The 144179-nt window shown below is 34.8% G+C and overlaps 1 protein-coding gene across 1 annotated transcript; it reads left to right on the forward strand.

The window, feature by feature from the left end:
• Window positions 1-113640: 113640 nt before the first annotated feature.
• On the forward strand, window positions 113641-114051 carry LOC148952376 (uncharacterized). Its single transcript, XM_089089196.1, has one exon. The coding sequence runs from the start codon at window positions 113641-113643 to the stop codon at window positions 114049-114051; it is 411 nt and encodes a 136-aa protein (XP_088945322.1).
• Window positions 114052-144179: the final 30128 nt, after the last annotated feature.

Here is a 144179-nt window from a genome sequence, read left to right on the forward strand (position 1 = left end):
GACAAAGGCCCTTTGAATTTCCAATCAAATGAGCCTGTTTTGAAGTTTCTACGACAACGCCTTCTATAAAAACCTTATATGCCCCCAGGGCATAACTTAAAACCCTTGCCCTGAGGGTTGTGGGGGAGTGTCCTCCTCAAAAATACATTTTCTATCTTGAAATAACTACACTGAACAAAATGGCTATCTCAAAATTTTGAATGGATGTGTTTGGGGGGATGATGGGCGCAGGGGGGGGGGGGTAATTGCCCTCCAATATCTTTCGACTTTTAAAAAGGGCACTAGCCCTTTGAATTTCCAATCGAATGAACCTGTTTTGAAGTTTCAACGAAAACACCTTCTATAAAATACCTTATATGCCCCCAGGGCGTAACTTAAAACCTTTGCCCTGAGGGTTGCGGGGGAGTGTCCTCCTCAAAAATATATTTTCTATTTGGAAAACAACTACGCTGAAAAAAATGACTATCTCACAATTTTGATTGGATGTGTTTGGGGGAATAATGGGCGTGGGGGGGGGCTAGTTAACCTCCAATCACTTTAGACTATTAAAAGGGTAAAAGCCCTTAGAATTTCAAGTCGAATGAGCCTGTTTTGAAGATTCTACGACAACGAAGTCTATAAAAACCTTATATGTCCCCAGGGCATACCTTAAAACCCTTGCCCTAAGGGTTGTGGGGGAGTGTCTTCCTCAAAAACACATTTTCTATCTGGAAATCAACTACGCTGAACAAAATGGCTATCTCAAAATTTCGATTGGATGTGCTTGGGGGAATGATTGGCGTGAGGGGGGGGACTAGTTGCCCTCCAATCACTTTCGACTATTAAAAGGGCACTAGAACTCTCGATTTCTAATCGAATGAGCCCCTTTTGAAGTCTCTATGATGACCCCTTCTATATGAAGTGCCCTGCGTTAAAGAAAAAAAAAACTCTACATTGTCAACATTGATCTTATATGCCCTCAGGGCATTACTTAAAACCCTTGCCCTGAGGGTTGTGGGGGAGTTTCCTCCTCAAAAAGATATTTTCTATCAGTAAATCAACTACGCTGAGCAAAATGGCTATCTCAAAATTTTGATTGGATGTGTTCGGGGGAATGACCGGCGTGGGGGGAGGCTAGTTGCCCTCCAATCACTTTTGACTATTAAAAAGGGCACTAGCCACTCTTATTTCCAATCGAATAAGCCCTTTTTGAAGTTTCTACGACAACTCCTTCGATACGAAATGCCCGGGTATGGAGGAAAAAAAACCCCCAAAAAACAACATATTGTGCCCACATCGTTCTTTACTTAGGCAGCGCTAGAGCGCTGGCTATGATAAAAAAAGTTTAGCGTAAAGAGCGAGGCGTTGAGGAGGGGACAGCCTTTTTCATTTACGGACTAATTTATGTTCGTTTTAAGTTCCTTACTTTCAGTTAAAAAAACTTTGTTTTTTTATTTAATTTTCTTGACAAAGTCATCGTAAGTTGGCACATGACACCAGGACTTTTTATGTCATTAAATATTTTTTTTTTTTTTCAACTGAAAGTAAGGAGCAATATTAAACCTTAAAACGAACAGAAATTATTGCGAATATTAGGGGGGTTGCCCCCTCCTCAATACTTTGCTCTTTACGCTAAAGTTTGACTTTTGTTCCAATTTTTTAAGAATGACTCATGAAACACAAGGGCCGTTTAATTAGAATAATTAAATAAAAAAAACAAGTTTTTTTAACTGAAAGTAAGGAACGACGTTAAAACTTAAAACGAACAGAAATTATTCCGTATATGAAGGGGGCTGTCCCCTCCTCAACGCCTCGCTCTTTACGCTAAAGTTTTTTTATTGTTTAAAAAAATAGAGTTGTGAGAAAGTCAAACTTTAGCGTAAAGAGCGAGGCGTTGAGGAGGGGACAGCCCCTTCATATACGGAATAATTTCTGTTCGTTTTAAGTTTTAACGTCGTTCCTTACTTTCAGTTAAAAAAACTTGTTTTTTTTATTTAATTTTTGAACGTTTTTGAATTAATGCAGGTTTTGATTTTGGCTCACCGTACATGAATAATTAAAACAAAATTTGCATATTATATTTGGTTAAATGGCTTTCTCGAAACTTGTTTAATTTTATTTACGAACGTTTTTATTAGTAATAAATATACGTAACTTAGAATTAACTTACGTAACGAACTTCTATATTCATAAATTTTTAACACGTATATTAGGGGGTTCGCCCCCTAGTCAATACCCTGCTCTTTAAACTATAGTTCGAATTTTTTTTCCAGTTCTTTAAAAATGACCTCTTAATCACAATCAGTTGATCAGTTGAAAAACTTGTTTTTTTTATTTAATTCCTGATCTTTTTCTTTAATAATGCTGGGAAATCCGGCGCCCCCATCATAGCCATGTAACTTCCCCCAGGAATCCTTCCGTCCGGGAAAGAGCCGTCCCTATCGCCCCCGCCCGGCTCCGGCCCCCCCCGACCAGCACAAAAATCCTCTGTAAAAGTCTTTATCCTTCCCAATAACCAATACTATATGTTAACATTGAGTAAAGTTCATAACTTTCAGCCCTCCCCTGGGGACTTTGGGGGATCAAGTCATCCTAAAAGACATTTTTATCATATTTTCGACCATACTGAACAAAATGGCTATCTCAAATTTTTGATTGGGTGACTTTGGGAAAAAAATGAGTATGGAAGGGGTCCTAGGTGACCTCCATTTTTTTGATCACTTAGAAAAGACACTTGAACTTTTAATTTCCGTTCCAATGAGCCCTCCCAGGATCTTCTAAGACCACTGGGTATATAAGGTCAGCCCTGGAAAAAAAAAAAAACAAACAAACAAACAAATAAAAAAATAAACACGCATCCGTGATCTTTCTTCTGGCGAAAAATGTAAAATTCCACATTTTTGTAGATAGTAGCTTGAAACCTCTACAGTAGGGTTCTCTGATACGCTGAATATGATGGTGTGATTTTCATTAAGGTTCTATAACTTTTAGGGGGTCTTTCCCCCTTTTTTTGAAAATCAGCCAAATTTTCTCAGGCGCGTAACTTTTGATGGGTAGCTCTAAACTTGATGAAAGTTATATATTTGAAATCAGCATTGAAATCTGATTCTTTTGATATATCTATTGGTATCAAAAACCCGTTTTCTAGAGTTTCGGTTACCATTGAGCCGGGTCGCTCCTTACTTACAGTTCGTTACCACGAACTGTTTGATAAGCTTTATTTAAAAGTTAAGAATAAATTTAGTGTAAAGAGCGAGGTATTGAGGAGGGGGATACCCCCTCATATTCGTTATAATTTCAGTTTGTTTTAAGTTTTAATGTTTCTCCTTACTTTCAGTTGAAAAGAAATTTTTTTATATTTAATTTCTGATCGTTTTTAAATAATGCCGGGAAATCCAGCTCGAGATCCATAGAAAATCTCTTCCCCCACGAAAAATTCTTCCATGGAAACATCCTCCCATGTAAGGCCTCGACGGATTTTTGGATTTTTGGCCTCGACGGCCAAAAATCCTTAGGCGGAAGCTCCAACTCCTTCCCCTGAATATTCCCTCTCCTAGGCCCCTCAGTAAGTGAAAAACTACCTGGTAAAAAAATGTTTTCACTCGATTTAACAGCTTATCCAGGAATAAGGGTAAATACCTAACTACGAGTATTATACTAACATTAAATATAATCAACGGAAACATATTTTTGGAGATTTTGAAAAAGAGCTTAAAACCCTCAATTTTTTATTTCCAGCGCTAGTGTTGCACTGGGGCATGGTAGGAGCGTCGAAGCGTGTAGCCTAGCAGAACTTTCACAATTAGGCCTTTACTTCCCTCACCACGTCTAGGCGGGCATGAATTGATCACTGGTCTTAACGCCACATGGATGCCTGTCATTTGGGGGCAATGGGAGAGCACTACCTTCGGATTTTGGAGAATGTTCTTGATTTAGCCTTGAATTCTTCATAATAATGTAATGTTAATTCAGTTCTGTTAAACTGAGTTCTTTTAAACTAGCTGAATCTCAAGTTGAAAAATAACGTAAATTACCTAACGAAACTTTGTCAAATTTTGTTCAAGTTTCATTAAAATAACGAATTTTTATTACAAAAATTTCCAAATTCATCGCAGCATTGCAACAAAAAAATGGCAATATTGGCAACATGGATTTCTGTCAGTTATATTAACTATGTATTACAATTCTTTTAATGCCCTTCAGTTTTCTGATCTAGATGTATCTCATATAGGACTGTATTTCCTAAATAATTGAATTTTTTCTGCGACTCCTATAAGGTACCGGTAATGATATATTCCTTAGACTCTTTACGTGACAAAATGGCAGATTTTTTTTTCTGTGAGAATTTCGAATAGATGTGCAAGGTAAAACATATATTTAATGCCTTATTTAACAAAAATTCATGTTAACTTCTTTAATTTCTTCTTCTAGGCTAGAAAAAAGGTATTTTTGTAACACCTTTTTGGCGTTTCTTTGTTCACCTTGGTGTTTCTGGTGTTTCTTGTTCACAGACACCAAAAATGTAGTCGAAAAATAAAACGAATAAAAGATATTGCTTCGCAGTTAATGTCACATATATCTGCAAAGCTGGCTGACTCGTGATATTTTCCTACATTTTTAGAACTCTAAGAAACTAGCACTTTACTGAAAACTGAGCTCGCTTGGGGTTTTTAGAGAAGAAAGTTTTACACTACAATTCATTGGCTTTATGGGCGATGTAAGACTATCGAGAGCCATATAAATATGTTTTTTATATATTGTAAGCTACATGGCGAGTTTTGTGTTCAATACTCTTTTTTTACATTTATTTTGTGTTTTAAGTAAAGGATAGTTTTTCAGAATTGTACGAATATAGGCAAACATCACTAGTCAGTTTGTTTGAACTTTTTTTGAAGATACGTATGGTATAAACTGCGCAGCAATAAGCTTTGATTGTTAAAGTCTTGTAAATTTAGTTTCGTAAGTTTTGCTCAACTTCGCTCTTTACTTTCCTCAGAATTTTTTTTTTAATTTGCACTAAAAGTAATGGTTAAAATGTTTACTGCAACAAACATTATTTCTTACACCCTAATAAGGGTTTGGAACGCCCCCTCAAAAGCAGGAAAATTGTTCAATAATTAATTCACTTTTCACTTTTGCGCAATTGAACCGCTCGTCTGCTTTTAATACCCTAATCTTTGACTTCAAAAATGAAAACTATTTGTTATCAAACTGTCGTTTTTCTAGTAAGCGTTTGAAACACATTTTGCAACAGATCATTAATACAAGTCTCAAAACTCATTAGTAAAGCCTTAGACTTTAGAAACTCAACCACCATTAATCAAACTCGGAAAAGAATTAGTAAAACGCATTCAATAAAAGATAAATGCTCATCCTTGAAACACCAGAAAAATCTGGAAAAAGGGGGCTGAGAAACTTACAAAAAGGGGGAATCAATAGATTTGGAGATTCATTGATTTTGTTCGGCCTTGCAATATTCAAACACTGTAGGATTAGTACTTTTTATGGGGTGAAATGAAAAAGGATCTCTTTTCCAATTTCAGACAGGGATTTAAGAACTGATGAAGAACGAAATAAGTTTTAAGGTGACTCATTCCAAAAACGTCATGCATTAATGTCAAAACCATAACAAGTCACAGGAAAAAATAAGAATACAGTAGGCTTATTGTTATTAACAGCGGAAGTTCCTTGATTGATTACAACCATTTTATTAAAAAGACAATTTTCAAATTGACAATTCCCCTTAAGTTTATTTAAATGAAAGAAATGACAAAACAAAACCATAAAAAGAAGAGGGAATTGCAATTCTATTGACCTAATGCCCAGCCTTAATATTAGTTACTGTTAAATAACAGACATTCATGTAAGCTGAAAAAGGCACCGTCAAAATTTGAAAACCGTTCTGCGTGGATAAATAAATAAATAATAAAAAAAAGGAGTTCAACGGTGACAGTAAAAATCGAGCGCGAAAAGATCGAGCACAACATTTCATACAGAGGAACATTAATGAGGAACTGCTTCTTCAAATTTAACATAAAATAAAGGCATAAACTTCTGCCAAATCCATTCTTAAGATGTTTGTTTGCGACGCTCAGAAACATGAATTTCTGAGTATTGTAGATTGCATGGTAATTTATCCATATATACAGGGAAGACAATTCAGGTAAAAATTTGTTGATTTGCTACCGCTATCCCTTCCAAAATTTTCAAGTCCAAAGAAAATTGGGGGTGCGGCTTGAAGCCTCGTTTTTTTTTTTTTTTTTTTTTTTTTTTTTTTTTTAAGCTACATTTATATGTAAATAAAATATTGGTAGGACTATAACTGATTTTGGGGATGAAAGGCATCTATCCAAATATATTTTTGTATGGAAGTTAGGGGTAACTAGCCCTTCCACATTGATGAGAATGACTTTTAACGAAAACTTACAGCACCTGGGTTCAAAGATGTACTATATGAGGCTTCAAGCTCCTCTCTCAATTTTTATTAATTCTTACTACTATCGTGCGGTCTATTAGATGGCTTTGGGGTCCCAAAATTGATAAAGTGCTGCATAGATTTCAGATCTTCAAGAGAACCAGCCTGGGTGCCTAATGCCCGTAATGACTGAGAACCTGAAAGTAAAGAGCAACCTTAAAAAATACAGTGCATTCTATGTATGTAAGGTAAGGCTCCCCACTCTTAACATTCCGCTCTTTGCGCTGAGGTTAGACTAGCGCTTCCCTGAAAGTATTTTAGAATACAATTAAAGTTGTCTGTTGGATATTGCAACTGTTTTTAACTATTTTTAAAAAATGTCTATCTCAAAATTTTTATCTGATACATTTGGGGGAAAAGGGCCTATGGGGGCTAGTTGCCCTCCAATCTCTTTTGACTCCGATCGTCCCGACACAGGAAATTTTGTTATCCAATCGCCTTGAAACATTTGAAGTGACAATTTTATTGTTTAAAATCACTTGCGTTAATCACGTTTTAGATTGTTTATTCTTGAAGAATTGAGAGAAAAAAAAAATCAAACTTTTGCATAGAAAGTGGGGAATTGAGTGGGATGGTATCCTTCATATGAAGAATAAATTACGTTTGCTCTAAGTTTTGACGGTGCTATTTACTTTTAATAAACACGCAATTTTTAAATTTAATTTATATTCGCTTCTAATGTCATATTTAGAGTTCTCCTACGTGTAAGGGGAGTTACCACTCTTTTCAGCCACCCTACTCTTTCACTTGCATTGCTTTTCTCTTTTAAATTGTTAATTTGAAGAATTCGGAAAAAAATGAGTTAAGAAGAAATTTCAAACCATAGCGTAAATATTGGGGATTGAGTCGGATGGTACTTTCCATATACTGTATAACATGCGTCTGCTTTGAGTTTTAACGACACTCTTTACATTCAATGGAATTCAAATTAAAAAAATTTAATCTATACTCGCTTTTAATATCATATTCAGGACCAGCCTACCTATAAGGAGAACTAACACTCTTTTCAGCCACTGCTCTCTTAAGTTAGGATTTACTTTTGTGCAACAGTGCTTTGAAAATGAAAACATTGATTTATTTTATACATTGAGCTAGAATTATCAAACATTTCGTGGTAACGAACTGTAAGTAAGGAGCGACCCGGCTCAATGGTAACCGAAACTCTAGAAAACAGGTTTTTGATACCAATAGATACATCAAAAGAATAAGATTTCAATGCTGAATTCAAATATATAATTTTCATGAAGTTTAGTCCTACCAATAAAAAGTTACGCACCTGAGAAAGTTTGGCTGATTTTCGAAAAAAGGGAGAAAGACCACCTAAAAGCTATAGAACATTAATGAAAATCACACTATCAGATTCAGCGTATCAGAGAACCCTACTGTAGAGGTTTGAAGCTCCTATCTACAAAAATGTGGAATTTTGCATTTTTTACCAGAAGAAAGATCACGGATGAGTGTTTATTTATTTTTTTATTTTATTTTTTTTTCCAGGGGTGATCGTATCGACCTAATGGTCTTAGAATATCATGGGAGGACTCATTGGAACGGAAAGTAAAAGTTCTAGTGCCCTTTTTAAGTGACAAAAAATGGAGGGCAGCTAGGCCCCCTCCCACGCTCATTTTTTCCCCAAGTCACCTGTTCAAAATTTTGAGGTAGTCATTTTGTTCCGCATGGTTGAAAATATGATAGCTATGTCCTTTAGGATGACTTAATTCCCGAAGTCCCCGGGGAGAGGGCTGAAAGTTATGAACTTTACCCGATGTTAACATATAGTATTGATAATTAGGAAGTATACAGACGTTTTCAGGGGGATTTTTTCTGGTAGTAGGGGGGTGGGTGGGTCGGGGGTTATGTGGGAAGATCTTTCCATGAAGGAAGTTTTCATGGGGGAAGGGACATTGCTTTGAAGGGGGCGCCGGATTTCCCAGCATTATTAAAAAAAAGATCAGAAATTAAATATAAAAACACAAGTTTTCCAACTGAAAATAAGGAGTAACATTAAAACTTAAAACGAACAGAAAATATTACGTGTATGATTGGGTTCACCCCCTAGTCAATACCTCGCTCTTTAAGCCAAAGATTTTTTAGTACTTTCATAAGAGCTATTTATTCTAAATAGCGGCCTTTGTGATTAAGAGGTCATTTTTAAAGAATTGGAACAAAATTCGAACTTTAGAGTAAAGAGCAAGGCATTGACAAGGGGGCGAGCCCCCTAATATACGTATTAAAAATACATGAATATAGAAGTTCGTTACGTAAGTTAATTCGTAAGTTATGTATATTTATTACTAATAAAAACGTTCGTAAATAAAATTAAATAAGTTTCGAGAAAGCCATTTAACCAAATAAAAGTAAAATTAATATTTAAATTCTATTTTATTTATTCATATACGGTTAGCAAAAATCGAAACCTGAATTATTTCAAAAATGTTCAAAAATTAAATAAAAAAAACAAGTTTTTTTAAATGAAAGTAAGAAACGACGGTAAAACTTAAAACTAACAGAAATTATTCTGTATATGAAAGGGGATGTCCCCTCCTCAACGCCTCGCTCTTTACCTAAAGCTAAACTTTCTCACAACTCTTATTTTTTTAAACAAAAAAAAACTTTAGCGTAAAGAGCGAGGCGTTGAGGAGGGGACAGCCCCCTTCATATACGGTAAAATTTCTGTTCGTTTTAAGTTTTAACATCGTTCCTTACTTTCAGTTAAAAAAACTTGTTTTTTTTTATTTAATCCTAAAGAGAAGAAGGAAGTTGTTCGGATCAATCCTCAATCGTTATACTAAAGTTAATTCTTCTTTCAAACAGCGGTTCGATTTGTACAATACTGTTTTCCATTCAAACCTTTAAAAACGAAGTGTTTTTGCAAGAAGAGTGGGACTGATCCGTGTTTCATGCCTTGTCTAAGCATATCTCACTCAACAAGGGCGTGATAGGGAGAATATCCCCTCCTATATTGATCTGAAGAATTTCTCGTAGGAAGCTCAAAAATTTGTTGCTAGAAATACAGCTCTTGTGGCACCCTCCAAGAAATAGCTTCTGATATTTTGCTTAAAGTCGGTCCACACCAATTCAATACATATTTTTTTGTATTACTGTATAATCAGCTTATAGCAAACGGCCATTTTGTATGGGCAGCATATTTGACTAGGGACGAATGCGCCACATTGTGGCAGCATAAAGTCTCTCGTGGCAGCACATAGTCTCTGAAACTAAGAGTTACCTCTTAGTTACCTCTAAGAAAGGTTTTTCGATATTTCAAATCCACTGGACATCTCAACAATTCACCTTGACCGAATTTCGACCCATGCGAACTAATAGTGTTATTTTTGGACACAAATCAGTAGATAGGGGCACTTTAGTGCGGTGCCATCTCTTTTGCTGCTCAAAAAGTGTAAAGTGTGGTTTAAATGAGTCGTCTTTTGACAAACTATTGTAAGTTGTAACTGAAAACCTTTAAAAATGAACCAACTGCAGTTTGATATTAGCCAGCCGAACGGCGTAGCGCCTAAATGTACAAACACATCTACATTGGAGACACATTTAAAACGGGACACATACACGTGTACATTTAGAATTTCGATACTAATTAGATAGTATCTGTTGGGTTCTCATACCTTTAAAGTTTTATTGTAACGTTTTCCTCAAGAGGAAACCCCCTTTGAGGAGGTTAAACCCTGTTTTCTAAAATTATTCAAATTTTCGTTTGTCGATAGTTTTGATGATCAACTCAGTTTGTTACTACGAACTGTTGGATCCAAGGCTCTCTCAGATGTGAGGGGGATTATCTTTCCCTTCTTAAACCCCTGTCTCTACAAATTCAATTTTAGAATTCCTATAACGATGCGCAAAGAATGTGAATCGCTCCAAGAAAAGTGCACCGTTTCAAATATTTTTCAGAAGGGGGCGTGGGGGGGGGGGGGGTGGATAAAAAATTTCAAAAATGTATTTTATGGTCATCATTACCACGGTTTTTAGAGGGATTTATTTTAACAGATATTTCTTATGAGAATTTTTCCATGGACGCCAGCAGGGGTGAACAGGGTCAATGGCCGCCTCCCCATCAGGAAACAAGAGAACATAAGCAAATTTATAAAAGTAGAAAAATACACCCATTTAAATTTTAGAATAAACAAAGCTCCTGGTTGCAATTGTGCCCGCTTGTGCATTTCTTAGCGATACTCATGAAGCGCTGGGTGACTTGTCACCCAACGCTACATGTAATCACTACTTATCACCACTACCTATAATTTTATGAACCCTCAAATGAATCAACTGAGTTAAATCAAGCTTTGAAATTCAGCTGGGGGGGGGTTGTTAGTTTCCTGTAAATTTGTATGAACGACATGTATTCTTAGAAAGGAATGGGCCAGCGCACGGTATTATGAACTTTGAAAGAGGAAAGCTCAAACAAGTTTTCTCATGAATCTAAATTGATGAGCTATCTTATGATTTTTGCTGTATGGCGTTTCGGCCATCCTTGTGTCAAAATTGTTGTTTTGCCCCGCAAAATGGCATAAATCACTGTTTTCCTGTTGCGGAATCTCTGTTACTACTGACAAAGAGAACCTTAAGTGTCTCTTTCAGTTAGCCCATTATCTTAGGGCTATTGGTTTGATACAGTCACCACTGGTAAAAAAAAAAACAAAAAAAACAAAAAAGAACAATCATATAAATATGCGTTCGCTATTATCCTTCTCGGAAAAAAAACAACAAAATTTTATTTACATTTTTGTAGACAGGGACTTAAACACTGTACAATATATCTCTCTGATATGCTGAACTTTAGGGTGTGATTCCTATTAAGATCACTCTTTTTGGATTTGTTGCCACCTTTTTAGAAAATTAGGATTTCTTCAGGCTCATAACTTTTGCTGGGTGTCTTTAAGCCTAATTAGTTTTAGATATTTGAAATCACCACAAAAAAATGATTACGATATATTTCTCGATTCTGAAGGGCGGATCGGCTCAGAAACATCAAATCAAGGATAATTTTAACATATTTCTATCATAGCTAAGATACAATTAAACCAGTGTTTAATTAGAAAACAATTAAGACCATAATTAAAAATAAACCAAAGACTTAAATATAAAAAAAATATAAGCATGGCATAGATTAAATTCAAAATCTTCGAGAAAAAACCCGGGAGGCCAATATCGGGGATGTGCCCCTTGGGATTCATGTCTAGTTTTTATTTTTTATTTTCTGGTCTAATTTTCTTCTTTATTTTCTATTGTGGTATTCTCAAATAGGCTTTGAAGTTTTCAGTAAAATAATTCGGCCGACTAAGTTGTACTTCTTTTTTAATATCTAACTTTTGAGTCGTAATTTTTAAAACCTGAAATAGAAAAGCTTTATTTGAAATTCTCTCTATAGGAAAGAATAAAGCGTTTACATGGGATATCTTCCGAAAAACAAAAGCCACTTTGACCCTCTTGACGAAAACATAACGGAGATACAGCTTTGATAGTTACGTGGTTCTACTGAATTTTCTTTAGTCTTAAGATTTTTCACAATTTTGTAAGTTTTTTTTCGTTGGAGCAGAAGCACTGGCCCTCTCCTCTTGTTTAGTCAATGCCGCAGAAATCTTGTATTTTCTTAAAGGAAGTGTTTTCGGTCATAATATCTATTTTACCCTACCCCTAACAATTTTATCAAAAATAATATCCTTTTATTTTTCCTTTGTACATACTTGGATAATCCAACATTCAGTTTTCCGTTCTCTTTTCTTTTTATTTCTTGGACAGCTGAGCTGACAACACATTTTTAGCGCCATATTCCTATACGCGACTCAAACAAAGCTTCTCATAAAATTGAATAGACTTTTTTATTATTGTCATTTTGCCATTAGTACATTGACACACAAAAAGTGGATCAATGTTTTCCCCCCTTGTATCCCAAGAGAAGTGAAATGAAGATTCATCCCCACGAATCCGGGTAAATAAAGAATTGGTTAAATAATGAGACCAATGTAGAAACTTTCTATTTTTTTGGTGGGGGGTTGAAATGAGCTTTCTTTATAGGAAAAACAGGAGGTGATTATTCAAAAACACATTTTTCTGTAAACTCGAGGGAGTTTTCCCAATCTACAAGCACTCTTTACTTAATGACAGGGAACGAGAGGAAAAAGAGTTAAAGGGTTGAATTGAAACTGTAAAAAATGATTTTCGGAGAGGGGCGAGGGTAGGATGCATAATATTGGACAAATAAATATTTTTGTTGTTTAATAATGTATTAAAAACTATGAAATCGTGTAGAAATTATCTAGAAATATGTGAAACGAGGAGAGGAATAAAAATACGCTTTAGTGTGTACAGCCTTTAGGCTGCTGTAATAGTTAAGTAAGCTTTCTGTTCCCTTGTTAAACATCAGTCGAATTGTTTTTCCTTCTTCTGGATGTTTAAAAATGTCGTCTGATCTCTTTTTACCAAGCAGCTTCTTACTTGGTAACTTTCCTGGCACTACCATTATTCCGGGGTCTGCAAATGGGTCCTTGTTGAACTAGAATTATTTTAATATATCTCAGCCATTCCATCCAAGTAGTCTATTGAAGCAGAAACAACCTCTAAGCAATCAATATAGACCTTGTTTTTTTATTTATATGTGTTGGATGTACATTAGATAAAACTTTTATTATTTCTATCGCTTTTTTTATGTTATTTTCACCATCTCTGAAAAAAAAGTAAGCATTATTTTTAAAATTAAGTAGATCATAGGCTCTTAAGTCCCCATCTCCGATGAACACTTTTTTTGTGCAGATATTCGTAGTTGTGGCGGTAACAGAAGCAAATAAATAGTCTTTCTGTTGTTTTTCTTCTCAATTTCAAGATAGAACTCTCACAACATAGAGAACATGTTTCATCTGCTGAACAAAGTTCAATTCAAGTTCAAGTCAGTTGCTCATGAAGTTGCTAGCACGAAAACAATTCTGCGCCTTCGTTTTTCTCCATCCAATTAAAAAGCTCAGTCAGCTGATACTAATACGCAGAAAGCAATTACTGCCTTTTTCAACTTAATCGGGTGCCGAAAAAAAGAAGCGGAAATATCTCAGCTCACTAAGCATAGCTTATGGTAAATGAGTCGGTGAGGTGGATGGTCTGGAATTGAAGCGAGGTGAAAGAGACTCTCTTTGAACAGATTTAGCATGAAAAGATCCCCTCTGTCATTCGTCACCTGTCTTTCTATTATCCTTATATCTTTATTTATCTCTAAGATACTAGATACATGGGGCTTAGAAAAGCAAGTTCTTAAGTAGAATAAAGGTTATCGTTAGGTATTGATCAGGTATACAAATCAGTGTTTTTTTTATTGTACTTGGCCACCCCTGGAATCCAGACTGAATTTTTCTATTTAGGGTACCAGTTGCAATTTGTCATGTTTTAAACTTGCAAAATTTATCGAAGGGGAGGTAAAGGTAAGAAAAAGTTGTTTTCCGTCTGCCACGTTTTCAGTTATTATAGACATTAACCATTAACGTATGTTTTGTTGTCTACCCAGAGTAGCAGCTTTCGGTTTTTCCTACAAAATCCTCTTTTTTCTGTGGTGTTCAAATAAATATTTATCCAATTGGTGATATTTTAGTATAGCACAATCATTTGGTCTTATTCATTTTATTTCCGTGGCTCATAGCCACCATTCATGACAGTTTTATGACAAATCTAAAATGATTAATTCTATGACATTTTTTTATGCATGTATTTTATGGCAGGTAGTTTACAGCAAATAATGAGAAAAAAATACATTTCTGCAGTTGTGTATGTTAAACTTTTAAAGTTCTTATTCCTAAAATACATCCTTTTTTAGCAGAGCTGAATCTTGATAGGGTTGGAAGACAAACTAGAAGAATGCCAACACATACCACTTACTCTAATTTAGCCTTAGAATATAACTTAACAGGCATTGATGACCCCATCTGCTTTCTCAAACAGCATAAACCTTATGGTAAAGAAAACAAAATGTCAAGCAATAAGTTAAGCAGTCTGTTCTACAAATGTAAAGTTTGCTTGATTTACTTGGAATTCGTATATTTGTTTAGTAGGACTATGCACTCATACATAAAGCTTACCTAAGGCAACCCGGCCCTCTTTTGACTATTGAGCTCCCTTATCGAGTTTCATTGGCTAAAGTTGTGTTCAGTAAATTTCAGAGGTCACAGTGTGGAATCTATGGTTCTTAAGGGCTAACCTCAATAATATTGGCCTAGCTTTTCTATTCGGGTCCATATCATTCCGTAAAAAATTCATATAATATCTATTCCCTGCTGATATCTTTTGCTGGCCCCCTTCGGGCGTGTAAGAATAGGCTTTAACTTTATATTTCCGTATGATTTTCCTATTTTTCCCCTGTTAACATGTTTGTTTCTCGCTGAATGAAGTTCTGTGTAACTGTCTGGCCCTCTGTCATTATCAACAGTCCTTAGCAGTGTTTATTGCATGTTCTATTGTGTGCTCAATTGTGCATTTTACTGGGGCTTCTTTTTTCCATATTAGAGCCCTAGCGCATTCTTTGAAAATTTCCCAGATAGACTTCAGGTGACCATTCCTGGGAGGTTCTACTATGCAGTGCAGACAACCAGCTAGATAGCAAGTTACTGTTTTGGTGATACCCAGCGAGTTTAGAGCTTCATGCCTGGCTGTTTTAAGACAATTGTTGGGGTATATGATGTCACAATATATGTAATTTTTTATACTATGTGATAATTTTTGTATCAAATATGTGATAGACATTATTAAATTTAAGTCTTTTTATATTTTGACGGTTAAGAATGATAAATATCTTTCCTTATAGAAGCCAGTTGTAGGTTTCTATATGATCACATTATGATCCATCTTGTTGAAATGAAACGTAATTTTTATTCATATATAGAGACCTTATTACTGACGCTAAACGAATGTTGCCACATTGAAGCCAGAACATAAGGCGGGCATGATCAAAAAGCTGCATAAGGGCTGATTTCAACGTTAAGTTTCGGATCTAACGTGATTTTCAATTTGGAATGACATTCTAGAGCGGGTAAGGTCCCATAACAGATTATATTGCTCTGAACTTAGTTATATTTGAATCTAGAAGAGAAGAGAAACATCTTGAAAAGAAAAAATCTTGAAAAAATCTTGAAGAGAAACATCCTTGAAAAGTATCCAATATGTTTTTATGCCATACACAAAATAAATACTGCTATTACCCCGCGGAAAATACCCCCCGCCCCTCACCGATAATACCCTCTGGAAAATACCCTTCCAAGGAAAATACCCCCCCTCCCTGTGTAAAATACCACCCAGAAAATATCCCATGTGGAAAATACCCCGGTAAATACCCCCTGGAAAATACCCCCGTGGAAAATAAGACTCTCCAAATTTAAGAATTTTATTGGAATTTTTTTTTTTAATTTTGTAGGGGAAAGAAATTTTGGTACTTCCATATTAAGCGTCACTCACTCAAGTTTACGCTGTGTTTAAAACTCGAGAACAAACCGGTTTCTTCGTTAGCTTCTTTCAGCTTAGCGAGAAGCAAGAGTAACGAAGAGTAACAAATTTTATTTTAAAATAACGAAGAAACAAATGAAAAAAAGGTTTATTCTCGAGTTTTATACGTTGTAAACTTGAGTGATTGGTGTATAATACACAAGTACCGAAATTTTTCATGGAGAGAGAGAGCCGGATTCCCCGGTATTATTTAAAAACGATTAGAAATTAAATTTAAAAAACAAGTTTTTTCAACTGAAAGTAAGGACCAACATCAAAACTTAAAACGAACAGAAATTATTACATATATGAAAGGAGTTGCCCCTTCCACAAGACCTTGTTCTTTATGCTTAAGTTTTTACTTTTTTGTCCTAATCCTTTAAGAACAATTCCTGAAAAACAAATGGCTGTTCAATTAGAACAATAAGCTTTGTTTTAAAATGCTATGCAAAAAAAAACTTTAGTGTAAAGAGCAAGTTCTTGAGGAGGAGGCTGTTGCTTCTTACTTTTGTTGAAAAAAATTATTTTTCAAAATTTAATTTCTGGTCGTTTTTAAATAATACCAGAAAATCCGTCTCTCTGCCCATGAAAAATACCGGTACTTGTGTATTATACACCACTCACTCAAGTTTACGGTGACTCGATAACAAACCAGTTTCTTCGTTATTTTTTTGTTACTTTAGAAACAAATTTGGGCTATATATTTGCACATTAGGGGGGTGGGGTAAAGTATAGCGGGTCTGCATGCAAAATGTGTTTAGGTACAATTATTCTGCATATTATGAAGTAATTCTTTTCTGACTTCAAATTATCCAAATACTTTACCCCACCCCCCTCCCCTATGTACAAATATATAGCCCAAATTATACTTTTCCCATCATTCTGTCATTTGTCTTTTTCTTGTCTCGCGCTAAGCTAAAAGAAACTAACGAAGAAACCGGTTTGTTCTCGAGTTTTACACACAGCGTAAACTTTAGTGAGTGGTTCATAATACACAAGTACCAAAATTTTTCCCCCCTAAGGAAATAAAAAAAAAAATCTCAAATGAAACTCTCAAATTTGGAAAGCCTTATTTTCCACAGGGGAGAGGGGTATTTTACGGTGAGGGGGGTATTTACGCGGGGGGGGGGGGAATTTTCCGGGGGAGGGTAAACGCCTGGGGATAAACACCGACCACCATCATTTTTATCAAAATTTTAAAAACTTCTTGGATACTGATATTTTTAGAAAATAAAACTGTCATCTGTTCTTGTGAAGAATACTTTAGTTTTTTGTACTTTTAAAATGTATAAACTTCATCTTGATAGAAATGAACTCCGTTCGTTACACATTAGCAAGGATAAATTCAGGGAGGACAAGGGGACACAGATACCCTCCTTGTAGATGAAAAAGGAATGAAAGTGTGCAATACCTGAACGATGGAATCTTTTGACAATTTGATTTTGTTTTGGCAAATTGCCTTGCTCATTATAAATTTTTTAGAGCCTTGAAAATTTTCTTCCCATGAATGTTAGCATCATCTGAACTATTAGTTATATGACAATACACAAGCCATATATAAAGCACACCCTTATGTAAGTTTTTTAACGGGCCACCATTCCAGAGACATCCTTTGGGTTAAACAAGCCGTCACGTATACGGAGGGGGGGAGCCCTCCAATGTTTTTGGTCACTCGGTAAAAAAATGGTAAAATCGTGGCGCTTTGCGCCACGATTTTTCCGACCCCACTAAAATTGTTTGTTCGGTTCAATAAAGACCACAACAATATTGACATGTCATCTACAAAAATTTTGAACTTGATCGGTAAACACAGCAGTTTCGCCGACTCCTGCCGTGATTTTACAGATGGCGCCACAACTTTCTAATTGGTTAAATAATCAGCATTGAAATAGTGACATGAAATACACCGAAATCTAAATCTCGGTTGGTAAATGCAGCGGTTTTACCGACTCGTGCAGTCAATTTCCTTATTGTATTCGAAACGGACATTATGCTAATTATATTGACAAAAACAGTCGGTAAAAATGTCCAGCCAGTTGGTAAAATCTCTTGCTCCCCCTCCTCAAACATTTTGGCTAGTAACGACATACTGGGGTTAAAGCACAGCCTTTGATTATTCTCTTCTGCATTAAAAAAAGAAGTCTATATCTCCTCGTCCAATATTCGGAAGCACGGAGAGGTTATGCTCCTCCATAATATGTTCTTTTTATATCTATGGCTTTTTAGTAAAGAGTCACTTTTGAGTGACTTCAGTTCCTCCTAATTAGTTGCATTTGTTCCTTCCAATTCAGCTCCTCCTGAGCCAGACTAGAGAATTTACTAGAGTTAATGTCATCCCATCTCCCTTCTCTCAAAGAACCTTAACGGCGTTCTTCAAAATGACCAGATTTTTACTTTTAATATACTTGGGATTCAATCAAGCATATGTGGTTCAATGAGTTGACGCAATGAGCGCAAATACCCTTGTCCGGCTTGAGGTTGAGGCAATGAGAATGTTTCGTACAACTTCGCTAATACTAAGTAGGGAGCCCTCCAGGTTGGAATGTCAAAAGCCTAGTTTGTGGATGATTTCCCAGTATGAATAGTCTCTGCGTAGACGTAACTCTCAGAAGGGCATCCTTAAGAAACAATTTCTTAAAAACTCATACAAAAGTAGTTCTAAAGGTTTTCTTGGGAAATTTCCCAATTTTTAAGACCATCGTATATCATTATTAGTAATGTTAACCGTGAATTGGTCAGCGGAAACAGGTTCAATTATAACGAGGCTTGCGTAGGCCATCTTAGGTGAAAACTCATAACCCTGTCAATAACTGTTTGAAATTGTATACCATATATTTACTCCTCAAATTTTATAAACGGTTTTGTCTGATCTAAAATCCAGAGTGGGCCAAATTCGAAATTTAATTGTTTGTCAACATTCTTTATGCAATTATTGCTCAAAGAGATCAGTTTCTATTTCCCCTACTACCACCATTAGAAACTTATACCGATACCAAGCTGCCTTATCCAACTCAGCTGCTAACGTTCCTCCTTCACTCCAATGTTTTCAAAGCTACACTCTTTACTCGCTTCCTTGACCTTCCAATGTCTATTAAATCCTTTCTTTGACTTCTTTCCACCTCATTCAAGGAAGATTTGATTTACGTCTGGCTCCAGATAGATTGCCAAAAGCACGATTTTTGGCAATCTATCTTCCTTTATCCATAACACGTGGTCAAGCCATATTAACCCTTCTTGCTTTATATCCCTAGAGAGTGGGATCGAACCACTTTTTTTTACAGTGTACTGTTCGATATGCCTGGATACCTAAAACTATCCCTAGACTGCTACTCTGGAAAAGACTTAGCATACCTTTAACCTCTCGAAGCGTCCATGTTTCACCACAGGCGCAATTTGCTACGGGACAGGGGGAAACTGCCCCTCCTGACCCAGTCCCCAGTTTGCTCCCCCATCTGAAATTTAGGTTTTTCCTAAATCTTGTCAAAACTAAAACAGGCCCGCATAATTCGAGCATACAGAGAAACGGGTCAGTTTTCTTTAGTATGTCTTTGCCTTTATCGTACTATAGGTCTAATTTTTCATTTTTAACTGTCATTTCCGCTTGATTTGGAAAAATTGGTTCCAAATCCCCCCCCTCCCAAGATTTTGACGGAATTACGTCATTGTGTTTCAAAGCCATACTTGACCGGTATCTTTACCAGGGTTTCCAATTTACTTGTGTTTTTTCTGAAAAGTTACTTGCGCGCATCAGAAAAGATTTACTAATTAGTCCTATTATCTTAAGATATCTTGCTCCTCCCTTGAACAAATAGGAATCCCCGCCTGTCTGGACAATGCAGAAAGGAAGGGGTTAAATCCGTTCCATTGCGCATGTCAGAGATTTCGGAGAAGACTAATTATCCCTTCTTTCATTGGTGTTAGGATACGTAATTGCAATTAACACATCTAGCCAAAGCGCAAATGGAAACAGAGGAGATATAATTACATCTGCGTAACATTGTTTCCAGAGAAAACATCTAGATACTCTCTACTCGTTATGAGCGACAGTTTCATCACAACCGTCCTCAGGGGGAAGGGGTAACTGGTAGGCCATAGAATTAATAGAAAGACCAAAACTAGAAGCACAAAAAGATTTAATAGTGTATGAAAACATAATAGGCTTTCCGAAAAAAAAAAAATCCCCCTCCTCACCATGCCAATAAGAAAGACCAGCTCGGGCACCCATCTTCCTCCAGTTAAACTTGGTCAAGAACGATGGGATTCAATTAGACGGGGGGGGGGGGCAAAGAGGTGTACTATGACTCTCATTGTTTGTTCAACGTAACACATCACAGGTTAGTTGGTCATAGCCCATACTTAGTGACGTTGACCCCTCTACTAGAAAGTAAAGTGGGCTACCTATATATTTATTATAATTTTTATGACGCTTGTAGAGGATAGGCGCAAAAATAAGCCGTATAAGTGGATTGACCTAATTGAATTTCAGGTTTTGCGTCTAAAACAAAATCCTTTGCAGAAGCAAAACCTTGCTTAAATGGAATTCTCCCACCATAGATTCTAAAAAAGGAAATAGGCATATACCCCTTCCCCTCTCCAATGGTATTCCTGTGTTTCTGAGGTAAAAGAGGCATCTTGGCAAGTTTAAAATATAAGCTTATGGATTTGTATAGCTACTTATGGGCAAAAAAAAAGATACATTTCCAAGGCAAACCAATTGCTCTCATCTATTATATCTCCTGCTCTTAATTGCAGAAGAGCATCTCAAGCATTTTTATTGGAGGGGGGACAAAGGAGCTCATATCCGGATAGTCAAGGGGCATGGGCTATAAAATAGTTTTTTATCTAAATTATTAGCGGGGAAACAGCCCCCCCCTTGCCACCCCGAAAGGACGCCCTTGCTTAATTAAATATTATGCAAGTTATCCATATTCTGCATAATTACATATTACGTGTTGCATCATTACTTCTCATAAATATTTTATTAAATTCTGTTTTTTTTGTAGTTCATTAATATTTAAATGGGCTAAGAGGGATTTTCTTATCATTTCTTGTTTTCTGGTATAAGAGCTTAGCTAGACTTATGTGTTATTTATTAATTTTTAAAATTGATCTGTATGATTCCTTAGTTAAAAACAAATGGGCTTATCAAATTGGGAAGGGGTTCCCACCCTTTACCAAGCCTTTGTCCAACACCATTGATCTGATTTCTTAGTCTTGTCAGCAAATAATTAAAGAGCAGTCTACACATCCAAAACCTTTAGGAGGTGTAGGTCAAATATCCTCAGTTTTAAGCATTTAAGGGTTTATGTGTAGAACTTCTAAATGTGGTCTAAAAAACTGTAAGTAGTGAAAATTGTTTTCCGACGCATAGATAAAGTTTCTACTCAGTGATTTTTTAGAAATTCCAACTAAAACACTTTCTGTGGCCTCACTATCGGCTGATCAACACACTTTGATACTTGCATTGTTAATACGTATATGTATGAATTTACGCGCACAGGAACCATTGGAGGGAACTATGGGGGAGAAAAATTACATTCAGAACCTAGACTAAAAAGTTTTTGCATCCCCGCGTGAAACTGTTTATAATTTGAAACTATGTGCTATTTATTGCTCTGATATTATCATATTTTTTGAGAATATGTGGACATTATTAAAATAGAGCAGCCAAATTTTGCCCAAATTTTAATAACTTCATTACCTTTGATTTGCTAACAATTTAAGAGATTCGTACGTAGCAGCCATACACTGTATCAAATAGTACTTTACTGTGATAAGACCCAAAATACCTCCAGTGAGACTTTAGAACACAGTTCATATAGTTATCTGAACTGTGATAATTATATGAACTGTGCTTTAGAACAAGTATACGGAGAAAACATGCTTCAATCCCCATAGTAAGCTAATGTGTGCTTATCATCGTTATACTGGCGAATCATAACAAATGGGAATATTTTTAGACAAATTTAGGTATGTAAAGAACAATAGGAAAGCCCAGTAGTAGCGAAAGAAAATAGCACATAGTTTGGACCGAGGCTCACAGTTTGTCCTGGGAACCGAAAAAAGGATTTGTATGAATAACCTTAAAACCTAATGACATTGAAAATTACAGAGTGAAAACCTGCAAAATAAAAAGCAAAATATCAAAAAGCCAAGAAAGTATACATTCTTTTTACTTTACAACTAAATTCCAAAAAGAAATTAACCCAAACTGGTCAAAAATATTACGATTAAAGAGGGAATATAACAAATTTTGTGTGAAATCCTCTGAACTTATCTGACAGACCGAGAAAAGCAAAGTTAAAGCGATTAGCTGCTGAATTAGACGCACGTAAAATGAAATCAAATTATAATATTTTCGATTCATTAAATTTGGTTGCCTTCTGTAATCTGATAATCTCAAAAGTTTCTCAAATGATGACAGCCTTAATTGTAAAGCTAACAAAATACGAATTTAAATATTTTTAAACTTCAATTTTGCATTTAATATATTCTTGGTTTCTCGCTATGTTAGGCCATTTTTTCTTTATTTTGTGACTTTTTTCCTCACACTTCATTTTTCACCCATAAGGATGGCTGTGAACATTGATCTGAAGTATCGGTCATTTTTTTCACTATTATTGACCCTATTCTTTAGTAATTCATTTAGAAACCTTAGAAGCTTATTGGATTGTTCTTGTTCCCTTGCATAATGTAGTCTACCTCCGTGTACGAGATTTTTTTATGTTCCTGCTTTGCTCATTTGGTTTAGAAATTAGTTTTCGACCAGAAAGAAACAAAATCAGATATTAGTCATTTTCCCTAAGATTGGCTATTAAGAGACCCTCTTTTTTCGTCTTTCTAATTTCCTTTTTTTCTTTTACTGATCCTGATTCATAGAATAATGGGAGTGGATACACAATAACACCAAAATGCAATTTGGTCTGATCTTGTGACAGACCGTTTTTTATTTTCATGATTAGTTTTTTCCAGCGTCTCATATGGAATTCTTAATATTCAGCTAGGTTTCCTAAAAACCTTTTTAGGGGATTTATTAAGGCTGACAATTCTTTCGCGTCATTATAGTTTTGGCTCGCTTTAGTTGATTGGCTAAGTTGGCCAGTGTCGCATAAACTTTCTAAGATTGTCAAGGCTATTAGGAGAAACGTGCACAGCAAGTTTTATTATACAGAAAAAGCGTATCTAGCTAGAAAAGCTCTGGAATAATGAGTTTTTCTAACGGCCACATTCAGCAGTTTTCCAAATCGTCTCAGCTAATTCCGGTAGCTCCTTCGCAATGGCCTCTTTTAATGGAATATAAGTCTCTTGCAGAAAAAAATATGCGGGGATACTTACGGAAAAATAGCCTTCGATTTAAGTGGCTGCATTTGCAGACCAATTGAAAAGGAGGAACATTATAAAAATATTTTGGAAGTTAATGTAGTCGGTAATGCTTTCACATGAGGGGATACTAACTTCAAAAGAATCAAGATCAATCTGATGGACGAAATGTAAGGACTATTCTAGGACTCATTCTTCATTTGCTCTTTTGAAGCGAGATAGGTCAACCGATGTTTAAATAGGTGACCAATGAAGGTAGAACTATTTAGGGTGATGTTGCTCCCACCTTTCGGGGCTTGCATCAATTTGTCACTGGCTTTTGGCCAATATCAAACGATTAAGGGTAACGAATGGTAACTGTAAATAGTTAATAGGACAAGGCTCATTAGAAAGGAAATCAAAAGTTCTAGTGCCCTTTTCAAGAAGAAAAAAAGATTGTACCACAACAAAGTGATATTTTCTGTCGTTTTGTAACGTGGAACGACATTTGTGGCCTAAACGGGGCGAAAATAACTTCGAGTAAAAATTTTGTGACAGCCAATCCACTTGAAATTATCTTGACCTATCATATATTGAATTTTCTAGCTTCAGAAGCAGTAACGCTACAAAGTGGCGTATTCGCTTCACATAGTCTATGTAAAATAAAGGGTTGTTGTAATTACACATATTAAAACATAATTTAGTTAAATTGATTCATGCGAGGCTTGATAAATTATATGCAGCGGTGTTTACTATACGATGAAGTGTGTAGTGTGAGTGCCGAGGGGACAAAACCCCCCTTCTATTGCAGAAAGTGACAGTTTTTTTGGAACAATTTTGCTATATTTCGAAAAGCAAATAGACTAGGTACACTCCTTTTATCGAAACTTTAATGTGCAGAAGTCAAATTGTGATTTAAATAGTCGGGTTAAGGTGAAACGTTATCCACCATTAGGGGTTACCCACCATTAGGGTATATTAGGGTACACAGGGTTACCCACCATTAGGGCATATTAGGTTACACAGCACTACCCACGATTAGCGTATCCCTGTGTGTGCCACTGAAAACCAACATAAATTAAACAAAAAAACAAGTTTTTTTCAAATAAAAGTAAAGAGAACGGAATGCCTTGAGGACTCTTGTAAGGTTGTAATCCCCAAAGATGTAAGTACTAAATCTTTCAACAATGCTGAACAAAATAGCTCTCTTAAAATTTTGATCGGATGTGATTTGGGGAATGATAGGCTTGTGGGGGGGCTTGTTTCCCTCCATTCACTTTTGACTCTTAAAAAGGGTACTAGAACTTCCAATTTCCAATCAAATAAGCCTCATCCAATCCAAAGTTTATACAACCACCCGTTCCATAAAAAGCTTATGTGCCCCGGGGCACAACTCAAAACCATTTCCCCTGTGCTCTGGGGGTTGTGTACACCATGAAGACATTGTTATGTGCTCTTTGGGCTATTTTGATAGTAAATTTGGATTATTGCGATAATTCTGATCGGATGTGTCTTGGGAAAAGAGGATGTCAGTGAGGGGAGGGGCTAGCTGTCCTTCATCACTTTTGATTCTTTAAAGGGAACTATAACTGTACATTTCCAATCAAATAAGCCTCCTCTAAAATTCACACAACCACTCCTTCCATAAAAACTTTATATGGCCCCTGGGCATAACTAACAACCCTTGCCCCCAGACTCTGTTTTTTTTTTCAAGGGAAAGACCTTTATATGTGATCTTTGGACTTTTTTTGAACAATTGGCTATATCAAAATGTCCATCAAATACATTTCGGGAAAAACGACGTGTGTGGGGGGGGGGGGGCAGCTGCTGAACTTCGATCACTTTGACTCACTTGCCCCGAGGGCTGTGAGGGGGTTGTCATCCTCAAAGACATAACTTCCCGTCCTTTCAACTACGCTGATCAAAATGGCCATCTCAAAACGTCTATCGGCTGTGTTTGGGGAAATGATCGGCATGGGAGGACTTTTTGCCCTCCAATCACTTTCAACTAATAAAAAGGGCTCTAGCCCTTTCAATTTCCAGTCGAATGACTTTTGAAGTTTTTACGGCAACTCCTTCTATACGAAGTGCCCTGGTCTAACAAAAAAAAAATATGTTGTGCTTACATCGCTCGTTACTTAGGCAGCGCTATTCCGCTGCCTATGATTAACAGCATCGCTGAAAAAGCATGAAAGGATGCAAACCCTGCAAGTTTTGCATTTGCTTACCAAGCGCTCATAGAAAAATGTTTTGTGCAAGACGTAAATAACACCCTTTTCGCTCTCCTTTAAAATTCTGAAATTGCTATTTGTGCCCTTTTGTTCTTATAGGCATGATAACTTGAAAATTGGACTTTAAATACTGGACTTCAGGTATTCAACTTTTAGCCTGCTTTGGACCAAACAAAGGAAACTAGGTCGTTTGGAAAGATTTAAGGAAAATGGGAACTTCTTGAGAGGGTGTAAAGCGGGAGGTTTTGAATAGACTGGGATGGAGGAGGAGCGTGCTTAGCTGTGTTGGCCTCGGGTAGCTTGATGCTGCAGTAAGTTGTTAGTATTAGTAGTAGTAGAATTATCTCTTGTTTCCTAGTCCTTCATTTTAGTAGTTGATTTTGGATGGATGGAAGAGAACCAGGAGAACTACATTATGCTTCATGCAACTACTGTTTGTGGACATGCCATACCAAATATTTGCATTTTTTTTTTCGGTAGCACTAGAGAGCTAAGACTCTTCTAAAGGAAGTTGGCTAATAAAATAAAAGAAGTACCACCAGGCTCCCTATTTTATCTTCTTTCTAAATATCATAATTAACTCTCTGATAATGCATCCCCCCTGATGATCCCAGATATGGCCTAGGAATACATAAACAACTAAAGGATAATATTAAAACATTTAAATTTATGCAGGATGTTTCTGCTAATCAGATTATCATGTTTCGTTCAACTGTTATCCAATTTTTTTTTTTTTAATCGTTTCATATAATATGGTTATCCAATATAGCAATCAATCACAGGCTTTAGAATCATTCCCGAAAGTTTTCAAACTCAACTACTTTTCAAGATGGAAAAGGACGCTCATCTAGAAATTTACATATGCCTAAAACAATATACAACAAAATAAAATAGCGAAATGAATTGTCAAAGAGAAATTGTTCTTTTTCTTTCACCCATGCTCAATCGTTTGGTATGGGGTGTTCCAAACGATATTTTTTTCTTATATTTTGTGCATATTTATTTATACATTATGTATGACTATTTGTGTTATATATTTATTTTTTTCATAATTTTATTTTAATATTTATTTTATTTTGTATAATTTTAGCATTTTTAAAAATTATTATTTTATTGTTCAGTTCATTTTAGTATTTATTTTAATGATTTATTACCATTATTAGTTAATTTTATTTTGTTATAATCCATTTAATTATTTTTTTATTATTCTATTATCATTATCAATCGTAGATTGATTTGTTTATTTTCAATCGGAGAGTCAATTCTATCTTAGGTCCAATCCTACCTAAAGACCGCTATTTTCTTAAGACTTTTCTTTTATTTATTCCAAATCATAATACTTTTAAAGTGGTAACATATTTTCTTCAGTGATGATACGCTGAAATGTGAAAATAAATGAGCAAAACTGATTCGCTACAATTCCTTTGTAGGCAAAAATTTTAACATTAACAACTACACAACTACACCTTCCAAGACCAGTTATGCCCTCTTAAGCTGTTTGTTGCTATATGTTTTTAGCTCATGTTTTAACGATTTTCACCCATGTTTCTTTTTCTGAATTTGGCACCCGCTATTGTTGAATTCTGCATAGCTGCATAGGCCTACGGAGTTTTTTTTATTTAAAAATTAAATTCGTAATTTGTTCAAGATATACATGGTTGTGTAAGTTTTTTTTTTTTTATCAGTTTTAGCAATCAGTTTTCATTTTCACTGTACTGGATACTTAAGAAAGCAGCCATTTTTTTTTTGATTTTACAAGATTCTTTTTAGAAAAAGAAAAGAAGAGCTCATTCCAGTTCAAACTAATATAGTTTCACTTAAGAATATCTGATTCCAAAAATCATCCTTTTGTAACATGAGGATGAGAAATACATAAAGAATAAATTTTCTAAAATCATGTTTAACAAAGTTTTTTTTGATACAATGACGGAAAGATTTGAGCGTAATTTCTTTTTTTAACATCTAAAGAAAGAAGTTTATTCATTGACTGATTTCACAATTTGTATCATAGGCAGCACAATCGCGCTGCCTAAGTAGAGAACGATGTTGGCACAATGTATTATTTATTTATTTTTTTGTAATTTTTTTTGGTTTTAGACCAGGGCACTTCGTATCGAAGGAGTTGTCATAAAAACTTCAAAAAGAACTCATTCGATTGGAAATACGATTAACCATTTTGTTCCGCGTAGTTGATTTTCGGACGGAAATTATGTTTTTGAGGAAGACACTCCGCCACAGCCCCCAGGGCAAGATTTGTAACTTATGCCCTTGGGGTATAAAAGATTTTTATAGAAAGTGTTGTCGTAGAAACTTAAAAAAAGGCTTATTCAATTGAAAATTCAAAGGGCTAGCACCCTTTTTAACAGTCGAAAGTTATTGGAGGGCAACTAACCCCCTCTAACGCCAACTTTTCCCCAAACACATCCGATAAATATTTTGAGATAGCCATTTTGTTCAAAGTAGTTTAAAGTTCTGAAAATTAGGTGTTTGAGGATGACAGCCCCCCCCATAAACCTTCAAAAAAAGGGTTATAAGTTATGCCCTGAGAGCATATAAGGTTTTCATAGAAAGTGTTGTCGTAGAAACTTCAAAACTGGCTCATTTGATTGGAAATTCAAAGGGCTAGAGTAGAACGGCCTTATTGACTCGTGACATGACACCATATACGGGCATAGAGTCCCTAGGGAGAACACGTGGTGCTGTCAGTCGTGACGGGGCACCAAATATGGGCATGGAATCCCCAGGGAGAACACGTTTCCGAGAAATTGAAGTTTTTCGAGGAGAATTGTTTCCGGGGAAATTTATTAATGTCTGACAGACGATGTCAAGGTTAATCGAATTGTTTCCAGGCAAATTTTATTAATGTCTGACAGGTGATGTCAAGGTTGATCAAATTGTTTCCGGGCGAAGTTTATTAATGTCTGACAGGTGATCTCAAGGTTGATTGATTTGTCTCGAAAGGGGAATTGTTTTCGGGCGAATGTTTTGATCTTAGAGATGAAGAGATTAACGCTGGAAAGGGTTTCCTAGTAATTTCAAATGTGACAGCGCAGGGATGTCAAAACAAAAGGAACACGCATAAATTACGTTTAGGGGTTATTTGGGCGAAACCGTTTTAGACATTTTAGGGAACTATTTGGGCGAAACAGTTAGAGACATTTTAAAAGATGATTTTAGAAGAGGATTTAGAAGAGGATTTGAGGGTGAAACTCTGTGGTCGTTATAATACACAAGTTGTATTTGAACAGTGTTGTGAGGTCCTCTACCCCAGCCCCCAAGGGCTCTGATCCCCCTACCCCAACCCCAAAGGGTTCCGATCCCCCTACTCCAACCCCAAAGGAAGCCCCCGGTCCCCAAAGGTCCCCCGAGCTCCCAAAGGACCCCCGGCACCCCAAAGGCCCCTGAACCCCCATTTTTTAATACTTTTTTATGGCTTTATTATATCTTTTCAGAACAAGTTCTTTTCTTAATGTCCTTTCTAAACCAATTTTACAAGTTGAAGTACCCATCCTTTTCCCCAGAACTTTACTTTACGACTTTTTGCACACCTCAAGATCAAGCAATACTTTTCAAAGGCATTTCAGAACAAGTTCTTTTCTTAATGTCCTTCCTAAACCAATTTTACAAGTTGAAGTAGTTATCTTTTTCCCCACAACTTTACTTTACGACTTTTTTTGAAAGCTCCAACACCAAGCAATACTTTTCAAAGGGCATTTCAGAACAAGTTCTTTTCATAATGTCCTTCCTAAACCCATTTTACGAGTTGAAGTTCCCATCCTTTTCACCCACAACTTTACTTTAGAGCTTTTTGAATGCCCAACACAAAGCAATACTTTTCAAAAGTCATTTCAGAACAAGTTCTTTTCTTTGTGACCGTCCTAAACCCATTTTACAAATTGAAGTACCCATTCTTTTCACCCACAACTTAGTTATAGGTAAGAGTTTGAAGTTTTACCTTAGAGACTTAGCTTAGAGTCTTAGCTTAAAGTTTTAGTTTGGTTTAGTCTTAGTTAAAAGTTTACAGTTTTTTTAGCTTAGAGTCTTTGGTTAGAGTTTTATTCAGAGTTCTAGTTTAGTTTAGTTTAGTTACAGTTCAGAATTTAGAGTTTTAACTTAGAGTCGTAGCTTAGAATTTTACTTAAAGTTGTAGTTTGGTTAAGTTTTAGTCAAGAGTTTCGAGTTTTAGCTTAGAGTCTTAGCCTAGAGTTTTTGTTAGAGTTCTAGTTTAGCTTAGTTTTAGTTAAGAGTTTAGAGTTTTACCTTAGAGTCTTATCTTAGAGTTTTAGTTAGAGTTGAAGTTTAGTTTAGTTACAGTTAAGAATTTAGAAATTTAGCTTAGAGTCATAGCTTAGAGTTTTAATTAAATTTTTAGTTTGGTTTATTTATAGTTAAGAGTTTTGATTTTTACCTTGGAGTCTTAGCTTAGAGTTTTTTTTGTTATAGTTCTAGTTTAGTTTAATTCTAGTTAAGAATTTGATTTTTTATCTCTGAGTTTCAGTTAGGGTTCTAGTTTAGTTTACTTTTATTTATGAGTTTGGTGTTTTACCCTAGAGTCTTATCATATATTTTTAGTTAGAGTTCTATTTTATTTTAGTTTTAGTTATGAGTTTAAAGTTTTTGGCTTAGAGTCTTAAGCTTAGAGTTTATGTTGAAGTTCTAGTTTAGTTTAGTTTTAGTTAATAGTTTAGAATTTTAGCTTAGAGTCTTAGCTTAGAGTTTTTGTTAGAGTTCTAGTTTAGTTTAGTTTTAGTTAAGAGTTTATAGTTTTTAGGTTAGAGTCTTAGCTTAGATTTTTTGTTGAAGTTTTAGTTTAGTTTATTTTTAGTTAAAATATTAGAGTTTTAGCTTAGAGTCTTAGCTTAGAGTTTTTGTTAGATTTGAAGTTTAGTTTAGTAATAGTTAAAAGTTTAGAGTTTTAGCTTAGAGTCTTAGCTTAGAGTTTTGTTTAGTTTAGTTTTAGTTTTAGTTAATAATTTAGTATGATTTAGCTTAGAGTCTTAGCTTAGAGTTTTTGTTAGAGTTCCAGTTTAGTTTATTTTTATTTAATAGTTTGGTTTTTTTAATTATAATATTAACTTATAGTTTTTGTTAGAGTTCTAGTTTAGTTTAGTTTTAGTTTAGAGTTTAGAATTTTAGCTTAGAGTCTTAGCTCAGAGTTTTTGTTAGAGTTCTAGTTTATTTTAGTTTTGAGTTCTAGTTTAGTTTACATATAGAGTTTTTGTTAGAGTTCTAGTTTAGTTTTAGTTAGAGTTTTAGAGTTTTAGTTTTTAGAGTTTTAGTTAGAGTTCTAGTTCAGTTTAGTTTTAGTTAATAGTTTAGAGTTTTAGCTTAGAGTCTTAGCTTATAGTTTGTGTTAGAGTTCTAGTTTAGTTTAGTTATAGTTAAGAGTCTCGAGTTTTTAGCTTAGAGTCTTAGGTTATATTTTGTGTTAGAGTTCTAGTTTAGTTTAGTAATAGTTAAGAGTTTAGAGTTTTAGCTTAGAGTCTTAGCTTAGAGTTTTTGTTAGAGTTCTAGTTTAGTTTAGTTATAGTTAAGAGTTTGGTGTTTTACCAAAGAGACTTAGCTTAGAGTTTTAGCATATTTTAGTTTTAGTTAAGAGTTTAGAGTTTTAGCTTAGAGTCTTATCTTAGAGTTTTTATTAGAGTTCTAGTTTAGTTTAATTTTAGTTAAGAGTTTAGAGTTTTTAGCTTAGAGTCTATTTAAGTTCTAGTTTAGTTTAGAGTTTTTTTTTTGAAATTCTAGTTTAGTTTAGAGTTTTAGCTTAGACTTAGAGTTTTAATTAGAGTTCTAGTTTAGTTTAGTTTTAGTTAAGAGGTTTAGAGTTTTAGCTTAGAGTCTTAGCTTAGAGTTTTTGTTAGAGTTCTAGTTTAGTTTAGTTATAGTTAAGAGTTTGGAGTTTTACCTTAGAGACTTAGCTTAGAGTTTTAGTTTAGTTTAGTTTTACTTAAGAGTTTTAGCTTAGAGTCATAGCTTAGAGTTTTAGTTAAAGTTATAGTTTAGTAAAGTTATAGTTAAGAGTTTAGAGTTTTACCTTAGAGTCATAGCTTAGAGTTTTAGTTAGAGTTCTAGTTCAGTTTAGTTTTAGTTAAGAGTTTAGAGTTTTAGCTTAGAGTCTTAGCTTATAGTTTGTGTTAGAGTTCTAGTTTAGTTTAGTTATAGTTAAGAGTCTCGAGTTTTTAGATTAGAGTCTTAGCTTATAGTTTATGTTAGAGTTCTAGTTTATTTTACTTCTAGTTAAGAGTTTAGAGTTTATAGCTTAGAGTCTTAGCTTATAGTTTGTGTTAGAGTTCTAGTTTAGTTTATTAATAGTTAAGAATTTAGAGTTTTAGCTTAGAGTCTTAGCTTAGAGTTTTTGTTAGAGTTCTAGTTTAGTTTAGTTATATCTAAGAGTTTGGTGTTTTACATTAGAGACTTAGCTTAGAGTTTTAGTTTATTTTAGTTTTAGTTAAAAGTTAAGAGTTTTAGCTTAGAGTCTTATCTTAGAGTTTTTGTTAGAGTTCTAGTTTAGTTTAGTTTTAGTTAAGAGTTTAGAGTTTTTAGCTTAGATTCTTAGTTTAGAGTTTTTTTTTGAATTTCTAATTTAGTTTATATTTTTAGCTTATACTTATAGTTTTAATTAGAGTTCTAGTTTAGTTTAGTTTTAGTTAAGAGTTTAGAGTTTTAGCTTAGAGTTTTTGTTAGATTTCTAGTTTAGTTTAATTTTAGTTAATAGCTTAGAGTTTTATCTTAGAGTCATAGATTATAGTTTTTTTTAGATTTCTAGTTTAGTTTAGATATATTTAATCGTCTGTATTTTTAAAATCTATAATAAGAGTATATTTATATTTTATTTTAGTTTTAGTCAAGAGTTTAGTGCTTTTAGCTAAGAGTCTTAGTTTAGAGTTTTTGTTGAATTTCTATTTTAGTTTAGTTTTATTTTAGAGTTTAAGCGTATACTTAGAGTTTTAATTATAGTTACATTTTAGTTTAGTTTTAGTTAATATTTTATAGTTTTTAGATTATAGTAGTAGCTTATTTTCATATATATCTATAGTTTAATTTAGTATTAGTTAAGATTTTATATTTTTAACATTTAGTATTATATTAGATTTTTAGTTATAGTTATATTATAGTTTAGTTGAAGTTAATAATTTAGATTTTTAGCTTAGTGTCATAGATTAGATGTTTAATTTAAGTTATAGTTTGGTTAAGTTTTAGTTCAGAGTTTCGAGTTTTATCTGAGTCTTATCTTAGAGTTTTTGTTAGAGTTCTAGTTTAGTTTAGTTTTAGTTAAGAGTTTGATGTTTTATCTTTGAGCTTCAGTTAGAGTTCTAGTTTAGTTTAGTTTTAGTTAAGAGTTTGGTGTTTTACCTTAGAGTCTTAGCTTAGAGTTATAGTTAGAGTTCTAGTTTAGTTTAGTTTTAGTTAAGAGTTTAGAATTTTAGCTTAGAGTCTTAGCTTAGAGTTTTTGTTAGAGTTCTAGTTTTTTTTAGTTTTAGTTAAGAGTTTAGAGTTTTAGCTTAGAATCTCAGCTTAGAGTTTTTGTTAGAGTTATAGTTTAGTTTAGTTTTAGTCAAGAGTTTAGTGTTTTTAGCTTAGAGTCTTAGTTTAGACTTTTTGTTGAAGTTCTAGTTTAGTTTAGTTTTAGTTTATAGTTTAAGCTTAGACTTAGAGTTTTAATTAGAGTTCTAGTTTAGTTTAGTTTTAGTTAAGAGTTTAGAGTTTTTAGCTTAGAGTCTTAGCTTAGTTTTATTTAGATTTCTAGTTTAATTTAGTTTTAGTTAAGAGTTTAGAGTTTTACCATAGAGTCTTAGCTTAGAGTTTTAGTTAGAGTTAAAGTTTAGTTTAGTTGCAGCTAAGAATTTATAGTTTTAGCTTTGAGTCATATCTTAGAATTTAACTGATAGTTATAGCTTGGTTAAGTTTTAGTTAAGAGTTTCAAGTTTTAGCTGAGTCTTGGCTTAGAGTTTTTGTTAGATTTCTAGTTTAATTTAGTTTTAGTTAAGAGTTTGATGTTTTATCTTTGAGTTTCAGTTAGATTTATAGATAAGTTTACTTTTAGTTAAGAGTTTAGAGTTTTAACTTGGAGTCTTAGCTTAGAGTTATAGTTAGAGTTCTAGTTTAGTTTTAGTTAAGAGTTTCGAATTTTAGCTTAGAGTCTTAGCTTAGAGTTTTTGTTAGAGTTCTAGTTTATTTTAGTTTTAGTTAAGAGTTTAGAGTTTTTAGCTTAGAGTCTTAGCTTAGAGTTTTGTTTAAGTTTTATTTTATTTTAGTTTTAGTTAAGATTTGAGAGTTTTAGCTTAGAGTCTTAGCTTATAGTTTTAGTTGAAGTGGAAGTTTAGCTTAGTGATATTGAAGAGTTTAGAGTTATAGCATGGAGTATTATAATATAGCTATATTTATAGTTGCATTGTATTTTCGTTATAGTTAAGAGTTTGGATTTTTACATTAGAGACTTAGCTTAGAGTTTTAGTTTAGTTTAGTTTTAGTTAAGAGTTTAGAGGTTTTTAGCTTAGATTTTTAGCTTAGAGTTTTAGTTAGAGTTCTAGTCTAGTTTAGTTTTAGCTAAGAGCTTGGTGTTTTACCTTAGAGTCTTAACTTAGAGTTTTAGTTTAGTTTTAGTTTTACTTAAGAGTTTAGAGTTTTAGCTTATAGTCTTAGCTTATAGTTTTTTTCATATTTATATTTTATTTTATTTTTATTTAAGAGTTTATATTTTTTAGCTTAGAGTCTTAGCTTAGAGTTTTTGTTGAAGCTCTAGTTTAGTTTAGTTTTAATTAAGAGTTTATAGTTTTAACTTAGAGTCCTAGCTTAGAGTTTTTGTTAGAGTTTTAGCTTATTTTAGTTTTAGTTAAGAGTTTAAAGTTTTAACTTAGAGTCTTAGCTTAGAGTTATAGTTAGAGTTGAAGTTTAGTTTAGATATAGTTAAGAATTTAGAGTTTTTAGCTTAGAGTCGTAGTTTAGAGTTTTTGTTAGAGTTCTAGTTTAGTTTAGTTAATAGTTTAGAGTTTTATCATAGAGTCATAGCTTAGAGTTTTTGTTGAAGTTGTAGTTTAGTTTAGTCATAGTTAGGAAGTCATAGGTTTAGGAAGGACATTATGAAAAGAACTTGTTCTGAAATGCCCTTTGAAAAGTATAGCTTGGTGTTGGAGCATTCAAAAAAGTCGTAAAGTAAAGTTGTGGTGAAAAAGATAACTACTTCAACTTTTAAAATTGGTTTAGGAAGGACATTAAGAAAAGAACTTGTTCTGAAATGCCTTTGAAAAGTATTGCTTGATCTTGAGGTGTGCAAAAAGTCGTAAAGTAAAGTTGTGGGGAAAAGGATGGGTACTTCAACTTGTAAAATTGGTTTAGGAAGGACATTAAGAAAAGAACTTGTTCTGAAAAGATATAATAAAGCCATAAAAAAGTATTAAAAAATGGGGTCTCAGGGGCCTTTGGGGTGCCGGGGGTCCTTTTGGAGCCGGGGGTACCTTTGTGGACCGGGGGCTTCCTTGGGGTTTGGGGTTTGGGTATCGTAACCCTTTGGGTTGGGGGTAGGGGCATTAGAGCCCTTGGGGGCTGGGGTAGAGGACCTCACAAAACTGTTCAAATTCAACTTGTGTATTATAACGACCACAGAGTTTCACCCTCAAATCTTTTTCTAAAACCTCTTCTAAAATCATCTTTTAAAATGTCTCGAACTGTTTCGCCCAAATAATTCCCTAAAATGTCTAAAACGGTTTCGCCCAAATAACCCCTAAACGTAATTTATGCTTGTTCCTTTTGTTTTTGGCATCCCAGCGCAGTCACATTTGAAATTACTAAGAAACCCTTTCCCGCGTTAATCTCTTCATCTCTAAGATCAAAACATTCGCCCGAAAACAATTCCCCTTTCGTGACAAATCAATCAACCTTGACATCACCTGTCAGACATTAATAAACTTCCCCGGAAACAAGTCTCCTGGACAAACTCCAATTTCTCGGAAACGTGTTCTCCCTGGGGATTCCATGCCCATATTTGGTGCTCGTCACGACTGACAGGACAGGTGTTCTCCCTAGGGACTCTATGCCCATATATGGTGTCATGTCACGAGTCAATAAGGCCGTTCTACTGGCTAGTGTCCTTCTTAATAGTCGAAAGTGATTGGAAGGCAACTAACCCCCCTCTCACGCCCACCTTTCCCCCAAACACATACAATCAAATTTTTTAGATAACCATTTTGTTCAACGTAGTTGACATTTTTAGAAATTAGATCTTTAAGGATGATACCCCCCCCCCAGAGGGGGGGGGTATCATCCTTATAGGATGATACCCCCCCAGAGCCCTCATGGCAATAATTGTAACTTATACCCGGGGGCATATACGGTTTTTATAGAAAGCGTTGTCGTAAAACTTCAAAAAGGGTTCATTCGATTGAAAATTGGAAGGGCTAGTGCCCTTTTTATTAGTTGAAAGTAATTGAAGGGCAACCAACCCCCCTCTCACGCCCACCATTTCTCCAAACACATCCAATCAAAATTTTGAGATATTCATTTTGTTCAACGTAGTTGAGTTCTGGAAATTAGGTCTTTTAGGATGACAACTCCCCTCAGAGCCCTCAGGGCAAGGGTTGTAAGTTATACCCTTGGGGGCATATAAGGTTTTTATTGAAAGTGTTGTCGTAAAAACTTCAAAAAGGGCTCATTTTATTAGAAATTGAAAGGGCTAGTGCCCTTTTTAATAGTCGAAAGTCAATGGGGAGCAACTAACCCCCCTCTCATGCCCACGATTTCTCCAAACACATTCAATTAAAATTTTGAGACAGTAATTTTGTTCAACGTAGTTGAGGGTTCTGGAAATTATAATGATAAGGATGACAAACCCCCCAAACCCCACAGGGCAAGGGTTTTAAGTTATGCCCTGGGGGCATATAAGGTTTTATAGAAAGCGTTTTTGTAGAGTCTTCAAAAAGAGCTCATTCGATTGGAAACTGAAAGGGCTAATGTCTTTTTTAATAGTCGAAAGTTAATGGAGGGCAACTAGCCCCCCTCTCAAGCTCAACCTTTCCCCAAACACATCCAATAAAAATTTTGAGATAGCTATTTTGTTCAACGTAGATGAAAGTTCAGGAAATTAGGTCTTTAAGGATAACACTCCCCCAGAGCCCTCAGGGCTAAGGTTTTAAGTTATGCCCTGGGGTCACATAAGGTTTTTTTTTATAAAAAATCTTATCTTAGAAACTTTGATCTTTGAGGATGATCCCCCCCCCCCCACACACACACAAAACTCAGATCGAGGGTTTTAAGTTATGCCCTGGGGGCATATAAGGTTTTATAGAAAGTGTTGTCGTAGAAACTTTAAAACGTAAAAAGGGCTCATTTGATTGGAAATTGAAAGGGCTAGTGCCCTTTTTAATAGTCGAAAGTGAATGGAGAGCAACTAACCCCCCTCTCACGCCCACCATTTCCCCAAACACATTCAATTAAAATTTTGAGACAGTAATTTTGTTCAACGTAGTTGAGGGCTCTGGAAATTATAATGGTAAGGATCACAAAACCCCCAAACCCCACAGGGCAAGCGTTTTGAGTAATGCCCTGGGGGCATACAAGGTTTTATAGAAAGCGTTTTCGTAGAGAATTAAAAAAGGGTTCATTCGATTGGAAACTGTGAGGGCTAATGTCCTTTTTAATAGTCGAAAGTCAATGGAGAGCAACTAACCCCCCTCTCACGCCCACCATTTCTCCAAACACATTCAATTAAAATTTTCAGACAGTAATTTTGTTCAACGTAGTTGAGGGTTCTGGAAGTCATAATGGTAAGGATGACAAACCCCCCAAACCCCACAGGGCAAGGGTTTTAAGTTATGCCCTGTGGGCATATAAGGTTTTATAGAAAGCATTTTCGTGAAGACTTCAAAAAGGGCTCATTCGATTGGAAACTGAAAGGGCTAGTGCCTTTTTTAATAGTCGAAAGTGATTGGAGAGTAACAAGTCCCCCTGACAAGCTCACCATTTCCTCAAACACGTCTAATTAAAATTTTGAGATAGCTATCTTGTTCAACGTAGATGAAAGTTCTGGAAATTAGGTCTTTGAGGATGACACTCCCCCAGAGCCCTTAGGGCTAAGGTTGTAAAGCTATGCCCTGGGGTCATATAAGGTTTTTTTTATAGAAAATTTTGCCACAGAAACTTCAAAAAAGGCTCATTCAATTGGAAATTGAAAGGGGTAATGCCCTTTTAATAGGCTAGTCGAAACTTATTGGAGGAAAATTAACCTGCATCTTATGCCCACCATTCCCCCAAACACATCCAATCAAAATTGTGAGATAGCCCTTTTTTTTAACGTAGTTGAAAGTTCTGGATATTATGTCTTTCAGGATGATCAACCCTTCCCCACAAATCTCAGAGCAATGGTTTTAAGTTATGCTCTGGGGGGATATAAGGTTTTATAGAAAGTGTTGTCGTAGAAAATTCAAAAAGGACTCATTCGATTGGAAATTGAAAGCACTAGTGCCCTATTTAATAGTCGAAACTGATTGGAGGGCAACTAACGCCCCTCTCAAGCCTACCATTTCCCCAAACACATTCAATCAAAATCTTTAGATAAACATTTTGTTCAACGTAGTTTAAAAGTCCGGAAATTATGTCTTTGAGGATGACACTCTCCCCTTAGCGCAAGTGTTGGTCTCAAATTATTTGTTCAAGTTCTCAAAATTAGGTCTTTGAGGATGACATCCATTCGACAGCCCTGAGGGCAAGGGCTATAAGATATGCCCTTGGGGCATATAAGTTTTATAGAAAGCGTTGTGTTAGGAACTTCAAAAAGGGTTCATTTCATTGGAAATTGAAAGTTTTAGTGCCCTATTTAATAGTCGAAAGTGATTGGAGAGCAACTAACACCCCTATCAAGCCTACTATTTCCCAAACACATCCAATCAAAATTTTGAGATAGACATTTTTTCAAAGTGGTTGAAAGTTCTAGAAATTAGATCTTTGCCAGCGTTGTCATAGAAACTTCAAAAAAGGACTCATCCAATTGGGAATTGAGAGGGCTAGTGCCCTTATTAATTGTCAAAAGTAATGGGAGGGCAAATGCCCCCTCCCCATACTCATCATATCCCAAAACACAGAAACTTTTGGAGACCACAGTGCCATTCCATGACGATAAAATAAAAGTTCAAAAGAGGGATAAAATCCTATTAATAGACAGTGTATAGAAATTCACAAAAATACCAGATATTTTGGTCACATATACAGTGACCCTCAGCAGTCGTAAAACTAAACTAAAACAATTCAAAACATTTCAAAGCCCCAAAAGATATGTTTTAAAAATAGAAATATAACGCAATTGTTTCAATATTCTCCACAAATATATTAGGTAATAATGGAGATAAAGGGGCCCCCATAGGTAAACCATTTTCTTGTTCGAAAAACTCCCTTCTGAATTGAAAAAATAAGAGAACTTATTGCACAACCTTACTAAATACATAATTACAGAAACTTCCAAATCTGTTTTGCCACTAATCAAATCCAAATTTCTTAACAGCTTTCTTTCTAGGAGAGTTTCGGCTGCTTCTTACATCAATATTTGTGTACAATGATATAATGTCGAGGCTTGAAAGCAAAGAACTTGAAGAAATTTCTACTTTTTTCAGTTTTTCAACAAAATTTGAAGAAGTCTTAATGTCTGCAATTTGTGTAGACAAAAGTGGTTTACAGATTGACGCTAACCCCTTGCTCAAAACATTTGTTTGTGACCTTGCACTTGACACAATTGGTCATAATGATAGGTTAGGCTTATGAATTTTGGGAAGTCCATATAATTTAGTGCACAAGGAACTACGTGGCAGGCATTTGTAATAAAGCTGAGGTGTTATTTTTCCTTCATCCCTTAATTCGTTCATAGACTTATTTGTAAAAGAGTTTGTAGGTTTATACGATAGCTTCTTGTATGTTTTTTCATCATTTATTAAACTTCTTAGTTTTGATTCGTAGTCCTCAATATTCATCACAACTAGTGTTACTCTTATCTGCTTTAGTAATGGTAATTGAACCATTCTTTTTCTAGTTTTTTAGAATTCTTATGTCTTTGATCGTCGTACTCCGGCTTCAACACAAAATTAGAAAAGGGTATTCTCGATAGAAGCTCTTACTAAGCAAACATCTTTTATTAGGTTTGCCTTTTAATGCAAAGATGTTTCTATTGAAGAGATAATATCCTCCAAAGGGCCTTTATCTGGTTTAAAACAAAATTTCGCACCCTTTTCAAGCACTGATTGTTCTTATATCGTTAAAGTTCTTGATGAAAAATTAACTGCACCTGGTCCAAGAATTGACGAAGGTATTACCGCATTATTTGTTGATAATTTCGAAAACATTTTTAGCAATCTTTCTCTGGTAAGGCGAAAGTCATGATTGCAGTGATTTTTTCCAGTTTTTAGAATAAAACACAAGTCAAGTACACTAACTTTTTTTTATATAAGATTTTCCAGGGAAAGTTTATCTCTAACAATTAAAGGTCTTTTTCGACTTTTATCCTTAATAATGTTATTCAAAGTCTTGAAATGTAAGCTTCGTTCAAAACTTTTCTTCCTTGAAAGTGCCCAAATGTAAATTGAATTTTAATGAAGGTGGCACAATTCTCATCTTCTTACATCCTAGAAGAAAATCCTGCTGGTTGATAGCATTTGTATGTTTTTTTCTGAGTGTTTGCATATTTATACACATTTTTGGTCAAACCATCCCCATAAATATGACGCAGATAATTTCGGAGACCACACTGCATTTCCATGACGATAAAATAAAAGTTCAAAAAAGGGATAATATCCTTTTGAATAGACATTGTATAGAAATTCACAAAAATACCAGATATTGCGGTCACATATACAGTCACATTAACATCCCTTGCAAATGAAACTTTCCTCCTCTTGCTTTCAGATGGTCCCAGATCTTTTACAGATTCTTCAGGGACGTTCATTTCTTCCAAGATCCCAATTTCCTGGTAAATGCTGTCTACCAGGTTCAATAGTTATGCTGTGCTTACTTTTCCTTTTTACCTGTCAAATGGAACTTTCTTTGGTAAACTAGTCAGGTAATCCCCATAGAATAAAGGATTAAAATTGAACAAAAGCCTCATTATATTTGAAAATTGAGGTTCAAAATAGTTTTTAATAATAAAAAAAAGTTAATTCCGAGACTGATTATGCAAAAACCTGTAGAATTCTTAGAACACCCCAAACTGGGTCCTAAAGGTACAACTCTAACAGGTCGCGTTATTGGGACTAAAGCCTGTTTTAACTTTCAAGAACACAATTGCCTTTCTTTTGAGATATTAAATAAAAAAAACAAGTTTTTTTTAACTGAAAGTAAGGAGCGACATTAAAACTTAAAACGAACATAAATTATTCCGTATATAAAAGGGGCTGTCTCCTCCTCAACGCCTTGCTCTTTACGCTAAAGTTTTTTATTGTTAAAAAAAAATAGAGTTTTGAGAAAGTCAAACTTTAGCGTAAAGAGCAAGGCGTTGAGGAGGAGACCGCCCCTTTCAAATAAGAAATAATTTCTGTTCGTTTTAAGTTTTAATGTCGCTCCTTACTTTCATTTATGAAAACTTTTTTTTTTTTTATTTAATTTTTCAGCGTGTTTTAATAAAAGAAGGTTTTGATATTAGCTCAAAGTGCATGAATAATTAAAACAAAATTTTCATATTAATTTACTTTTATTTGGTTAAATGGCTTTCTCGAAACTTTTTTATTAGTAATAAATATACGTAACTTACGAATTAATTTACGTAACGAACTTCTATATTCATATATTTTTAATACGTATATTAGGGGTTCGCCCCCTAGTCAATACCTTGCTCTTTAAGCGAAAGTTCGAATTTTGTTCCGATTCTTTAAAACTGACCGCTTAATCACAAAGGCCGTTAATTAGAATAAATAGCTCTTATGAAAGAACTAAAAAAATATCTGGCTTAAAGAGTGAGGTATTGACTAGGGGTGAACCCAATCATATACGTAATATTTTCTGTTCGTTTTAAGTTTTGATGTTGCTGCTGTTGCAGTTGAAAAACTTGTTTTTTTATATTTAATTTTTCCTTCATGGAAAGATCCTCCCACATAACCCCGTAACCCCCCCCCCCCCACTACCAGGAAAAATCTCCCCTGAAAACGTGTGTACTGTATACTTCCCAATAACCAATGCTATTTGCTAACGGTGGGTAAACTTCAGAGCTTATCGCCCTCCTCCTGGGACCTGCGAGGGATTTAGGCATCCAAAAAGACACACTTATATTATTTTCGAACATGTTAAACAAAATGATTATCTTAAAATTTTTACTAGGTGACTTTGGAAAAAAATGAGCATGGGAGGGGGTCTAGTTGCCCTCCATTTTTTTGTTCACTTAAAAAGGGCACTAGAACTTTTAATTTCCATTCCAATGAGCCCTCCCACGATATTCTAGGACCAATGGGTCGATACGATCACCCCCGGGAAAATAAACACGCACCCGTGATCTTTCTTCTGGCAGAAAATGCAAAATTCCACATTTTTGTAGATAGGAGCTTGAAACCTCTACAGTAGGGTTCTCTGATACGCGGAATATGACGGTGTGATTTTCATTAAGGTTCTATAACTTTTAGGGCGTCTTTCCCCCTTTTTTCGAAAATCAGCCAAATTTTTTCAGGTGCGTAACTTTTGATGGGTAGGATTAAAATTGATGGAACTTATATATTTAAAATCAGCATTAAAATTTGATTCTTTTGATGTATCTATTGGTATCAAAATATCGTTTTCTAGAGTTTCGGTTACCATTGAGCCGGGTCCCAATAACCAATACTATATATGTTAACATTGGGTAAAGTTCATAACTTTTAGCCCTCCCCCTGGGGGCTTCGAGGGATTAAGTCATCCTAAAAGACATAGTTATAATTTTTTTGACCATGCTGAACAAAATGGCTATCTCAAAATTTTGATCGGTTGACTTTGGGAAAAAAATGAGCGTGGGAGGGGGCCTAGTTGCCCTCCATTTTTTTTGTCACTAAAAAGGGCACTAGAACTTTTAATTTCCGTTCCAATGAGCCCTCCCACGTTATTCTAGGACCACTGGGTCGATACGATCACCCCTTGGAAAAAGGAAAAAAAACAAACAAAAAAAAAAATAAACACGCATCCGTGATCTTTCTTCTGGCAAAAAATGGAAAATTCCATATCTTTGTAGATAGGAGCTTGAAACCTCTGCAGTAGGGCTTTCTGATGCGCTGAATATGATGTTGTGAATTTAATGAAGGTTCTATAGCTTTTAGTGGGTGCTTCCCCCTTTTTTCGAAAATCAGCCAAATTTTCTCAGGTATTTAACCTCTGAAAGATAGGATTAAACTTGATGAAACTTATTTTTTTTAAATCAGCATTAAAATTTGATTCTTTTGATGTATCTATTGGTATCAAAATTTCGTCGTTTAGAGTTTCGGTTACCATTGAGCCGGGTCGCTCCTTACTTACAGTTCGTTGCCACGAACTTTTTGATTAACCATGTTTTTATTATTTACCATTCTCCATATGTCAGCTTTTTGGCAAAAAATTTGGATTTTTATCAAACTTTGAGCGACGAGCGGCTTAACGTCGCTTAATCGAACTCAAATTACGGCCATCTCCATATCTAGAAAGGGGTTTCGTTTTTTGGGGTTGAGACAAACAAAATTCCTGCAATTATTTTTTGCGGTCACCCTAATGATCATCGTACTTAAATGCGATGTATCAAAATACCGTTTTTTTATGACAAAAAAAATATTAATGTTGATTGAAGATATATAGCCTAAACAGGGGGAGTCGTTTTGGGGGGGGGGGGCAAAGGGTAGTTGCCCTTCCCAATAATTTGGAGAAAAAATATTATATAGCCCATGCCCCTTGACTATCCGGACATAGACCCCTCTTGCCCCCTAAAAAAAATGCTGGAGCTACGCCCCTGGGCCTAAAAGTTTTGAGTACAAACTTCAATCTAAACCCTTTTTAATTAGAAAACACCAATTGAGGTGTCTTAGAATTTCAGGCTCAGTATAGGGGGGGGGGAGAGGGCTCACGCGCGACTGAAATCAAAGTCCATTTTGCTTTCTTTTTATATTATTAGGAAACTGGTAAGAATCGACCTTCAACGCTTCACCGTGGGTCATGTACGAATAATTTCTTTCCACAGATTGTAATTGAAAATTGCAAATAAAAATGAGAAGCAAAAAATCTTCAAGAAATAGCAAAAAATGAAAAATTATTCTAAATTTGGTGTAGAAACGTGGTAAATTACGGAAAAGAACCCAGGACATTTAAAAAGAGATTAGTCTGATAACAAATCAATCACTTAGAAGCTTTTTTTTTCAATAAAGTAGTTTTTATTCCAATCACATATTTTATTCTACCTTGATTTTTTTTTAATGTTGCATTATTCCATAGGTTGCTGGTTCCATGAAACTTGAGCTTGCCCAATACCATGAAGTGGCAGCCTTTGGTCAATTTGGCTCCGACTTGGACGCTTTTGATTATCTTTCACGGTTCAGCGTGGTAGAGCTGGCAAAAATGTGGTACTGCCCAAAAAACTTCCTAACATTGAAACAACCCTAAAAAAAATCTTATAAATTCAAGGTATGAGCAGCTCTAAGGTTTTTTTGTATTTTTTTGGACATTCTTGGTACTTCTGTTAATTAAATATCCGCTGTTTATTTCATTAAATGCCCATTGTTTATTTCATTAAATGCCCATTGTTTATTTCATTAAATGCCCATTGTTTATTTCATTAAATGCCCATTGTTTATTTCATTAAATGCCCATTGTTTATTTCATTAAATGCCCATTGTTTATTTCATTAAATGCCCATTGTTTATTTCAGTAAATGCCCATTGTTTATTTCATTAAATGCCCATTGTTTATTTTATTAAATGCCCATTGTTTATTTCATTAAATGCCCATTGTTTATTTCATTAAATGCCCATTGTTTATTTCAGTCCAGTGGCTATTGAAGATCAAGTGGCTATTATTTATTGAGGTGTCTGAGGTCACTTGGACAAAGTCGACCCATCAAAGATTACCAAGTTTGAGAAGGAATTTTCTCAGCATATTAAGTGAGTGTTTTTTTCTATATTATCCAGTTTTTCTATTGTCACTTGCCCTGATTTCATGAATATTAAGTATAAATTGATACTCCTTTAGACATGTCGACGCTTTAATTTCACCAAAATCAAAGGGAAGATGTAAAAAATCGGCCAAAACCTGTTTTTATCCTGTATACATTAGCCCGTACTCAAGAAAATATAGCATTTAGAGAAATTTTGACTGCGCCACTGGACCCCCCAGTCCAAAATCAGGGAGATCCATCCACAATACAAATCAAATTTCTGTGCAAATGCTAGGTGTTGGCAGAGGATAGCCTAACAGTGCAGATTTACCACAGTAAATTGTTGACAAAAATTTACAAAATTGACAATTTACAAAAAATCGTCTCAGTCTCAATTTCAAAGAATGATAAACATTCTGTTCAAAAGCAATTGGTGAATCTGGTTTTGAAATTTGGGAATGTTTGCTACCTTAGGTAATTATTAGAGCCATTTTTACCCTGTAAATAATTTCTTAGCTTTGAAACAAGAAAAAAAACGTATATGTCCCCAGGGCACAACTTACGACCCTTGCCCTGAGGGTTGGGGGGATTTGTTATCCTCAAAGACATAATTTCCAGACCCTTCTGATAGGCTTAACAAAATGGCTATATAAAAATTCGGATTGGAAGTGTTTGGGGAAATGATAGGCTTGAGATGGGCGTTAGTTGCCCTCCAATCACTTTCGACTACGACAACGCTTTCTATATAACCTTATATGCCCCCAGGGCATAACTTAAAACCCTTTCGCTGAGGGCTGTGGGAGGAGTGTCATACTCAAAGTCATCATTTTCGGACTTTTCAACTACGCTGAACTAAATGGCTATCTTAAAATTTTTATTGCATATTTTTGGGGAAATGGTGGACGTGGGAGGGGTGTTAGTTTTCCTCCAATCGTTTCACTATTAAAAAGAGCACTATCCTTTCGAAATTTTCGAAGTTTCTATTACAACACTCTATAAAAACCTTATATGTTTCCAGGGCATAACTTACAACCCTTGCCCTAAGGGGTGTGGGGGGGGGTTGATAATCTTCAAAGACATAATATCCAGAACTTTCAACTGCGTTGAAAAAAATCTCAAATTTTTTAATTGGATGTGTTTGGGAAAATGGTGGGCGTGAGAGGGAGGTTAGTTACCCTCCAATCGGTTCCGACTAGCCTATTAAAAAGGGCACTAGCCCTTTCAATTTCGAATTGAATGACACTTTTTTTAAGTTTCTATGACCGCATTTTCTATAAAAAAAAACGTATATACCCCCGGGGCATAATTTACAACCTTAGCCATGAGGGTTCTGTGGGGAGTGTCATCCTGAAAGACCTAATTTCCAAAACTTTCATCTACGTTTAACAAAATGGCTATCTCAAAATTTGTATTGGATGTGTTTGGGGACATGCTGAGCTTGAGAGAGGGGCTAGTTGGCCTCCAATCCGTTTCGACTATTAAAAAGGACACTAGCCCTTTCAATTTCCAATCGAATTTTCTCTGAGGGGTTTGGGGGGTTTGTCATCGTCAAAATCAGAAGTTTTAACTACGTTGAACAAAAGGAATATCTCAAAATTTTGATTTGTGTGTTTGGGGAAATGGTAGGCGTGAGAGGGGGATGAGTTGCCCTCCAATTAATCTCAACTATTGAAAAGGGCACTAGTCCTTTCAATTTTCAATCGAATGAGCCCTTTTTGAAGTTTTATGCCAAAGCTTTCTATAAAAACCTCATATGCCCCCATGGCATAACTTACAGCCCTTGCCTTGAGGGCTATGGGGAGTTGTCATCCTCAAGGACATAATGTCAAGAACTTTCAACTACGTTGAAAAAAATGGCAATATCAAAATTTTGATTGTATGTGCTTGAGAAAATGGTGGGAGTGAGAGAGGGTTTAGATGCCCTCAAATTACTTTCTACCATAAGAAAAGCCACTAGCCATGTCAATTTCCAATCAAATGAGCCCTTTTTGAAGTTTCTACGACAACACTTTCTAAAAAACCTTATATGCCCCCGGAGTATAACATACAACCCTTGCCCTGAGGGCTGTGAGGGGGTTGTCATCTAAAAAGACCTAATTTCCAGAACTTTAAACTAAGCTGAAGAAAATGAATATCTCAAAATTTGAATTGTACGTATTTTGGAAAATTGTGGGATTGAGAGGGGGGTTAGCTGCCCTCCAATTACTTTCGACTATTCAAAAGGGCACTAGCCCTTTCAATTTCCAATGGAATGAGCCCTTTTTGAAGTTTCTACGACAATACTTTCTATAAAAACCTTATATTCCCCAAGGGCATAACTTACAGTCCTTGCCCTGAGGGGTTTGGGGGGTTTGTCATCCCCAAAATCATACTTTCCAGAACTTTCAACAACGTTGAACAAAATGGCTATCTCAAAATTTTAATTGAATGTGTTTGGGGGAATGGTGAGCGTGACAGGGTGGTTCGTTGCTCTCCATTCACTTTCGATTATTAAAAAGGGCCCTAGCCCTTTCAATTTCCAATCAAATGATCCCTTATTGAAGTTTCTACGACAACACATTCTGCAAAAACCTTATATGCCCCCAGGGTATAACTTAGAACCTTTGCCCTGAGGGCTCTGAGGGAGTTGTCACCCTAAAATACCTAATTTACAGAACTTTTAACTACGTTGAACAAAATAAATATCTCAAATTTTGATTGTATGTGTTTGGGAAAAGGGTGGGAGTGAGAGGGGGATTAGTTGCCCTCCAATTACTTTCGACTATTAAAAAGGCCACTAACCATTTCAATTTCCGATGTAATGTGCCTTTTTTGAAGATTCTACGACAACGCTATCAATAAAAACCTTATATGACCCACGGGCATAACTAACAACCCTTACCCTGAGGTTTGTAGGGGGGGGGGGGGTGGGTTGTCATCCTTAAAGACCTAATTCCAAAACTTTCAACTACGTTGAACAAAATTGGTATCTAAAATTTTGATTGTATGTGTTTGGGGAAAAGGTGGGCGTGATAGTGGGGTTACTTGCCCTCCAATCACTTTTGACTATAAAAAACGGCACTAGCTCTTTGAATTTCCAATCGAATGCGCCCTTTTTCAAATTTCTACGATTTTGAATAAATCTTTCATTAAAAAACCTTATATGCCCCCAGGGTATAACTTATAACCCTTGCCCTGATGGTTCTGAGGGGGTTATCATCCTCAAAGACCTAATTTCCAAAATTTTCAACTAAGTTGAGCAAAATGGCTATCTCAAAGTTTTGATTGGATGTGTTTGGATAAATGGTGGGCGTGGAAGGGATGTTAATTGCCTTCAAGTCACTTTCGAGTATTGAAAAGGGTACTAGCCATTTCAATTTCCAATCAAATGAGCCCTTTTTGAAGTTTCTAGGACAACGTTTTCTATATAAAAAAATCTTATATGCCCCCACGGCATAATTTACAACCCTTGCCCTGAGGGCTGTGGAGGAGAGTCGTCCTCAAAAACATAATTTCTTTCTGAAAATCAACTACGCTGAACAATATGGATATCTCAAAATTTTGATTGGATGTGTTTGGGGAAATGCTGGGCGTGGAAGGGGTGTTAGTTGCCTTCCAATTACTTTCGACTATTAAAAAGGGCACTAGCCACTCCAATTTCCAATCGAATGAGCCCTTTTCGAAGTTTCTACGACAACTCCTTCGGTACGACGTGCCCTGGTCTAAAACCAAAAAAAAAATAATTTAACCAAAACAAATAAAACCAAAAAATATATATATATATATATATATATATATATATATATATATATATATATATATATATATATATATATATATATATATATATATATATATATATATTATATATATATATATATATATATATATATATATATATATATATATATATATATATATATATATATATATATATATACATACATACATACATATATATATATACATACATACATACATACACACACACACACACACACACACACACACACACACACACACACATCATCATATATATATATATATATATATATATATATATATATATATATATATATATATATATATATATATATATATATATATATATATATATATATATATATATATATATATATATATATATATATATATATATATATATATATATATATATATATATATATATATATATATATATATATATATATATATATATATATATATATATATATATATATAAAGAAAAAAAGAAAAAGAACAGACAAAGACAAGAAGCCACCTGAAGATAAGCACGATAATTTTGGTGTCTGACTACTTTAATGGTTTTTCCAAACTACAATTCATCAATCGAATCAATCACTAAAATGTAAGACACGGGGTACATTTTTTACCATCAGGAGTTGAATTCGCTAACTTTACCAGAATGTTGACAAATTCTGCGAAGTTCCGTTCTTATCAGTCAACAGCGACATTGTGAAGTCCACTAAAAGAAAAGCCAGAAAGTAAAAAATGAGGAGATAAAAACTCGATTGAATTTTATACTGCGTTGGGAACTAACTCCAATAAGCAAGAAAGGTAGAACTAAATGAATAAGGAAGGAGTCAAATAAAAAAAAATTGGGAGCAACTTATTAAATTATATGATTATTTGAATTATATATAAAAATAAGTATATTAAATTATATAATTATTACATTAATCATATAAAGAATGATGTTCAGAGGCCGTCTATTTTCGGAAAGTATTTCTATTTTCGGCATGTGCTAGTGAATCTTCTTGGAAGAATAATTTTCCAACGTTTTAAGATGGCACTCACGTTGGTGTCCTGGATAAAACAATAAACGCCATCTAATGTTACCTATGAAAATCCTAAGTATTTAATTTTGAATATACGGCTAGAAAATCTTCTGAGTGCTTTGCCCTAAAGCTATCTTCTGCCAAATTTTAGATGTGAATTTTTCAAGCTTTTGAGAAAATCGAAAATTTTTTGTATTGTTTAATTTATAACCGTTAGATTGTTTATTTGAAATTTTGCGCCCCTAAAATTTTTGTGCCCGGGGCAAGTGACCCCTCTGTCAACACTTGCCCCGATTTCATGAATATTAAGTAAACATTGATACTCCAATAGACACGTCGACGCTATAATTTCACCAAAATCAAAGGGAAAATGTCAAAAATCGGCAAAAACCTATTTTTATCCTGTATAGCCTACACTAGCCCGTACCCAAGAAATTATAGCATTATTTCTAAATAAATTGTAACACAGCATTTGTAAAATGTTTAGACGATATTTTCCCAGGATAACAGCGAAAACGAACTTGAACTGATAAGACAGTTTTTAAGAATTTCGTTCTTAACAACTTAATGAACCATTATAAATGTTTCATCGTACAACTCTGAAGAAATAGCCATACATTTTATAGAAAAATCAAACAAATGGTTACCTTGTGACAGTCTAGTGGATGAGAACCGAGCCTTTAGATCAAAGGTTGGATGGTTCAATCCCGCCTGTCGCAAGGAATGTGTGATCCGTCTGTGTATATATAATTTTTTGTAATAATGTCAGGTTATCAGATGGAATAATTCAGGTTTATTATATATAAATGAATCAAAGATTAAGTGTAAAACAAGTTTTTTGAGGGAAAGTTCTATTATACAGTGTCAATGCTTATTTTATAATTTGCCAGAGTTTAATAACACTTTAATAACACAGTTTGATAAATCTGCAATTGTATGATAATGGACAAATTTTGCTTCAATAGCAATAATAATTGAAACTAACATAACAGCTACAACATTAGTTTATTTGCTTTGTCAAAAAAGGAACATGAAAAAGAAAACGACATGAAAGCAATTTAAACTGTCCGAAGGATTTTCTTTACTAAAAGTGAATAGATTTACAAGTTTCATGTAGCATTGCAAAATTTTTACGTTTATGACAAAACACAAGAGAAAAGACGATAGCTACGGATATAAGCTACAGTCTGGGGCTTGTAACTGTTGGAGTCAGCACTTAAAATATAAAAAAATTAATGCCTGCACAGTATTTACTCAAAAATCAACCGAAATTAAGAAAAATTTAGATGCAAAAGAAATATCAATCTGAGTTATTTCGCTGGATAATTTTTTATCAAGAGACAGTAAATAGGATATACAGGAAATATATTTAAACACAATCATTTGATACATTTGTATTCAAATTAATAAACAAAATTTCTTGTTTCAAAGCTAAGAAATTATTTACAGGGTAAAAACGGCTCTAATAATTACCTAAGGTAGCAAACATTCCCGAATTTCAAAACCAGATTCACCAATTGCTTTTGAGCAAAATGTTTATCATTCTTTGAAATTGAGACTGAGACGATTTTTTTGTAAATTGTCAATTTTGTAAATTTTTGTTAACAATTTATTGTGGTAAATCTGCACTGTTTGGCTATCCTCTGCCAAGACGTAGCATCTGCACAGAAATTTGATTTGTATTGAGGATGTATCTCCCTGATTTTGGACTGGTGGGTCCAGTGGCGCAGTCAAAATTTCTCTATATGCTATATTTTCTTGAGTACGGGCTAATGTATACAGGATAAAAACAGGTTTTGGCCGATTTTTGACATTTTCCCTTTAATTTTGGTGAAATTAAAGCGTCGACATGTCTAAAGGAGTATCAATGTATACTTAATATTCATGAAATCAGGACAAGTGACAATAGAAAAACTGGATAATATAGAAAAAACACTCACTTAATATGCTGAGAAAATTCCTTCTCGAACTTGGTAATCTTTGATGGGTCGACTTTGTCCAAGTGACCTCGGACACCTCAATAAATAATAGCCACTTGATCTTCAATAGCCACTGGACTGAAATAAACAATGGGCATTTAATGAAATAAACAGCGGACATTTAATTAACAGAAGCACCAAGGATGTCCAAAAAATACAAAAAAACCTTAGAGCTGCTCATATCTTGAATTAATAAGATTTTTTTTAGGGTTGTTTCAATGATAGGAAGTTTCTTGGGCAGTACCACATTTTTGCCAGCTCTACCGCGTTGAACCGTGAAAGATAATCAAAAGCGTCCAAGTCGGAGCCAAATTGACCAAAGGCTGCCACTTCATGGTATTGGGCAAGCTCAAGTTTCATGGAACCAGCAACCTATGGAATAATGCAACATTAAAAAAAAATCAAGGTAGAATAAAATATGTGATTGGAATAAAAACTACTTTATTGAAAAAAAAAGCTTCTAAGTGATTGATTTGTTATCAGACTAATCTCTTTTTAAATGTCCTGTTTTTTTTCCGTAATTTACCACGTTTCTTCACCAAATTTACAATAATTTTTATTTTTTTGCTATTTCTTGGAGATTTTTTGCTTCTCATTTTTATTTGCAATTTTCAATTACAATCCGTGGAAAGAAATTATTCGTACATGACCCACGGTGAAGCGTTAAAGGTCGATTCTTACCAGTTTCCTAATAATATAAAAAAAAAAAGCAAAATGGACTTTGATTTCAGTCGCGCGTGAGCCCTCCCCCCCTATACTGAGCCTGAAATTCTAAGACACCTCAATTGGTGTTTTCTAATTAAAAAGGGTTTAGATTGAAGTTTGTGCTCAAAACTTTTAGGCCCAAGGGCGTAGCTCCAGCATTTTTTTAGGGGGCAAGAGGGGTCCATGTCCGGATAGTCAAAGGGCATGGGCTAGGCGTTGAAAGGGGATAGCCCCTTTCATATACGTAATAATTTCTGTTCGTTTTAAGTTTTAATGTCGCTCCTTACTTTCAGTTAAAAAAAACTTGTTTTTATTTTTATTTAACTTTTGAACGTTTTTGAATTAATGCAGGTTTTGATTTTGGCTCACCGTACATGAATAATTAAAACAAAATTTGTACATTAATTTTATTTGTATTTGGTTAAATGGCTTTCTCGAAAGTTGTTTAATTTTATTTACGAACGTTTTTATAAGTAACAAATGTACGTAACTTACGAATTAACTTACGTACCGAACTTCTATATTCATATATTTTTTATACGTATATTAGGGGTTCGCCCCCTAGTCAATACCTCGCTCTTTACGCTTAAGTTCAAACTTTGTTCCAATTCTTTAAAAATGACCCCTTAATCACAAAGGCCGTTATTTAGAATAAATAGCTCTTATGGAAGTAATAAAAAATCTTTGGCTTAAAGAGCGAGGAATTGACTAGGGAGCAAACCCATTCATATAGGCTACGTGATAATTTCTGTTCGTTTCAAGTTTTGATGTTGCTCCTTACTTTCAGCTGAAAAACTTTTTTTTTTATTTAATTTCTGACCTTAAGTTGAAAAACTTGTTGCTTTTTTATTTAATTTCTGATCGTTTTTTAAATAATGCTGGGAAATCCGGCACCCCCTTGACAGCAATGTCCCTTGCCCCATGAAAAATTTCTCCATGGAAAGATCCTCCCACATAATCCCCGACCGACCTCCCCCTCCTACTACCAGAAAAATCCCCCTGAAAATGTCTGTATACTTCCCAATAACCAATACTATATGTAAACACTGGGTAAAGTTCATAAGTCTCAGCCCTCTCCCCGGGGACTATGGGGGATTAAGTCATCCTAAAAGACATAATTATTATATTTTCGACCATGTGAACAAAATGGCCATCTCAATATTTTGATCGGGTGATATTGGGAAAAAATGAGCGTGGGAGGGGGCCTTGTTGCCCTCCATTTTTATCACTTAGAAAGGGCACTAGAACTTTTAATTTCTGTTTAGATGAGCCCTCCCACGACATTCTAGAACCCTTGGGTCGATACGATCACCCCTGGGGAAAAAAACGAGAAAAAACAACAAATAAACACGCATCCGTGATCTTTCTTCTGGCAAAAAGATGCAAAATTCCACATTTTTTCAGATAGGAGCTTGAAATCTCTATAATAGAGTCTTCGGATATACTGAATCTGATGATGTGATTGTCATTAACGTTCTATAATTTTTAGGGGGTGTTTCCTACTTTTTTCGAAAATCAAGCAAATTTTCTCAGGCGCGTAACTTTTGATGAGTAGGACTAAACTTGATAAAACTTATATATTTAAAATCAGCATTAAAATCTAATTCTATTGATGTATTTATTGGTATCAAAATTCCGTTTATTAGAGTTTCGGTTACTATTGAGCCGGGTCGCTCTTTACTTACAGTTCGTTACCACGAACTGTTTGATAACACTGCTTCCGTTAAGATAGGAAATGAGGTTAGCAGCTGGTTTCGCATTAAATCAGGAGTTAAGCAGGGTTGTATTTTACCCTCCTTTATATGAAGTAAATAAAAAAAAAAATTTTTTCAACTGAAAGTAAAGAGCAACAGCTGGTTTGCAGCTTAGCAAACCAGGTCAGCAGCTGGTTTCGTATTAAATCAGGAGTTAAGCAGGGTTGTATTCTATCCCCCTTTATATGAATTAAATAAACAAACAAGTTTTTGAACTGAAAGTAAAGAGCAACATTAAAACTTAAACGAACAGAAATGATTACGTATATGAGGGGGTCGCCCCCTCCTCAGTACCTCGCTCTTTACGCTAAAGTTTGACTTTGTGTTATAATTATTTAAGAATGGCTCCAGATACACAAGGACCGCTTAATTAGAATAATGAGCTTTTTACAAATTTGAAAAAAAAAATTTAGCGTATAGGGCGAGGTTCTGCAGGAAAGCAGGTCGGAAGCACATTCGTTGAACCTTTCGACTATTTAGAACAAAATGACTGTCTCAAAATTTTGGTATAGGAAGATGGTACAGGAAGGAGGACAGTTAAAAAAAAGAATGGCAAAGGAAGGGACCTGGTTGCCCTCTATCAGCTTTGACTCCTAGAAATGGCACTAGAACTTTAAATTTTCAACGAAGCTAGCCCATCCGTAGTGTTCTAGGACCACCCCTTCTGTATGAAGTGGCCCGGGAAAAAAATTGATAACACATTGAAGGCTTATCAATGGTTCTTTACTAGAGGCAACACTTGAGCGTTGACTCTGATAAATTAAGGCTATGTAGAAAGAAACAATGACTGTTTTAAGGAATCTGTGCTATTGAACTGTTTGCTTTCCCTCCTTGCGTCTGTTTTAACACAACCGTGTCAATTTTGCGAACAAACCGTGTTAGCATAATGAAATAACCACCCATGCGGAGCATAGACCAAGAGTCACCCGTGGGGGTTCGGCCCAAGTTCTTCCCCGAAAAAGTTTGATGGGGTTCAGCCTCCCTTCCAAGACAAAATTAACGCTCAAAAGCTCTGGAATATCTGAAAAAAAAAAAAAACAACACAAAATTTCTTTTGACGGAGTAGTTGATCACCTCTCCCTTCCCTGGGAGAAATCTCAACTATGTGCCTTAGATTCAGAGGATAATCTTGGCGCTTCAATTATGAAATGTATAAATGGCACCATACTTATGAATGGCAAGTGAGAATAATTAATATAAATATTTTCTTTGGGACTGCCAGACATCAGAAACTTATGTATGGAAATTCAAATATAATTAAATTAAGATGTTTCACATTAAGCAAGATCGACCACTTGATTTATACTTGCCTTGACCTTATTCAAGCTAAGATCAACATATCAAACAAATGAATTCAATTATTCCATACCCCAAACACTACTACCTAGCTACAAGCTTTTAAATCAAATGCATAAAGTATGAACCGTTAGAATTTTGTCCATAGGCTGTATGGTTACAATTATAATTAAAAATAAGGAGTAAGTATTTCACATATAGTGTTTGATTTTCCCACAAATTTTTACTCAAGTTTATGTTACCATTCAAAATCCAGTATTAAGACACATTGAGCGCATATTTCCAAAATAATACCAGGTTTTCAAAATAAACTTGAAATCAAGGATTTCTATAGTTGTTGGGTACAAATATACTTCTGGTTTTACAGTTCTGGTTATATGTTGAAATCAGGATCGAAAAACATCTCAAGCACTAACTTGCATCACAGCTTCAGACCATGCACCTCTAGCACTCGCTTTTAATCTCAATAAAAAAAGATCGAAAAGTAAAACCATTGATTCTACTCCCTTCTCCTAAGTCTTTCCCTCTACAATTTCGAAAATATAGTCGCGGTGTGCCTTAAGATTTGTGATATTGCTGATTAGAAATCTGAAGTAATATTACAACGCTTAAGTCCAAAATTAGAATAGATGAAGTGAATTTTATTTCAAAAATAGCTTTCAATCCCTCTGATAAGCCACAAATTTCAATTTAGTCAATCTATAGAGTTTTTAGTCGAGATTTCAAAATCTTACTGATAACCTGACAAATGACAATACAACCTGACGATATAGAAACAAGTTAAAAAGATAAGTGAAACCCCAAATTTAATTCGCAGTTGTCTCATAATGACAATTTACAGCTTCTGCTTGACAAAGAAGCCAAACAGCGAGAGCAGATTATTGTGACATACTCAAAGTAGTTTGAGTGATCATCTTAGAAATAGTCATAAAAATAAATCGTAGAAAAATCACCACATTTCTGAAATCATCAAAATTACCCAGGGAGTGGAGTTCATCTAGTTCAATGATAGTTAACCGGTGGTGGTAACCCTGCCTAATATATATCACGAAATAAAATTAACAGCCTTTTACGCCAAATGAGCCATCACGAAATCCAGAACCTTTATGCCCCACTTAAACAGTCATGTCTAACGTGAAAAATCCAGAGATTAAAGCTGCGTTCAAATAGATATTAAGGAAGACTACAATGCCGGTATAGACATCCATGGTGATGTAGTTCCCGTCCACATATAAATTCAGTGCTTGGATGCGCAAGTTACTACCGAATATTCGGTTCTAGAGTCTGGAAATCTATGTAAAGACTTTAAATTCTGCCAATCAGAATGCCATTTTGTCACTATTTTCATCATCTATGCTTAAAGTGGTCTTTGTCTGCAAATTTGACTTCAATTCTATGCTTCAGCAAATGCCTTGAAGATGGAAGTAAGTTGAACTATCGTTAAAAAAACTCTTTTGCAAGAAAGGATAAATTTTAAAAAAGAAGTCTGTATGTTAATTCAAGGCTTTGTATTGATAACACAACACAAAGTTGCTATTACAATTTGCAGTCTCGCTACTTCTAGGAAAGAAATGTTATATTGAATAGTGATTAGCGAGTCAATGGACCTTTTCCACTACTTTTTCTGTACTACTTTTCAACAAAGCTAACTTAATTCCCAAATCTTCTTCAACGCTCTTCTCAAAATCACATAAGAATGTAATATTACACGATACTTTGCATGTCTCGGGTTCAAACCATTGAAACAGAAATACAAACATAGGTAGCAAATATTTTCAGAGGGCACAAGAGGCAACAGTTTATACTGATCAGCCGGTCATTTCAACCAATCCATGTTGCAATTTTGGTGAAAGTACGGAAAAATCCGTCAGGTCTTGGTAGAATCATAGTAAAATCTGTAACAGTTCGAGTAAAGTGTAGCAAATATGTGGCTTAATATGCAGCCAATTTACAAATCATATTTGTCCTGATGGTCAAGGGCATTAAAGGATTAATTTCACCTTCTCTCTAATATAAATGGCACCTTTGAATATGACCATCAATTTATGTACATTAGATAATGAAGTTCGCAGTCCTTGAGTTATGTAATGCATAGAAACGCAACTACTCGTCCTCTGGAACTTACTTCAGTAGGTATTTTTTTTTGGAGGGGGGGGGCTTCAATCTAGGAAGAAATAGTGAATATTATAAGAATTTCATGTTGATAATAAAACAAATGTAAAAATTATGAGATTCAGTAGGAGCAAAGAAGCCCTCTTGCGTACTTTTTTAATCTCCGGTGATCGAAAAAAAAGTAATACCATTTTATAAGAAGTTTTGTTAAAAGTCTATAACGGTTTTTCTGTTTCTCATTTGATTTATATAGCTTCATCACTAGGGAAAATCCATTTTATAGCTTTTGTCCCCTTGAGATACTAGAAAATTGGGTAATTCAGGCATATTATTCAGCCTATTGTAAATTTCCCTAATTATTTTATTGGTTTTTTCCTTTGAAATTTGAATACCTCTGCAGTCTCCATGGTGAAGAAGCACTTAGAAGGCTTTTTAATTAAAAATTAAAAAAAGTTTTCCAGCTAAATTAGCTGAAGGAAGATTTCTTAAGAATTAACAAGCATTTTTTGGATGGGACAGTTTTAAATTGAGATTCAACATTTTTTTCCTGTCTTCATTACCGTTGATTACTAATTAGAAAAAAAGATGAAGGGGAAAAGAATCCTCTCATTAAAGCAGTCATCTGAAGAGCCAGGCTTAGTAATTAAAGTTTACGGCTTTGAATGCAAAAATCTTTTCTATTCTGAAATTCATAATTAACAAAAAAAAATGCTTTACAAGAGATGGTGGAAAAAAGACAGCTCTCATAGCTGAAATGGCTTTCCTGTGCTAAGATTGCTGGGTTAAGTTGCTGATGTGTTTCTTTTGAGCAGTGTGGTGTTAGCTCTTTTGGCTGAATTTTTGCTGAATAGTGTTTTGAGGCTGTGCTGAATTGACTAGGTTTTACTGTCGGTGTGCTTCTTTAGTTATATTGAGTTGATTAATTTAATTTGTCGGTGTGTTGAGCTGCTCTGTACTGGGTTGACTGGGCTGAGTTAGTTTTCTAAGTTGGCAGAGCGTTGATTAGTCTTAACCAAGTTTACAGGGTTGAGTTGCTCTTAGGCGAGTTAACTCGGTATGAATTATTTGAGTCGAGTTTTCTGTGTTCACCTTCCTCAGTTAAGTTTTCTGTGTGTCCAATAACAAAAAAAATCACCTAAGTATGGAAAAACTTAACAGTATAAAATTTTAAGTTTGTTTTACCATGTAAGGATTGTTAGTAAAATATAGGATTACAAGGCATCTGAATTTTCTGTGATGTGTCGACATTAAGAGGCTTGGTTACAGCCAAACTAAAAATCCATTCACCAGCTGATAAGCCCAAAAATAATAATAGACAAATAAAACAATCGGTCCAATGGGTTTTCATTACAATTACCTCTGTCAAATTGAAATTTTGGAGAATTTATAGAAAAATGTTCTTGGTATGAAATCTTTGTTTTAGTTTTGTCATGAATTTTATCTCATACCGTTTCAAACAGTTCGTGGTAACGAATTGTAATTAGGGAGGGACGCGGCTCAATAATAACCGAAACTCTAAAAAACGGAACTTTAATACCAATAGATATGTCAGAAGAATTGACTTATCATTCTGATTCCAAATATAGAAGTTTCATTAAGTTTAGTCTTACCCATCAAAAGCTACGAGCCCGAGGAAATTTGTCTGATTTTTGAAAAAAGGGGGAAAGACCCCATAGAAGTGATAGAATTTTAAAGAAAATTCCATTATCAGCTTCAGCGTATCAAAGAACACTACTGTAACGATTTCAAGTTCCTGTCTGCGAAAATGTGGAAATTGATAATTTTTGTCAGAAGAGAGGTCACGGATGCGTGTTTATTTGTTTGTTGTTCTTTTTTTCTGTTTTCCTCAGGGGTTATCGCATCGAACTGTGAAAAGTTCCTGTAGCCTTTTTAAGTGACCAAAAAGATTGGAAGGTAACTAGGCCCCCTCCTACGCCACTTTTTTCCCAAAATCGTCCGATAAAAATTTTGAGATAGCCATTCTGTTCAGCATTGTTGAAAGACCCAAAAACTGTGGCTTTGGAGATAAAATCTAGCGTGAAGAGTGAGGTGCTTAGAAGGGGGCAACCCCCCTCATATATATCATAATTTCTGTTCGTTTTAAGTTTTGATGTTGCTCCTTGTTTTCAGTTGAAAGAAACTTTTTTTTTAATTTAATTTAAGTCAAGATTGTCAAATCGATCAAACAAGGTCGTACCCAGGGGGGGGGGGGGGTGTAGAAGGGTTTGACCCCATCCCCCCCCCAAAAAAAAATGTCTGACTCGTAAAAACGTAACAAAATTGGATATAAACAAATCTTTTATGCGTTTTTTGAGTGTGTTTTTGTGTAACCCCCCCCCCCCTTCTCCGAAAAGAAATCCTGGGTACTGCCTTGCGATCAAGCTACCTTAGCTTAATGTCAGAGTCAGACGAAGATATAATGGAACCCAGATTTCCCATAAATAAACTATAAAACTGTAAAGAACAAGGCTTCTTTACGCCGCCGGTAGTAATCATAGAAAATTGCTTCAGCAAGAAGTAGGCAAAGGGATTGTTCAAAAACGAAGGGAGTTTCACACTTAGTTTTGAGAGAGGCACCAATAATCGTCTGGTAGCAATGGGGGAGTGATTTCTGTTTGGTAATATGGAACCCAGGTTTGACCTCAGCTGCCGCTAAGCCTATGACTTCATGAAGCTTATGCGTTATTATGTTCAGATTTTCAAAAAGAAAGTAGAGGGGAGCCACCAAGAAAATATTAACAAAGAAAGAGAAATCCAAGGAAATAAATGTTCTCATTATTATAGAAAAACATATACTACCAAAAATGGAAGGTGAAGTACTATTCGGGACAATGGGTATTACTTTTTTCCTTTAATTTGGATTTGCTGGGCCACATGTGCCCCAAAATACTCCAAAGTGGTACTTTCCTGAAAATTACCAAAAATCACCCAATTCAAACCCAGCCTCAAATCCCAGTATCGACCATAAAATGGACTATTAAAATACACTGTATAAAATGCCCAAACTAAAGGGTTTAAATAGTTGGTGTTGGTAGTTGATTTTTGCATTTTAAAAGTTTAAATAGACAGGGACTGAGTTGTGTACGGTAAAAACTGTGTTGAGTTGATTTATAGGTTGCATGGATATCAGGATTCAAAAACAAAAATTTTGATTGTGGAAGTCTATCAGATCAAAAATGAAATATGATGTATAAACAACTGTTTATTTCTATAAGAAAAACAATCTATTGAATCTATTTCTATCCACATTATTTTTTGCAGTTCCAAATAATAACCAGGACAAAGTTAAATAGAAAAATAACTATTAAATGTATCTATGCAGAAAAATAGCTAACCTAACTAAATTTAAAATTGGTTTTAGTTTTGCTTGCTCTACTAATATAAGACTTCTCAGAGTTTTTAGTTACCTAGACACTCCATTAAATTTGGGTTTTAATAACTTGTTGTAGGTACGTTGACACAACAATTCTCCTTGTTTTCTTTTAATTTTAAAGTCTTCCTAAGGATATTGTCTTATCCATGAAGCTCAATTTTTCATTTTTAGCTTAGTCACGAGGAGAATTACTCCTTAGGAGTCACATCTTACTAATTATCCTTTTCCCCTTTTCTTCTTTTCTTTTTGTTTATACAAACAACAGTAACAAGTGTCCCTTTAAATTTAAAAGAAAAGAGCATTAGTTAGAAGTGAATTAAGAGGGGTAGAGGGAGAGGTTTCCATTGTACCTTTTACCAGACCTTACTTGATAACTTGGAATAACGCACCAAAATTGAAGTTTCTAAAACTGTGCAAAGGCAAACCTATCATAGGCAGCGCAATCGCACTGCCTAAGTAAAGAACCATGTTGGCACAATGTATTATTAGAACGAACTTAAATAGCATGACACAAATGTTATATTTTAAGAAATGGGGTGTATGTTCTCTTTTTGAAAAATAAAATAGACCTAGATACAACAGCATTTGTTCCAAAAATTACCACATCCAAAACTTCAAACGAAAAGTTTTACACTTTTATTCATTAGCATCATCATGTGAGGCAACTTAAAAATCATCAGAGAAATAGGATAAAATGCATTCCGAAAACTCTCTACTGACTATGTAAATATTCTTATTAGGCATCCTTTACAATTGAGAAGGAATATCAAACTCATCAAAACATGGAAATAAATGGAACTGAAGATCCAAAAAAGGGAATTTTAGAAAGAATGTATGCATCAAAAGAATCTGCTCTTTGTGCTCATTCTATAAAGGAAAAATTCATTATTTTCAAATTGCTTCTACTTTTTTTCCAAAGACAAGAGTATAGAATTACTGCAAAACAAAATTTTGGGAATATAGAAGGATTGTAGAATATTGAGAATGTAGAACTGAGAGTTACATATGTAACTAATATCTGGTACAATTTTTCTGAATATACTATATTGAAATTGAAAACTTTCCTCTATCTTATTCAGATGATAGAACAGGTTTGGGTTTAATTCATTGCATTTAATTGATTCTGAGGAAGATACCAATGGCAGTAGCAATATAGTACTCACAATTTGTTTGCACTAAGTAAACAAGGGCCCTGAATAAGACCTTATCTATGGGGGTTTATCTGGTTTGCCCACCCTCCCCCCACACCCAAAAAAACATTGTACGACCCGTGCAAAAGTAACAAAATTCATGTAAGCATATTTTTAATGGGTTTAACATAGGTTTTTAATACCCCTTCCCCCTCCAAAAAAACACCTCTATACAGACCTGGCCGTGGCAATAAGGACAAAAAACAACAAAACAATTGACATCGCTTAATATCAAATAAATAAATACGGTCCAGAGCAAAATTACAGAAAGGTTCTCTTTGGTTCAGTCCTAGTCTCAGGAATTTTGCCAGCTTTAAAATTTCCCCAAAATTCCACTCTCTATCTCCCATTTTTTTTTTTAATTTTACCAGTTCCTTACATTTCCCGAGAAAATCAAAAACTTTTCCACATTGCCCAAACGCATTGGGTAAAAGTAAAGACGGTTTTGCAACCCCGTTTTGGCAATGAACCGTTTCCCTTAGAACTCCTATACATAAGCCCTACAGAATCTTGTCTGCAATATTCGACCGGTAAGCGTTTGTGGGAAAGTTCAATGGAGGTCGGAAGCATAAACTTATATTTAACGCTATTTTTTAACAAATACTCATATTGGCGTTTCTGTGAATTAATACTTAAGTTAGGCAAATGGCTTTCTTTCCGATGGACAATATTTTTTTCTTGTTTGTTGTTTCAAACACTTCGTGGCAACGAAATGTAAGTAGGGAGCGACCCGGCTCAATATTAACCGAAACTCTAAAAACCGAAATTTTGATACTGATAGGTATATCAAAAGAATTGGCTTATTATTCTGATTTCAAATATATAAGTTTCATTAAGTTTGGTCTTACCCGTTTTAGGTTACGAGCCTGAGAAAATTTGCCTGATTTTCGAAAAAAAAGGGAAAAACATCCTCTCTAAGAGTAATAGAATCTTAATGAAAATCGTACCGCTAGATTCAACGTATCAGAAAACCCTAGTGTAGAGGTTAAAGTTCCTATCTGGAAAAATGTGGAATTTTGTATTTTTGCCAGAAGAAAGATCGCGGATGCGTTTTTATTTGTTTCTGTCTTTTTTTTTTTTTTTTTTTTTTCTTTTTTTTTTCTAGGGGTGTTCGTATCAACCCAGTGGTCCTAGAATATTGTAAGAGGACTCATTCGAACGGAAATTAAAAGTTCTAGTGCCCTTTTTAAGTGGCCAAAAAGATTGGAGGGCAACTAGGCCTTCCCCTTTTCCCCAGATCATCCGATCCAAATTTTGAGATAGCTAATTTGTTCATCATAATTGAAAGGCTTAATAACAATGCATTTAAATATAACATGACCCCCCCCCCACATCCCCAAGGGAGAGGAAATTTTTTAAGTTAGAAAATTTCCCCACTGTTTACGCTTATTATTTGTTATTAGGAAGTATGTATACATTTTCGCGTGGGGGGGGGGCAAAATTTTCTAATGGGGGTTTTTCACAGGGGAATTTTCCATGGGGAGGGAAGTTTCTAGGGGGTGAACTTATCAGGATAAATTATACACTGGGGGAATTCGTCAGAATTCCTAGGCATATTCTTTTGATATGTCTTGCTTTCTCTTTTTCGTCTCAATTTTACGCGTGGAGTTGTTAAGGGTAATCAACAGGGGTAGGTTTACTTCGAAATTGAATTGTCTAGAGGATATTTCCGCGGGGAGGGGATTTCTCCGTGGAGGTAGGGCCAGATTTCCTGGCAGTATTTAAAAAATTATCAGAAATTAAATAAAAAAAACAAGTTTTTTCAACTGAAAGTAAGGAGCAACCTTAGAACTTAAACGAACAGAAATTATTACGTATATGAAGGGGGCTGCCCCCTGATCAGCGCCTCACTGTTTACGCTAAAGTTTGAATTTTGTCCTGATTCTTTAAGAACGACTCCTGAAACACAAGGGTCGTTTAATTAGAACAATAAGAAGTTTTTTTGAAAGTACTAAAAGCCTTAGCATAAATAACGAGGTTTTGATGAGGGGGCAATCCCATTCATGTACGTAATGATTTGTATTCTTTTTAAGTTTTAATGAATTTTCAATTGAATAAGCCCTTTTCAAAGTTTCTATAACAACTCCTTCGATAGTAAGTGCCCTGGTCTAAAAGAAAGAAAGTAAAAAATAATAATACATTGTGCCAATATTGTTCTTTACTTAGGCAGCGCTATTGCACTGCCTATGATAGTATTAGCTATTGGGAAATATACAGACGTTTTCAGGAAGGATTTTTTCTGTTGGGGGTCTGGGGGAGGGGGTTCTGTGGGAGTATCTTTCCGTGGAGGAGTTTTCATGGGGGAAGAGAATTTCCATGAATTATTTTCCAGCTAATTTTTAAAATTTAAAATGAACAGAAATTATTACGTATATGAGGGGGTTATTCCCTTTCTCAATACCTCGCTCTTTACGCTAAAGTATTTTTAGTAATTTCAAATGAGCTATTTACTTTAATTAAACGGCCTTTGTGATTCAGGGGTCATTTTTAAAGAATTGGAACAAAATTCGAACTTTAGCGTTAAGAGCAAGGTATTGACGAGGGGGCAAACCCCCTCATATACGTAATAAAAATATACTAATATAGAAGTTTGTTACGTAAGTTAATTCGTAAGTTACGTATATTTATTACTAATAAAAACGTTCGTAAATAAAATTAAAAGTTCTAGTGCACTTTTTAAGTAACTAAAAGAATTGGAGGGCAACTAGGCCCCTTCCCCGTTCCTTTTTTCTCAAAATTGTCCGATCAAAATTTTGAGAAAGACATTTAGCCAAAAAAAGTAAAATTAATATGCGAATTTCGTTTTAATTATTCATGTACGGTGAGCCAAAATTAAAACCTGCATTAATTAAAAAACGTTCAGAAACTAGATAAATTTCTTTTTTTAACTGAAAGTAAGGAGCGACATTAAAAATTAAAACGAAAAGAAATTATTCCGTATATGAAAGGGGCTGTCTCCTCTTCAACGCCCCGCTTTTTACGCTAAACTTTGACTTTTTCTGACAACTCTTCTTTTTAAAACAATAAAAAACTTTAGCGTAAAGAGCGGGGCGTTGAGGAGGGGACAGCCCCTTTCATATATGGAATAGTTTCTGTTCGTTTTAAGTTTTAATGTCGCTCCTTACTTTAACTTAAAAAAACTTGTTTTTTTATCTAATTTCCTAATAAGTCCGTCTATTCTTTAAAAGACTATCCGTCTAAAGATTCATCTGTCTGTTTCTATCTGTTAACAACTATCTGTGTCTAAAAACTAAATCCGTCTATTGTTGACTTTCAGGTTAGAAAAATAACCTTTTTTTCTGCCCTAAATATTAAAAAAATTAAATTTAAAAATACTAATACTGGTAACACTGAGCTAGTGAAGATATATTAAAATTCTTTAAATTAGTCTGTTGTTTTTTTCTAGATATTTGAATAATTTTCCCGCTCAACCAAAACAAGTTTTACTGGAATTGAGCTATCAGATGCACATGCCCTTACTGCTGACCGCCCCACGTGGAGAAGGTTGACGACGCTCTCGACGCTACCCTAGCATTAAGCAAGTAAGTAGGTAGCCTAAGTAACTGAAACAGTATTTTTTTTCATTTTTGCTTTGGGTTTAAACTATACTTAAATATTCTTTTTATAGTTCATCTCCAATGGGATAAACTTTTCGTTTATGAAACAGTCATTGGATGTACTTCTATTGTGTAAAATCAATAAATTGGGACTCATACATGTTAGATATATTTAACCGTCTATAAAAGAAAAAGGGCCTTTCTTATAAATGAAATTTTGTGATAACAGTATTAAGAGCACCCAGGCACTATATTCTACCGTATTAATTACTTTCCATAAAGTCCGACACCTTCGAAAGAATTGATCTTGAGAATCCCCATTATTAAATCTTGCCTTTTCGACGGACAATACCAAATCCTGGTACCACAATGATTATTAATATTGAAATGAAAAAAAGTACTCGGGGAAAAAGAAGATCTACTAATCATATTCTGTTGAGTCCTGTCATAGTAGGTTAGGCTCATTTTTTTTTTTTTCTTTGGATTTTTTCTTCGGAATAATCATGGCAAAAGATGTAAGCTAATAAGATGAGAAAGTGGAAAAGTGGGAGGGGGTATATTCATAGCCAAATTTCAAAATAAAATCCAAGACAGTCATTATGACGTTAGAAGGAAATCACTATAAGGATGTTAAAACAGTGTTTTGATAGGAGATTTTGGGAAAATGGAAAAATTAAACAGAGCTTTAGAATTAAAAAAAATTTCTGAGTGGGTCGTATTGCCTTAACGTAAGTCCCGTAAAAGAAGAACCAAAAACGAAAATATCTACCTTTTTTCAATTTTTCTGACTTTTTCACGATACTTATGTAAATTTTTACCTTGTCTTAGACCTTAGTTGCCCCAGAGTCATTGCTGATGATTAGAAAAGGCCTATTTATTTGTCTCAAAATAGTGCATCAGTCAGTGTGATGACGTCTTCCCAGTCACATTTATCTAAGACAAGTCTGTTCTAAGACAAAGGGTAGTCGAGAACAAAAACTTCAATTTGATATGTGTTATAATATGTTTAACATTTAAAAATATTAAAATTTCAAGTACTGAGTATTTAAAAGAGATCCTAGTAAAATTAATAACGTTACTTTAGGAGATCAAACGTCCAATAGGCTGGAGATTTTTTTATTAATTAAATTTTAGGAAGCTATATGTTCTAATAAAAGCAAAGAGCAAAGCAAAACTTAAAAAGAAAATAGTTTATACGATATGATTCGATATTTCCTAAAAAAAAGCAGGTGGGTGATGAAAATCAATGGCGCACATCGGTTTACGATGACGAACATAAAATGAGTGAAAATTATAGCTAATGAAGAAAAAAATTAAACCGAGCAGAATTGCACCGAACAGTGAAGTTAAGCTAAAAGTCAACAGAACTTAATAAAAAGAAAATATGGTTATATTTTCTATACATTTGAAAGGAATGCATCAAAGCGGAAGAAAACGATAAAATAAGTGGGCCTATCTTTAAAAAAAGCAAAATCAAATTATTTTTAACAATTATTTAATGTCAAGATATTCTTTCCATAACTGAATGAGAAATTTTGGTTCCTAAAACCCTCCAGAAGAATAAAGTGTCACTTGTATTTACCGAAAGCTAATTAAACAGCTTATATCGGAAGTTATACTTAATCAATAGTTTTCTATACATCTGAAAGGAGTAAATTTTAAAGGATGAAAACCTTTATGAAAACGTTTTTTTTTAAATTGAACACTATACTTGACGCGTTTATTTAACTTGAGTCTAATTTGGACTACTATATTGGACATTCAGTCCTGGATTTGTAATCAATAGCCTCAGAGACCCTTGAATACCAACATTGGTAAAAATCGAACAAAATTTGTAAGATATGCAATAATTTGTGTCTATTAAATTTGAACATCTACATTGAAGCATCAGCTTCATATTTGTATTTGATATTCTCCAAAAGTCTTAAATACTAATTATGGTAAAAAGCAAAAACTATTTGGGAAATAGGTCCAGCTCAAATCGTTTTCTTTTTGGATTTTCTCCGTCATATTATTCGTTGTAGGTTTATTAACGTCATTTTACATTTTAGGTGAAAAAGAAGCAGTGGTACTAAATACAGTATGATATATACCATTTTATAAATGAAATTTCGTGATGGTGACTTCAAAATGATTTAGTTTTGTGAGAACAGTTTGTTCATCGTATTACAGTTTGTTCATTCGGTTTATCATCTAAGATTTTTTTAAGAACTTAAATTTAAATTACGAGTTTTTTTAAAAAGCATGTTTCCAATAATTGTCTTTCGTCATTTTCCTTCCTTAATTCTCCTTTATGTTGTCAAATCTTGACAATCGCTTTCTTTTATACCATTTGTATTTATACTTTATAATACGTTAAAAGCACTCTTTTTTTCAAAAGTGATATTTCAATAAAAAAGGCCACATGTACGAACTTTTTCTTGTTGTTTAGCATAATTCATCTTCATTGAGTTAGGTATTTACCACTCCTCGTGTTTTTTAATGTCTCTTCCCGTTCTTCCGGTAAAAAAAAAAAAAAAAAAAAAAATGAAATGCTTAGAAACAGGATGAAATCCCGCTTCCATTTTCCAAAATAATGTAGAGGGGGGTTTGTTCAAACAAACAAAGAAAGGGACTATATTTATTGAAAAACCGGACTATTAAAGCTATTGCACTTGCGAAGAGCTTGTTTATCGACAAAAGAAGAATGGTGTCTTCTCATGAGGTAATTGAATTTAGTTCAAGGATAGTCTGAAGAATTAGTTGATACTTTCAAAAAGGTTTGGCAGAAAACAGGGGCGTCAACATAGTGCAGTAGCAAGAATTCCACTTGAGAGGAATCCAACTCATTTCAGCCAAGTGATGCATACGGAAGAAAAAAGTTTCTGTATTGTCACGACGAAGGAAAGAATCTTTACATTTTTGCGAGGTAACTAGTTTTGTTGTCCAACCAACTTATGTCCAAATCAGAAATCACAAAGTCAGAAAGTTCCTATCGGAAAGTCGCCCCATCAGATTCTGTGTATGAAAGGGTTTTTCTTTAAGGTTTCCAGCTCCCATCTGCAAAAATCTGAAATTTATATATTTTTTTTTTGCCAGCAAAAAGGTCACGGATGAGTGTTAATTTTATTGATTCCCCCCCCCCAATGGTAATCGTATCAAACCAATGATTTAATAAGATTTATAGAGGGTTCTTTTAAAAGGAAATTCAAAGTTTTAGTGCCCTTTTTAAGTGACCAAAAAGATTCGAGGGCAACTAGTCCCCCACGCTCTTTTTTTCCCAAAGTCATCCGGTCAAAATTTTGATGTAGCCATTTTGTTCAGCATAGTTTAAAGACCAAATAACTATGTCTTTGGGAATGACATAACACCCCATAGCCCCTGGGAAAGCGGCTGTAAGTTACGAAGTTTACCCCGCGTCTGCATATAGTATCTGTGGGGAAATATACTATATGTGGGGAAATATACAGAAATTCTTGGGGTGGGAGAGAGACTTTCTACGGGGAGAATTTTTCGTGAGGAGGAAAGTTTCGGTAGGTGAATTTTCCGGGGAATATTTTACACGTGGTGGAATGTGCCAAAATTCTTATACGAAATTCTTTTTATTTGTCTTACTTCTTGCTTGGCGACTCAATTTTACATCTAGAGCGAGATGCTCCAGGAAAATTGTCCGGGGGAAATTTTCAGCGGTTTTAGACTTACCCGGGTTTTTTTTCGTAGGAGGGGGGGGGGGAGGTTACACCGTGGCAAAATATCTCCTTAAAGGAGTTTTCCGCCGGAGAAACTTTCCATTGGTGGGTGCACTTCCGGGAAAGATTGTCCGCGGAAGTGGTGGGGGTCTACGGCATGTTCTGAAAAATGATCAGAAATTAAATAAAAAATAAGTTTCCTTTCAAATAAAAGTAGGCTAAGGAGAATTTTCCAGGCTAAACTGTACACAGAAAATTTTCCGGGGAGATTTTCAGTGATGATGTAATTGTCCAGGGGATTTCTCGGGGGGGGGGGGGCTGGTTACGCGGGAAGAACTTCTCATGTAGGAATTTTTCGTGGGGGATTTTTAATGGAAGGAGAGGCAGATTTTCTGGTGTTATTGGAAGAATAATCAGAAATTAAATAAAAATAATAAGTTTTGTCAAAATTAAGTAAGAAGCAACATTAAAACGTAAACTGCACAGAAATTATTCCATATCTGAGGGGGGCTGCCCCATCTTCAATACCTCACTCTTTACGCTAAACTTGACTTTTTGTCTCAATTCCCAGCTCAATTCCATTTTTCCATTTTCTCAATTCCATTTTTGCCTCGTGACCCAGCCCTCAACGAAAGATATGAAGCTGAGTTGGACGACTTCTTAGATAGTTGTCCTCAGGGTGATTATGTTTTAACAGAGGGTGGTGTGTGCAAGGCCATCTCTCGTCTAAAACCTAAACAATCTTTTGGGATTGATGATATCAGCGCACTCCATCTAAAAAAGTGGTGGGCCCGCTCTCATTAGTCACGTAACTCTCCTGATGCAGATTATCCTCATTCAGGGTACTGTCCCAACCACTTTCTCAATTGGAGATCTTACGCCAGTTCCTAAAAAAGGAAAAATTACCATGCAATGCTCCTCTTTCCGTCCAATCGCGATTGCTACTTCTCTTTGCAAGTTATTTGAACTTTTATTCGTAAATGAGTTTGAGAAACTGTGTTGCAGTCCACCAAGACAATTCGATTTCCAACGCGGTGTTGGTTGTGCTGAAGCGCTCTATGTCGTTGCATATGCACTCCTGGATGCACACAAATCACGAGAAAGCCTAGCGATCTGTGGCTTAGACCTGCATAGAGCGTTTGATTCATTGATTCATGCGCTTATGTTGCTAAACTCAGCAAAAAGAGGAGTGAACTCAAATATCATTTGGGCTTTTCGTGATCTTTACTCTCGCCTTCGCGTGCGACTCAAGCTCCCTCCCAATAAAGGCCTTCTGCCAGCCCCACGGTTAGCTTTGATACCAGTCCGTAAAGGTGCCCGTCAGGGGGCAGTTTTATCCCCCACTTTCTTCAACAACTGAATTATTGAGCCTCAAGACAGCTGTCCTTCATCATGCATTCTCAGTTCCATTGACATCTCCCTTGTATGCTATACTGATGACACGCTGAATCTCAGCCGGACGCTTAACCGCATTTCAGAAATATTGTCATGTCTGCAGTCCAATTACGAGAAAGTCGGTCTGAGATTTAACTCCCAAAAGTCGGAAGTATTGCTTTACAATTGGAAGAATGACCCTCCTACTAATGTCACACTAGGTGATTGCTCAGTAAAACCAGTTGATAAAATAGTATATCTGGGGCTGCCAATAGGTACCTCATTACAGCATACCCGCTCCCTCCTGATCCCACTTCTTGAACGGCGAATTTCCAGCTCCTATGCTTCGATCGTTAAATCCACTCTGAGATTTAACCGTCCACTACTGGCAAGTATTTACAACGCTACCGCTTTGCCACATATATTATATGTGACCCCTTTCTGGTAATTATTAGCAAACCGTGAAAAGTCTAAACCCCGCTATTTATTTTTCCGTTTTGCCAAGTACTTACTAAAATTGCCACCTTGGGCAAAAAATAGTTTCCTGATTCGGCGTTATAACCTAGCAGACCCAAACCTAGCTGTTGAGACACTTATTAGCCGGCAAAAAACACAACCAGCAATTCTAAAGCACGAGTGGGCAAGTTTGCTTGTTTAATTTTCCCTGTTGTTTCTTTTTTTTTTTTTCTCCTTTCAGAAGTTGTTGTCCTTGTTGCTATTTTCGAAGAATTTGTTGTTTTTGTTGTAATTTTTGAGTATGTTATCTTTCTGTTTCCTCTTTGCGTACTATTTTGTATACTATTTAAGAAGTTGTTGCTTTTGTTGTTATTTTATAGTATGTTTTCTTTTTGTTTCCTTTTTTGTATTTTTGTATGCTCTGGCATTGTACATTTATTGTATACGACGGATTTTCAATGTATTATTATTATTATTATTATTATTATTATTATTATTATTATTATTAAGAACGACTCCTGAAACTCAAGGGCCGCTTAATTAGAATAAGAAACTTATTTAAAGTACTATAAATTATTAGCGTGAAGAGAAAGTGATTGAGGAGGAGGCAGCCCCCCTCATATACGAAATAATTTCTGTTAGTTTTAAGTTTTAATGTTACTCCTTACTTTCAGTTGAAAAACTAGTTTTATTTTATTTTATTTCACTTAATGAACCATATAAATAAAAAATGCTTTTTCATCGGAACAAATATTCAATGAAATGGTTACAGACAAAAAAAAAGAAGCAGGGACGTGCAACTCAATAATTGCTGCCATTAAGTGGCATTAAGTGCCATTAAGGGGGATTGCTCACAACAGAAAATGAAGATATGCCTTATTCGTAAAACAAGAACCTGTATGGAATAAGGGCTCTTTTCAAAGATTAAACTTAAATTGAACTTATTAATATTAAACTTAGCTATTAAAACTAGACTTAAGCGGATGTTTCGGCTATGAAATCAATACCCATCAATACAGAAGAAGAAACTAAAATAAAGAAATCTACTAAAATGTAACTGATGGTCGAAAAGACCCTAAATAAAGAATAAATGAAACCAAACCAAAATAAAAATTAAATTAAATTAAAAGCGCTTAGGATTTATTTTGACTAGTATCTTAGGGAAAAAGTCTTTATTCCACATTACTTCTCGTTTTAGTTTTGATGGAAAGTCAATGTGAGCTTCGTCATTACTCAAATCGTACTATTTAGGAATGAAAATTAAAAATGAGCATGTTGTATAAACGGATGGAACGTTGCAACGGATAACAGAGATTACCAGAAAAGGCATGGCACCCGTTAAGGCGCAAAATATAAGATATATTTCTAAAAAGAGATGTTATTCTTCTAAGTAATTTAAATATTTGGATTTTGAGTTTTGCTCCAAAGGTGATATTGTGACCATTAGCCCCTTCCCTACCAAAGACAAGAACTAAATTACGTATCTTAAATTGGCAAAACTAATGTATTCTCCTTTTTTATTATTCTGTACAAAGGAGTTCCTTTAAAAAATAACTATTGTTGAAATTCAAATTTTGTTTGCTTTGAGTCATTATTCTTTGAGCTTTTAAAATAGGAACCAAATTCACTTTTCTTTTGAACTACAATTACTTTCATTATCACTCTGAGCCATTTTATGCTAAGCTCCAAGAATGAAAAAAAAGGAGAAATCCAGTTTATTTCTTGAAAGGAAAATGGACGCTTCACTTTATTTGAAAGCCTTAGGCAAATGTTGAAATCGATATGGAGATTTGAGGATCAACAAATTCAATGCAAATTGGATCAAAGAATAAAGAAGAAAGTTTCCATGAAAGAAAAAAAATTTATTTTTCGTCAACAAAACTTCTTCCTTAAGTTTTGTTGACGAAAAAAAAAAACAAATAAATGTAATTTGGGGGAGGTGAGGCAGCTCACCCTACCTGGCTAAAAAATTATGTTCTATGTAACAAAAAAAGGAGGGGCTTTAATAATGAGTTGATGTAGGCTATATTAATTGAAGTAATAAAATAAAGCATGGTTTCTGCTTCCCTTAAAAGGAATATTGAAATGGCGATGTCAAATCGGGTAAGATCAGTACCTTTGTACCCCAAGTCTGATAAACTACTATAGTGTGTGTGAAAAGGGGAGAAGGCTCGGGTAAAGGGTTTGGTAATAGGGTTCTTCCTTTAGTTTTGTTGACGAAAAAAAAAACAATTAAATGTAATTTGGGGGAGGTGAGGCAGCTCACCCTATCTGGCTAAAAAATTATGAATTATGTAACAAAAAAAGGAGGGACTTTAATAATGAGTTGATGTAGGCTATATTAATTGAAGTAATAAAATAAAGCATGGTTTCTGCATCCATTAAAAGGAATATTGAAATGGCGATGTCAAATCGGGTAAGATCAGTACCTTTGTACCCCAAGTCTGATAAACTACTATAGTGTGTGTGGAAAGGGGAGAAGGCTCTGGTAAAAGTTTTGGTAATAGGGTTCTTCCTTAAGTTTTGTTGACGAAAAAAAAAACAACAAAAAAATATAATTTGGGGGAGGTGAGGCAGCTCACCCTATCTGGCTAAAAAATTATGAATTATGTAACAAAAAAAGGAGGGACTTTCATAATGAGTTGATGTAGGCTACATTAATTGAAGTTATAAAATAAAGCATGGTGTCTGCTTCCCTTAAAAGAAATATTGAAATGGCGATGTTAAATCGGGTAAGATCAGTACCTTTGTACCCCAAGTCTGATAAACTACTATAGTGTGTGTGGAAAGGGGAGAAGGCTCTGGTAAAGGGTTTGGTAATAGGGCTCTTCCTTAAGTTTTGTTGACGAAAAAAAAACAACAAATAAATGTAATTTGGGGGAGGTGAGGCAGCTCACCCTATCTGGCTAAAAAAATATGAAGTATGTAACAAAAAAAGGAGGGACTTTAATAATGAGTTGATCTAGGCTATATTAATTGAAGTTATAAAATAAAGCATGGTTTCTGCTTCCATTAAAAGAAATATTGAAATGGCGATGTCAAATCGGGTAAGATCAGTACCTTTGTACCCCAAGTCTGATAAACTACTATAGTGTGTGTGGAAAGGGGAGAAGGCTCTGGTAAAGGGTTTGGTAATAGGGCTCTTCCTTAAGTTTTGTTGACGAAAAAAAAACAACAAATAAATATAATTTGGGGGAGGTGAGGCAGCTCACCCTATCTGGCTAAAAAATTATGAATTATGTAACAACAAAAGGAGGGACTTTCATAATGAGTTGATGTAGGCTATATTAATTGAAGTAATAAAATAAAGCATGGTTTCTGCATCCATTAAAAGGAATATTGAAATGGCGATGTCAAATCGGGTAAGATCAGTACCTTTGTACCCCAAGTCTTATAAACTACTATAGTGTGTGTGGAAAGGGGAGAAGGCTCTGGTAAAAGTTTTGGTAATAGGGTTCTTCCTTAAGTTTTGTTGACGAAAAAAAAAACAACAAAAAAATATAATTTGGGGGAGGTGAGGCAGCTCACCCTATCTGGCTAAAAAATTATGAATTATGTAACAAAAAAAGGAGGGACTTTCATAATGAGTTGATGTAGGCTATATTAATTGAAGTTATAAAATAAAGCATGGTTTCTGCATCCATTAAAAGAAATATTGAAATGGCGATGTCAAATCGGGTAAGATCAGTACCTTTGTACCCCAAGTCTGATAAACTACTATAGTGTGTGTGGAAAGGGGAGAAGGCTCTGGTAAAGGGTTTGGTAATAGGGTTTTCAGCAGCCCCCTTCTTACTAGAAAATTGTGGTCCCTCTCTTCTCAAATAAAAACTTTGGTGGCTTCTCTATAATAGGCCCTATCACATCAGCAATATTATGTATAAAAAGTTGTAATTATAACATATACAAGCAAAAATTCAAATAATCAGGACTCACAAATCTGAAAAAAAATTACCGTTGTTGGAACGCTTGAAATGAGTATTGACTAAGCAAATTTGTTACCAATCAAATCTAAAATCAAACATGCCGGGACTGATTAAATCTGACCGTTTTTACCTAAGAATTCACTATAATCCTTTCAATATATTCCCTTAGTTTTTAAAATGATCACTCTATCTCTGATATATTTAGTTTTTAATTAGTTTGTAAAGCTTATTTGTTGTTTGTGCGTTTTTCTTGACAAGCAAAGGGAAAACAGCTCTATTGGAGCTTGTGATAAACTTATTGAAATAAATGTTAGGTACGTCCTTGTTAGCTTGTATACACTCGAGAATTTTGTATCGCAAACATGAGACAATAACCGGTTTTCTCGGTCTTTATACCAGACAATTAGCTTCGGCTCGGTTGGAAACTACATTGTAGCTATATCTTAATTAAATATTTAGTTGGTATTATGGTTAGGTTAGGTTACTTAACGTTAGGTTAGGTTAGTTTAGGTTACGTAATTAATATAACGCGGTCCTGGCATTATTAATATAATGCGCCCTTCCATAGTTCTTTGTTGTAGTTTTCATAATTTTGTTACTAAACTATTATACTTTCATTATATCTTGGTATATTTCATTATGATTAACCTAACTTTAATTCTTGAGTGTGTACTAGCAAACAAAGAAGTACCAAATATTGTCTTATCTTCGGTCTTATCTTAACTAAATAAAAAAAAATAAGTTTTTTCGACATAAACGAACAGAAATTATTACGGATATGAGGGGACTGCCCCCTCCTCAGTACCTCGCTCTTTACGCTAAAGTTTGACTTTTGGTTCTAATTATAAAAGAATGGCTCCTGATACACAAGGACCGTTTAATCAGAATAATGAGCTTCATACAAATTCAGAAAACACTTTTGCGTAAAGAGTGAGGTACTGAGGAGGGGACAACCCCATCAGATACATAATAATTTCTGTTCATTTCAAGTTTTAATGCTGCTCCTTACTTTCAGTTGAAAAAAAACTATTTTTTTTTATTTAGTTTCTGATAGTTTTTAATTAATTGTGTGAAATTCAGCTCCCCCTCGCATGAAAATTCCCTTCCCCCGCAAAAACTCCTACATGGAAAGATCCACCCACGTAAGCATCCCTACCAGAAAATCCCCCCCCCCCGAAAGTATCTTTATGCTACGCAATAGCCAACAGTATATGTAAGCAATGGGCAAAGCTCACAACTTGCAGCCAGTCCTCCGGGGGCTCTGGTCATCAAGTCATCCTAAAAAACATAGTTATTAGATCTTTGAACCATACTGAATAAAATGGCTATCTCAAAATTTTGATCGAACAGTTTTGGATAAAAAAGGGGCGGAAGGGGGGCTAACTGCCCTCCAATATTTTTTGGTAACTTAAAAAGGGCACTATAACTTTTGATTTTCGATCAAATGAGCCCTCTTCCGATCTTCTAGGATGACTAATACGATACAGTCACCCTTGGAAAAAAAAACAACAAATAAACACGCATCTGTGATCTTGCTTCTAGCAAAAAATTCTGAATTCCCTATTTATGTATATAGGAGCTTGAAACCTCTACAGTAGGGTTCTCTGATATTTTGAAGCTCATGGTGTGAATTTGATTGCGATCACTTGATTTCTTAGGGGTGTTTCCCGCTTTTTCAAAAATTACTCAAATTTTCTCAGGTTCATAACTTTTGATGGGTAACATTAAACCTCGTGAATTTTATATATTTTGAATAATCATCAAAATTCGATTCGTGTGATGTATCTATTATTATCAAGACTCTGTTTCTTACAGTTTCGGCTACTATTGAGCCACATCACTCCTTACTTAGAATTCGTTACCACGAATTCTTTGACTGGCCTACTCACTTCGTCAAGTGACTTGAGACCAATGTTAGACTCAGAGATATTTTAAGAGCTGCTAAATCATTTGAAGTAAAACTGTTGACCTCGCACAAACCAATTATTTTAAAGACCAAGTCTAACAGATGTTTTTCGTAATTAATCGAAAAAAATTTTTGCACAAAATTAGTTTTTCAAAAAAAGGTAAAGAACTCAATTAAACCAAAAATAGAATCAAATAATCTACCAAGTATACAACTACCACAAATCAGTATCAATAAATAAATGAAACCCAAAACATGCAGAAATTAAAATAAATCAAATTCAAAATGAGCAGAAATTAATCTGAGTAGGGTTCTAAACGCTATGCTTTCTAAAAGCCAGAATATAATTTGTACTTTACTGAAAATAATTCAAATGAATTTACTGAAGAAAATGTGCATTGTCAGTTTAATATACAAATGCTGATATTTATTCCTTAATCTCTTAATTAATTTTTGTTTTCTTAAAGTTATAAGTAAACACATTTAAAAGAATTTTTTTTAATAAAGTACAAATAATATTCTGGCTTTTAGAAAGCATAGGGTTTAAAACCCTACTCAGATTAATTTCTGCTCGTTTTGAGTTTGACTTATTTTAATTTCAGTTTGTTTTGGGTTTTATTTGTTAATTGATACTGATTTGTGGTAGTTGTGGTAGATTATTTGATTCTATTTTTGTTAATTTTTGGTTTAATGGAGTTCTTTACTTGTTTTTGAAAAACTTATTTTGTGAAAAAGTTATTTTAATTAATTTCTACTCGTTTTATATTGACATAGTCTTTTTCAGGAAGAAAGACTGAGCCTCTTTTTAAGTTAAACAACCATACCTTCCATAAAAACCTTTAATACCCCCTGGGCATAACTTACAAACCTTGCCCCTAATCTATGGGGTTTGTTTCAACCACAAAAGCCTTGTTATATGATATTTAGACTATTTTAGTAGTAAGCATGTACGCAATCTTGGTAGTGATTGCATAATATGCCTTACCACGGGCTATTACTACAGAAGCGACATGCCTTACCACTGGCAGGCATCTATTATTACAGATGGTACATGGCTTACCCAACCGGTTTCTATGGGTAAATAGCATAACTAAAGATCGAGGAAAATAAATTAAATCAGTGATTATTATTGTTTTAATTATATTCAATAAAATTGTTTCTAAATCGAAGATATTTTTTCTATAGTTCGTTAGCTTATATTTTTAAAGTAGAAAAATAATCTTGGTTAGTCTGAAGATGGTTGTGAGAGTTTTAGGACTCTAAAAAATTGATAGATTTGAGAAATAGAAAATCATAGGGAATCGTGTGTTTATGGAAAAACGTTTGATTCTAGATGATGATTTTCCGGAATTATCTGTTCAAAGGAAGATATTTTCTCTTGGAATGCTTATCGATATACTGAAAACTGATTCTCCATCATTAGACTATTGCATGAAGCCATTACGTCGTGGTCCAAAGGCATTTATACAATTTATTGGCATATTAATCACGACAAGACAAAATGATATAGTGGATTTGCTTTTAAACAAACACTAGCTTAGAAATGTAAGACTATGATTTTTTTACAAGAAAGATATTGTTCAAGGAGGATTTACTCCTAGCTCTCTCTCTTTCCAAATTAGTTTATTGATAGTAGCTCAGTTTCATTTTCGTGGTGAAAGTGTCAACACATGAAAAAATATTCCATATATGTCCACTATGCGTTTACACACTGGGCAGATGGTCATCATGTGAGAATTGTACAATGATTGATGAGTATGATGAAAAGTGCAGATTATGCAACCCGTGTAAATTGCATAGAGGATATGCCGTACAAATTAGAGCTTGTAATTCCTGTCTTGAAGAGGTGTGTGACTCTCATCCTAGAGGACATCTATGCTCTCATTGCCACTATGATAAGTGTAATCAGTGGGAGAATAGATATCCTGGCATGATTGGGAAGCATCCTAAACGTGATTTTAGTTTATTGCTAAGAGATTGGTATCTTCATGGCTTTAAATTGTTTTGGGAGGAGGCGCCTGGTCTACGATTCAACTGTTGGAACAACAAAAGAATTTGGTTTCTACGTCTTCGTTGTGAAGACAATGGCTACTATGATTATAAGTCTACTGATTTTTATTTGGCTGTTACAGAATGTGATTCACCACTTGAGGATACTGTACGTGACATTGCTTCAAATAAGAAAATTAAAACATGCGAATTTTACAAAATGAATGAAAATAGTATCATTGACTATACAAAGAGCTATGATAAGATTGAAGTTACATCATACCGTTGAAAATATGATCCTGGTATTGTAATAAATCAGGATCGGTATACAGTGAATTAAGGAGATCTTATCAATCTAGCTGTTCTTAAAAGTTACCTTTGTGTACAAGAAAATGACCTACCAAGAGCTTAGAAGTCGTTTTTTATCGTGTGCATACATTATTTTTATTAATAAATAATTTCGCAAAAATTTTTAGAATATTTTATTCGCAGGGCACTAAAACAAATATTAAAGACGCTTGAAAGTATATTTTCCACTAGAAAGTCGTTCAGTCAAAGAAAGTCAACATAAATGCTGAGAAACTGATTGTAGCTAAAGCCACGGCATCTGAACATGAAAAAGAGTAATGCATGAAAGCCGCATGTCCTAGTCGTTAAATCCTGTACTCTCCTTTGATTTTGAATAATAGTTTTCCCACTGCTCTCAATAAAGTTGCCGATGTTTGCAGTGTAGAATTTATATGACAGGCCAAGAGCATCAAAAAATTCAATATTCTTCACTGTTTGAAAGATGCATAGCCAATGACCTGTCTTCAAAGTCGATGGACTGCTATTAACAATGATTAGGGTATTGTTAACACTTGGAATTTTTTCATGAAGTCCGATGGTATGCAATAGGAGTTATATTGGAACATGTATAAATCCATATTAAATACGCCGATTATTTGGTTTGTGTTCATGGTGCAAGGTCTAGTAGAAGAATACCGTCGGGTGTGATTTCCCAATAGGTTTCAAATTGACTCAGTGATATTACCGTGATACTCTCAGTGAAAGCATTGTCAAATTTGCACTCTAAACGCACATTCCCCGTTCGTACTATGATCATATCTTGAGTGCCAGACAAGTCCAAAATATTTACACCATGATTTTTTGAAAACATTGAATCGGTAATTTCATTTTCAAATAGTTGAGAGTCTTGATCTAGGGATTGCATGGTCAACTCATACAGAGTTTCATAGGATGTTTTATCAAAACATAGAGTGTACAGTTGGATACTATTAACTGCACACATATGGCTAGATAGACCAAAAAAATCAAAACCGTAAGGGGATGCAACCCAGGATCCCACAGTTCTGGTACCCTTCAGACAGATCAAAACGAGTTCTGATGGGATTTCTCCATTGATAAATGATGAGTCAGTATAACTGCGAGAGCCAGTGGCAATGTGACGTTGATTGGTGACCATATTTAATATTAATACCATTGGCACTTAGCTTTTCCAATACCAATGTAACAGAGCTCATAACCTGTTGTTTTCGAACATGAAGAATTGCTGAAGTGATAATGAAATTTGCATCAGGTGATGTGGCAAGTGTTTTTCTCAAAATGAAATTCGAAGGAGCTAGTTGTAACTTTATGTCAATTTTGACACTGGGAGGCAACCATTGGGATATATTGAATATCTCATGATTTATTTTACCAACTAGATGATACTCCTGGGTCACTGCAGCTGTTAACTCACCGTCAGTATCAACACCAGATCTATATTCATTGCCAAATGCCTGTCATCTCAACTCCTTATACGCCTTTGGTGTCATCATCATAAATTGTATGTATCTTGCATAGTTTGATAAATTATCGCTAGATTCTTTGTGGGGGAGATAGGTCATATTAAGAGAAGAAATGCTTCTTTTATCTAACAATCTTTTTCTTCTTCTTCTTTTTATTGGTCTTCTTCGTTTAATTCCTCAAAGTCGATGTTGATGTCCTTAGCTTCCCTCCTGGGTAGAGACTGATGAGTGAATGATGACCACACACCCTTTTTAACCCCTTCCCATTTTGCTGAGATTTTAAAATCTCAAAAACGGCTATTGCTGAAGATCTAATATTTTCTTTAACACCCTCGTTGAAATTTTTACCCGACCCCCAGTCCTGTAGTGTTGAGGCGTCAAAATTTGATGCAGCAGGTAAAGGATATTTTCTGGCAAGGGGTAGTGCAGAACGAAATAGCCTAACAAACCAGCTACCGAGACCATAGCCAGACATTGTAGTACGCCCCTTGTAATAGTCCAATCCATGACCTATTTGACGAGGACTCAGAGCACCGACATAGCAGTCGGTATCAGGACAGACAAATGGAATTTTTCTATTGTTCATATTAGGCAGTGACGATTGGTCGAAAATGACATGTAATCACAGCCAAACCTTTTGATATTGCTAGAGGATCACCTAATTCAGTTCTTAATGTTAACTGACAGAGTTCCAAATATGAAGTGTTTACGGGGATATAGTGAAGGTGCTTTATATTGTAATGCTGAATATGTTCCTGATTGGTTTTTCGTTCAAGAACTCGTAGGAAAGGAATATTGCTATTGCCAACTCTGGATGTTTTAAAAAATGAGGCATAGAGAAATATAAAAGTGTCCCAGGAGAAGGCTGGTGGATACTCAGCAAAAATAACATTAGTGTTTCCGACACTTTTACCATGGATTATATTAAGTTTAAAGCCAAGAACATCTTTTATTTTATCGTTGAGAATAACCTTTTCATTGGCAATGGGTGAACTAATGTATATCCTCCCCTCTTCCTTTGAATAGTTGAAATGAAAGGCTCCTTTTTTACGAGCGGAAACTCTTTTATTGATAGAACGACATAAATCATTCATACAAGTGAGTTCCTCGTATGGTAATTCAACATATGGATAATCCAACCAATTGATGTTTTGAATTTTATGTTGTTCGCTAACGGCAGGTGGCCAATCATGGGGTCTAATTTTTATATCATATTTGTGATCCTTTCTCAGGATATCATAGGCATTTTTGAGAATACTGTCGACAAGAGCCACTTCATATGCACCGCCGAATTTGATGGCGGGGGAGAGTTTCGTCCAAAAAATTACTTGCTTTATTCAAGTCATTGTATAGAGGATCGGAGACGTTGGACATAAATGTTACATAAAAATTATTGGGCATTGTTAATGTCTTCAACACCAATCAAAGAATCAAAATCAGAGTTTATCCTAGCCACCGATCAAGTAACTGTTTCTTGCCCCTGCGAGTATGAGCCTTTAATATCTTTTCAATTTGATAGATTTCACCATTATTTTTAACGTTTTTGTAGTTCATAGTCATAAAAGCTGCCGAGAATCTCTTCATCATTGGTGTCTAGCAGACGATAAGTTATGGGTTTGGTGTCTAGGATTTTTGCCACTTTAAAAATTTCAGTGGACCACAAGTAACTGCCTTTTTCAAGAACATGAGTTGTTCTATTGATTCGAAGAGTATCACCAACATTGAATTTTTCTTCACAATCATTTCATTGGAATACTGTTTAAGAAAAGTATCAAATGTATCATGATCAGAATGATGAACTTCCGTTGGGATTGAGTGGGACAAGGATCAACGAGGTCGTTGATTAAAAATCGACAAAATTTTTTCTAAACCATTAATGAACTCTTGAGTATTTCTCAATTTATAGTTTCCTTAAAACAAATTCTGAAATCTTGTCATCAGTCTTTTCGCCAATTATTCCTTCATTTCACTGTGATAGAACAGTGTATGACATTTAATAAGCAATTTTTCGAGATGTGGATTAATTAATTCACTACCCCTATCCGTTTGAATTTTTTATACGAATCTTGTTTGAGAATACTTTCTATAGCCTGAGCAACTTCAATACCTCTCTTTGTCCGCAATAAAATGGCATATGCATAGCGACTAAAAACACTGATTGCAAGTAGAATGTAGTTGTATGGTGTATTGTGACGCCTTTGAATCTCATCTAAAGTTAAGAGATCTGCTTTCATTATATGTAGGGGGGAAAAGGCTTTAGTTTTTCGATAATGATTAGAACGAAGCCTCTGATTTCTATGCAGAGTGTAACTTGATTCATTTTGCAAATATTCTCGTACACTTTTAGTGTGAACACCAGTGACTTTTGAAAGAGTGGTGGGGGAGCTTAAATTTTCCACCTCACAAATATTTTCATAACCAAGTTTTAGAAATTCAACCATTTTGAACGTAAACACGTAGTGTAACTTCCACTACCCTTTTGTATACTAGTGGGTAGTGGTGTTGGTGACGCTAAGTTGATATCAATACGTCTTTCGCTTTTTTCTAGCTAGCAGTGGTGTGCTCCACCTCATCGCCAACTCAATGTTTCCACTAGGCGTGCTAGTATTTTCCAAGATTGATTTAAAAACTTCTTCTTCGTCTTCTTCTTCTTCATGTTTTAATGTTGTTGATGAGGAAGAACCATGTTTATTTTTTTTTTTAGAATTTGCCTATTGCTAATAAGGCTTTTGGGGGAGTTTAATGTATTTAGAAAGTTGTATAGATGACTGTCAAATGATAAAAGTTCTCTACGATTTGTAACCATATCATAAATTAAAGCAAGTAGATTTTAACTCTTCGCTTGAATTATAGTCCGTTCTCCATTCCTATCAACTTGAATATGATCTTTACTACTTTCCATGACATATTTTATGAGTCGTTTACTTTTTTAACGATATAATTTTGGCATCAGATTTACAATTCTTGATACAATTTAATCTAATTACTCCTTCTTTAATTGCGTTCCAGCAGCAGTAGCAGTAGAATCCTGAGGAGATGTTTCTTTTTTGTGATCAATGACACTCACATTGACACTGGCTCTCGCACGGTAGGGCTTATGTTTGTCCCCTAGGCGAAGTGCATCTAGAAGTAAAAGTAGTTTTTTATCATTCTCAATATTATCATTGTAAATGAATTTACTCAGATTGTCCTCAAAGTGTTCCACGGGTGAAAGAGCGGGTTTTATTGGGGTCAATTTATAGGGTTTAGCCATCTAGAGAAATCTGCTTACAAGTCCTGCAATTATTGGCAGTAAAAGTGTGAAAAAGGTACCGCCCGCTTGAAGAAGACGTTTCCTTTTAAAATTTTTTCCTTTCTTTTTACAAGCCAAGGCACGTACAATGGAATGATGTTGCTTTGCCTGATGATTAACTACTTCTGGCAGTTTAACATTGCCCTCGGTTAAATTTAAACAAAGTTCAGATATTAGATTAATGAAATCGTTGTCAATACCATGTTTTAGAATGACTTTCCAAAGTGGGGGTTTTGAAGTGCTTTGAACGGAAAATAAATTTCAATTTTCATGTAGTTTCTTCAGTGTCATGATGGCAACTAATAGCCTTTTATACTGTTCACAGGGAGATATACTGTAATTTCATGATCAAAGATATATGTGGCGATACGTAAGTCATCGGGTGTATTTTGATTAAAATACAATAGAATGTAGCCGTAAGAGTTATTAGTTGCCTGATTGTACGCTGAAAGTAGAAATTTGGGGGCGCCGGGGCATATTTGTTTATTGAGAGTTATTAGCGAGCTAGAATCCCAAACAACTCTGTAGATGATATAGTAGGTACAGTTCAAAGCAAGTGTTCGCATACATTTGCTCTGATGAAAGAGATTGTGTAGACCTAGAGTAACAGAAATCTGTTCATGATGTGAGTGAACAGTAAACAATTGTAGTATTCTCTGGGACCATTGTTTTATGGACTTAGCAAAATTGTCAATAATTAGACAAGAGTTTGGCTCAGTAATATCTAAAACATTAAGTCCCTACATAAGTTTTTCATGTACTGATGTAGCAATGAATTTTATTTTATCGTATGACTCCTACCAAACACTGTAGCAATAGTAGATTTTTTTCGGCTTTTCCATAAACATTTTATCACAATTTTTAATTATTTTAGTTAAGAGTGTCGTTTTGCCTGACATTGATGGACCGCACAGAAACGATCTGAATGGTGTTTTAAATTGATACATATTGATGTTCCCTTCAACAGCTCACCTACAACTAGCAGTAGACTATAGATTTCTCATGACTAAATAATTTCCCTGTTACTACTCCGTTCCAGAATAAGAAGAAGAAGAGCAAAATCAATAAAAAATCATATTTTATTTTATTATTATACTAAAAGCAACACTTTACAAATAATGCAATTAGAAAAAAGCACTTTAAACAAAAAAAATACATAAAAACGATTTTTTTATTTATTTATTTATAAGAAAAACATAAACAACATTGATTTTAAATAGGCACTAGGAAAAAAGCACTTTATATTTAATAAATAAACTTAAGATTTTATGAAAAAACTAAGATTTTATAAACTAAATTATGAAAAAACTCTGAATAAGCATATTGAAAATTATGAATAAATAACTCTGCCTTACTCATATTGAAAATTTATTAATCTTGAAAATTTTTTTTCAAGATTATTTTTTTCCCATGTTTATTTTTTTTTTTAGAATTGGCCTATTGCTAATAAGGCTTTTGGGGAAGTTTAATGTATTTAGACAGTTGTATAGATGACTGTCAAATAATATAAATTCTCTACGATTTGTAACAATACCATAGATTAAATCAAATATATTATAGCTCTTCGCTGCAATTATATTCCGTTTCCCAGTTCTATCCAGTTGAATTTGATCTTGACTACTTTCCTTCACATATGTTTTGAGTCGTTCACTTTTTTCAAAATATGAGTGTGGCATTAGATTTACAATGCTTGACACTATTTAACCCAATTCCTCCTTATTTAATTGTGTTCCAGCAGCAGTAGAATCCTGAGGAGATGTTTCTTTTTTGTGATCAGTGACACTCACATTGCCACTGGCTCTCGCACGATAGGGCTTATGTTTGTCCACTCGGAGAAGTGCATCTTGAAGTAAAAGTAGTTTTTTATCATTCTCAATATTATCATTGTAAATGAATTTACTCAGATTGTCCTCAAAGTGTTCCACGGGTGAAAGAGCGGGTTTTATTGGGGTCAATTTATAGGGTTTAGCCATCTAGAGAAATCTGCTTACAAGTCCTGCAATTATTGGCAGTAAAAGTGTGAAAAAGGTACCGCCCGCTTGAAGAAGACGTTTCCTTTTAAAAATTTGTCCTTTCTTTTTACATGCCAATGCACGTACAATGGAATTATGTTGCTTTGCCTGATGCTTAACTACTTCTGGCAGTTGAACATTGCCCTCAGTTAAATTTAAACAAAGTTCAGATATTAGATTAATGAAATCGTTGTCAATACCATGTTTTAGAATGACTTTCCAAAGTGGGGGTTTTGAAGTGCTTTGAACGGAAAATAAATGTCTATTTTCATGTAGTTTCTTCAGTGTCATGATGGCAACTAATAGCCTTTTTTACTGCTCACGGGGAGATATACTGTAATTTCATGGTCAAAAATATCTTTGACTACACATAAATCCTCGGGTGTATTTTGATTAAGATCCAATAGGATGTAGCCGTAGGGTTTATTAGTTGCCTGATTGCACGCTGAAAGTAGAAATTTGGGGGCGCCAGGGTATATTTGTTTATTGAGAGTTATTAGCGAGCTAGAATCACGAACAACTCTGTAGAGGATATAGCAGGTACAGTTCAAAGCAAGTGTTTGCATACATTTGCTCTGATGAAAGAGATTGTGTAGAACTAGAGCAACAGAAATCTGTTCATGATGAGAGCGAACAGTGAACAGTTGTAGTATTTCCTGAGACCATTGTTCAATGGATTCAGTTAAATCATCAATAATCAGCCAAGAGTTTTGTTCAATAATGTCGAAAACATCAAGTCCCTATATGAGTTGTTTCTGCATCGGTGATGCAATTACTTTTATTTTATCGTATGACTCCTTTCAAACACTGCAGTAATGGTAGATTTTTTTCAGCTTTTCCTTAAACATTTTATCACAACTTTTAATTGTTTTAGATAAGACTGCCGTTTTGCGAGACATTAATGGACCACACAGAAACGATCTGAATGGTGTTTTAAATTGATACATATTGATGTTCCCTTCAACAGCTCACCTACAACTAGCAGTAGACTATAGATTTCTCATGACTAAATAATTTCCCTGTTACTACTCCGTTCCAGAATAAGAAGAAGAAGAGCAAAATCAATAAAAAATCATATCTTATTTTATTATTATACTAAAAGCAGCACTTTACAAATAATTCAATAAGAAAAAAGTACTTTAAACAAAAAATATACTTAAAAACGATTTTTTTAATTTATTTATAAGAAAAAGATAAACAACATTTATTTGAAATAGGCACTAGGAAAAAAGCACTTTATATTTAATAAATAAACTTAAGATTTTGTGAAAAAACTAAGATTTTATAAACTAAATTATGAAAAAACTCTGAATAAGCATATTGAAAATTATGAAGAAATAACTCTGCCTTGCACATGTTGAAAATTTATTAATTTTGATAAAACGAAATTCCCAAAACCACCCACCCACCACCTACCTTGTGTTATGAAAGAATTTAAGTTAATTTTTCCAGACCGATTTGTTTTCTATACTCTACACATTCAACTCGGTCTGAAATTAGATAATGATCGTATGGAAGCACCTTCACACCATCCTCGAGCATATAAACTTTGTCTGATATGGCTGACGTGGCGTTTTTCTCAACTCTAACTGTGTAGTTTTTAAATTATGAAGAGCGAATCGCTATGACTTTCGCTCTTGGGACTAAAGTACATTCCACAGAGTTTCTATAAATACTCATGTTGAAATTATTTTTTACAAAGTCTCTAGGCACCCCCTTGCAAATTCGTTTGATATCCTTGTTGTTCGTTTCCACACAGTATATCCTCGGCACAGGAAACACTCCACTGGATATCAGATCGCTTCCCGTTTCAGATTTTAAAAATAACAATTGATTTGGGGCCTGGCGTTTCACTAGTTCTTGATAGAGGGATTCATTCCAGTTGGTGTAGTCCATCCGTGATCTAATATACTCTCCATTTTCCGAATCATTCACAAAACTTTCAGTTTGAAATTTTAACACGATTGCATCTGTGTCTCCATAATGCAATTGAACTTGTCGCTTAATCGGCCATTGTACCTTGCATACATTGCAATAAAAAGACAACATGAGTTTTTTTATATTTCCGTTATTGCACTCCTGTCTGCAATATGTTTATTTTGAATAATGTTTCTTTTCTGGTGATGTAGGAGCACCATATTAGAGTCTATGACTGTGAACGATGTGAAGTTTGGATTCGCAATGATTTGAGCACAATCTGTGGGCTTGGTTACAATGTCAAAGCGTCTTTTGTTTAGTACGCCTTCGCACATTTTACCGAAGGCTGAGTTCAAAATGAGTTTATAGATTTCCTTCTCAACCTTCGTTTTTGCTTGTGAACGTTTACTAATATAGGTGTCTAGAAACGTTTTCATGTAGGGCTTTTGATCAAATTGGAGGGCTCTATGAATCTTTGTGACTTTGAAACCATTGGACCCTATCCATCACGATAGCACGTGATGAACAAAGATATTCTGTTTCGGGTTAAGGTCAGTAATACGTTTTTGCTTCGAAGGCACCCAGTACATACTCCCATCCACTACTAAATATAAATTGTATGGACTCAGAGAGTCCCCACCATTCGGTCTATTTATGCACGTGAAAACAAGTCTTTTACCGAGTCATGGATTACCATGGGTTTTTCCCCGTCAATTTGAAAAAACCATCCCTGCACCCCATTCTCCTCAACGGTTGCCAAGCTATGGAAATTCGAAGCACAAGGAGCGTTGAGCCATATGTAATTGCCACACGGCAAACAGTAGTGAGATATCGCCAACGGATAAAGGGAATTCATATCCAAAAAACTGCATCTGACTTTTCATCGGTGTGCTGTCCGGTCGGATAAGTTTTCTTGATAAGGTCCCCGTGAAAAACATACCCACCCCTCATTGATCTCTCTACAAATAGGTGCTGATGCACGTCGGTGATCAGACCTATTTCTTCTTTGCTGATTTTAAGAAACAAGTCCATCACCAGATGAGCAGTGGAAAAATAATACCCTAAATTCAACCCAAATTTCCCATAGATTTTACCCGTATTTTTGCACACAATAACCAGAAAAGTCAATATATCACTGGTCAAGTACATTTTACAGTAATCCCACCCATTTTTACATCCAATCTTTGCCCAAACCCTCTTGGCAAATTCATAGTCACCAGTGGTGCACTGACTGTTTGTATGACAATTGTGAAATACTTGAACGGGCTGTAATGATACATCATCTAGCCTCTATACAAATTTATAGTAATCATATGCATATATGCCCCTACATATTAATAAATCATACATTTCATCATCGGGGAAGCGCTGTTTAAGGAGGGGGAAACTATAAAAACTTTCACTTTTTTTTACCTGAATTAATTGACTTAAAGACTTGGGGAAGAAACCGAAAGAGTCTAAAAAACGGATTTTATTCAGGCACGAGTTACCCTTGTCAACTGTTTTCCACATGAATTCTAGCAGCAGTAGCTTCTCTGATGATTTGGGTATGATATTATAAGAAAAAGAACCATCTATCCATGTGATATCTACAACTCCCCCCTTGGCAATGCGGGCCAATCCTGGTAAAATAAACTTTAAATCGTAATTGGAATTGTGTATAAAAACCGGTACGAAATATTGTTTTCTAACGTTTACTTTGCACGATTGATGTGCAACTCTTCTAAAGTTACTCCCTCCCGATGTAAATTCCTGCCATAAATAATCATGGCCAATCACCTTCCTCTCTCCCCCATTCCCAGTACCATCATCAAATCCCCCCTTGCAAACCCAACATGTCTTACCATTTTTAATGGCCAATCTGTCATCTGGTGATAGGAACATAGGATAGTTTGTGTAGCGTAGGAGAGAAATTGCACCATTCTCTGTTTTAATTAGACTGGTAAATGCCGTGCGCATGCAGTCTTCACCCCCCAACAACGCAACTACATCCAGCACTTGCATGGTATTACTAGAGTTTCTTTGCAAGTGAGCGTAAGAGACCCCGATCGATTCATTTATTTTAACACGATTTGGATTTGACGAATCGTACACGTCTGTGAGTTTGGATTCGCAGTCCAAAGCGATCTTATTGCTTTGCAGCAGCGTGTTCTGAAAGTTCTTAAAACGGAAGATCGCCCTATCTCCACTAACCGTTTCCACAGCCTGGTATCCATGACGTTTACAGTGTTTCATGTGATGCTTTAAATTTAAATTACTACGAAATCTTGAGAGGCATGTTTGACAATAATAGCATACACCCCCATTCCCCATTTTACCCTCACATAAAACCCTAATAGTATCTGTAATTTGATTAAAATGTTCTATTGAATCAGGCTCCGTAGGAGGCGTATATAGAAGCCAGACCAAATGCTTCAGTGACTCAATGGATGGCCTCACTGGAAATAATACCCCCTTTTTATCAGAACACTGACCCTACGCTAAAGTTAGACTCTTTCTCACAACTCTATTTTTTAAGACAATAAAAAACTTTAGCGTACTGGTATATTTGTCTGGTATACCATACAAGGGTAAGACCTTCACTAAAGCCCCATCTATGTACAGAATCGAACGCTTTAAATTGAAATTAAAGGGCGTATTTGCACTATCTCAGGAACAGGGACCAGCATGAAGTTAAAACTTTCAGGGAGTCTTTAGGGGATGTTGAACTAAATCAAAAGACACTATGGGGTATCTCATGGCATGATTTGAAAAACGGTGAGAAATTAAATAAAAAATAATTTTTTTCAACTGAAAGTAAGGAGCAACATTAAAACAAAACGAACAGAAGTAATTCAGTTCGTGAGGGGGACTACCTTTTCCTCAACCTTCGTTCTTTACGTGTAAATTTTACTCTTTTCTTACAATTCTTTATGAAAGACTGCTCAAACACAGGGGCCCTTGAGTTTGAATGAGAAGTATTTTTCTTTTTAAACTTTTAGACTTTAGCATAAAGATTGAGGGTTGAGGAATATGCGGCCTCCTCAGATACGAATAATTTTTGTTTGTTTCAAATTTTAATATTGCTCCTTACTTTCAGCTGAATAAATTAGTTTTTTTGTTTAATGAAAAAAAGAACTGCTGTTACTCAAGAGACGAAGTCTAGAAAAACTTGAGCAAAACATTTGTAGGTGTGTTTGAATCTTTGAACGGGTATATGGCAATGACTCTCACATTTCTTTTTTTTCAATCAGTAAAATATAAAAGATTTTAAGATGATAATTATTGAGATTTCAAGGTGCATTCACTCCTAGCACATTTTTTATTATTGTTGTATTATTGTAGTAACTTGTAGTAAAATAAATTTTTATTGCAGAAATTCTACAAGAACGTACTGCTGTACTGTCAGCGTTTGAAACTTGAAAAAGGTTTGACTTTTTTCCACTACATCATCCCAGCCCACCACCAAGTGGAGAATACGGGTGAGTAATTATTTTCTAATTTGAATGGTGCTGGCTGTGGTGGAACTCGCGCTAGGCTGAATGAGTTGAAGGGGAGACCCTTGAATTTATCACAGATTATTTAATGCATTGATAGAGAAGATGAAAACGCTTATGATTATTTTATTATTAATTTACTCACGAAAAAATACCTTTCTCCTGGAATGATTATGAGTAAACCAACAAAGAAGTGTCTGAGAACAGCATTTCTAAATTGTTGTGGACTTATGAGTAGTTTAGAAAACATTTTAGCATTACTTCCCGACCATAAGATTGATGTTTTTGGTGCATGTGAAACGTTTTTAAATGAACAATCTTCTGTGCTAGCTCATATAAATGGGTATAAGACGTTATCTAAAAATAGAATAGGTAGACAGAGAGGAGGTTTCACTTTTTTTGTAAATGATAGTATACCTGTAAGACAAGTGAATGATTATGATTACCTTTATGAAGAAATGTCATTTGAATTGTTTGCTATTTTGCTAGGTCTAAGTCCTTCGAAAGTGTTATGTTGCGCCCAATATAGGCCGCCGAGTTTGGCTGCTAAACAATTTGTAGAAAAGTTCGATGTACTTAGCTCGCTGATGACCCAAAGAAAATGTAAGTTAATGATGATGGGTGACTTTAATATTGATATTAGTAATGTACATAGGGATGTGAATTCAATGATTTCAAATAATGTTGCCGTTGACTTTGTAACGATTTGTATGTCCGCGGGTTTACTTCCAACACGTTTTAATCCCGACGAGAATCACAGAGTTGTCAGCGTCGTTAATTTACAGTATTTTCACAAATTTCGAGACACTGGGTTGTAACGTTATAGTTGAAGATACTTCTGACCATTTTATGATCCCGTGCGACGTTCAAACGAGCCCTCCTTAAGCCCTCTTCTTTGAGGTCAAGAAGACTGGACGCTGCTTCGATTGATAAACTGATAAGTTTACTATCCCAAGTTGACCGGTCTCCCTGCTTAGAATGTGACGACATGTACAAGGCTACTGAGTGCTTCCTCAACCAGTTCAATATAGTACTTAATAAGACATGTCCTTTATCAAGCCAGCAAGCTAGGCGTTATATTAAACCAAAGAAACCATGGATTACAGCTGATGTTCTGTCTTCTATCCATACCAAAAATAACCTATTCAGGAAATTCATGGCAGATCCTACACACGAAAATCAGGCCAAATTTCGGCAGTACAGAAATTGTCTGACAAAGCTATTGCGACAAGCGAAGCGGTCATACTATCTTCATGAATTTCAAAATGCTTAAGGATCCCCAAAAATGACTTGCTTGATTTTCAATGAATGCCTTGGGAAAAAGAAAATGAAAAACCTTCCAGAAGAGATATTATCACCAAAAAACAAGAAAATTGTTAAAGGAAAGCAAAATGTTGTTGATGTCCTAAATGAGCACTTCGCAAATATTGATCATGTAACATCACTTGAGGCACCAACTCGAAGTTTATCCAATTCAGCATATTCTACTTCCATGCCGCCTCCATCGGATTGCTCTCTTTTTCTAACGGCGGTGTCAGCGGAGAAATTACTGCAAGTTATATACCAACTGAAGAATGGGTCGTTGGAAGGTACGGATGGCTCGTCGAAAAGTCTATTAAAACGGATAATGCCTGATGTTACAGAATTTTTGGCTCATGTTATCAACTTATGTTTTTCAAGTGGACGTTTCCCAACTTGCTTAAAGTCTGCACATGTTTTAGCCCTGCATAAGGGCGATAACGTGAAAGATCCAACAAACTACAGGCCAATCTCGATCCTATCTTAATTCGCAAAAGTAATTGAACGAAGTCTGTACAACCGCATAGTGAAGTTTTTTTTATAAGAGGGGATGTTTTAATGGCCTTCAGTTTGGGCTTAGGAAAGGTCATAGCTCTGAACATGCAATTCTGACACTCAAACAGTTTATGCACGACATTTTGAATAAAAAAGAAATTCCGGCTACTATATTTATAGATATAAAAAAGCGTTCGATACTATTAGTCATGCAGTTTTGATTCGTAAGCTGGAAAATTATGGTATACGCGGACCTGCAAATTCTCTGATTGAGTCATATTTAACTGGGCGCAGTCAGTTTGTGGATGGTGGAAATGCTACCTCTTCATTACTTAGTATCCCTGGTCAAGTCGGCATTCCTCAAGGGTCCATGGTTGGACCTCTACTCTTTCTTATTTATGTTAACGACATCAACAGGGCGCTGGAAGATCTTGGGCTATATGTCCTATTCGCAGACGATACAGCCTGCACAGTGTGTGGTGCTGATGGAATGTCGCTTAAGAAGAAAATGTTGGCAGCTTTCGAGATAATCGAAACTTGGTTTAGTGAAAATAAATTATCTGTTAATACGTCAAAAACCAAGTTCATGATTTTCTCTCGTACTGACCAGTCATTACCTGAACTTAGTAGACTACTTATTGATGAATCTACTTATTTAGAGCGTTTATCTACCATGAGATATTTAGGCGTGCTAGTTGATCAGAATATGAGTTGGAAAGAACACATTGCTAAATTGTGGATGAAGTTGGGAAGGAATGTTGGAATATTGCGGCATTTGAAATTTATTCTAACTTTTCAAGCAATGAGATCGGTATATTTTGCCCTAGTCCATTCTTATCTGAGTTATTGTCCCCTGATTTTCCTGAATACATTTAAAACTAATATAAAACCACTTCAAAGACAGCAAAATAACGCACTGTGTATCCTAAAAACTTTCACCCCCTCCCCAATATCCCTACCATCAAAATCACCAAATAAAAGTATATGCTATGGAACTATTTAACCAATAATCAATGTGAGCATGACTATGGAATGAGGGGATCTTCTAAGCATGTTGAATCCCGAGTGCGCACTGAGAGATCGAGGTGCTCACTCAGGCACTGCATAACCAAAATTTGGAATGTGCATGGGTCGGGTCTTAATATTGGTCTTTCTGTTGGTACACTGCGGGGGCTTTGATCATTTATCTTTTTTTTATTTTATTTTTAATTCAGTCATTCTCTTGGCAGGGTTTCCCCACGGCTTCACTTCACTATTTTTGGTGTTTTGTTTTAGTTAGTTCTCTATTTGGCTGCTGGCTTGGGGTGATGCTTTGTAAGTCATACAATTTTTTTTATTCATTTACAAAAGAGTCTGATTGTGTACAAATACAGTTATATATTATGTTTTTGTTGTTTTTATTTGTTATTGGTTGCCTGATAATGCGAGCTAGACTCTCAGCCGGCCATACCCATATTGTAGTTATATTTAGTTTGTAAATAAAAGAACCTGAACCTGTGACTTTGAGACCTTTTCAGACTTTGGAGAGACTCATATAACGTAGGAAGATCAAAGTTTATGAATGAATCAGAGTAATCATAAACTTTTTATTCCAGCGTCAATCAGTTTTTTTCAGATATGAGAGTTTTTTTTTTTTTTAAGGACTGGGTCAAAAGACCAAAGATGGTAAAAAACAAAGGAAAATACAAAATTAAAGCAAAAAATATCAGCATTGATTGGGGCACTTAACTGCAGCATAATAATTGTTACTGCTTTGTGGTGACACATTTTAATCGACCCCAAAGGACTATTTACAAAATTTTTGTGTGGGTAAGGCTCTTTCCAATTTTCTTTATGATAAAAAAGGGGTATTTTCATAATCGAAGGGGAGGGGTTTTCTGTTGTGTTTCTTAGGGTTTTTTTTTAGTGCAAACACTAAAAAAGGTACTTTTGAAATCTAGTAGGAGGGGTTGGGGAAATTGTTCTCTACCTTCTACTAAAAGCACCATTGGTCAACATCTATTGGTCAATAGGGTACTCTAAATCTAAGGTACAAATTAAACCGAAACATTCACATTTTTGACCAAAATAATTTAGGGGTGGTGGGGGGGAAGTATCACAAAAATATTAATTTCAGAATTAATGACAAATATCAGTGCAACGACAAACACTCCATGTCACCATCTATCAATGTGTTTCATCTAAGAAGGTTATTTAAGCAAAAGGAAAGGGTCAACTAACTAGTGATAATAAATAGAAGAAGAAAAAAAGTTACAAAAGTAGTTGGAACCCTAAAGAAGTGTAATGTTTTTAATTGTTATGAAGGATTGCTGGCTGATATTTGTATTCAAGAGTTGGTCAAAACTGTGTTCCAACGTCTAGATAAAGCTCTTTATAAAACCGAAGAATGCTCAAATTTGTAATTATTTATTTTTTGCCGCATGAAGAATGGTCCTTGAAAGGTACGGAGCGGTAAGATTTCGGGGAGGGGGCTCAATAAAGGTTGCAACATCAAAATTTTTGAAAGACATCTACATATCTATCAGCATGTTCCTACTATGAAGAATATTTAAATAAAATGAAGGTTTATGAGGGTCAGAGTAGGTTCTTACTATTGAGAAAAATGAAGTTAAATGGTCAGGTCACAGCAGCAAGGATGGACAAGAGCGGTACAAAGTATAACGCGAATAGAACACTAATATAAATAGCAATAAAAAATAAACAATATTATTGTTAGTTTTTTTTTTTTCAAATATCAGTTGGGTAAGTTAGGTTAATCAGTACTACATTAATAGGTGCTACAAAGTGATAAAACAGGTTTGGAGTAATTAATGTTTAAAACTGTATGGTGAATAATAATTATAGAAACTATAGTGAAGACAACGATAGAAATTAGAATGATACATACAAAAAGAAGAATTTGATAAAATCAGTGATTGAAATGAAGAGCTATTTTCTTATTGGCAATAATAGAAATTTTTAAATCTTCCTCTTAATATTTAGAGAAATGAAGCAAAACAAAATCAGTTAATTTTTAGACCTAATACCTTTCTTAAAAAATTAAAACAAATGGAAAAATAAAATATATACGAACGAGTCAAATTTATAATGAAGACACTGAACAATGAAAAATAAGACAGTTGAAACAACCCTTAATAAAGAGAGTTGACACAAAAGAAAGTAGTCGAAACATCAAAGAGAATTGACTTACAGTAATAAGAACGTGATGTACGGAGTAAAATACTAAAAACCACTGAAGTAATCAGAAGTTAAAAACTAGGAGATAAAGGAAAGAATAAAAGGTACTTTTCAATTAGTTGGTACGCACGCGAGAAGTCAAGTTTGGTCAATGCTAAAGAAATGAAACAAAATAAGATGAAAATATAATAATTTAGAAACAAATTTGGGCAATATATTTGCACATTAGGGGGATGGGGAGTAAAGCATAGCATATATTAAATACGTCACCTAACCTAGGTACCTCTTCCCCCCTAAACCCCAAAAAACAATAGTTTAAATATTGTAAACGCAATGACAAACCACGGTTTGTGATCCAATTATCTATTGACAGATACCCGTTTGACTAGTTTCCTTTAGCATATTCCCTATAAAATATATCGCGTGGGTACCAGCTAACTGAAAAGTACCGAATAAGATTACCCGGGTAAGGAAAAAGTTTGACAACTGCAGTAAAAATAGAGATTCAAAGGTTTCATCAGTCAAACCCATTTGGCTCTCAGTCTTTTGATTTTTATTCCCACAAAAATATTGGAAGTGATCCAATTTCAATCTTTTATTTTGTTACAGTTCTCTTTGTTTCAAAATTCACAAGACCAATCAATAACATCCTCTTTTCGTATTTTTCTTGCCTATCTAATTTAAAAACGAGTTAAGATCTCCCTTATTTAAAATGACAGGCTCAGATGAGTTTGGTTGACATAGCAACGGTGTTTCCCTGGACCCTTTTTGATGTATGCAAGGGAAAACTGACCTTTGGATAATCAAATTTGAGTTCAATTTGAATTGTTCTTTCTACGAAAGCAAGTTGATTCAAAGATCTAATTTTGCATTTGAAAGTCCGTGTTTTCTTCGCTCCAATGAATTGTTTGATCTTGTAGGCTATTTTTGCTTGGACGTTTCATCTTTGGAATTAGAATTGCCTGGACGATGCCTTGTCTTCATTGAAGTGTAAATTTGGAAATCAGATTCAAAACTAGCCTGAAAATGAGCCCCTTTGTTATTTCTCAAAGTAAAGTTAAAAGACGACAGAAAACTAATGCCCACGAAAAGGGAAGAAATCTTCTTAATATAAACCTGATATCTCTTTTGAAGCTTCGCCAAGAGAAGACTTAATGTAATTGGCTGAGTTCCAACACATCACGGGATATGGCCTAACTATAGTAAAGTATCTTTAAATAAATCACAATTATATAATATACGTAAACATACAGAGTTGCAAACGGGAAGTTGTCACATAATCTCCCCATTTTGAAATGGGGACTTCTCAACCTCCCTGACTATAACCCTAGATTTTGTTGAGGAAATTTTTAAAAAAATATGATTGTAGTCTTTGTGTTTATGCTATATGCACGTAAGATATACCTTAAATACACGTAAAATACTTTAAAATATACTTTACTTACTTTAAAATATACTTTAAAACCAGTTTAAAATATACTTTAAAATAAAAGTAAAATATACTTTATTCACTAAAACTGCACAAAATTGGCACAAGCATGTCAATTGCAAAACAATTGAAATTACAACAACATTTTGAAACAAAATAACATACTATAGGAACACTATTTAAATACAGGCGAAGTGTAATATTTATAAAAACGAAAGATAAGTCGACCTAACTAAGCCTGACTCTAGCTCAAGTCTCTCAGCTCTTTGCTTCCTATGCATTGTAAAGGGATGAGGGCTGTTTTAAAATAAAGGAGAGAATGTCAGTAAAATACAAACACAAATTTTACAGTTAGAAGCGACCGTCTCATTTCAAAGTTTGACAAATTTGGTCCTCTATTGAACAATTGGATCAAAATTTAATTTTAAAAGCACTCTTTTGGTATTTAAAAGTCGTCAGCATGGATCTTTGGCTAAACTGTGATGCCACAGAGACTAAGCGTTCTTCAGACAGGCCCTTGTCTTCAGTGGCGTAAAGTTATCAAAATCCCAGGGTAGGGGGCAAAGTTGGAGCCAATTTTCCCAAATCAGGTGAAAATGACAATGAAAAACGAGCCATATAGTGCCATAAAGGCAAAGATATAATAAAAAAATTGACCTGTTTCTCTGAATGTTTTAACTATTCAGGCCTTTCTTAGTTTTGACAAGAATTCTGAATACACTAAATTTCAGCTGGAGGGGGGCAACTTGGGTCTGGGGGAGGGACAATTGCCCCTTATCCCATAGGACATTACGCCCCTGATTGCATTGGATTATTAATTTAATTCCAGATTTTCAACTGAGTTGTAAAGATTTAGGCAAAAGGTGTCTTGATTTGAAACTCGGGAGATATCCCTTTTCCAGTTGAGATCATCGTTGCATACCAACGAGTTTAACCTTGCTCAGTCTCACTCAACTCAAATCATTATGGGTAAAAAAAAGAATTTCCAGAAGAGATAAAATTCTATCTATCGAACAAACAGTGTGGTGATTTGTGTTATTCTTTAATAATCATTCACACTAAAAAGATGTCATATTTTTTTAAGGTTTGAGCAAAATGGCAAAAGAAAAATAGAAAAGTTGCAGAGTTTACACAAACACGTTACATAAATATTTTGAGATGTTTCCATCAACTGTTTTCAATACAGCAAAAAAAAAATTTTTTTGTCAAGTTAATCCAGGTATGAATGAATAAATAAACGAACGAGTAAATTTAACAGCAAATAATCATGGCACTTTAAAACTTGACTACAACTACTACTACTATTAACAACGACTCATTCTAGTACTTAGCCGGCTGAGGAAAACATAACTAAATAGGAACAAAATCCTCCTCAACGTCAGTCTGTTCTGAGCTTCACCAATTAATGTCCCCCATGAAATTCCAGTTCCCTTTAAATACATCCTTATAAACTTGCTCCAAACTTTGTGGGATAACCTGGTTTTTTAGCCAAAAGCGAGATTCAACTACATTTTTCGTAGAGCATGTTATTTAATAGTCAAGCGATTGTCAGTTAAGTCATTCAGTCAAGCAATTGCTGAAAACTATTCTTAAACAATTAGCAGGAAAAACTTTTTGCACATCTTTCTCAACCTATCAAAGCATCGATGCTTCAGAGCCAAAAAACACCCCATGAATTGACTAATCTTCTTTTTAGATCATCACTGCATCCACCATATTTGCTAGTACTGCTACCAAGTAAGTGAAGCTATCCGCTTTTTTGATGTTGTTTATTCTTAAGATCACTTCTTTATCATATTTTATCCTAGTCTAATTGACTTACTCATCTTAATAGTAATTTGTGTACCTATTCTTGGACCATGAACTCTCAAAATATCTGAAAATCAAATAATGTGGATAATATCTTTGGTTCTAGACGTATTCCTCCCAGAAAATCAACCCACAAAAACCTCCCCCAGAAGATTCCACCGTGGGAAATTCTTCCCCGCAGATAATTATCCCAGATAATTTCCCCCACATTAAAGTGCAAGAATAAATACTGTAGGATATTCTACACCATTTACTCAGTGCATATTTTGGAATATAGGTGGAATATTCCAAGATCCCTTTTTCTTCATTCTGTTATATGTAATACATTCCCTTGGGCTGCTCAATTTTGCATGTGGGGGAGTTTTCAGAGGGAATTGTCTACGGGAGGAAATTTTTCGGGGAGACTTTTTGCGGGGACGGTAATTTTTTCGGACACAATATAAACCAAAGGATATTTTTTGGCAAATTTTGGAATATAGGTGGAATATTCCAAGATCCCTTTTTCTTCATTCTGTTATTTGTAATACATTCCCTTGGGCTGCTCAATTTTGTATGTGGGGGAGTTTTCCGAGGGAATTGTCTACGGGAGGAATTTTTTCGGGGAGACTTTTTGCGGGGACGGTAATTTTTTCGGACACAGTATAAACCAAAGGATTGAGTGGGTCTGATGGTTTAGACACTTTACAAATATTAATCTAAGTGAGAAAATTTGATAACGCGTCCTCTCCTCGTTCTGTTACAAACGGATATTCTCTTAAAAGTTAATATACGGCATCTTTTAGTCTAATATATACCATCATGCTAAATAATTTACTCCCCGTCGATATCAGACCAATGCCTATGCACTTAATACCTCCATCCTTATTACCTTTCTTATAAGGGAACCCGATTGAAGTTTTCCTGGAAGCACTTGTAAATCTTCCTTGACTTCGAAAATAATCAAAATATTTCTATTCTTTCTCCTACCGTTTCGTGCAATGAAAAAAAATATTTTCAAGGCATATTGCTCTTTACTATGGGGAACACTATAGCGTTGTCTCTGCCTTTATTACTGTTTAGCACATTTTCAAAATTTTCTGTCCAGCTCTCACTAACAATATCCTTATTGCTAATTGAAGCCCCATATCTATCTTTAACTGGGACAAGTCCAGACTGCCTTCTTCCTCTCTGACTATTGCAATTTGAAGATCTTATTATTATGCCGCCCGGCTGAATGTTCTAGATCCTTCACAATTTTACATATATCCTTGCTTCACTTTAAAATTACGTCATGCTTAAAAGTTTTCTTTACTTCTCTTGCTTTCCTCTTATTTTCGTAGAACATATCTCTCTAAGATATGTTCTGCTGCTCCGCTAACTTTATTCCTAAAAATTATTCTTTTCATCTTCTACATTATCAATTTTAAATTGACCAGTTTCATATCAAACTGCTCTTGAAAATATCCTCTTAAGTTCCCACGCTGAAGTCTATCAACTTTATAGCTATCTGAAAGATACTTTCTCTTCCTAAATTTTAGCTTTAAATATTGTATATATTTCTGTGGCTAATACCTATAACTTTTTGGTCATAAAGTGTGGCGCTGCACTCTTATAATTAACACCTTCGGATTCAGAGATTATGGTTCAGAGGCTTTCTTTTTCATCAATAGCCGTAATCCTTAAACTGTATGCGCCATCACTCCCACCTGTATGAATAAATTTTAAATCCCTTATTTTATGTGTTTCCTTGCCCAAACATCACCACATTCATCTTCAAGTTCAGTTCGAAACATCTGAATTCATCAACTAAAATGTAAATACGGTGACTGTTTTCTAGTGTTGTGACCTTTCATGTCGGACTTTTCATATTATTAATTAAAAAAAAACTTTCCGAAAAATAAGTGTTTCAAAGAAAAGTAAAGGCCATTTTAGACTTAAGCTCAGCAGATTTTAAGTTTTTCCCTGTTTCTTGTGGAGCTCCCCAGGGCTCCGTCTTAGGACCCCTGTTGTATTTAGTGTATGTTGACAGTATGCGGTTTTATATTCCTGGTGCGTCTATGACATCTTTCGCCGACGATACAGCAAAGGTTGTGGCAGCGAAGAGTCTTGAAGAATTGGTCCAGAAAGCAAACAGAGCTCTGCAAGGGTTGAGTGACTTTGTAGACATTAGCTTACTTAGCAATAACACAGCAAAGAGTAACTGTATTCCGTATAGTCAGACTGGTGTATCTTCAAATCTTTCCAGTAAGATAGCAATAAATGGTGCTGCACTAAAGGGGGTTGAGGAAGTGCGCTAGCTAGGATTCTTTCTCGACCAGAACCTCAACTGGCGAAGACACGGTGATGTGGTTGCGCGTAAGGTAGCCCTTAGCTTTTCGATTTTAAGACGTTTTCAACATTTTTTGCCTTCTCATATTTCAGTTCTTTTATACCATTCTTTGATTGCGCCGTATATAAATTATGGATGTATGATTTGGGCTAGTAATTTTAAGTGCAATTTTAAACGGGTGCAGATTCACCAAAATAAAGCAGTGAGATTAATTGGTAAATATGATACATGAGTTTTAAGTACAGAGTCGATTTTTAGGAAACTTAGGATTTTGAATGTAGGTCAGATTTGAGATTATCAGATTGGTATTTTTGTGTTTCAGAGTTTGAATGGTTTAGCGCCTGATGTTTTTAGTAATTTTTTTCATTTTAACTCATTTTATCATGGATATGCTACGAGAAATGCTGGAGACTTAGTAAGTGAGCCAAGAAGTACGGCTCGTTCCAGCCATGTGGCAAGGTACTCGAGTCCGGTGGTCTGGAATACTTTTCCAGACTTAATTCGGGAAGCGGAAAGTGTCCCGCAATTTAAAAACCGGTTAAAGAAGCATCTCCTTGCGGGCGGTTGGTGAGTGTGGGGCTGGAAGACGAGAGAGGACAAATTAAGTTTTTTTTTTGTTCTTTTATAAATATATTCGTTTTATTATATTATTTTTTTATCATTTTTTTATTTTCATTTTTATTATTACTTTGTTTTCTCATAATTTATTAGTAAGTAATTATTATTATTATCTCTTTTTTTTATTGTTCTTTATTTGTGTTTATTTCAGTGATGATTTGGTTCGTTTTATAATTTATTAAATGTGTACTGGTTGCGTTTTTCAAGCATGTATGTGCTTTATTTGTAACCGGTCGTAAAGCCAGCATGAATTATTTTTAGCAAAGTTTTTGAATCTTGAACCTTGAAAAAAAGATACAAATACATTTTAAAATTCGAACTCAAAACGACCAGAAATTACAATGAAAGAATAAATGAAACCCAAAACAAACAGAAATTAAATAAACAATCATAGCAAAAACATACAACAAGTAATAATATAAATAAATAAATAGATCTTAAAGCGAGTAATGCTTAGATTGAATATGAAAATCAAGCTTAAAACGAAAAAAATATTATAAATGAAATAAGTATAAATGAAACTTAAAACGAACAGAAATTAAATAAACAATCAATGCAAACAATCATACGATATATATTAATCTAAATTAATAAATAAAACTTAAAACGAGTGAAACTTAAATTGAATATGCAAATCAAGCTTGAAACGAACAAAAATCACCAAAGACAAGAGTTTAGGTATGACCTCCTTCTCTCATTAATTGTTGAAAGATCCATCAGTTCAAGAATTTATTTCACTGTAACTGTGTTTTTTTTTTTCAATGCTGTAAGAACTGGAAAAGAAAATATTTGTAATATAATTCGTTTTGAGTTAAGCGCCAATGACGCAGTAGGCTTTTGGTTTTTATTTACAGTTAGGAAAGGAGGCAGTATCCAAACACTTGTTTGTAGGAAAACTATGTTTGTCTTTAAAAACTTCAAAAAGAGCTAATAAATTAAACTGAATATTTGATGTATAATGATATTAATTGCTGAAAGCTCATCGGTTCAAAGTGTTACTATTATTTTAAGGTTTATTTTCAATATTAAGTACAAAAGATAATATTTGTCATAAAATTGGTTTTCAGTGAAGCGCCAATGACGCAGTGGGTTTTAGACTTTTACAGTGAAAGAAGGAGGTCATGCCCAAACTTTTGTTTTATTCATTTATTAAAGAATAAATAAAACCCAAAACAAACAGAAATTAAATAAACAATCATAGCAAAAACATACAAAAAGTAATAATATAAATGAATAAATAGATCATAAAGCGAGTAATGCTTAGATTGAATATAAAATCAAGCTTAAAACGAAAACAAATACTTTCCTATTGAAGTATAAATGAAACTTAAAACGAACAGAAATTAAATAAACAATCAATGCAAACAAACATAGAATAGATATTAGTGTAAATTAATAAATAAAACTTAAAACGAGTGAAACTTAAATTGAATATGCAAATCAAGCTTGAATAGAACAAAAACCACCACAAACAAGAGTTGGGGTATGACCTCCTTCTCTCACGGTAAAAGCCTAAAACCTACTGCATCATTGGTGCTTTACTGAAAACCAATTTTAGAACAAATATTTTCTTTTGTACTTAATATTGAAGATAAACATTAAAATTATATTAACACTTTGAACTGATGAGCTTTCAGCAATTAATATCATTATACATCAAATATTCAGTTTAATTTATTAGCTCATTTTAAAGTTGTTAAAGACGAATATAGTTTCCCTACAAACAAGTGTTTGGATACTGCCTCCTTTCCTAACTGAAAATAAAAACCAAAAGCCTACTGCGTCATTGGCGCTTAGCTGAAAATGGATTATATTACAATTATTTTCTTTTCCAATTCTTACACCATTGAAAATAAAAATAAAATTACAATGAAATAATTTCTTAAACTGATGAATATTTCAACAATTAATAGGAAAATATTTTTTTTCCGTTTTAAGCTTGATTTTCATATTCAATCTAAGTATTACTCGCTTTAAAATCTATTTATTCATTTATATTATTGCTTGTTATATGTTTTTGCTATGATTGTTTATTTAATTTCTGTTCGTTTTGGGTTTCATTTATTCTTTAATAGTAATTTCAGGTCGTTTTGAGTTTGAATTTTAAAAGGTATTTTTATCTGCTGAGCTTCAGTTTAAAATGGCCTTTACTTTTCTTTGCAAAACTGATTTTTCGGAACTTTTTTTAAATAATCTTTTGTTCGTTTTTTATTGCAAAAAAATTAAGGTTTTTGAAAATACCTGATTTAAAAATAAAACTTAAAAAAAAAAATCTAATATTCATCGAAGTATCAAAACTGAAATCAAAGTAACAATATCAAAGTGAAAAAATGGGTTTGTGTCAACTTCGGAGTTTTTATTATCTGAAGTTTGAACTATTTTTAACAAAATTGCTATCTCAAAATTTTTATCGGATGGGTTTGGGGAAACGGGGCGTGGGGGGGGGGACTAGATCAAACTTCGGTATCTTTTGACTCTTTAAAACTGACCTAGACCTTTCTATTTTCAATCAAATGAGCCCTCTCTGAAGTTTTTACGTGTATCCCTTCTATAAGAACCATAGATATCCCAAGAGTATAACTTACAACGCCTTTCCCTGGCACCTGGGGGGTGTGTCGACCTGGAGTTTTAATATCTGATGGTTGAACTATTTTTAACAAAAGGGTGACCGGAATTTTTTATCGGATGGGTTTATCCATCCGATACACCCAAAAGCGTTGAGGGCGGAAGGGGCTAGTAGTCCTCCAAACTTTTTTCACTCTGAGAAAATGAGCTAGAACTTTTAATTTCCATTCAAATGAACCCTCTCTAAAGTTTATACGAGCATACCTTCCATAAGAACCATATATGCCTCCAGAGCAATACTTACAACGCCTGCCCCGGGCCGGGGGGGGGGCGCGTCGACACAGGAATTTTTCTTATCTGACCTTTGAACTATTTTTAACGAAATGATCATACGTAAAGGAGTTTTTATTATATGATCTTTGAACTATTTTTAACTAAATGGCAACCTAAAATTTTTATCAGATGTATTTGGGGGAAAAGGGCTTGGAGGGGCCTGTTGCCCTCTGATCACTTTCGACTCTTAAAAAGGGCATTAGAACTCTCGCTTTCCAATCGAATGTGCCCTCTTTCAAGTTTATATGACGACCCTTTCTATATGAAGTGCCTCTGGGAAAAAAATAAATGGAGTGTGGGGGAAGTCTAGCTGCCCTCCAATCACTTTTGACTCTTAAAAAGTGAATTACAACTTTCAATTTCCAATCAAATGAGCCCTCTAGGAAGTTTATACGAGTATCCCTTCCATAACAACCATATATGTCCCAAGGGCATAACTTACAACGCCTACCCCCGGGTCCTGGGGGGCTTTGCCGACACCAGAGTTTATTGTTATCAGAACTTTGAACTATTTTTAACAGAATGTTTATCTCAAAAATTTTTATCTGATGCATTTAGGGCGTGGAGGACGGGGGGGGGGTTGCCCTCCGATCTCTTTTGACTATTAAAAAGTGAACAAGAAGTTTCAATTTCCAACCAAATGAGCCCTCTCCAAAGTTTACATGAACATCCCTTCCATAAGAACTATATATGCCCCTAGAGAATTACTCATAACGCCTGCCTCCGGGCCTTGGTGGGTTCTGTCGACACAGGAATTTTCCTTGTCTGACCTTTGAACTATTTTTAATGAAATGGCTACTATAAAATTTTATCGGATAGGCAGGGTGTGTGTGGGGGGGGGGGGGCCTAGTCGCCCTCGGATATCCTTTAACTCTTAAAAAGTAAACTAGAACTTTCAATTTCCGATCAAATGAGCCCCCTCTGAAGTTTATACGAGCATCCCTTTCATAAGAACCATATACGCCCCCAAGACAACACCTACAACACCAATCCCCCGGGCTCTGGGCTCTGGGGGGCGTTTTTGTTATCTAATTTTTGAACAAGTTCCAAAACACTGGCTATCTCAAAATTTGTAGCGGACGGGTTTGGGGAAAAAGAGCGTGGGGGGGGGGATAGTTTAACTCTCTTGACTCTTAAAAAGTGAACTAGAACTTTCAATTTCCAATCAAATGAGCCCTCTATGAAGTTTATACGAGCATCCCTTTCAGAAGAACCATATATGCCCTTAGGGCATAACTTAGAACACCTTCCCCTTTGCCCTGAGAGGTTCTATTGACACCGAATTTTTTCTTATCCGAACTTTTAACTATTTAAAAAAAAAATGTCTGTCTCAAAATTTTCATCAAAAGGGTTTTGGAAAAGATGGCGTGGGGGTGGGAGGGGGGTATTCTAGCTGCCCTCGGATATCTTTTGACTATTAAAAAGTGAGCTCGAACTTTCAATATTCAATCAAATGAACCCTCTTTGAAGTTTATACGAGCATCCCTTTCATACGAACAATATATTCCCCAGGGCATAAATTACAACGCCTGCCCCCGGGCCCTGGGGGGTTGTGACGACACCTAAGTTTTTTATCTGACTTTTGAGCAATTTTTAACTTAATGGCTATCTCAAAATTTTTATTGGATGCATTTGGAGAAAAAGGGGCGTGGGGGGGCTAGCTGCCCTTCAATCTCTTTTGACTCTAAAAAACTGAACTAGAACTTTCAATTTCCAATCAAATGAGCCATCTCTGAATTTTTTTTTACGAGCATCTCTTCAATAAGAACCATATATTCCCCCAGTGCATAACTTACAACACCTGCCCTCGGGCCCTGGGGGGCTCTGTTGACCCCTGAGTTTTTCTTATATGGTCTTTGAACTATTTAAAAAAAAAGCTATCTCAAAGCTCTTATCGGATGGGTTTGAGGAAAAAAAGGCGTGGAGGGGGAGGGGGGCTAGGAAGCCTCCAATCTCATTTGACTCTTAAAAAGTGAACTATAACTTTCAATTTCCAATCAAATGAGCCCTCTCTGAAGTTAATACGAGCATCCCTTCCATAAGACCCATATATGCCCCCAGGGCATAACTTATAACGCCTGCCCCCGGGCCCTGGTGGGTTGTGTCGACACCGGAATTTTTGTTAAATGATCTTCGAACTATTTTTAACAAAATAGCTATCTTAAAATATTTATTGGATACATCTGGGAAAAAAGGGTTGGGGGGAGCTGGTTACCCTCCAATATCTTTTGACGCTTAAAAAGTGAACTAGAACTTTTAATTTCCAATCAAATGAGCCCTCTCTGAAGTTCGTACGAGCATTCCTTCCATTAAAACCATATATGCCCCCAGGGCATAACTTATAACCTTTGCCCCTGAAGACTGTGGGGGGGAGTGTCCTGCTCAAACATATATTTCCAGAACTTTCAACTACCTTGAACAAAATGGCTATATCAAAATTTTGATTGGATGTGTTTGAGGAAATGGTGGGCGTGGAAGGGGTGTCAGTTGCCACAGAATGACTTTCGACTATTAAAAAGGGAACTAGCCATTTAAATTTCCAATCTAATGAGCCCTTTCTGAAGTTTCTACGAAAACGTTGTCTATACAAAACCTTATATGCCCCCAGGGCTTCACTTACAACCCTTGCCCTGAGGGCTGTGGGGGAGTTGTCATCCTCAAAGACCTTATTTACAGAACTTAAAACTAGGTTTAATAAAATGGCTATCTCAAAATTTGGATTGGATGTGTTTGGGGGAAAAATTGGGCGTGAGAGGGGGGTTAGTTGCCCTCCATTCACTTTCGACTATTAAAAAGAGCAATAGCCCTTTGAATTTTCAATCGAATGAGTCTTCTTTGAAGTTTCTACGACAACGCTTTCTTCAAAAACCTTATATGTCCCCAGGGCATAACTTAAAACCCTTGCCCTTAGGGTTGTGGGGGAGTGTCCTCCTAAAAAACATATTTTCTATTTCGAAATCAACTACGCTGAATAAAATGGCTATCTCAAATTTTACTTTTGTTGGCTTTGGGGAAAGGATGGACGTTGGGGGGAGGGGGGCTAGATGCCCTCCAATCGCTTTTGACTATTAAAAAGAGCACTAGCCCTTTGAATTTCCAATCGAATGAGCCTTTTTTGAAGTTTCTACGACAACACCTTCTATAAAACCTTATTTGTCCCCAGGGCATAACTTAAAACCCTTGCCCTGAGGGTTGTTGGGAGGTCCTCCTCAAAAACATATTTTCTATCTGGAGTTCAAATACGCTGAACAAAATGGCTATCTCAAAATTTTGATTGGATGTGTTTGGGGGAATGATGGGCGTCGGGGGGGGGGGGCTAGGTGCCCTCCAATCGCTTTCGACTATTAAAAATGGCTCTAGCCCTTTGAATTTCCAATCCAATGGGTCTGTTTTGAAGTTTTTACGACAACGCGTTCTATAAAAACCTTATGTGCCCCCGGGGCATAACTTAAAACCCTTGCCTTGAGGGTTGTGGGGGAGTGTCCTCCTAAAAAACATTTTATTTATGTGGAAATCAACCATGCTGAACAAAATGGCTATCTCAAAATTTTGTTTGGATGTGTTTGGGGGAATGATGGGCGTGGGGGGGACTAGTTGCCCTCCAATCACTTTTGACTATTAAATAGGGCACTAGAACTCTCGATTTCCAATCGAATGAGCCACTTTTGAAGTTTCTACGACGACCCCTTCCATATGAAGTGCCTCTGGAAAAAAAATAATAAGTAAATAAATAATAATAAAGCATTGGAGCCGTATGGCCTTTACTAAAGGCAACGCTATAGCGTTGCCTCTGATTTAATTCACTAAAACTCCGGTCTCAAGAATAGTGGTGAATCCCATTAATGCAGGTCAGGCACTAATTACTTCTGGTCAACTCCACGCTAAGTGCTTAAGCTGGCTTGCAGCTGGACGGCAAGAGGCCTCCGAAACCATCAGCTGAGTGAAGGCCTTGTGCAAGCCTTGATCCATCTTAGTCATTACATGGTTTCCAACACTTGGAGATGTACTTCTATCAACAAGAGTCGACGTCCAGCAGAAGCAATCTTAGGTTTAATACCTCTGAATTATTATAAATTTATGCCTGTAACCATTGCACAAAAATATCACGTTTGTGGTTAGGCAAGCTAGTGACAGGTCCATCCTCGAGTCAATATCTGGCCGCAAAGGCAAGATTTTTCTTCCAGGAATAGGAACGGAGGTCGTGGAAGATGGTTTTATTTGGATATTGCCTCAAGGCCGTAAACAGGGGGGAGGGGTTTAGGATGTTAGAACCCCCCCTCCCCCAATTCTTTTCAAACTCGTAAAAACGTAAAAAAAAATTAATGTAAACAAAGTTTTGATGCGTTTTTAAATATTTTTTGGTAATCCCCGAAAAAAATCCTTTTATAACCCCTCCCCCCAACCCAAAAAATATCTTAGATACGACCCTGTGTTAGCTATATAGCAACACGTTGATTATGAAACAAACACCTGAGTAAAGCAATTGTTACCTAAGATGAAGTTATTGTAACTCTGTGCATCAGGCCCTTGGTTTTTTACCAAAACAAGAATTTTTTTATTTCATATTTTTTTCTTTATGAAGATAGATTGGATAAATCCATGCGGTAAGGTTTTTTGTATGATTTTTCAGCTTCTCAAAACTTACTTGAAATTACTTAAAATCAATTCATTAATCTTTACCAATGAAAAAAACCGTAAAGGTCATAAGCTCAATATGTTGAAACAGCTTTTATACTTTTATAATACGTCAGAAATTACTTAGAATAGCCCTTTTTTTATTAAAAAATGGGAAAATCCCTTTCCCTCTTGCACTGAGAGTAACTCAAAACGTCCATGAGCTTGGTTAAGCTAGGTTGTAAAATCGTTGATAAATGCTTTAATATTGCCAAAGGATGCACCAAAAAAGAAATATAAGAAGGGAAGGAATTATTTGTAGCTAACAAAGGATTAGAGATTTCTTTTATGATTATCCATACGACTCGGAAATACCAGTCAAATTCCTTTGGAAGAAAATAGAAAGACTCCTGGTATATGTATATGCTGACTTTTCATGGCAGAAAGGAAATCGCCGGAAGAAATTTTCTATAAAACAAAAGCACAGTTATACTAGGCCAATATATAGTTTCTGAGCTACCCGTCAAGAAAAAATGGAACTTGTTTTGTTTTATGATGATTACATTCATCCACTACACAAATGACTTTTTCTTAAAATTAAAGTTTAAAAACTACAGGTTGTTTGTTTCCAAAATTCAAAACTCATGGCATATATTCCCAACTCCTTGTTTCTTAGTATAAAAAATTACACTGTGTTTTTTTTTTTTGTAGAAGAAATGGGAGCTTCTTATATGCAGACAACACGAGGTGGACGATAAGGAGTATGATTTGGTGCATTACTCGAGTCGGTCCCAGGGACTCTACGATAAGAGAAAGTATATTCGGCAAAACTGTGTTGATACTTCCATATGTCTTAAATAGTAGGCTACTTCACCGCATTTTATCTGAAGAATAGCAAGGTATTTAAAAATTACGTTTATTAGAAGAAAATTACAATTTAAAAATTAATTGTAGTTTTTCATTTTAGTGTTTTCATTGTAATTGGAATTTGGAAGAGTAGAAATCGCTTGTGTACGTTTATACTATTTGTACTTTTTTAAAGTAAACATTCCATGTTTGTGGCACTTCGCAAGCGAAGGAAGATTTGTTTTGTGTGGTAAAATTTGCGACAGAATGATTAACAAATAATAAGGCTTGAGATGCTGATATTGTAGTAAATGAATTTTTTTTAATATGGTAGTTGTGAAGCTAGAGATAAGGTATTGAGGAATATGAATATAAATTAGAAAAATGGGAAGTATCTAGCTATTTTAGGAAAACTCTAAGTAAACCCTTCTGTCAGAAAGGTGATAAGAGTGAGTTTGGTAAATATAGAGGCATTAACTTGGTTTCTGTAATAGAAAGCAAATTAATTTCTATGATGATACTTTTTAGACATAGAGATGCTGTAGATACAATCTTAAGGAAGGAACAGTGGGGTTTTAGAAAAGGGAGAGGATGCGGCGACTAACTGTTTATTCTTAGATCAATAATTGAGAAGTGCCTAAGTCATCAAACCTCTTTAGCCCTCAGTTTAAAGACTATGAGCAAGCGTTTCAACCAGCTGATAGAATTGTTTCGCGAAGGTCCCATCCTTGTATGGTATGCCAGATTGTAAAGTGACTAGTGTTATGCACGAGAATAACATTGCTGCAGTTAAAGTAGTAAATGAGGTTAGTAGCTGACCTCGTATTAAATCAGGAGTTAAGCAGGGTTATATCCTATCCTCAATCATATGGACCATTTTAGTGTATTCTGTCCTTTGTTGCACAGCAAAGACTATATGAGCCGGAATACCTCAGCCTGGAAACACGGAATAGGATCTTGGGATCCTTGGTGCAAAAAAAAAGAAGAAAAATGTGATTTTGGTGCATTTTTGTTTTTACTCCTACAGTATAATATTTTTTACCTAAAGGTCTCCTCTTTTTTGACTATTCTGGTTCCCCAAAGTTAATGATTTAAACAAAAATATCTTTTAAATTTTCTATTCTACTCTGAATAGAAATAAATGAAAATGGAGCGTTACTAGTAGACTATGCACTAAGTAACGACCTTGTCATTGCCGGCACTTTTTTCGACCACAAAACAGTGCATAAGTGCTCATGGACTGATCTCACGCAAGTGGATCACAAGCCTTTTAGATGTACGTGGGTACAGAGGAGCTGACGAACAGTCTGATTATACGCTTATGGTCGCTCTTCTGCAGATCAAACTTCGTGCCCCTCAGAAACCCAGTTCAAACCTAAAGAAACCTTACGATACGGATAAACTTTATGACTGTAAGTTTCGCAGAGAATTTTGTATAACTCTTCAAAATAAGTTTGATGCTCTAGCACTGGAAGCCAGAGTACCAGAAAGCATTGAAATGAAGTGGAACACCGTAAAAAGTGTATACACTACAGTCGCTGAAGAAAAGCTGGGGTTCAGAAAGAAACCAAAGGAACGTTGGATCTCCGACACTACCTGGACGCTGATTGATGAGTATCAGGTACTTAAGCAGACCCTAATTACTGCCGCCAAAGGGTGTGCAATGTCAGCTTCACAGCTTCTCTACAAGGAGAAGGACAAAGAAATGAAAAAGAGTGCTAGGAAGGATAAAAGACTTTTCCTCTAAAATAAAACTGCGCTAGCAGAGGAAGCTGATAAAAAGGGGGATTCTAAAACTCTTTACCGGCTGACTAATGAGATAGTCGGGAAACAGAGCAGCAGTATCAACCTGGTAAAAGACGAGAGTGGAGTGATTTTATCAGGTCCTGATAAAATTGATGAAAGGTGGGCTGTCCACTTCGAGAAATTATTAAATAGACCGAGACCCAGTGACCGAGAAAATGTACCTGGTACCCCCCTTTTTACAACTTGACATAAATAAAGACCCACGAAGCTCTGCCAAGGTCATGTATGCAGCAAATAAGCTGAAAAACGGACCAGCTCCTGGCATAGACGGATCCCAGCAGAAATAGAAGAAATCCCGGCCAAAATATTAAATAAGCACACGCCTCTATGTGTGGATCGCCCTTTTCACCAATATATGGAATATAGGGAAGGTTCCACGTGAATGGACCCAGGGGATATTGGTGAAGATCTTCAAATAGGTAGACACAATGGTGTGCGATAATTCGAGAGGTATCAACCTTCTTCCAGTACCGTGCAAACTATTGGCTTCCATTATATTGTACTGGATATGAGAGGTACTAGATACAAATCTGCGAGAAGAGCAGCATGGTTTTAGAACCGGTAGATTGTGCTGTGACTTGATATTTGTACTGAGAACGCTTGTCGAGGAATCAAAAGAGTGGAACAACAAGTTATATCTGCTGTTTATTGACTTCGAAAAGGCGTTTGACTCATTTGACCGAGAATACTTGCGGAGAGTCCTTAAGTATTATGAGGTGCCAGAAAGACTAATGAGCGTGATAATATCCCAATACGAAGAGACCGAGTGCTGCTTTAAGACCGAGAATGGCACAACCAGATTTTTCAAGATAATCTCTGGTGTGTGTACTTTCCCCATTTTTTTGTAATTATAAAGGATTACATATTAAGACGAAACTCTGGATATGGGGTAAAAGTAAGCAGCAAGCAACTCTGTGATTTAGATTTCACGGATGACGTAGTCTTGCTAGAAGATTCTAAACAGAGGTTGCAGCAGCTACTTGACGCAATTACAGAAAATGCAGAAATGTCGGGCTAAGCATAAACGTTAAAAAATCAAAGAGCATGTCCATCACAAGCTCACCGCTTGTTCTGCATCACAAGAATACAAGTCTAGAACAGGTGAAGGACTTCAAATACCTGGGTAGCTGGATCGAATGTGATGGTGAAATAATGACCGAGATCAAGCGCAGAATTGATCAGTCAACTGGAGCTTTCAATAAACTTAAGCCCATTTGGAGAAGCAGCGTATTCCTTGGGACTGAAGCTACGTCTCTTCAGTAGCAATGTGCTCTCCATACTCCTCTACGCTAGTGAGTGCTGGAAAATGAATCAGCAGCTCGAAAAGAGAATTCTTACAATTGACAATATGTGCCCGAGGAGAATTTTAAACTTAAGTTGGCAACAGAGAATCAGTAACTTTGAAATCCGGAATAAAATGAGACAGTCTCTCATTACTGCTGTTCTGAGGAAGAAGAGGTGGTCATATTTAGGCCATATACTCCGCATGAAAGAATACCTCCTTCCTCAGACATCTTACGACTGGGAACAAGGTGGCAGAAGACGAGATCGTCTAAAGAGCCCTTTGCGGCGAACTTTTGATCGAGATCTGAGGACGGCTGAGGTCTCGTTAATATCTGAATGGGAAGATGTCGCCGCTGCAGCATTGCTTCATGACGAGAGGAGAGGCTTTGTCGACGCCCTGTGCGCCACTAATGGCTCAGGAGGAACTAAGTAAGTAAGTAAGTATTCTACTCTGAAGTCTTCCTCGCAATCACTTGAAATACTAAAGAAGTTTGTATACTTATTCATTCGTTTCATTAGCTACCTTCACAGCACCAAGGGAGACATCTTGTCCTTAAATTTTTTTTTTTTTTACATTCATTTTAAACATCTTGCTTTCAAACTTAAGGAAGCTTTCCAAAAGCCAATAAAATTTACTGTAAACAATTTCGATTAAAAACCTTCTTTTGTCATTAATTTTAGTTTGTGAACTTTTCATTAATAAAATACTTTTGGTCAATTTTGAGCAAGAGACTACTCACCTTTGACGTATTCAATAAAAGATTGCACAAAACTTTGCGTTTTACTATTTAATTCATACGTGTAAGATCAATAGGTCCCTGAAATACAGTTTATAAATTTTTTTCAGTCTTTTGAATTTATCATCAAATCATGTTACTTTTAATGTTAACCAATTAATTTTTAAGTACCAAGGGCAGTGAAATTAAAATTTCACTATTTAAATCAGTTAAGTGGAAATTTATACAACCATATATATCTATGGAAAATTAGGAAAATCGGTATTAAAATTTTTAACAGAAAAGACCTCCATATGTAGTTCTCGGTGGCAGCGGCAGCCAAATTTAAAAAAAAGGTGGGTAAAAATCAGCCAAATTAAGCTAGAAAATATGCCATCAAACTTGTTAAGAAGCTGTAGCTTTCTTTTGAAGGTCTGGTGGTCTTTGGAAATCAACAAACTGTTGATGTTTAATTTTTACAAACGGAAAGCATTTTCAAATTAAACTAGTAAGTTTTATTTCTTTATTTTTATAGTTCAACATGACAACACTGACAAAAACAAAGGAACTGCCCTAAAAACTTTGTTATTTTGAAACAACCATGAAAAATCGTAGAAAATTGCTTTTTTATTGGATGAATTGAAATTTTGTATGGATCGCAATTCTCATGTATAAATATATCTAAGAAGGGTTTAGGGGGGGGGGGGAATGCTAATACTTGGAAGGACTTTGCGCTTTAACGCTTCAGTGTCTGGGTTAGTTTGTACGAATGTAAGTTAGTATGTTAGTCTCGTATCAACAACAAAAAATACATATTGCAAGCGAGTTTTTAGTGGTGAACGGACACTTGTGAAGTGCATTTATTTTATAATGATAAACTCGAATCTGATTGTATTTAATTATTTCGTTTAAGGGGTATATTTTTTTTGTCTACTTTACTTTTTATTGAAATTTGATGGCATAAACTACAAACTTTTCTCATCTTAGACTGCAAAGTTTTGCTTTTCAATTTACCTTGTTCCATATGCACAAGCTAAGTTAGGAGTTTCTTCAAAACTTATCTCTGAAAGTTTCTTCGTTTAAATTTAACGAATTGCACAGAGCTATGGTTCGAAAAAAGTTTTTGATGAGATCAGTTTTCATTCTCAAAGCGTAATTAATTGTATTTTTCGATTTAGGGCTTCATAAGAAAAGTGTCACCCATGTCAATTTATGGTAAACGAACCTAGGGTTTTGTGAGAAAGATAAAAGCTGAAGACCTATGTGTGTATCTAAATTCAAAGACAAGCTTTTTTTAATGAAAACGATACGCTCAAGTGTTCTAGAAGTCACTAATAGTAACTATCACTATTCTATTGGGAAAAAGTTTAAGATAGATCACTTCAAATTTTTATTACTAGAATTAAATATATATATATATATATATATATATATATATATATATATATATATATATATATATATATATATATATATATATATATATATATATATATATATATATATATATATATATATATATATATATATATATATATATATATATATATATATATATATATATATATATATATATATATATATAAAAAAAAATATATATATATATATATATATATATATATATATATATATATATATATATATATATATATATATATATATATATATATATATATATATATATATATATATATATATATATATATATATATATATATATATATATATATATATATATATATATATATATATATTTATATATATATATATATTTATATATATATATAAATTTATATATTGCCTATAGTTAGTGCAATATATTCCGATTTCATCTCCCACTGAAGAGATGAATATATTTTAAAGTTAATTTGACCATGGGAGTTTAATTAATGAGGTCAATTGAGTCAACTGTAGATAAAAGAAATTACCATTTAGAGCTTTTTTTCTTTTTTTGCTCAAATTTTGTGTTTCCTTGACATGATTATTCCTAAAGGTAAAAATAAATCTCTCCTTAATTCTGTTTTTGCCCTTTTTTAGTTGTTTTGATTGTGAGGGTTTTGTGAGTGGACTGATCTAATTTTATGATAAATCGGACAAAGCTGAACTGAACTAAGCAAACAGTGTGTGGTATAAAGTCTAAAAGTTTAAAACGACTTTAAAAGAATGGAGTTTTATGATAATATCATAGGCAGCGCGCCAGCGCTGCTTTAGTAAAGGACGATGTGGGTACAATGTGTTATTTTTTGGGTTTTTTTTTCTCCATACTCGGGCACTTCGTATCGAAGGAGTTGTCACAGAAAGTTCGAAAAGGGCTCATTTGATTGTAAATTGAAGTGGCTAGTGCCCTTTTTAACAGTCGAAAGTGATTGGAGGGCAACTAGCCCCCTCCCACGCCCATCATTCCCCCAAACACATCCATTCAAAATTTCGAGATAGCCATTTTGTTCAGGGTAGTTTATTTCCAGATAGAAAATATCTGTTTGAGGAGAACACTCCCACACAACCCTCGGGGCAAGAGATTCAAGTTATACCCTGGGGGCATATAAGGTTTTTATAGAAGGCGTTGACGTAGAAACTTCAAAAAAGGCTCATTCGATTGGAAATTCAAACGGCTAGTACCCGTTTTAATAGTCGAAAGTGATTGGAGGGCAACTAGCCCCCCCCCGTGCCCATCATTCCCCCAAACACGTCCAATCAAAATTTTGAGATAGCCATTTTGTTCAGCGTAGTTGATTTATACATAGAAAATATGTTTTTGACGAGGAAACTCCCCTAAAACCCTCGGGGCAAGGGTTTTGAGTTATGCCCTGGGTGCATATAATGTTTTTATAGAAGGCGTTGTCGTAGAAACTTCAAGAAAGGCTCATTCGATTGGAAATTCAAAGGGCTAGTGCCCTTTTTATTAGTCAAAAGTGGTTGGAGGGCAACTAGCCCCCCCCCCCCCTGCCCATCATTCCCCAAAACACATCCAATCAAAATTTTGAGATAGCCATTTTGTTCAGCGTAGTTATTTTCCAGACAGAAAATATGTTTTGAGGAGGAAAATCCCCCAAAACCCTCGGGGCAAGGGTTTTAAGTTATGGCCTGGGGGCATATAAGGTTTTTATAGAAGGCGTTGTCATAGAAACTTCAAAAAAGGCTAATTTGATTAAAAATTCAAAGGGCTAGTGCCCTTTTTAATAGTTGAAAGTGAGTAGACGATAACTAGCCCCCCTCTCACGCCCACCTTTTCATAGGCGGCGCGCTAGCGCTGCCTAAGTAAAGAACTATGTGGGCACAATATGTTGTTTTTTGGGTTTATTTCTGCCTACCCGGGCACTTAGTATCGAAGGAGTCGTCGTAGAGACTTCGAAAAGGGCTCACTCGATTGGAAATCGGAGTGGCTAGTGCTCTTTTTAATAGTCCAAAGTGATTGGAAGGCAACTAGCCCCCCCACGCCCATCATTCCCCCAAACACATCCAATCAAAATTTTGAGATAGCCATTTTGTTCAGTGTAGTTGATTTCCATAAAGAAAATATATTTTTGAGGAGGACACTCCCCCACAACCCCCAGGGCAAAGTTTTAAGTTATGCCCTTGGGGCAAATAAGGTTTTTATAGAAGGCGTTGTCGTAGAAACTTCAAAACAGGCTCATTCAATTGGAAATTCAAAGGGCTAGTACCCTTTTTAATAGTCGAAAGTGTTTGGAGGGCAACTAGCCCCCCCACGCCCATCATTCCCCCAAATACATCCAATCAAAATTTTGAGATAGCCATTTTGTTCAGCGTAGTTGATTTCCAGATAGAAAATATGTTTTTGAGGAGGACACTCCCCCACAACCCTCAGGGCAAGGGCTTTAAGTAAGACCCTGGGGGCATATAAGGTTTTTATGGAAGGTGTTGTCGCAGATACTTCAAAACAGGCTCATTCGATTGGAAATTCAAAGGGCTAGTTCCATTCCTAATAGTCGAAATTGATTGGCGGGCAACTAGCCCCCCCCCACGCCCTTCATTCCCCCAAACACATCCAATCAAAATTTTGAGATAGCCATTTTGTTCAGCGTAGTTGATTTCCAGATAGAAAATATCTTTTTGAGGAGGAAACTCCCCGACAATCCTCGGAGAAAGGTTTTTAGTTATGCCCTGGGGGCATATGAGGTTTTTATAGAAGGCGTTGTCGTATAAACTTCAAAAATTGCTCATTCGATTGGAAATTCAAAGGGCTAGTGCTCTTTTTAATAGTCGAAAGTTATTGGAGGGCAACTAGCCCCCCCCCCCCACGCCCATCATTCCCCCAAAATACATCCAATAAAAATTTTGAGATAGCCATTTTGATCAGCGTAGTTTACTTACAGATAGGAAATATGTTTTTAAGGAAGATACTCAGCCAAGTCCCTCTGGTCAAGCGTTTTAAGCTTTGTCCTTGGGGCATATAAGGTTTTTATAAAAGATGTTGTCATAGAAACTTCAAAAAAGGGCTCATTTGATTTTAAATTCAAAGGGCTGGTGCCCTTTTTAACAGTCGAAAGTGATTAGTAATATTTTTTGTTGTTGTTGTTGTTGTTTAGACCATGGCACTTCGTATCAAAGGGGCTCATTCAATTGAAAATAGAAAGGGCTGATGCCCTTTTTAATAGTCGAAAATGATTGGAGGGCAACTAATCCCCCTTCCACTCCCACCCTCCCATTTGCCCATTATGTTTAAAAACTAAATGTTGCCTCAAGATTTAATCAAAATGCACTGTGATAATGCTAATTCCCAATAAGGCATCTCAGCAGTATCCCAAGAACGACTGAGAGTATTATGTTCAAACTTTCGTGGCTACTTCTGCTCTTACAATTTAACCAAATCATAAGTGTATCCAATCTATCAAAGAACGTAAACAGATTTTTTTTGCGAATGGTATCAAGTTTTCCATTTCAGGTCAACTAGAGGAGGTATGAAACTAAGTTAAACAGTACTATTTGTGTCTAGATTTTTAAAATGGTGTATGTTGTTAAAAATTGCTGAAAATTTTTCTCCAGCATACAAATAGTACGCCAAACTATAAAGTCTTAAAAAATGAAAAGATTTAAAGTGTTACTTTCTTTTTCCCTGAAAAGACTATGTCAATATAAAACGAACAGAAATTAATTTTAAAAACTTTTTCCACAAAATAAGTTTTTCAAAGAAAAGTAAAGAACTCCATTAAACAAAAAATGAGCAAAAATAAAATCAAATAATCTACCAAGCTCAAAACTACCACAAATCAGCATCGATAAATAAATGAAACCCAAAACGAACAGAAATTAAAATAAATATCCGAGTCACCCTCAAACTGAGCAAAAATTAACATACGCTTAGTGCGAAACTATTACTCCATCCCATGCCCAGAACATCATTTGCACTTTACTGTAAAAAATATCTATGTTTTTACTTTTGTAACATCAATAAATCAACCGACTTTAGTCTTTCGATAACTAATTATCTGTATATGTATGTTAAACTGACAATGCACATTCATTTGTATATTTTCAGTAAAGTGCAAATTTTGTTCTGGCCTTTGGAAGGCATAGGGGTTTTGCGCCCAACTTATGTTAATTTCAGCTCGTTTTGGGCTTGACTCGGTTATTTATTTTAATTTCTTTTTGTTTTGGGTTCCATTTATTTATCTATGCTGATGTATGGTAGTTTTGAGCTTGGTAGATTCTTTGATTTTATTTTTGCTCATTTTTTGTTTATTGGAGTTCTTTACTTTTCTATGAAAAACTTATTTTGTGGGAAAAGTTTTTGTAATTAATATGCATCAAATTCAATCTGTGTTTAATAGTGATTCCAAATTTCTAAAACCTTTAAGGGTGAAAACTACTTATTGAAAGTCATGGAGAAAGAAAATTTCCCTAACTTTAGAAAAATAGGGGTATCAGTTAAAAGTGAAATTATCCCAATGAAAATTAAACCATCAGCCTTTACTTTTAAACATGCGAACTTAAAAAAAATTTTCGTGAAGGATGATCATGGGTTCCATGGATTCATGTTCAATTGTATATTTTTGTCTTCACCAGAATTTTGATTTGGTTAAATTGTAAGAGCAGAAGTAGCCTCGAAAGTTTGAACATAAAACCCTCAGTCGTTCTTGGGATACTGCTGAGATGCCTTATTGGGAATTAGCATTATCACAGTGCATTTTGATTAAATCTTGAGGTAACATTTAGTTTTTAAACATAATGGGCAAATGGGAGGGTGGGAGTGGAAGGGGGATCAGTTGCCCTTTAATCACTTTCGACTATTAAAAAGGGCATCAGCCCTTTCTATTTTCAATCGAATGAGCCCCTTTCGAAGTTCCCACGACAACTCCTTTGATACGAAGTGCCATGGTCTAAATAACAACAACAACAAAAAATATTACTAATCACTTTCGACTGTTAAAAAGGGCACTAGCCCTTTGAATTTCAAATCGAATGAGCCCTTTTCTGAAGTTGCTACGACAACGTCTTCTATAAAAACCTTATATGCCCCCAGGGCATAACTTAAAACCTTTGCCCTGAGGGCTGTGGCGGAGTATCCTTCTCAAAAACATATTTCTATCTGTAAATCAACTACGCTGAACAAAATGACTATCTCAAAATTTTGATCGGATGTGGTTGGGGGAATGCAGGGCGTGGGGGGGGGCTAGTTTCCCTCCAATCACTTTCGACTATTAAGAATGGAACTAGCCCTTTGAATTTCCAATCGAATGAGCGTGTTTTGAAGTATCTACGACAACGCCTTCTATAAAAACCTTATATGCCCCCAGGGCCTTACTTAAAGCCCATGCCCCTAGGGTTGTGGGGGTCTTCTCCTCAAAAATGTATTTTATATCTGGAAATAAACAACGCTGAACAATATGGCTATCTGACAATTTTGATTGCATGTATTTGGGGAAAGGATGTGCGTGGGGGGGAGGGGCTAGTTGCCTTCCAATCACTTTCGACTATGAAAAAGGGCACTAGCCCTTTAAATTTCCAATAGAATGAGCCTGTTTTGAAGTTTCTACGACAACGCCTTCTATAAAAACCTTATTTGCTCCCAGGGCATAACTTAAAACTTTGCCCTGGGGGTTGCGGGGGAGTGTCCTCCTCAAAAACATATTTTCTTTCTGGAAATCAACTACGCTGAACAAAATGGTTATCCTGAAATTTTGATTGGATGTGTTTGGGGGAATGATGGGCGTGGGGGGGGGCTAGTTGCCCTCCAATCACTTTGGACTATTAAAAAGGGCACTAGCCACTCAAATTTCTAGTCGAGTGAGCCCTTTTCGAAGTTTTTACGATGACTCCTTCTATACGAAGCGCCCGGGTATGGAGAAAAAAAACCCAAAAAACAACACATTGTGCCCACATCGTTCTTTACTTAAGCAGCGCTAGCGCGCTGCCTATGAAAAGGTGGGCGTGAGAGGGGGGCTAGTTACCGTCTAATTACTTTCAACTATTAAAAAGGGCACTAGCCCTTTGAATTTCTAATCAAAATAGCATTTTTTGAAGTTTCTATGACAACGCCTTCTATAAAAACCTTATATGCCCCCAGGCCATAACTTAAAACCCTTGCCCCGAGGGTTGTGGGGGATTTTCCTCCTCAAAAACATATTTTCTGTCTGGAAAATAACTACGCTGAACAAAATAGCTATCTCAAAATTTTGATTGGATGTGTTTTGGGGAATGTTGGGCATGGGAGGGGGGTTAGTTGCCCTCCATCCATTTTTGACTAATAAAAATGACACTAGACCTTTCAATTTCCGATCGAATGAGCCTTTTTTGAAGTTTGTACGACAAAGCCTTCTATAAAAACATTATATGCACCCAGGGCATAACTCAAAACCCTTGCCCCGAGGGTTTTAGGGGAGTGTGCTCCTCAAAAACATATTTACTATCTATAAATCAACTACGCTGAACAAAATGGCTATCTCAAAATTTTGACTGGATGTGTTTGGGGGAATGATGGGCGCGGGGGGGGGGGCTAGTTGCCCTCCAATCACTTTCGACTATTAAAACGGGCACTAGTCGTTTGAATTTCCAATCGAATGAGCCTTTTTTGAAGTTTCTACGTCAACGCCTTCTATAAAAACCTTATATGCCCCCAGGGCATAACTTAAATCCCTTGCCCCGAGGGTTGTGTGGAAGTGTCCTCCTCAAAAAATTTTTTCTTACAGGGAATCAGCTACCCTGAACAATATAACTAGTTCAAAATTTGTCTTGGACTTGTTAGGGGTAATAATGGGGGTGGGGGGGGGGCTATTTACCCTCCAATCACTTTCGAGTGTTCTAAATTATACTAGCCATTCGAATTTCCAATCGAATGAGCCCTTTTCGAACTTTCTGTGACAACTCCTTCGATACGAAGTGCCCGGGTATGGAGAAAAAAAAACCCCAAAAAATAACACATTGTACCCACATCGTTCTTTACTAAAGCAGCGCTAAAGCGCTGCCTATGATATTATCATAAAACTCCATTCTTTTAAAGTCGTTCTAAACTTTTAAACTTTATACCACACACTGTTTGCTTAGTTCAGTTCAGCTTTGTCCGATTTATCATAAAATTAGATCAGTCCATTCACAAAACCCTCATAATCAAAACAACTAAAAAAGGGCAAAAACAGAATTAAGGAAAGATTTATTTTTACCTTTAGGAATAATCATGTCAAGGAAACACAAAATTTGAGCAAAAAAAGAAAAAAAAGCTCTAAATGGTAATTTCTTTTATCTACAGTTGACTCAATTGACCTCATTAATTAAACTCCCATGGTCAAATTAACTTTAAAATATATTCATCTGTTCAGTGGGAGATGAAATCGGAATATATTGCACTCACTATAGGCAATATATATATATATATATATATATATATATATATATATATATATATATATATATATATATATATATATATATATATATATATATTTATATATATATATATATATATATATATATATATATATATATATATATATATATATATATATATATATATATATATATATATATATATATATATATATATATATATATATATATATATATATATATATATATATATATATATATATATATATATATTATTTATATATATATATATATATATATATATATATATATATATATATATATATATATATATATATATTTCTAGTAATAAAAATTTGAAGTGATCTATCTTAAACTTTTTCCCAAAAGAATAGTGATAGTTACTATTAGTGACTTCTAGAACACTTGAGCACCAATCTTGGTGGAAATCGAAAGCCATTTGTGAAATTTGTCATTTCTGTATTTTGCCCCTGGGTTGCTTCTTTGCAATATTAAATTTAGATCTGTTTCTTCCAACACAAAAAAAAAATCCGATACCAAATTTCCAACAATCACATTGCAATCTTGGCCTCAGAATTGTCACCAGCAACCTTAAAGCTTATAAATTTTGACTCTGGTGCATAATTAAAACTATTGTACAATTTTGACTGGTGGGAGTCGAGTGGTAAAGAACCTATGTAGTGAGAGTTTTATAATGGGATTGGTGTGGTGGGGACTCTGTGGTGAGGATATTTGCCGGCAGTGAGCCATACGGTAACAATTTTTGTGGATTTGGTGTTTTGTGGATGGGGGGTTGTGTGGTGAAAGCTTTTGCAGTTGGGGATTTTTTTTGGCTGAGTGGAGATTTATGCAGCGTAAATTGTCATATTTAACACAGTTTTCACTGGGACTCTTTGAGGACGGAGTGCTGCGCATTTTACCTTACCCCCTACCCCGCTGGACATACGTAGCAGCAGTAGTAGCAGCAGTCATCGTAAAAGCAACAGTCGTTGTCTTGGAAATAGTAATCGAAATAATTTATTAGTGGTACAATATTAGCATCATAGTTACGGAAAAGCTGCGACTAACAAAACTGTAACTTAACTGTCATCTAGTTAAGTTACTATAGTAACTTTAAAAAAAAATGTGTTTTCTAAGAAACTGGTCTTTCTCAATAGAAACCGAGACTACTTGAAAAAGGTATAAGATTGAACTAAAAAATACAGCTCGGATATGTCATGATCAAACCAATCCACCATATTGAATAAGAAGGATATGCTGTTGGCATTGATAAGACACCTTTTTTTCCGAGGGGTCTTACGGAATTTATGGTCGGGGATAGATGAATATTAATTATTTTGAAACCTAATCTTTTTACATCTATTGCCTTCTTTAATTAGGAAAAGAGATCCGATCATAACAAATTGTCATTTTTAACCAGTTCTTGCCGTAAAACAGCAATCTTGGCCTGATAAGGGCTAAAATGTCATCTAATATAGCCGATAGATTTCTTTAAGTATCAGAAAAGGAAACGATTAAAAATGGGCTTTTAAGGCCAAACGCGAATACTGAATAAACAAACAAAGCTAATACTTCGAAAGGACAACCGCCTCTCTTCTTCGGTGAGAAACGAAATAATATATCCAAGGAAAGTGCCGAAGAAAAAACCAACAAAACAAACGCGGAAAGTCAATGTGAACAAAAAATCAAAACTTAAAAGATGAATAAAATGAAATAAAAGTCAAAAAATTGTAAGAATTAAAGCCAAAATACCTAACAACCATAAAGCGAGTCATTCGCCAATATCCGCGATTTGTACAAAATCCAAAAAATTATGAACAATCATCAACGGATACTAGCGAACAACTCGTCGATGGCAGTTCATAATTTTTTGGATTTTTTGCAAATCGGGGATATTGACGAATGACTTGCGCTACGGTTGTTAGATATTTGGTTTTAATTCTTAAAAATTTTTGGCTTTTATTGAATTTTATTCCTCTTTTAATTTTTTGTTGTTTTTTTTTCACATTGACTTTCCGTGTTTGTTTTGTTGGTTTTTTCTTCAGTACTTTCCTTGAATATATTATTTATATATATTATTTATTTATATATATATTTATTATTTTTGTTTCGCGCTGAAGAAGTGAGACGGTTGTCCTCTCGAAATATTTACTTTGTTTGTTTATTCAGTATTCTCTTTTGGCCTTAAAAACCCCATTTTTGAATGTTTCCTTTTCTTACATTATGGCAGGCTAATGTGGTTTAAGAAACTATCTTCTTTAAGTGTCGATAACTTACTTACTTAGATCCTCTGACGCCTAGTGGAGCATAGGGCAGCAATGGTTGACCTCTGCGTCGGACGATCCTGAGCAAGAGACCACAGCTCATTGAGGGATGATCGTAATACTTTTGCCTCAGCTTCAAGAGACTAATTATGATTTGTTGTCTACCGCTCTTCTGGGGACCTGGAGGAGTCCAGCACCAAAAGTCATATGGAAGTTGTCTTTGTCCCATTCGAATCAAGTAACCCCAGTACTCGCCGCCTTCTAAGTCGAACTTCATCGGATATTAGAGGTTGTTTGCTGAGAATCCTGATCCTGTTGTTGGGAACCCTATCAGCCCAACAAATCGCTAGTATTCTTCGCGGGCAATAATTCTAAAATCCAAGTTTTATTTTCTCTACACTTCTAGACAGGCTCCAGAAGTTGCATCCATACGTCAATACGGAAATTACGTTACTGTTAAACAGACTTCAACTTCAGAGAATGTTTTCTAGTTCTCCAAATACTATTTAATTGAGAGAATGCTGCACTTATGTGTGCAGTTGAAAGGGTGATTTCTCTGTTGTATTTCTGCCACTTTGAGTTAGTGTACTACCTAAATCCTTGAATTCACTGACTTTATTGATTTCCGTTTCCCAAAATTTAAGACCTCCAGCTAGCACAGTGATAACACCGTTTGAAATTGCTTTGGTCTTGTTCACATTAATCCTCAGGCCTGTTTGGGAGGATTTTGAAGCTCCTTAATGCTCCGTTGCGTATTTTCTGTGAAACGAACTATGTCGTCGGCAAAGCCACAGTCCAAAGTATAATCGCCTACGGAACAAGTACTGACAAAACTCTCCAAAAGTGACCCCGCGTACCTCAGCGCCTCTAGACGCAAAATGTTGTACTACTTAATCGCTCCGAGCCAAAGTACTTTGCTCCGGCCAATAATTATGCTAGAGCGTGATTCAGGCGACGAGTGACCGGGATGAATTGTGTAACTACGGTTTTTAGTTGCCAGGTTCGCATAGGTGTACAAAGGGTCACTTTTTTTGTGTGGAGAGGATAGGTTTTGTCAGTACTTCTTCCGTAGGTGATTATACTTTGGTATAGTTGTCTCTATGGGTTCAACCGTGCCCGAAACAGAAGTTGCAAGAACTCAGAAGGACCACGGCAAATCATTCCGCCTGTCCCTTTTCAGTCTGTACAACGCACAACTGCTCTTCATGCAGGGCTTTGATAAACTTTTCACCCTTTTCAGGGATTCATAAAACCGAAGAGTTTTCCCCATTGCACCCCGGTAAAGTGACAATGCAGTGACAAATTTAATTCATTTAATCTTTGCTTACAAGGCAATTAAAAAAGTATACAATTAAAATTTGCTTTGTGCATTGATTCAGATTGTATTTCTTTTTTTTTTAATTTGGGTCCTTAGCGACAGATCAAAAGTAATTGTTCATTCAATTAGAGTCTTCGAATAAAATCATAACGAACTCAATTATTATCTTCAAGATAATTTTTTTTAGTGCTTCTTCTGTATTTTTTATTTTTCCTTTTTGAAGAAATAAATTCAAAATAAACAGAGATCAAATAAAATAAAAAAAGTTTTTTATTAATAAAAATAAAGAGCAAAGCTATGTCTAGAGCAGAGCAAAGAAAAATTACCAGAAATTACAATGGATAATGAACTAAAAGTCAAAAGAAACAGATAATAGCCATAGTAAAAAATGGAACCAATAATGAACTTATAATATACCAAAAATATAACTGATATTCAACTCACACTCAAAATTAACAGTGGGGCTGAAGATACGCCCTAGATACACTGTTTTGGATGTTTTTTTTCGAGGGGGGTTACGAAAAAAACTTACAAAACGTATCAAAATGTGTTTATTTGCATTTTAGTAGCCTTTTTAGGTGTAGAAATTGACCTATGTGATTGGGGGAGGGGTGAGGTGGAGCCCAGTAAACCCTTCAATCTGGATACGGCCTTCAGTTTTATTTGACAAAGCATCCACTTTTTTTTTATTTTGCCTTAGCTTTGAAATCGTTTAAAATATATATTGCTTTCAGTAAAGCGAGAATGACACTCGCGCACTATAATTGGGATGCAAGGGGGACTACTCTCCAGTTCTTATGTTTAGAATTTTCTGTTTGTTTTCAGTTTGAGTTGAATATCAGTTTTATTTTTGCTGCATTATAAGTTCATTTGGTTTTTTTTTTTTTTTAAATTAAATAATTTTAATTTTTCTTTTGCTTTGAAATCGGTTAAAATATATTCTACTTTCAATAAAGCCGAGTAAAGCTTCACATACAGCCGAGTAAAGCTTCACATACATCCGATTATATGTCAAATATATTCACGTCTATCCTATATATTCGTCGGATATACGAGGAATGTGTGGCATCAAGAGATGGGTTGCCATCACGATCAAGGAGCGTCGACTGAAATGGTTGGGCCATGTTTTATGGAGGCTAACAGAGTATAGGCCTCGCCGAATCCTTCTAGCTAAACAACTTAGCTCATGGAAGAGATGCCAAGGAGGACATCAGAATAGCTGGTGGAACTTGGTTAAATCAGACCTTGAACCTATTGGAGGGATCAGAATGTTAGCTCACAAATGGACAACTCAATGGCTTCCTTTTGCAAAAAAGCTGAGACCACACTACATGGTCCAAACAGGTCTTGAAGATCCTTGTTCCAGGGCAAGGTGGAAATACCTGATTCCCGCCACAAGTAAGCAAGTATGTAAAGTCGAATGACACTCGCGTGCTACAATTGGAATACAAGGGGGACGACTTCCCAGTTCTTATCTCTAATAATTTCCGTTCGTTTTGAGTTGGAGTTGAATATCAATTTTAATTTCGGTACATTATAAGGTCATTATTGGCTTCATTTTTATTAAGTCTAATTTCTGCTTCTTTTAGCTTTTATTACATTGTTCTTTCTAATTTCTGTTAATTTGTTTTTTGCTCTTATCAAGACATAGCTTCGCTCTTTACTTTTGTTAAATAATAGCTTTTTTATTTTATTTGATAACTAAAAAGATTGTTTTTTAGTTAAGTAGTTCAATAGAGTTTTGACAAACAACAAAAACAATAAAAGCACACTGTTCAAAACACATAGGGTTTTCATTGAAGTGTAAATAACACCCAAGTATTCTAAAAGGTCTGTGGGGGAGGGGGGGGGGGTAGCTCCACCCTTATCTCTAGTTGTTCTTTCTTTTAAACCTTGATTAGTCTTGTGGTTTCCTTTTGCTGATGTTTTTGGGCGATGTTAGAAAATAAAAAACATTGCTCAAAATACAAAAGGCGTTTAGTAAAGCATAACGAGCGATTTAGTATTCTGAAAATATTTGGAAGAGATTTAGAAAACATTGGAATTTTCCTGTTCTTGACGAAGTACACACAATGTTTTGTTTTAAGTAAAGCACCAGTACTTACTTGAACTTTAGGATTTCGAGTTGAGGGGGACAACAGCCCCTCTCGCTTTAAGGGTAATTTTGCACTTTTGAGAGGTAACGTCACTCTTTATTCTCCTAAGAAGAAAACTTGTTTTTTTTTTTTATGTAAATTTGAAGAGACTTAGAATCAAGATAAACTTGTTATAAAAGCAAGCCTAAAGTCTTTTGAAGCTTAATTTGATTTTAGACACCCTTATAAAGGTAAAAAGCCAATAAAAAAAAAATTAACACGAGAAAATGTAGCAAAAAAAGACAATAAATTGTCTTAAAATTTAGCTGATTAAATAGTATCTGAGATGAAATGGAAGATACAACAAGAAAAACAAGTCCCTGCAAAGAAGTTAAGTAGAAGTTTTGTGTCGTGGGTTTAAGTTGATTCACTACGTCGTTAATTTTTTTTTCATTTTTATTCAAATAATGAAGGTCCATGAAACCAAAACAAGGTTCCCCTTAATTCTTTTTTAATCGCTTAATAATCTATAAATGTCCATTAGTTTAGACTTTAGAGACTAATCAAATTAAAGCAAATTACATAACCTAAAAAAAGAAAAAGGAAAACTATCATGGACACCCAAAGAAAATTCTACGGTGCGGGGGGGGGGGGGGGTAGGGGGAAGAGAATAGCAATGGTCCGGGAGAGGCGTAGATTAACACATTTTAGAAAAAAAAGTAAGGAAAAAATTCTCAAAGAAAATGAAAATACTTAATATTACATTTAAAAGGACACAAAATTCAACAAAATTTTAAATGGCGAGGATTCTTTGCAAATAGATCAGTTACTGTAATGTATTATACATTTACGTATTGTGAATTATTATATATTTTATCTTAATCTATTATGTCAGAAACCTAGATTAAAAGAAACTCAAACTCAAATTTCTTTTTTCACAAGATTAAAACCGGTATATACTTGTCTTTATGCAATTTCCTAAGCCTTAGAATAGGCTGCAGAAGGGGTAGAAATAAGAGCGTGAAAAAAAATCTAAGGGAATATTTCAGGGTCGGAATTCATCCCCAGTAGCTTCATTTACCTGCCCTAGATCAACAACTTTTCAAGATCTTAAAAGCCCCTAAAACGGGATTTTGTCAAGATCCTTATATTTCTAAGGACCCCTACTCAAAACCCATCCCTCCTGCATAGGTAGCATATTTTGATTTTTAATAGCCATTTAAAATATACTTTTTCCATAACTAAAAATTTTTCTCCTTCGAGCTGTACTCCATTATTTTTTTTCAGTTGATATTTGTTCTGCGATACTAAATTTTAGAAGATACCTCTCCCGCCATTAAATTTCATACCACATACCAGTTTCATACCACAAAATTGTGAAGTTCTGAGAGATCTTCAGTTGAAATTATTTTTCGGACCTTTAAAAATTAATGGAATAGCAATAGATAAAAGACAATTTAAGCTCTCAAACTGTCCCTCACTTTTTCGATGTTCAAATTCAACTGAATAAAATGAGCGCGTTTAGATAAAATCCAATAATTTCACACAATTTTGCTTTTCACTAAACGCTAACATCAGATCACTGAGCCTTTTGTCACCCATTGTTGATCTTAAATAGGTTTTAATCAGGCTTAATTTAGAAAAGATTCTCATTACAAGCTGTTGTGACAGGCAGAGTAATGAAGATTTGTATAATTTTCAAAACTTCAGAATATGCTATCAATATTGCCTTAACAAAATTGTGAAGTTCTGAGAGATCTTCAGTTGAAATATTTTTTCGGACATTTAAAAATTAATGGAATAGCAATAGATAAAAGACAATTTAAGCTCTCAAACTGTCCCTCACTTTTTCGATGTTCAAATTCAACTGAATAAAATGAGCGCGTTTAGATAAAACTGCTTATCCTGATAAAATCTTACTACACTTTACGAAATAGTATAGTTCTTTATCCTTTTTACGAATGCAATACTTTTGCTAACGTAGGAAAGACGACCGCTATTTAAATACTCTGTCTGGTTTTTGATCAGTAGAAAAGCATTGAGACAAAAATTTTGAAAAGTAATAAAAACGCATGCAAATATAGTAAACGGTAAAAAAAACAAAAGAGTAAAGTAGTAACGAAAAATGGGACACAACAATAGCCGTCTTATGAAAAATACGACAGTAATTCCTAGAGTTCAGTTTTTTTGAACAATGCCACAAGTATTGGGCATCATTGAGCAATATCGATACTTCTGAATTTGGTTATAGAATACCGATGTATTTGACTCCTTCAGACTTTGTTCAGTCTGAAGTGACTCCTTCAGACTGTTGTCAAAGTAGTTCGTCAAAGGAAAGCATTGAAACAAAGATTAGGAAAAATCAAATAAGAAATTCAGCGCTGGGCGTTATTGAGCAATGCTGTAGGTATTGGACATTCTGAGCAGTATTGATATTTTCGAATTTAATCTTGAACATTGAAAACATATAGCCTATCTTTGACACTTTCAGGTTTTAACTATAAAAATTAAATATTCTTGAAAAATAACTATCAGATCAATATGATCACTCCTGGCAAAAAAGGTAAAATATTAATAATTAAACACAAATAAACACGCTTCCATTCTGGAGAAAATACAAAATTAAATATTTCTTTTTATTTGGGCTTCAGACATCGGCTTATGGGTACTCAGACATGCTGAATTTGATGGTTTATTATCATCAAAATTGCCCCGTTTTTAGGGCGTTCTCCTTATTTTTACAATTGGGCAGACTTTCTTATATACTAAGAACTTTAGATGTTTAAATTAAAACTCGGGAATTTTGCATGCTTAGGATCACAAAAAAGCTGGTTTTATGATGCAACGTTATCACAATTTAGGTTTTATTGCTTTCTCTATTGACAAAGATCGCTCTTTACATACTGTTTATTACCACGAACGATTTATTTTTTTCTATTGTTATCCCATCATATAGAAAAACTGATAGTGGAAAGTCGGGAAGTGGTCTTTCAGTTACAAATTAGAACTTATGCTGCCCCTTGTAAGAGCAAAACCTATCGGTCGGAGGTCAACCATGAGCGCACGCGCATTTTTCTTTCGAACTCGTGTTTAACTTGTTTTTTAGAGTTTTTTTTCTGCAGCTCACCGTATTTTTTGTACCTTTGATTGTTTGCTTGATTGTCATGAAAATTTGCTAAATTTGTGAGCTATTTTCTGACCCGCTTCCGACTGCTTAATTACTTCCAAATTTTGAAACAAGTGCTTACAAAAATTTACACATTTGTTATTATACTTCCATGATTTTTTCCTACTCTGCTCCCCTTTCTTTGGTTTCCTGAGGACCACTTTGCGCCCTCTGACTTTCAAGGGAGAGGGTCCCCCCTTCTTCGCTCCCTGTGGTCACGAATAATAGATATAAAGAGTTAAATGGCACTTTTTATTCAGTTTGGTTGGAATTATAAGTCTTTAATGTCAGTATATAATATCTCATTAACAAGAAAACAGAAATTAATAATTTAGATATTAACTGGAATCGAAGATACAGCAGAAAGATATTAAAAAACCGAAACAATATGGCTATGTTTATGTAACTTGGTGTTTTTGCCTATGTAGGATTTTTTTGTGCGTGTGTCTATATACATATATTATTATACGTGCATGTGATTGTTTTGTTGTCCTGCCTGTGTGTATGTCTGCCATTTTTTCTTGTTTTTAACCGACACATTTCTTATTCTTCTTTTCCTTATTTGACACGCAAAATGTAATGAGCGAAAAAATTGTGAGACTAAAGTAATAAGACAGTGTTTAGACATCTCAACCACTCGAATGTCAAATCTGCACAATTAGAATACGCATAGATCAATTACACCAAACCTAAGGCCTCTATGTCAAAAGAAAAGACATTTCTCTACCTCCCCCCTCCACCGAACAATTCCTTGGCTACACATTTTATTTTCGTAATTAACCAGTTTTAAATTATGGCAACTTTCAAAGAACCATATTTGGTCCTACCCCCCCCCCCATCGAAAAAAAAGAAAAATCGAATTTGGGATGATTATTTCATTTTTCAGTATCTTATTCCAACAGTACTGATATATATTTTCAATGGAGTTCCATCATGACCTAATCTAGAGCTTTAATTGATTAAACAAAAAAAAATTTTTAAACTCAAAGTAAGGAGCAACATCAAGACTTAAAATGAATAGAAATTATTCCGTGTTGGAGGCGGACTGCCCTTCCTCATTCCTCACTCTTTACGCTAAGGTTTGACTTTTCGTTACAATTCTGCAACAAAGACTGCTTTACAATTCCTTAAGAAAGATTCTTTAAGACAGACATACAAGGGCTGTTGAATTGAATGAGAAGTATTTTTAAAGAAATTTAAAACTTTCGGGTAAAGAGCTAGAGATGAAAAAGGGGCAGCCCCCTCATATTAGGAGTAATTTCTGGTTGTTTTAAGCTTTAATGTTGCTCCTTACTTTCAGTTTTGAATTTGTGACCGTTTTTCAAATCACACCAGGAAATTCCCTTCCTTCCCCCCTCTCCCGTGTAAAACTTCCCCTGAAAGTTCCCACAGGAACTTGCACACTCTTTGAAAATTCCCCCATTGGGAAATCCCCCTATTCAGAACCCTCCCCCCCACAAAAAAACAAATCCTGGATATTTTGCAATAGCAAATACTATCTGTGAACAATGGACAAACTGCGGAATTCAGAGCCCTTTCACAAGGGACAATAGGGGGGGGGGGTCATATCATCCCCAAAGGCATAGTGATTAGACCTTTCAACTATATTGAATCAATGGCTATCTCAAAATTTAATTGGATGTCTTGGGGGGGAAAAGGGACATGGGAGGGTAAAGTTGCCCTCCCTGTTTTTTTGCCACTTAAAAAAGACACCAGAATTTTTGATGTTCAAGTGATCCCTCTTCCAGTCTTCTAAGACCATTGGTTCAATAAGATCGCCCCTGTAAAAAAAGAAAAAATAATAAATAAACGCGCATCCTTGATCTTTTCCTCTGACAAAAAAAAACTACAAAATTCTATATTTTTGTAGATAGGACCTTTATACCTTTACAGTAGAGTTTTCCGATATGCTGTATATGATGGTGCGATTTTCATTGCGATTGCTTGACTTTTTCAGATTGTTTATCCCTTTTTTGATAATTCGGCAATTTTGTCCAGACTCATATCTTTTGATGGAAATCATTAAACTCAATGAACTTATATAGTGGAAATCAGCATTAAAATAAAATTGTTTTGATGCATCTATTGCTATCAAAATTCCGTTTTTATAGTTTCGGTTACTGTTTGACCGAGTCGCTCCTTACTTGCTATTCGGTGACACGAACTTTTTGACACTCAGGATATTACGACTTTGACAATAAAATTTCTTTTCATAGTTGAGCGTATTTTTGTTATCAAGCAAAAGTCCTATCACCAGAAAATGAAGCATGTTTATGCCCTTTGAAATAATGCGTATACAAAAATATGATAACGCATCAGCAATTATTTCTATGCTTGTTCTTATGGGATAGTTTCACGTCAAAGTTAAAATAAATATGTATCGTAAATGACTTTTATAGGAATCCTTGGATAAAAGAAATACGTAGATAGTGTTTGATTGGCTTACAATAGGCAATAAAAACGTGAGTTACACAATTAATTTTACTATTACAAACTCGTTGCAGCTTTAAGCCTGCCGAGGTCAACACACTTGCCGATACACTTACTCCAGTCGCACCAGTTCAAAATACCTTTGCCATGATTTTGTTGACGCTTCTCTTAGTAAGCGAGTCAAACTCAAAACGAGCAGAAGCTAACATGAATAAGGTTGACAGACCCCATGCCTTCTCAAGGCCAGAACATAATTTACACTTTACTTAAAACAAAATAAATAAAAAATGTTTTCACATTTTTTTACTTTAATAAATAAAAACATATTAAGGCTTTAAGGAATAAATATCAAGAAATGTATATTGAACTGATAATCCACGGTCTTTTTTTTTTTTTTTTTTTTTTTTTTTTTTTTTTTTTTAGTGAACTGCAAACTATGTTCTGATCTTGAGAAGGCAAAGGGGTTGTCAATACTACTCATGTTAATTTTTGCTCATTTTGAGTTTGACTAACTTATTTATTGTAATATCAGTAGAAAGGGGTCAGGAGGTCATGACAGGGCTCCTTATATGGGCATAGCCTCCCTAGGGAGAACACGCGGTTAATGGGGTCAATGACCTAAATTTCCAAAGGTGTTGATGTTGTTGTTGTTGTGCACGCTCTCAGCGAATGTCAAGGTCGATTTATTTGTTGTTGTTGTTGTTTTGGCCATGTGCATAGAGTCATTAGGGAGAACACGTGGTTAACCCTATTGATCGTGACAGGGCTCCTTATATGGGCATAGCCTCCCTAGGGAGATTACGTGGTTAACCCTATTGATCGTGGCAGGGCTCCTTATATGGGCATAGCCTCCCTAGGGAGAACTTAAAAAGGTGATTTAAAGGATGATTTTAGAAGAGAATTTGAGGGTAAAACTCTGTGGTCGTTATAATACACAAGTTCCATTTGAACAGTGTTGTGAGGTCCTCTACCACAACCCAAAGGGTTCCGATCCCCCTACCCCGATCCAAAGGGTTCCAATCCCTCTACCCCAACCCCGAAGGAAGCCCCGGTCCCCAAAGGGCCCCCCAGCACCCCAAGGGTCCCGCTCCCCCGACCCCAACCCCAAAGGGTTCTAATCCCCCCACCCCAACCCCGAAGGAAGCCACCGGTCCTCAAAGGTCCACTGGGCTCCCAAAGGGCCACCCGGACCTCAAGGGTCCCCCAGACCCACCGGGCCCCAAAGAGCCCCTCCACCCCCCCCCTTTGGTCCCCAAAGGGCCCCCTCCCTCTCCCTCCATCTCCCCCTCCTTCACAACCCCTCTCCATCCCCCTCCCCTCCTACCCATCCACTCCCCCTCCTCCCCTCCCCTCCTCCCCTCCCGTTCCCTTCCCCATTTTTTAATATTTTTTTTGTGCATTGAGACACAGAACGACCCTTCCCCCCGGCCCCTCCCCCCAAAAAGGTCCCCCGAAACCCCAAAGGCTGGAGTTGGAAAACTTCAATTTGAATTTCTTTCGTTGAAATGCAAGAGTTGGAATATTTCTAGAGTTTTTAGTTGTGGGTTACCACGTCAAAGTTAAAGGTTTTTGATTTTTCATAGTTCCTGTTTAATTTTTTTCATTGTCATACTCTAGTTTGATTATTTCAGTAGTGTTTGGTTATGGTATACCTTGTCACACTTACATTTTCTTGATTTTTTCAAAGTTCTTCTGAATTTCTTTCATTGAAATGTAAGAATTGGAATATTTCAGTAGTGTATGGTTATGGTTTACCTTATCACAGTTACATTTTATTGATTTTTTCAAAGTTCATTCTGAATTTCTTTCGTTGAAATGCAAGAGTTGGAATATTTCAGTGGTGTGTGGTTGTGGTTTACCTTGTCGCAGTTAGATTTTCTTGATTTTTCAAAGATAATATTAAATTTCATTAGTTGAAATGCAAGAGTTGGAATATTTCAGTAGTGTTTGGTTGTGGCTTACCTTGACACAGTTGCATTGTCTTGATTTTTCAAAGTTAATTTGAATTTCTTTCGTTGAAATGAAAGATTTGGAATATTTCAGTAGGGTTTGGTTATGGTTTAACTTGTCACTGTTACATTTTCTTGATTTTTCAAAGTTCATTTTGAATTTCTATCGTTGAAATGCAAGAGTTGGAATATTTCAGTAGTGTTTGGTTGTGGTTTACCTTGTCACAGTTACATTTTCTTGATTTTTCAAAGTTCATTTTGAATTTCTTTCGTTGAAATGCAAGAGTTGGAATATTTCAGTAGTGTTTGGTCGTGGTTTACCTTGTCACAGTTACATTTTCTTGATTTTTCAAAAATCATTTTGAATTTCTATCGTTGAAAAGCAAGAGTTGGAATATTTCAGTAGCGTTTGGTTATGGTTTAACTTGTCACAGTTACATTTTCTTGATTTTTCAAAGTTCATTTTGAATTTATTTCGTTGATATGCAAAAGTTGGAATATTTAAGTAGTGTTTGTTTGTGGTTCATATTGTATATGTTTAATTTTCTTTTTTTTTATCATTTCTTTTTTTTTTTGTTTCTTTTTTTTTCTCTTGTTTGAATATTTAAGTAGTGTTTGGTTGTGGTTTACCTTGTCACAGTTACATTTTCATGATTTTTCAAAGTTCATTTTGAATTTCTTTCCTTGAAAAGCAAGAATTGGAATATTTCAGTAGTGTTTGCTTGTGGTTTACCTTGTCACAGTTACATTTTCTTGATTTTTCAAAGTTCATTTGAATTTCTTTAGTTGAAATAAAAAAGTTTGAATATTTAAGTAGTGTCTGGTTATGGGATACCTTGTCACAGTTACATTTTCTTGATTTTTTAAAGTTCATTTTGAATTTCTTTCATTGAAATGCAAGAGTTGGAATATTTCAGTAGTGTCTTGGCGTGCATTCCACTATAAATCTTAAAGTCTCTTGTTTTTTCAATTTAAGATTTTTATTTCAGTAGTTGAAAAGCAATAGTGGAAATATTTCAGTAGTGTTTGATCGTTATTTACCTTGTCAAAGTTATATTTCCTTGATTTTTTAAAGTTCAGTTTGAATTTCTTTATTTGAAATTCAGGAGTTGGAATATTTCAGTAGTGTATGGTTGTGGTTTACCTAGTCACAGTTACATTTTCTTGATTTTTCAAATTCCATTTTTAATTTACATCGTTGAAATGAAAGACTTTGAATATTTCAGTAGTGTTTGGTTGTGGTTTACCATGTCACAGTTACATTTTCTTGATTTTTCAATGTTCATTTTGAATTTATTTCGTTGAAATGCAAGAGTTGGAATATTACAATAGTGTTTGGTTGTGGTTTAAATTGTCACAGTTACATTTTTATGATTTTTCAAAGTTTATTTTGAATTTCTTTGACTGAAATGCAAGAGTTGGATTATTTCAGTAGTGTTTGGTTGTGGTTTACCTTGTCACAGTTACATTTTCTTGATTTTTCGCAGTCCATTTTGAATTTCTTTCGTTGAAATGCGAGAGTTTGAATTTTTCAGTATTGTTTGGTTTTTTTTTAAAGTGTATATGTTACATTTTATTTATTTTTCAATTTTCTTTTTGAATTTTTTTAGATGAAAAGCAAGAGTTGGAATATTTCAGTAGTGTATGTCTATGGTATACATTGTCACAGTTAAATTTTCTTGATTTTTCAATGTTCATTTTGAATTTCTTTCGTTAAAATGCGAGAGTTGGAATATTTCTGTAGTGTTTGGGTGTGGTTTACCTTGTCATAGTTACATGTTCTTGATTTTTCAAAGTTCATTTTGAATTTCTTTCGTTGAAATGCAAGAGTTGGAATATTTCAGTAGTGTTTGGGTGTGGTTTACCTTGTCACAGTTACATTTTCTTAAACCATGTCACAGTTACATTTTCTTGATTTTTCAAAGTTCATTTTGAATTTCTTTCGTTGAAATGCAAGAGTTTGAATATTTAAGTAGTTTTTGGTTTTGGTTTATCATGTCACAGTTACATTTTCTTAAACCATGTCACAGTTACATTTTCTTGATTTTTCAAAGTTAATTTTGAATTTCTATACTTGAAATGCAAGAGTTGGAATATTTCAGTAGTGTTTGGTTGTGGTTTACCTTGTCACAGTTACATTTTCCTGAATTTTCAAAGTTTATTTTGAATTTCTTTCATTGAAATGCAAGAGTTGGATTATTTCAGTAGTGTTTGGTTGTGGTTTACCTTGTCAAAGTTACATTTTCTTGATTTTTCAAAGTTCATTTTGAATTTCTTTCATTGAAATGCAAGAGTTACAATATTTCAGTAGTGTTTGGTTGTGGTCTACCTTGTCACAGTTACATTTTCTTGATTTTTCAAAGTTCAATTTGAATTTCTTTCGTTGAAATGCAAGAGTTGTAATATTTAAGTTGTTTATGTTTGTGATTTACATTGTAATTGTTACATTTCATTTATTGTTCAAAGTTCAATTTTTATTTGTTTATTTTATTTGAAATAGTTGTTTTTTTTAATTATTTTATGCTTTTTTTTTACGGTGTCACTTTTAAATTTCTTTATTTTTCAAATTTCATTTTGAATTTCTTTCTTTGAAATGCAAGAGTTGAAATATTTCAGCAGTGTTTGGTTGTGGTTTACCTTGTCATAGTTACATTCTCTTGATTTTTCAAATTTAATTTTGTATTTCTTTCGTTGAAATGCAAGAGTTTGAATATTTCAGCAGTGTTTGGTTGTGGTTTACCTTGTCAAAGTTACATTTTCTTGATTTTTAAAAGTCCATTTTGAATTTCTTTCTTTGAAATGCAAGAGGTGGAATATTTCAGTAGTGTTTTCTCTTGGTTTAACTTGTCACAGTTACATTTTCTTGATTTTTCAAAGATAATTTTGAAGTTTGTTCTTTAAAATGAAAATGTTGTAATTGTTCTGTAGCGTTTGTTTATGGTTTAACTGGGAACATTTATATTTTCTTTATTTTTAAAATTTGATTTTTGTTTATTTATTTTTAATTTACGTTTTTGAATTTTTAATTAGTTTATTGTTATTGTTTAACTTGTCACAGTTACATTTTCTTGATTTTTAAAAGTTCATTTTGAATTTCTTTCATTGAAATACAAGAGTTGGAATATTTCAGAAGTGTTTGGTTGTGGTTTACCTTGTCACAGTTACATTTTCTTGATTTTTCAAACTTAATTTTGAATTTCTTTAGTTGAAATGCAAGAGTTGGAATATTTCAGTAGTGTGTGCTTATGGTTTACCTTGTCACAGTTACATTTTCGTGATTTTTCAAAGTTCATTTTGAATTTCTTTCTTTGAAATACGAGAGTTGGAATATTTCAGTAGTTTTTGGTTTTGGTTTACCTTGTCACAGTTACATTTTCTTCATTTTTCAGAGATCATTTTGAATTTCTTTCGTTGAAAAGCAAGAGTTGGAATATTTCAGTAGTGTTTGCTTATGGTTTACCTTGTCACAGTTACATTTTCTTGATTTTTCAAATTCATTTTGAATTTCTTTCGTTGAAATGAAAGAGTTGGAATATTCCAGTAGTGTTTGGTTGTGGTTTACCTTGTCACAGTTACATTTTCATGATTTTTCAAAGTTCATTTTGAATTTCTTTTTTTGAAGTGCTAGAGTTGGTATATTTCAGAAGTGTTTGGGTGTGGTTTACCTTGTCACAGTTACATTTACTTGATTTTTCAAAGTTCAGTTTGAATTTCTTTCTTTGCAATGCAAGATTTGGAATATTTCAGTAGTGTTTGGTTGTGTTTGACCTTGTCTCATTTACTTTTTCATTTTTTTTAACTGTTAATTTTGATTTTCTTTAGTTGAAATGAAATAGTTGGAATATGTATATAGTGTATGTTTATTTGTTACCGTTTAACATTTACTCTTTCTTTTTATTTCATTTTTCATTGTGATTTTCTTTCTCTTTTATTCTTTATTTTTTTTTTTTCTTTATTTTTTTTGTTTTTTGTTACATGTCTTATTTACTTTTTCATTATTTTTCATTTTTCATTTTGAATTTCTTTCATTGAAATGCAAGATTTGGAATATTTCAGTAGTGTTTGGTTGGTGTTTACCTTGTCACAGTTACATTTTCTTGATTTTTCAAAGTTCATTTTTAATTTCATACCTTTAAATGCAAGAGTTGGAATATTTCAGGAGAGCCTGGTTGTTGTTTACCTTGTCACAGTTACATTTTCATGATTTTTAAAAGTTCATTTTGAATTTCTTTCGTTGAAATGCAAGAGTTGGACTATTTCAGAAGTGTTTGGTTGTGATTTACCTTGTCACAGTTACATTCTCTTGATTTTTCAAAGTTCATTTTGGATTTCTTTCCTTGAAATGCAAGAGTTGGAATATTTCAGTAGTGTTTGGTTGTGGTTTACCTTTTCATAGTTACATTTTCTTGATTTTTCAAAGTTCATTTTGAATTTCTTTCGTTGAAATGCAAGAGATGGAATATTTCAGTAGCGTTTGGTTGTGGTTTAACTTGTCACAGTTACATTTTCTTGATTTTTCAAAGTTCATTTTGAATTACTTACTTCGAAATGCACTAGTTGGAATATTTCAGTAGTGTTTGGTTGTGGTTTACCTTGTCAAAGTTAAATTTTCTTGATTTTTCAAATTTCATTTTTAATTTCATACCTTGAAATGCAATAGTTTGAATATTTCAGTAGTGCTTGGTTGTTGTTTAACTTGTCACAGTTAAATTTTCTTGATTTTTCAAAGTTTTTTTTGAATTTCTTTCGTTGAAATTCAAGTGGTAGAATATTTTAGGAGTGTTTGGGTGTGGTTTACATTGTCACAGTTACATTTTCATTAATTTTCAAAGTTTATTTTGAATTTCTCTCGTTGAAATGCAAGACTTGGAATATTTCAGAAGGGTTTGGTAATATTTTAACTTTTCACATTGAAATTTTCTTGATATTTCAATTTTCATTTTTAATTTATAAAATTGATTTGCACGAGTTTGACTATTTCAGTATCTTTCGGTTTTTGGTTTACTTTTCACAGTTAAATTTTAGTTATTTTTCAAAGTTATTTTTGAAATTATTTCATTTAAATGCAAGAGTTGTAATATTTCAGTAGGGTTTGGTTGTGGTTTACCTTGTCCCAGTTACATTTTCTTGATTTTTCAAAGTTCATTTTGAATTTCTTTCGTTGAAATGCAAGAGTTGGAATATTTCAGTAGTGTTTGGTAGTGGTTTACCATGTCATAGTTACATTTTCGTGATTTTTCAAACTTCAATTTGAATTTCTTTCTTTGAAATTCAAGAGTTGGAATATTTCAGTAGGGTTTGGTTGTGGTTTAACTTGTCACAGTTACATTTTCTTGATTTTTCAAAGTTCATTTTGAATTTCTCTCATTGAAATGCAAGATTTGTACTATTTCAGTAGTTTTTTCTGGTGGTTTACCTTGTCACAGTTAAATTTTCTTGATTTTTCAAAGTTCATTTTTAATTTCATACCTTGAAATGCAAGAGTTGGAATATTTAAGTAGTGTTTGGTTTTTGTTTACCTTGTCAAAGTTATATTTTCATGATTTTTCAAAGTTCATTTGAAGTTCTTTCGTTGAAATTCAAGAGGTGGAATATTTCAGCAGTGTTTGGTTGTGGTTTACCTTGTCACAGTTACATTTTCTTGATTTTTCAAATTTAATTTTTAATTTCTTTCGTTGAAATGCAAGAGTTGGAATATTTCAGAAGGGTTTGGTCATGGTTCACCTTGTCACAGTTAAATTCTCTTAAAATTTCAAATTTAATTTTGAATTTAATTCGCTATTATGCAAGAGTTGGAATATTTCAGTAGAGTGTGGTTGTGGTTTAAATTGTCACAGTTAAATTTTCTTGATTTTTCAAAGTTCGTTTTGAATTTCTTTCTTCTAAAAGAAAGAGTTGGAATATTTAAGCAGTGTTTGGTTGTGGTTTACCTTGTCAAAGTTACATTTTTGTGATTTTTCAAAGTTCATTTGAATTTCTTTCGTTGAAATTCAAGAGTTGGAATATTTCAGTAGTGTTTGGTCATGGTTTACCTTGTCACAGTTACATTCTCTTGATTTTTCAAAGTTCATTTTGAATTTCTGTCGTTGAAAAGCAAGAATTGGAATATTTCAGTAGTGTTTGGTTGTGGTTTACCTTATCACAGTTACATGTTCTTGATTTTTCAAAGTTCATTTGAGTTTCTTTCGCTTAAATGCAAGAGTTTAAATATTTCATTATTGTCTGGTTGTGGTTTATCTTGTCACAGTTACATGCAGTAGTTTTTTCAAATTATATTTCGAATTTTTTTCGTTGAAATTCTAGAGTTGGAATATTTCAGTAGTGTTTGGGTCTGGCTTACATTTTCACAGTTACAATTTCTTGATTTTTCAAAGTTCATTTTGAATTGCTTTCGTTGAAATGCAATAGTTGGACTATTTCAGTAGCGTTTGGTTGTGGTTTACCTTGTCACAGTTACATTTTCATGATTTTTCAAAGCTCATTTTGAATTTCTTTCTTTGAAATGCAAGAGTTGGAATATTTCAGTAGTGTGTGCTTATGGTTTAACTTGTCACAGTTACATTTTCTTTATTTTTCATTTTTCATTTGTTTTTATTTATTTTTATTTCTATATATGTTATTCTTATCAAGTTTGGTCGTATTGTTTTACTTTTAACAGTTACATTTTATTGATTTTTAAAAGTTAATTTAGAATTTCTTTCGTTGAAATGCAAGAGTTGGAATATTTCAGTAGTGTTTGGTTGTGATTTACCTTATCACAGTTACATTTTCTTGATTTTTAAAATTCATATTGAATTTCTATCGTTGAAATGCAAAAGTTGGAATATTTCAGTAGTGTTTGGTTGTCGTTTACCATGTCACAGTTACTTTTTCTTGATTTTCAAAGTTCATTTTGAATTTCTTTCGTTCAAATGCAAGAGTTGGAATATTTCAGTAGTGTTTGGTTGTGGTTTACCTTGTCACAGTTACATTTTCTTGATGTTTCAAAGTTCATTTTGAATTTCTTTCGTTGAAAAGCAAGAGTTGGAATATTTCACTAGTGTTTGGTTGTGGTTTACCTTGTCACATTTACACACATGTATACACATGTACACACATGTGCTTATCATGAGTGCTCATGATAAGTTAGCCTAACCTTTTCAGGTGATATGATTAGGTTAGACTAGAGTAAGTTAGGTTAGATTAAGTTAGGTTAGGTTAGCCTACGTACGCTTCACTTAGGTTAGCTTAGGTTAGGTGAGAGACATGCAAAAAGTTAGGTGTATGATTAGGTTAGGTTAGGTTAGATTAAGTTAGGTTAGGTTAAGTTAGGTTAGGCTAGGTTAGCCTACGTACGCGCGCGTACGTAGGCTAACCTAACCATTCTCACCTGAAAAGGTTAGGCTAACGTATCATTCTCAATCTTGATACGGACCTTTGTGCATAAGTTCAAATCTGTTTATACATTTAGAAAGGTTACCCCTTTCCATCCCATTCTAAAATCTAATACATCTTACACTTACTTCTCATACCTTAAAAATTAAGAATACAGCTTCAGATAAATTTAACTTAGACAAAGCTAATCCACGTCGATACGCTCGTGAAAAAGATAAACTCAAGAATTTAAAAGTAAGAAATTAAAAATGAAGTTTGAAAAATCAAGAAACTGTAACTTTGACATGGTAAATGACAAACAAACGGTACTGAAATATTCCAACTTTTGTATTTCAACGATAGAAATTCAATATGAATTTGAAAAATCAAGAAAATACAACTGTTATAAGGTAAACAATAACCAAAAACGACTGAAATATTCAAACTCTTGCATTTCAACTAAAGAAAATCAAAAAGAACTTTGAAAA

The sequence above is a fragment of the Artemia sp. Qi Xiang Cuo genome, chromosome 5 (genome assembly GCF_049724085.1).
Source record: "Artemia sp. Qi Xiang Cuo chromosome 5, ASM4972408v1, whole genome shotgun sequence".
In the NCBI taxonomy this organism is placed as follows: Eukaryota; Metazoa; Arthropoda; class Branchiopoda; order Anostraca; family Artemiidae; genus Artemia; species Artemia sp. Qi Xiang Cuo.

What these genes read in the sequence shown, in the direction of transcription:
- LOC148952376 (XM_089089196.1), top strand. Translation starts at nt 113,641, where the DNA reads ATGAATCAGCAGCTCGAAAAGAGAATTCTTACAATTGACAATATGTGC.